The sequence below is a fragment of the Vidua chalybeata genome, chromosome 1 (assembly GCF_026979565.1).
Source record: "Vidua chalybeata isolate OUT-0048 chromosome 1, bVidCha1 merged haplotype, whole genome shotgun sequence".
NCBI lineage: Eukaryota > Metazoa > Chordata > Aves > Passeriformes > Viduidae > Vidua > Vidua chalybeata.
In genome coordinates, this window is record NC_071530.1 from 126152760 (window position 1) to 126296405 (window position 143646).

Consider the following 143646-nt stretch of genomic DNA (forward strand, 5'->3'; position numbering starts at 1 on the left):
AAAGCAAGGAATAAAGTAATATTAATACTAAGATGTAAATGATTTAGAAAAGAAATCCACATATCTTTAGCTTTTATTTCTGTGATGAAAAGGATAAATAATTCTTATTGTCTTATTTGATGCATTGTAAGATTTCACCTTGAATTTGTATGTGTTATTCTAAAATAGCTAAGATGCACCATGTCCAATTTTCTTGCTATTTAAAAAGATCTTAGTCAACTTTATGATATTCTTCAAAGGCTTTTATTAAAAATAAATTAATGCCAAAACAGTAGCAGATGAAAAAAAATATAGTCTTTAAAACCAGAAGTTCTGATCAGTGAGCTACTGCAAACTAAGAATCCAGATAATTTAGTTCAAAGTGTAAGTGTATTTTTATAATGATGCTATTATGTATTTATTCACTTACTGAATGATAATATTGATAATTATTTGCACTGTGATTGAGTCTTATTTCTATTATTGCAAGACTTTATGCAAATTTTAACTGTGTTTTCAGAAGCAGGAGAAAGCATTTTACAGATTTTGCAAATTTAAGAGAGATCCTTTGCACCTATTAAATTAGTATACATATATATTTATGTATTTATACAAACAAACATATATACATATTAACTTATTATAATAATGCCATGGTTTAGTTGATGAGGAGGTGTTTGGTCATAGGTTGGACTTGATTGCTTCAAAGGCCTTTTCCAGCCTAATTGATTCTGTGATTCTGTGCCTATACATACATATATGTGCATGTTTGAAATATATGTGTATACATCTATATATGCATATATATCCTATATATCACACCAACATCTAAATTGTACTGTTTACAGTCTCAGTTAAACAAAATCCTTGGTTGGCTCTTAATTGTACTGAGATTAAATATCTGCCATTATTCACATTTGCCCTCAGCAGGTCCGTCAGCAGGGCAGACTTCTAACAGGAGCTGTAAGTGGCAAGTAATTTTATCAAGAAATGCAAAATGCAATTTAAAATGTATAAAAGGCAGATAAATAATAAGACTTCCAAGCATAAACAGGAAAGCATAAACATATTGCATGTTTGGAGACCAGACTATGGGAGCTAGAACTAGGAAGAAAGACATCGCCACCATCATAAATGGAACTGGTAAAAACACCTGTAAGAGAAAGAAAAGAAGTGGTTTAGGAAATAAATGAACGAACTGTGATTTTTTTTTTTTGCCTCATTCATTAGAGTAAAAATGTGTTCTTTGCCACAAAAGAGTACCATTTCTCATGCTGCTATAAATTCACCCAGGACAAGAGTCATCTGATTCAAATTGCCTATAAGAGAGGAATCTTTTTAAAAATATTTGTTTAGGCTCCTTCTTTTGTCAAGGGGGAGAGACAGGCAGTACTGGAAATCCATTTGTTCACATATGATATTGTGGGTTCCTATATGACACTCAGGGCTGGGTGACTAGAAGCCTTCACAATAAGCATACACTTCTAACCCAGTTTTCTGACTGCTGGAGTAAGAGGAAATTCAGCCTATCCTTAATGCCTGTGATTGTGTCAGGGAAGATGAGAGCAGACCAAAGTCTGATGAATTGAATGGCAATGGGTCCTATACTGTTCTTGTTACTGCTCCACACTGGTATGGTTCCACATTGTTTGCACATTTCCCCCATTCTGCAAAGAACCATCTCATGTTTTCAAGTTCTCTGTGGCAGAGATCTGTTTGTTTCTCTTCTTTTTATAGTGAAGCAAAATTTTCAAATAAGGCTCTAAACATTGAGATTATTGTTTGTATTTTTGTGACTATCCAGTTTGGATTTGCAATTCTTCTATAACTTTTGCATGCTACCCAGAACTCAAAAAAAAAAAACTATAAAAATATTTTTAAGTTAGATCAATTTACTTTGTATGGTCGGTGTAGATGAGGTTCCCGGTATCGAAGTACAATCAGGCTTGCACAAGTCAATCCAATCATAAGCCAGGCAGAAAATCCAAAGTAATTTGTTAACATAATAAGGTCAGAGGGGATGATAAAAATGGATGCAATGGTGGTTGAAAAAATCATGGCTGGTGCTGGTGTATAGGAGTGGACATTAAGCATGGATATTAAAAGAGGTAAATGTCCTGACTGACTTCCAGCATAGCTTAATCGACCAAGTGTGAACGTGCTGCAGTTGAGGGCACCAAATATTGAGACAGCAACAGAGAGAGGAATGATCCAGGCAACAGAGGGGATCACTCGATCAGCCCAAGTGACTGCCACAGCAACTGCAAGAAAGCAAAGAATCAGTGTAGTACAAGTACCATGTTCTGAATAACTGACAGACTCAACAGGAAAAAAACTTAAAATACAAGGACCTATTATTTACTGGCAATGCCTGCTTTTTCGTTGCAGTAGTCAAACACTAATCCAATCCTATAGGTATTTCATGCAGGAGCTAAACATTTCCTGGGAGGATGACAGCAAGGAGTGCTGCCTGCCAGAGCAAGCTAAGGAAACCTGCTGGGGCCAATACCACAGTCATGGACTGCCCAGCAGGCCACATCTCACCTACTGCATCACAAACACACACAGCTGGGCAAGGAAAGAAAATTAACTCCTTGGTCCCTGGCGTGACCATGGTGGTGGCACAATCTGCTGTTACAGGAAACTGCCAACAGGTGCACATCTACGTTCAGAGTCAACAAATGTGCTATTAATGAGATTTTGCTTTGGGTGGAACTGGGAAATGTGAAAGATTGTTTCTAAACAAGAATATTCAATATTGCTTGGAAATTAGCTATAGCTGATATTGTTGTGAAGACAATATTTAGTGTGTCTATAACCAAATGTCATAAGGAACATAGATCTTGCAGTGTCCTGTGCAGCATAGCAAGTTATTAGAGATGGGGAAAACAGTGCCTCCCACCTCAAAAAAAAAAAAAAAAAAAAAAAAGTAATGAAGGAATAAGAAATATTTGAAAAAGTGCTATAATTTTAAGGTTATCTTCTCAGCTGGCATAGATAAACACAGTTCCCCTGGTATGCCAGCTGGCAGCTGCTATTCATGGATAGTCTGGTATTTGCTGCCTCCTTCATTGTAGCATACAAATGATCCATCCCTCCCAGCAGACAGCCTGACACTTGCTGAGTGATAATCTGAGGTTACTGAGCGACAGGTACACTGTTGTCATTTATATTAGTGAGCTTTTTTCATAGGAAAAAAAATTATTGATCCATCCAAATGAGGTATGGGTTTTTTCAAGCCTGTAGGTAAGGTCTGACAGCTCAGTGTCATTACACTGGGATTTAAAATGTGCTGCTTGGACAATCAAGGAGAAAAGCTCCCTTTGGAGCTTTACATGGCCAGTTTACTGGTACAGGATCTGAGACAGGGTTTATATACACTGGAATTTTGTACAGGCTCTTCTGAGAAGTCACAGTATTTATAATGAATAATACACACCCAAAATGGCTACATTTTTGTGTCCATAGTCTTTTCTATACTCCTGAACATGTTTGACTTGTCCACCTCCTAAAGAGCAATGGCTTTAGTCCAAAACTCAATAAGATAGAGAAAGAAGGAGGAGATAGGAAAACAAAGATCATCTCTACACTTGGGACCTGACTTTCACCTTATTTTCCAGGTTTTAATACACTTCTGATTTCCTTTTAGACTGTGTAGGGCAAAGCCAACAATTTCAACAATCTGCCTGCATTCATCCAATTTGTGTCATAGAGTGAAATTAAAGAAGACTTCTCTATTAAAAGAAAATGAACACAAATTTCTGGACTGTGAAGTTAGGTGAGCAGAAGTAACCCAGTGCATTGACATCAGATGGACATGTCAATGGGCCCGTCCTTTTTAATTAAAAAAAAAAAAAATGAAATACCTACCTGAGGAGACAATTTCCTTAGGTGTGAGGACAGTCAGATATGAGATGTTCAATAGTAAATAAAAAACAATTACTGCAGGAATAGCAGTCATCACAGTTAAGGGGATATTTCTGCTGGGATGTTTCATCTCCTCTGAAAAATACAATTTAAAACAACAAATGAAGCAAGCAGTGTAGCTTCTGCAAGTGTTTTTCAGTAGTGAAGCTGTGCAGAGTTTGACAAGCCTGATACCAAAGTCCTGCCACAATCCCTAATCATGGCTGCTAAATTCTCTGCTTGTGAAGTCCTACAGTGGTTCTCAAACAGTTAATATCAAAGATACTTAAACAGTATTTTTTTACGTAGCTATTTTTAACTATTTTGGAAGGATGGCTGGATGAAGAGCTGATTGATTCTCAAAATGACAAAACAAGTCATAATTTCCCTTTGATTTGATTAATCACATATTTGACTTACATTAGAAAAGTGATTTGGTAGAAAATTTTCAAGTAGCTGTACTTGAAAATTACTAGCTTAAACATGAAACTTTAAAGTCACGTTATTTATTCTGATGTCACCTCATGAATCCTGATCTGAAACTCATTGAGCAGATTTGCCTATTCCTACTCAAAACCTTTCTCTTCGCTCTTATATCAGAAGTAACAGAAAAGACCGAAGGTATAGACATAAGAGCAATAATCAGTGCCTTCAAAAGCGGGCCATTCCCAGATGGATTTTGATGATTATCATCTTTTCCAGGGCAAAGATGGTGGAGGAAAATGGTTTAGTGCTAAGCCTGATAGCCTAGAACTACTCTTATCAAATAAGAAAAAACCCCAAATTTTGCAGGTGAATAATTCAGGCACTATCACGCATTCCTGGGCATGTCATAGTCCCAGCAAAAGATGGAACTGGTTTCCAGAAGCTTAATCTCAATCACCCTCATCTCAAACAGAAAGGTTCTTTTTCATTTCTTTCACTCCTTCCTCTTGTTCCCTCACCACTTCCCACTTCCCTCAGCATTTACAGACAATTTCCTGAGTATTACCAGCAAATAACTGATAAGAGGGAAGAAGTGAAAAGTGAAATGTGCAACCTATTTGAACTCTTTTTAGGAGACAGAAATCTGCTTCCTCCTTCACATTTGATTTCTATCTTCTGCTCAGGACATCAGCCTTGAGCTATGATCCCTGTGCTGGCTGTAATGCATAGAGACAAAATCGAAGGACCACAATAGTGGAATTCAGATACTATCAGAGAATTTGGGGTTTATTTCAGATATAAAAAATACACTTAGTAATTTTGAGCTCAGAAGAGGATAATCACCAAAATTTCCAATTTAAATTTATCTTTCCATCCGTTTTGTTGCTTATTGCAGTCTTGCCAGCCAGCTGGCACCTGATCCATCAGCCGAAGCTCACAGAAATGAAGCTATTGTTGAAGCATAGTAAACTCAGTTTGGTTCAGAACTATTTCATAGGTTACATCTTTCTAAACAGCTGTGCTGCCCAGTGTATGGCATTTATTAGTACTGCTAACTGATCAGAATAAATTAGTATTTTACCAGAAGTCTTGTATTTTCTCAGGCTTACAAAGCCAAGTGCTTGTCTTTAAAGAATCCCTAAGTTTTCAAAACCATACTTTCCTGGTTAATATATTTTTTTTAATTGCAGCCTATTTTTAAAGCTGGAGTACCTGGATTAGAAAGACAACAGTCAGGTTTTTAAACATTAACCAAATTTTCACACTATCCTCACCACTGAACTTTGTGGTATGCATTTAACACATTCCATTTCTTTAATATTTTACATGATAGAGGTCAATGGATACAAATGGTTAAAGATATAACAGCAATATGCACTTGCTTACAATGTAATTCCATGAATCTGATGATACTATAAAACTCTTATTGATTTAACTTGTGATGTGAATATCCAACATTATGAACATCATCTCTGTAGCTTTCACGAAAAAATGCTCATTTATTACTGCCACATGTCAGCAGATACAGAATAGGGAAATAAATAGATATTCAAAAACCTTTTGAATGTTAAAATTGAGCGCAAATTCTATGAAAAAATTTATACCATCTTCCATAGACCTCTCTTTATATACTATTAGACTTCAGAAGTCTATTTTCCCAGAAAATATATCCCATAATATTACTACATTCTAACAAAAGTCAAAATTAATTTGTCCATATTCAAACCAGCTGCATAACCTCAGCTAAGGCACAGATGTTTAAATCAAAATTATCTATGCACCCATAGTTTGGCATGGATAACTTAAAACTTTCCTAAAAATAGACTTACATGGACACTGAGAAAGACAAAATGCAAATTTTTAAGGTATGAAAAATCCTATTTATGCATGAGATTTAAAATTAACTATTATGATTTCTCTTTTACTTCCCTGAAAGTGTCAGCTTGTTTCTGCACAAAAAGCAGGAATTTTCCCTAGAAAGGAACAACACCTCTTCTACCAGCCCCAACAAACACTCATGTAAAATGAGAAGGACCCTGTGGTCTTGAAGCAGAGACAAGTTCTCCCAAAACAAGCTGAGGAATGCAAGAATGAGAACTGCAGAACTAAATCTAAAGGAGAGGAGCGGAGTACCTGCCATATAGTTGAGGGACCACCAACCGCCGTATGCGTACAGCCCCTGGAAGAAGGCTTCAGCAACCTGTGAGGCATTGGGGATCTCTGAGCCAAACATGTCCTCAAACCTGGCCAGACTCTCCTTTTGCTTGGTAACAAGGAGAACTATGCCACCAACAGCAATCACAGACAAGGCCATCATCTTCAGCAGAGTGAAAACTGCCTGCACCCACGCAGACATTTTGACGCTGAGGCCATTCAAAATCCCCAGGGACCAGAGAACGGCCAAGGCCAAGCACTTCTTCAGCACATCTGGCACAGGACAAATGCCATAGAAAGGCTGCGTGGCATATTCAGCAAACAGCAAGGCTCGAGCAGCATTTGATGCTGGCTTGGTGAACGTTGATGTCCAGATAAACACGAAGGCGGGTAGGGATCCAAGGCCTCTTTTAATATGGCTGTATTCTCCTCCGGAAAAGGGCAGAGCGGTTCCCAGCTCTGCATAGCAGAGGGCACCCATCAGAGAAACTAGCCCAGATGCGGTCCAGATCATTAGAGCAACGCCAACATTGAGTAAGGAATGTTTTAACACCCCTGTGGGAGACACGAAGATCCCTGCTCCAACAATTGATCCTATAATAAAACTTACCCCATCAAAATAACCTATATTTCTTTTGAGTTGCATCTTGGCTTTTCCTGTTCTTTGCACATCTTTGGGGTCATTGTTTTCTTCTTTTCCCATTTTTTTGTCGTTTTTTTTTTTCCACAGCAGATTTCACTTTGTTGTTAGCAGTCTGTCATAGCCCTGCTTGCTAGTGAAATGTTATGGGAAGCTTGGCTTAATCATTCAGAAAAGAGAGCATACTTTGGGTTTTGATGTCTCCTGTGTGAAGATAATTAACCAAATACTTCAAGAAACACTGGCAAATCATGTACATGTTGGTTTAATATGTACTTCAGAAATTATTAAGGTCTGCAGGTATTTTTAAAGAAAACAACATTAAAATTAATGCACAGCAAATGCTCATTTCTCAGATGATTTTCATCAACAGATTTCACTTTGTTTTATGCACATCTTCAGAAACAACCACAAAGGTGAGTAAATGCGACTTCTACGTCAACCCGAGGGAAAGAGGAAGGATATGGCAGCATGAAGAAAGAAATCGATCTTCCATATATTATTGACAGTGACATGGACAATAGATAAACAGCCTGGCACTACTTTTCCACCATCTATATAGAAAATGGACAGTGATGACAGTGAGTATGTTTTGCCAAAACCTCATCAGTCACTGGGTATATTACAGCTTGTTTACACTTCCCTCATTAAATACTGCCCTAGAAAGAAAATTACAAGTTTTATTCCCAGTTTTTTTCTGAGCACTCATTGTTAGACTAGTACTCAAGCACGTCCTATGATGGCATTAATTGTTGGACACTGCTGTGAGGGAAAGAAGCTGTATCATAATTTTCATTTCTGCATGGGGGCTGTGGAACAGAAAGAGGAAGGATGGAAGTTCCCACCGGTGTGGCATATGTCTTTTAAGGTGTGGCTGCTGATTTTTCTACATACAAATCAATCTGTTGTATATTTTGCGTTAGGAGCTTCTCTTCAATCAGAAGCATAAACAAATTACTTTTGTACAAAACATGCAATTATTTTGTTTAAAAGATGTAGAGAAAAATGGGCAGAAAGAAGAAAACTAACTGAAAAGAAGCTCAGCATGGACCCCAAGGGTTGTGTAAGTGCCCAAACTCGTAACTGCGAAGTTCTTACTTTTTGTCAGTCAAGTTGCAGAACCAGTTTTGTCCTGCAGGTCAAAGCTCAGCAGTGCAGTGAACAAAACTCATGCTTTTACAGGGGTCAACTTGAAAGACACAGTGGTTCACACCAGTCTTGAACAGCAGGATTTCCACTCAAATACAACATAAATTCATCTGAAAATTAGTTTATATAATATGCCATCATGTAAGAAACCTTTGGCTAAAATAGGCATGTGCACAGACTGTTCTTTTAATTGTTTCAATGACCTCAAGTGGGTTTCCTTCACCACACAGAAGCTTTGCAGCATGGTCAGTGACAGAATCTACAGCCCCAGAGCAGCTTCCAATCATAAGAAAATTCTTCCATTTTCTCCAAATCCCTGCAGTACTCACTAAATACTTTCACCTTACAGACTATAAAAATTGTAGTTCTACAAGAAACACACCTCTACTTACTAAAACTTGCAAACATTTAAAATTGCATTTATTAATTTCATAAACTGTAGTATGTATTTAAATATGCATTTACCATGCATTTTTAAAATTCACAATAATTAAAATATTAATTATCTAGTATTCATGATTGGGAAATTCAGCATGGCATATGTTTTACATGGTTAAAATAAGTAATTTCTTGTTTTATTTTCTGAGTCTCCTTCTCTGTGAATGCACATATTAATTGATATCTAGTAATCTTCCAGCTCTCTATATTCTGCCATGTACAGCTGGATTTGGATCACTATCTTAGAACAAATCAATGTTACACTCAATGGAATCTTAAAGTACAGATGCAACTGACTTTTTTCACTAATCATCCTAGTGTACAGTTTCTAGTACACTAAAAAAGCATTCACAGAATCTCCCAAACAGCATCTTAATAAGGATTTTTTTTATTTCTGACAAAGCTGCCTAATCTCAGAAAACCTCACTGACTTTATCCCTGGGTGGCTGGGCACGGGATCAGGCTCCCCAGGAAGGTGGTCACAGTTCCAGGCCCGACAGAGTTGCACAGTGCTCGCAGGCACACGGTGCGACTCTTGGCGATGGCCGTCGATGATCCCTGTGTGTTCCTTCCACCTCAGGATGTTCTGTGATTCTGTGAAACTCTTAACATCGGGTGAGCTCTAAAAAACACCAAAGCCCTCCCCGCGTCCCCTCGAAAAGAACGCAAAGCAGTCCGGTCTCTAAACCCGGCCCCTTCCTGGGCCCATGGCAGGAAGCGGCAGGAGAGCGGCAGGGATCGGCAGGGGAGCGGCAGGGATCGGCAGGGGAGCGGCCGGGAGCGCAGCGGAGGCACGGGCCCCGTCCGCCTCTGTCCCGCGGGCTCCGACAGCGCCACCTCCCCGCGGCCGCGCCCGCCCGCGGCGGGAGCGGGGCGCGGCCGGAGCGGAGCGCGGCGGCGGCGGCGGGGCCGTGAGGCGGGGCCGTGAGGCGTTTTGGCCCTAAGGCGGGCAGCGCTGCCGTGGGAGACGAGGGAGGATTGAAGCGAGATGCGGTCAGCGCGGGGGCCCGGCGGGATGGCGGGGATCCCCGGCGAGCTCAGCCTCATGGATAAGGGCCTTAAGAGGTGAGTGCGGACGGGCCGGCGAGAGGGGAGGCCGCGGCGTAGGGCCGAGCTGCCGGCTGACGGTGGGCTCCTCTCTCCGCAGCCTAAGAGATGTGTCCCTGAGCTCGGACCTGCACACGCTCAACGCCCACTGTAACCTCATCGCCAGGATCCAGGGGCTCGACCACCTCCGGAATCTGCAGCACTTGGATCTGTCATCAAACCAGATCCGCCGCATCGAGGGGCTCGATTCCCTGGCTAAGCTGCGCACCCTGAGCTTGTCCTGCAACCTGCTAACCAAAGTGGAGGGTCTGCAGTGTTTATTTCTGTCCATTTAGTTCCTTCTCCAAACCTTCACCAAGTTACCAAGGTTTTCTAAGAATTGTCTTAAGGTTTACTTATGGAATGTTTGCATATAATTAAGGTTATACCAAGTTAGTATGAGTTGGTATGCTAACAATTTTATAAAGTAAATTTTAAGATGAATATGTATAGTCTTCGTAAGCCTTATCATAGCAAAATGCCTTAATTTAGAAGGAAAACCTGATTTTTATAATATGATTATAGATTAATGTCATAATTCATAGTTATGATCTTTAAAGGTTCACTTTGCAAGCTTTGAATTTGATGAAAGCAAAGCATTCTCTGAAAATTCTACTGTTTCTATTTTTCCCCCTCATTTTGTTTAGGATTGGAAAAACTCTTAAATTTAACTATGCTGAACTTGTCATATAATCGCATACATGATCTCTCTGGTAAGTGATGTTGCCATGTGCTGTGCAATACAAAGCATCTGTCTCACTTTAATTTTGAAAAAATGACCAAGTGTATTTTGAGAAGTTTCTAGCACTTCAAGTGCCAATTCACTGAATAATTCTAACACAGGTGGCAATTGCTGCTCTTCTCAGCTTTAAAGTTTTTAACACCAAAGATTTTTCTGAACTGAAATTTATTCTTCTGTGTTTGGTGAGGCCAAGCTTGTTCAGAAAGTAGTACAGTAAATTTCATACTTACTTCCAAAATATTTGTATCTTTCATTTTTATAGAACAAAAATGCAACTTTACATATGATATGTAAGTTCTCTTGTATATCTCTGTTGAAATGGTCAGTGGTTCTTACGAATTCATGCTGCAAAATCAAGAGAACTTGTAATGGAAAATTATAAGAACATTAGTAACAATTTTGTTAGTGAGCTTGTTTTATAAAATGAAACTTCAAGGAAAAGGTTTATTTTTACGTGCTTTTTAACAGCCAGAGATTAATCTGTTTCTTTAAAGTTAGCTTAAATAAATAGCTTAAGTGTTGTACTTGGTGGTAGAGTAGCATAGGTAATTAACATGTATACAGGGATATGGAGCAAATGTTGTTCTGTCATTTCTAGTTATGATATATTATTCACTGAATATTTTTCAACAAGATGCTGTTTGTTCTAAACCCCATAGTCTAGAACTGTAGCAGAAGACATTACTTTGTGGTTGTTTGCTTTTTTCCCTGCAATTTCCAGGATTTCAATCCCTTCATGGAGCCAGACATAAGATCAGCCACATTGACCTTCACAGCAACTGTGTAAGCAATATTAATCACTTACTTCAGTGCATGAAGGGGCTGCGCTGTTTGACAAACCTCACGCTGGAAAGAAACGGAAAAGCCAATCCAGTTTGTCACGTAGCAGGTACGGATCTGATTTTGCGTACATGGTTTGTGCTCATTAGCTCAGTGATTTCCTTTAAGCTGTGAGCCATTTTCTGAAGCTTGCAAATTCATTTCTAAACTGGTCAGCCTGCAGAAATCTAAATTCTGTCAAAATTAATTCATTTTCCATTTAAAAAAAAATCCTTTTTTTTCCCAACAGCATATTCTCAAAATTGTAAATTGTATACTTTGATAAGGCTCAACATTTTCACTTATGAATCCAGAGGAGGGCCACCAACATGATTAGAGGGATGGAGCACCTCTCCTGTGAGGAAAGGCTGAGAGAATTGGGATTGTTCAGCCTGGAGAAGAGAAGGCTTCAGGGTGACCTAATTGTATCTTTGCAGTACCTGAGAGGAGTCTAAAAGAAGGAAGGAGAGAGACTCTTTCCAAGGGCATGTAGTGACAGGACAAGGAGGAATAGCTTCAAACTGGAGTCGGTTTAGATTAGATATTAGGAAAAAATTCTTTACTGTGAGGATGGTGAGGCAGTGGAACAGGTTGCCCAGAGTGGTTGTGGATACCCCATCCCTGGAAGTGTTCAAGGACAGGTTGGATGGGGCTCTGAGCCACGTGGTCTAGTGGAAGGACAGGAGTATTAATATTTATAAGCTGGAAAGGTGGAGAATTCAAAAAATGTACATAGCGATATTGAATTTATAGACAGAGGGCAGGCACGGGAAGTAGCTACTCTGCTACTGATAGACTGCAAGAGAAAGATCAGTAACAGCTTTTCCTTCTTTTTCCCCTGGTTTGGTTAGCAGTGGCAGACTCTAGGGTCCTCTGCAGTAATTAGCATTGTCATCCAAATAGGGGTTATGTGTTTGACTAGGCAGCGTGGAGACAATTTGGAGAATGCATGTGGATACATCACTTTCAGTTGCATTTGAGCTTCTGGTTTGGGGGTAGGTTTTTCAGGCCATTAAAAGGTTACACTCTAAGTTCAAACAAGTTAAATTGTAGCATTTTATATTGGAGTAGTTTTTTTTATTTTGTATGTAAGAGAGGAAAACCTCTTACAGGAAGGTGGAAGTGGAGGATTGGTGCTTTTGCAAGAGTTCAAAGGTAATTTCAAAGACTAGGACAGTAGGAATTACAACCATACAAAATAGCAATCATATCATGAGCATACAATTGATACAGGTGTAATGTAAGTATGGTTAAAAACAAACACCAGGTGTTACTGAGGAAAGCCAAATAATGTTTTATGTAATGTTTTTAAATGCACTGATCATGTTTTACAAATACATTCAGGCACTACAGAAACAGTAACAGGATTATTAAAGTTGTCTGATTAACTTAGAAAATGCCACTAGTTTTCTTCTGCAAGTATTTACGTACCTCTTCATATCTATGTCTTTGGTGGCACTTTCAAAACTGCAGTGTTCAGCAGCCCAAATTCTAATAAATTAAAAGCTAACTTCAGTGCTTTACAGTTTCATAATGCCTTATTTCATTCACTGGCAAAGGATGAAGTTGTCTAAGCCCTTTCAGAACTTGCTTTTCCATTACATTCGTCTGCTCTTCCACTTGGTACAACTGTTTGGGTGCAGTAGGCCAATGTTGAAAGGTTGTCTGTGCAATTGCAGTGTGCTGATGGTGGCTGGGAAATCCTTGTGTAGATCAGGACTAGGCAGGCAGCTTTCCAGTTGATTTAATTTGTAATGTCTGTTGAAAGCCTTGGGTGGGGAAAGGTGACACAACTGTAGATAACTCACTACTTTTTTTCTTACATTAAAAATGCAATGAATCATTTAAGATGATGATGTACTTAAAATATATCAGGCATCTTCTTGATTTCTATTTAAATGTAATATTTTTCTCAAGGTTATAGAGAAACTGTTCTTCAGTCATTGCCCCAGCTAACAGCTCTAGATGGAAGAAATATTTCTGGTGAATCAGTGGACCTGGCAGAAGAAAACTGTTCAGATTTGCAGTGTTTAGAAGACATTTTGGGCTCTTTGGTTTCATCTGGGTGCCCTTCCACCCAAGATCAGGTGCCATAGTTTGTGTGTACTGGTTTTAAAATTGACATATGTTATTTTTATATTGCATGCAACTTATTAATGCTACAAGAGTTGTCTTTTCTTCTAACAGAACAATGTTCCCTTGCCACTGGCGACACCACACATCGACCAGGCGCTGGCTCAGTTTCGGCAGCGTACGAGGACAGCAGCGCAAGGTGCCACCAGCTCCTCCACAGAGCTTGTCTCATCTTCTGAACCCGAGAAGAACCATCTTGATAAAATACACAGTGAGATGTGGATTAAAAAAATAGAAGAACAGATTTTACAGATACTGCAAAAGGTGATTTTTTTTCTGTGATTGCACAGGAGGTTTTGTTTGTAAGATAAGGTGTGCTTTTCTGATAATGAAAAATTAGCTGAACCAGACTAGAGCATTTCTAGTGGTATTATGGGCTGACTGTGCTAATGTGTTCTTAATCATTTTGAGATGCTGGGAATAAAATCAAAACAAGTCTTTAAAACTGAAGATTGAACTTTGTATTATGAATCATTCTGTACAGAATAAAAATCATAGTGTATGGGACTAGCAGAGCTATCTGGTTATCTGGTCATGTTATATTAGAAAATTCTTTTTATGTTGGTTTTTTTTTTTTTTAAATCCTGAAACCATCAGTGTACTAACTGAACCAGAGTAAAACATGAAATGCACCAAAGTGCCTGGATTATACAGTTGGTGAAAATTAATTTCACCAATAGGTCAACTTGGTCTGATATGCTTGTCACTAATATAGTTTGTGTTGTTAACATATGTAACATAAGTTCATCGCGTTTGCTTGGTACTGGTGTTTGCAAGGCTTTTTTGGTTTTAAGTGCTGTGTTTGTTTTACATTCTTCACCAACTGCCTAAGGATTTTACCAAACTTCAGGTATTTCAAAAGGAAACAACTATATGTTCTCAAGCATCCTAGGTTTACTTTAGCTTTAAAACAACAAACTATTTCAGCAAGGAGGGAAGGGATTGTAAAAGTAAAGAACTGGAAGCAATTGTTTAGTTTTTGTCCAAATTATTTTGTGTGAACTTTTTTAAAAATTGCACCTGAATAAGTGTTAGCCAATCAGAAACTGTAAAATTTTTATCTAAAACTTTGATCTCTTCTTAGGTATCTGATAGTTCAAGACAGGAAGCTGCTCCAAGTGCTCTCAAAGCTAAGAGAGACACAGATCTAACTTCTGAGAGTGAAAATGAGAGTGGAAAAGAGAACAACAGAAAAGTCATGAAAGGAAGCAAGATTCCTACTTACCGTAAAACAGCCTTATCTACAAAAGGTCATGCAAGTCATCTAAAGAAGAAAATAACTGACAGGTATCCCAGTATTACTATACAAAGCCAAAATGAATTAAACTGAATATTGTCAGCATGAACATAGTTTTAACTTGAAACATTTCACTGAAAGTGGTAGGTTGAGTAAATCAGGTCAGTTAATAGTGTCCTGAAAATGGGTAGCTACTCATGAGGCTTCCACACACAATGAGGCTTCCTTCAGTTGTTTCTCCATATGAACTGTTTCTTTCTTCAGGTGAGAAGGAAATTGAACTGAAGATTCCAAAACAAGCACTTTCAAAATCCTAACAGCTTATATTTCCATCTTTATTTTAAATTGTGGTGGCAAAAGAATTCTCCACAGATGGAACTGAGTAATTAAAAAATAACAGATTAATGGTGTCAGAACAATGGTTAAGAATATATATCCTTGGTGAAGCTGAGGATGCCATAGTGATTTGTTTGATTTATTTAGTAAATACTAGAAGTGATGAGTAGAACACAATACAAATTGGAATATATTTGTTCAGTCAGCCACTGCAGCTCTACAGCTACTCTACTCTTCTAAAATTATTTTGTGTCTGTGTGATCATGAGATAGTTTTAGGTAGCATCTACTAGTTGTAAGTATCTTTTTAGAGCTGAATATTTGAATTTATCTGTTTCTGTGGTCTGATTGCAAATTATTTTCTAAATTGTTTTGAACTCTCCAGTATTTAGCTGCTGCACTGAACTGTAAATATTTTTCATTTAAAAGTGTCTGAATCCACTGTTACTCTTTAAACTCTGCATTACAGGGAAGAGAAGAAGAGTTCCTTGAAGTGTCCATGCTCCAGTCAGAATGACTCTCATTTTAAAGTAGTGGGAAGAAAAGCTGAAATACTAACTGGAAGACAGAGCAATATGGAAAAATCAGAAGAATGTAATTCAAATCACATAGAGGAATCAACATACCAAGTAGGTTTTGCATCATTTCAAGTTAAATATATCATCATCTGAAGCCAAACATATGTCTCCTGGTCAAACTAAAACTGGAGGTGACAAAAATAATTGCATTTAGATATTTTCAAAAGTAGTGGAGTTCTTGTAGTGCCAGCTGGGAGAGGATGTATTTTATTTCACTTTTATGGGAGTTTTTGGCCTGGTTGCTTACACTTTCTTCTGTCATCCATGAATTCCAGAAAGACAAAAAAGTCTTGTTCTACAATTATAAATATTGTTTGTCATTTTTGGCTATGTTTAAATGTTTCCTAGTAAGTTGATGCTTATCACATTCTTGCTAAGGCACTGATTCAAGAACTGGATCAGGAGAAAGAAAGGAGGTGGAAAGCAGAGCAAGCAGAGAAGAAATTATTAGAGCATGTCAGTGAGCTACAGAAGAATGCAAAAGAAGAAAAGAATATTCAGAGTATGGCTGTATTCACTAGAGACAGGTAGGGAAATAATGCTATAGTATAAGAGTTTGTTATGGGATTTTTTTTTTTTTAGTTTCCAATAATTTATGTCGTAGGCTTAAGAAACAAGGACAGCTTTAAACAATATACTTGGAAAATAAGGCATCAAGAAGTAGTGCTAGAATTTCTCTCAGTATTACCTAATGAAATTCCCTTCTGCAACTTTCTTCCTATTCTTGTCATAGAACAGTATCAGTATGCCACTTTCCTTCATTTCTAGCCATTACTTTCCAAACATAACTATACCTCCAGTTCAAGCTCTAGTAGGTGTCCCATATCATACTTCTGCCTTCTGTATCCCAGTCTCCCTTTCCACATACACCTAGAGCATTATTTGCTTTTTCCTGCGCAGCACATTAGAACAGAAATGTTTTTGGCAGGCTAGAGTTGGCCCATAGGCGATGTATTGTGCAGAGCAGGCCTAGCACATCTTCAGAGAACTGGATGTCACCATCCTTGTGTGTTCTGAACAGCAGCCTTTTTTTTTTAAAGATCTCCATATTTTTGGAGATGTCTGCTCCATTTGTCTTTTTCTTAACTGTCTTGTATTTATCAAAGCCGCATTTTCTTTATTTTAGGAAAAACCAAGCTACATGCTTCCTGAGTTACCATCCATGACTGACTGTCCCTTTTTTCCTTTTTGTTTTAGGTTCACTTTTCCAACCTTTATTTTATACCCATCTACATTTATACTGTCTTCTGTAAGAGGCTTATGATGTTCCTGTAAAGCAAAGTAATACTGGAGTGTCTTTTCCTAAAAGATGTATCTGTGAGGTTGTCTCCATCTGATGTTTTTTAAAATGAATCTCCATATAGTAATGCTACACATGACTTAAGTAATAGTTTACGTCTCCTTAAACAGTTTAATGTGACAGTGCTATAAATAGTAAAACTCAGTAAAAAAGAAGATACGTTGCTACAACAGCTACTAATGCATTTTTCTCAATCTATTTGGCATGAAACTTATAAGTAAAATGTTGATAATACAACTTTTTTGCATTTATTCTCAGGTTAAAGGAATTGATATTGAAAGAGAGAGATGCCAAAGCAAGACTGCAAGCAGATGTTCAACAGTTGAAAGGTGAAACTGAAAGACTTACTAATGAGCTAAATCAGGCAAAAAATAAAGAAGCAGAATATCAGAGGGCCATGCGAGCTTTAGAAGAAACACTGTCCAAGATGGAGACACAGAGATTGCAGCAGCGAGCAGCAGAGGTAAGTATTTTTCATGAGTAAATAATGCAATAGCAACAGGGTGGCTACCATAGTCCTGAATACAAAGAAATGCTAGATTTTACCAACACTGAGTCTGAGTTTTCCACAATAAAACCTGGAGCTTTTTTCTGCATAGTAGTAGTTAATAACAGGTAATTGTCAATGAATGTATTTTATAAATATAAATTTTATGATGGCCTTAAGATAAAGGAGAACAAGTCCTATGTACTTAACACTGAGAGTTGATATTTTCTGAAAGCATAGAGTGACAAAGACAAGTTTTTAAAGTTACTAAAATCAATAGACATCTTACTACTGGAAATCTAGTGGTTCTTTTTGTTTCACTGGTCTGAAGAATTATATGTTTTTAATTGCAATTAGAACAAAACAGTAATTGCTGAAAACATTAAAGATTCTGGTTAGTTTGTGTAATGTGTTTGTTTGTTTGGGATTTTTTGGTTTTGTTTTTACAGCTGGAGAAGATAATGATGCTTTTGTAGTCAGGCTCTTTGTTGAGTGTACAAATATATAAGATCAAGATGCTGGACCAGATACTGCCACTATTTCTTTCTGAGAAATTAATTGCTGAATTTTCAATTTCAATATGTCCTCCAATATTTACTCCTTTTGTTTGTTTATATTCCTGTGTTAGTCTATTCCTGTGTCACTGAACTTAGAGAAAATGAATCTTAACACATCCATCCTGAAAAGTCTTTGAACTGATAGCGTGGTGCTCTAGGAAGTGTTATTTAGGTTCCCTGAAAGGAATGAAAATCTGGGAGTGTCCTGACAAACTGTGAAGTACCATCCAAGACACCCTCTACTTTAGGCTCCTGTTTGGGCACTTGAGTGGCTGTTCAATTTCTTCCTTACTGTAGATACCCTGGAGCTATTATGGAATCTAGAGGTGACCTTCAGTTTAGATCAGGTATCTGCCTTTCAGTTTGAAAAGTACTAAATTTAGTGATTTGGAAAACAGGAGAGTGGGATTTGCATATGTGTGTGTGGTTTTTTTCTATCCTATAACAATGGAAACACCTTACTGATGTATGAGGCTTTTATTTTTCCTTCTATGAGTTTGTAGAAATAAGTCATCTCTTTTGGTGGTAGTAACATTGTTTTTATTAAGAGAAGGTCTTTGTTCCTGTCTTTAAGATCCTGTAGCAAATACTCCTTAATATTTATGTTTCAAAGAATAATCATGATGCTCTCGAAACTAAATCCTCTTTTTCAATGGTCAGATTTAATATACCTTTGGCCTATTTTATCCATTCCAAGATTAGATTAAGAAATTCTAGACTATTCTGTAGAGCTTTCTCATTGTACATCCTGGCAGTTACTTTCAGTGGTAAATTATGGTTACTCCACGTAGCAAGCACTATTTAAGGCCTTCAGACTTCTTGAAGGGATTAAAAATGAGTGAGTTTACTATGCATCTAAATGTGTACCCTACTCCCTTGTTCTTGCTTGACATTTTTAAGTGCTTTAATTTAGGAGAGAACTGCTTCACTTCTTCCACAAAACAAAGGAATATAGTGTGATGTGTCTAAAACTTACTCATTAACTATTCATGAAAAGGCTTAACATAGAACATAAGAACTTAGCCTTCTGAAGTGCCCTGATTTTGAATGACCATTTAATGAGTAATCAAAACCTTTTTTATCATTTTTTTCATATCTTTTTCTTCATGTTGAATCAGAAAAGAGTTTAATATTTAAAAGTCTTAAGTCTATAAAATGGAATTACTCATAAAAGCTTGCATCAAATGGAAAAAGAGGAGTATGCCATCTGGTGTTTAAACTGATTCTACATTTTTTGTAAAATCGTTAGAAAGCAGCTCTGTTCAGCAGCTCTAAACTGTATAAATCAGAAAGACAGATTTTTACAAAGCGAAGTGTTAAAAAATGAAGTTAATATTGAATACATCTAAAAATGTTTTGTTTTAAATGAATACAAGTATTACAATAAAAGAGTTTCTAATTGAGGAAATCGTTCTGCCAATGCACTTCTTCCACTTCTGCAGGACACCTTGAAGTTCTTTACAAATTAAGTAAATGCCCTTTGTTCTTTATTAAGGTTGCTTTTTGAGCTGTAGAAAGTTAAGTCTTTGTTTTAAACATCTTGTCTTAAATTTCTTCAAGTCTTAAAATATATTAAGAAAAAAAACAAACAAAAAAACCCTAACAAAAAACTCCTAGAAAGCACCTGTTCCTTTGTGTTCTAGTATAAAACATGAAGATTAAATTACAGTTTTAAGAAACTCCTGCGCTTGTCTTTATAACACAGATGAAACAGGTGCAAGAAGCAGAGCTTAAAGCATCAGCAAATGAAAGAGAAGTACAGTTACTTCGAATATCTGTCCGACAACAGAAGGAGAAGGTAAAACAACTGCATGAGCTTCTTGTATTAAGAGAGCAAGAGCAAAGGTATGAGGTCATTATTTTCTTTTCACAAGATGCTTGTGTTGCCGACATGGTTTTTTTTTAATGTGTTCTACAGTACAGATGTGGGTTTTTTTCGGTTTGGATTGTTTGGGGTTTTTTTGATTAGTGGGAGAGATGGTCTTTGTAAAAACATAGGTGTCTTCCCACACATTTTCTTGCTCTGCAGGATATTTAAGAATATTGTGTCGATTCCTGACTCATAAGTTCATGTAGGCAACTTACAGCCTTTCATGTGAAAGGTTTTTATCTTATACTATTGCCAAATTCTTTATTGTAAATACTTGATCTCTAATCCAGGAATAATCAGATAAAAATAAAATTATATTTGAATTACTGTCTGAAGAGCTGCATATGCTACAATAACACAAAATGTTCCAAAAAATTAGTCAGCCTCTGCAGTACCTTGCTTGTTGGGTGGAGTGTGAGTTACTTGCCTGGCTGTTTCCCTCTTTGAAAATTTCCCTTTTTGTAGAATACATGAGGCTAAGTTCTGTGGTGTTCAGCTAATACAATCAAACATATGTACACACAATATCAAGAATACAATGAGGTATAGCATTATATAATACTATAATACTATAGTATAATACTATATATAAAGGAAGGTTATTAATAAAATAAGCTGGTTACATTTGCTAAATTGTAGAAGGGAAAATATATTCAGATACCAAGAAAATTGCAGGTTTAGATGGGAAGAATCTTACAGCTTTGTTTTGAGAACTTTGAATAATTACCTCATGAAGTTTCAAAAGATATAATGTGAAGGACAGTGGATATTTTATTTTATATTTTTTTGCTTTAAAGTAGATGAACAGAGTAGTGTTGAAGTAGAGGGTACATTTGCTTCAACACTGTCCTTTTAGGTCCCTGTTGCTGCTGCTTTTCAGGTTTTGGGTCTGAGTGAATAGCAGCAGTTGTTGGGTGAGGGTGAATGGAATGACTGACTGCAGAAGTGGGCGTCTGGCTGTACAGGGCTTTTCTCTGATTACAATGTCACTTCCAGATGTTTGTTAACAGCAAAGCAAACAAGTGCTAAATCACAGCAAAAGCACAATTGAATAATTTCTACAAATGTTTGAATTAAAAAGTAAGGCTATACCTTTGGGTGTTTTTAACAGTAGTCAATGGAATTTTCCTTATGCTAGGGCCATTGTCAGAGAAGACTGAAGGCTATCTGGATAAAGGAATTTATCCCATTTATTATGTAATCCTTGTTCAGTAAGACCAAGGAAATGAATTAAAACAGCATTGTGACATCCTGCAGTTCATGTCTCAAGTGTATGCTTGGTAATTGCAGGAAAGAACTTGGAACCCGAGTTGCTTTAAATGGACCTGAATTTCAAGACGCTTTGTCAAAACAAGTGGCTAAAGAGGAGCAGAGGCATGAACAGCGTGTTAGAGAATTGCAGGAGGAAATTAACATGTCAAACCAGAAGTACAGAGAGTTAGAAGATGAATTTCGTTTAGCTTTAACTATCGAAGCAAAAAGGTTTAAAGAAGTAAGACTAAGAGAACATTTCATCTCACACTAGGAGGAGTTGTAGTTCTCTTAAATGTGTCGAGTTTGGGTGGATATTCTGGGTGTGGTTTTTGGTGTTTTGTTGGGTTGGTTTTTTATCCCTACGATCTTTGCTCCAAGGATTCATGCAAAAATACTGGTAGAAAGGTTTGAAATATCAGTGATTAGAACAATGACAGCAAATGCCAAGTCAGCATTCAAAAAGCCGAGCATTTTTGTTCATATGTAGAACTTAATCAAAAGAAATTTAACAAACCCCTTCTGTCTGATGTTATTAATTTCTTTTAAAATATGTTGACCTTCAATTAGAATATATTCAATTACAGTAAAACCAATTTTTTGGTTTGTGTTTGGGTAAGATTATTGTTAAATATATATAGAAGTGTATTTAGTATATAGTTCCTTATTGTGTAAATTTTCAAAATTTAATTTTGGATATACATTTTGATACTCAAATTCAAAACTTGATTGCTAAATTCCTTAGAGAATTTATTTCTGTGGCTAGTATTTACATTTTTATGTGTTAAATAAAATATTAAATTCTTCACCTTAAACTTGGTTTTCTTTGTTTTAAATAAGTTTTAAATAGATGGGAGGAGAGGGCAAAGAAGAGATAGGGGTTTTACCCTTCAAATCTTTCTGTTGCAAGAAAAAACATCTTGAATTAACTTTGTCTTTCTTTTGCGATTTTAATGTCAGTTTTAACAATGAGATTTATATCAAGGCATTGTTTTTAGCTCCCAGCTATGGTTTTTCTGCTCTGCTTCCCATCCAGCCATGATTTTTTTTTTCTGTGTGGGTTTTGTTTGTTTGTTTGTTTGGGGGGTTTTGTTATGTTTTGCTGGGTTTGGGTTTTTTTTACAAATACACAGCTGGGTAGAACCAGTTTTTCAATCTGTAGTTTCACGAACAAACCAGGAGAAAACCATTTTCAGATATTCACTGATTTCCTATACAGTTGATGAATTTCTGTGTCTTCACTTGAAATTCAAATGTCAGTTATGTTTATATATGCACATTTTTTTCCAAATGTTAGCATTTTTCAAGTCTTGTCTTATAAAATTTTAGGTAAAACAGGGGTTTGAAGAAGCTTCTGCTGATCTAGTTGAACACAAACAAGCCCTGTTTGAGTTGGAACAAAGGGAAAAAGACATGGCAAGTCTGATTCAAGACCTGACAGATTTAGTGGAAGAACAGAAAGCAAAAATTGCAGAATTAACAAAATCAAACGAAGAAGCTACAGCAAACCTAAAGGTATTTGTTTCAAAACATTTCAATTACATAGATTATTATTTGTTATGTTTCATCTATAGAAGTTAATGATTCCATACAAGCTTGATAAACTAAAAGACACAGGTTTCCTATTGCACTAAATCCCAGTAATGCATGTCAGCCTTTATTCTTGCATCTTGCGCTTCTATTTCTCACAAACACTGCTCCCCATATAGAAAACTGTTGACTCACTCATGTTTTGGAAAGTGTACTCCTTGCCCTGTGAGCAGTAGCAGTTTGTATAGATCAGTTGGTCAATCAAAACTACATTAATAGCCCTGACCCCTTATAAAGTCAAAGAAATGGAACATACTTCTGTACTGGTCACTTATACCAAGTAAAACTGTGATTGAACAAATAATGCAGTGTAGTTTTTAGCAGCTTAGTATCTCCTAGTTTTATAATATTAGAAGTGTTATTCCTTATCGACTGAGTGTCAGTTTTTAATCTTAAATACTGTGGGCACAGTTGCTTTGTGGTAACATATTCTAGTCCTGTTCTATTATCTAAAAATAATTGTTTTAAATTTAATGGACATAACTTTTGAATGGTTGTGTGATCCAGTCCAGCTTTGTGCTAAAACTTGGGTGGAGGACAACCCCTGCACAGGTGTTTCTAATCTCTCCACTACAGGTTGTTGTTGTTAGGGTGCCCAAACATTTTGTTATTGTACAGAATACGATTCTGCCAGTCAGTGATGCTTTTAAGAATGATATTCAAAAATACCTATATTAAATAGCTGTAATCTGTAAAACAAAATGTAGCTTGGATAACTGAAGAGAGATATTTATCATTGGATGTGAAAGTACATTCCAGCTTCTGTCTTCTTCTGATTCAGTTTTTAATGTCTTTATCTTTTGCTTTTCTTGACTTGTGTGTTTATAATTCTAAACAGGATTTGACATTAATACTTTAGAGTGGGTATTTAAAAGTCAGCTTTACAGTTTTCTGGGATTGAAGTATGTCTATTTGAAGCAAATATTTGTGTTTCACAACTGGAATGAGATGCAGATAGAGCCCTGAATGCAAGCAGAATATTTCTCAGTTAACTAAATTTGGTGTATATAAGGATTACTTTCCTAACTCCTTAGTATTGATTTGAATTTTTGCATATTGTTTTAAATGATCTTACTGTCTATTCCCAATGTTCGTTCGTACAGTGTCGAACTGGAGAACTTGAAACTGTGATTGAGGAGGACAAACAAAAGGCTGTTCAAGTTGAACTTCTAAAAAAGGAAAATGCAAAACTTATTTCCCAGCTGACAGCCCAGGAATCTGTGATTGATGGATTAAAAATGGAAAGAAAAATATGGGGGCAGGAGTTGGCAGAACAGGGTAAAATAATGGGTTTTTTTCTTCTGCAGAAAAAATGGTGTTCAATATCTTACATTTCAAATAATCACTCCAACAGAGTTTTAATCATGACAGGGTCCTTTGACACCTTCCCGATCTTACCCAGTTGTAAAGATGATGTGCAAAGTAGGTGTTCTGTGGCACATGGGCTGATACGGGATCTCTAACAGCAGTTGTGGGAGTCAGCTGTGAATACAGTTTATCTGTTTCCTGAAAATGTGAAAATTCCATGAAGTTTTACAAAGAACTTTTAAATGTGAAACTAGAAAAACAAGGATCTGTAAATAATGTTATGTATTGCTTCTTGCATAGCAGGGAAATCTAATATGGAAATTTCAGTATATATCTTAAAAGACTGTTAAATGCTGGGGGAAAAAAAAGTGTGGGCATTTTTCATTTTTCTCTATTCCTGTGATTCAGCACCACCTTGTGGTCTTTAGTGGTCCATAAGAATTATTGTCAACTATTTTTCAGAGAAGTTTTCAAAAATGATAAAACACAGACCTTCAGCTCTACATTTCCTCTTAAGTGTTATCTACCCACAGATTAAATCCCTACAGTGTTTCCAGTGGGCAAAACAGTCAAACCTTTCGTTTGTAAGGTTCTTACCTTTGCTTCCCCCAGCCCAATCTCCCAACATTCCATATCTTGAAATCAATATCCTTTTATGTCCAGGAGCTCATCTTGCACAAGATCGGGGGAAACTGGAGGCAAAAATTGAAGTTTTAACAAATGAGATTGACACGTTAAAAAAGCAAAAGGAACAGGACAGTGATACCATAAAAATTAAAAACAAAATAGTGGATGATCAGACAGAAACAATTAGGAGACTAAAAGAAGTAAGTGCCATATCTGACAATTTGTGTGCTTAACGTTCATTGCAAGTCTTAATTTTAGCTGTCACAAACCGTTTGATAAAAGCTGGGCACTTGTAGTTTTCCAACTCACAAATCACAATCAGGCTGTCAGTGGCAATTCATTTCACTGAGAGCAGAAGAGGGCTTTTTATTAAATAGATGCACAGTGATACTACTTTGAATCTCTCATTGAACCATATTTATGTACAGACTTTCTTCTCTTTGCCTTGCTTCAGTTTATTCTTGATAATGATTTTGAGAGAGTTGAAACTAGGATAGCATAATTCTTCTTTAGTGTTTAAAAGAAAAGGAAAAATAATTTTTAAAAGTTTGCTTCACATTTATTTTACAACATAAATATTTTTTATTTATTTTGTTCTTGTAAAATAGTATTTTGACAGCAGAAGTAATATGTTTTGTCCCAATAATTCCATTTGTCTCATTTAGAGACTTTAAACTTTAGCTTAATAATCAAAGTTTTATAGTGTGTTATGTCAGATGCATTAGTCATTGTTACACAGATTGTGAGCTCACTGACTTACATAGAATAAGTATTCAAAATAACTTTTTTTCTTATCTTGCTTTCAACTTCAGATTTATATTTTGATGACTTTTTTTAAAATTGAGACTTCCTTCAGATGAAGATTAAGTAACTGAATATCACTTTACTAAGTGTTCATCATACATTCAGAAGAGTAAACTTTTATGTTGTTCTCTGCTATATTTCATCATAGACTAAACACATACTCTTAAGGGGGTAACAATAAAATTAAGGGAGTTTGTGTATTCTAAAATATTTATCTTCTAAAGGGCTTACAAGAAAAAGATAAACAAATTAAAAAACACCATGAAGAAAATCGGGAAGCTCAGAAATTGCTTCAAATACAGTTGGATGAAAAAGCTGCTGAATGTGAAAAACTAATGAAAAAATTAGAAAGGCAAAATGAAAGAAAAGAGGAATTAAAGCAACTGCTAGAAGAAAAAGAAGTAGAACTTGATGATATTAAGAATGCACACAGGTGATACATACAAATCACAATAATTCTTTGGGATCATTGTATGCAACACTGCTCTGAAGTTATTCTTGCTTGCTATTAAAACCCACAGAAATGAGGAAAAATGGAGGCATGAGAAACTTCTGCCTTCCTAAGAAGTGGTATTTACATTCATTGTAAATATGTGCATTTTCTTTCCAGTGCACTGAAAAAGAGGTGGCAAGGTAAAGGAGAGCTATTAAGCCAGCTGGAGGTGCAGGTTAAACAAATGAAAGAAAACTTTGATTTCAAAGAGAAGAAGCTGATTGAAGAGAGAAATAAAAGTCTTCAAACTCAAAGGTGAACACTTTGTTTATTTTGTAGCTACTCAATTACTGTAGAGTTGCACTATTAACAACTGTGCAGAAATGCTCGATTATGTGAGCATAATGTGATGAAAGAATGTGTAATACCTTTTTAACAACTTGGTGAGCCCAGTTACAAACTGGGCCTAGAAGGAATTCTTGCTTTATAGGTGACTTACTTCATGGAATTGGCATTCAGTTACAGCATTCAGCATCTGAACTTTTTTTATTTTCATTTTCTTTGAAAATAACCTCATACAATTGGCCTCATCCCATCAATCCAACCTGCCCTGATCCCTTCTGTAGAGCCTTCCTGCCCTCCTGCCCAACTTGGTGTCTGTTAATCACTGTTTCAGTCTGTGAGAGACTGTTTCTAAATTACCTGTCATTCTTTTCCCATACAAATAGCAAGATTTTAAATTTATTTTCTTGTTCTTCTTACTGTCAATTTCTTCAATCAATTAATAGTTAAATATGAGATGATACAGAAACAAGTACTCATCATCTGAAAAATTATTTCATATGCTTCTGGAATAATGGAGAAGTTTGCTAAACTGATGATTTTTACTTTATTCTTTGGCCCCCTTCTCATGTTTTTCTTCCTTCCTCCCAACTATTCTTGAGAAAATACCAGCTAATTAATAAGACTGCATTAAAAAAAAAAAAACTACAACAAATCAACAACAAACAACAATAACAAAAAAGCCAAACAAAACAAACCACCTCAAATAGTCAATAGTATTGGGGTTTGAAACTGTCAGAAGATCAATAGTGAAGATCAATAGTGAAATTTTTGTTCTAAATAATTCTCGTTTGTTTCAGAATTTTGTTGTAAATTAATTGCATAAAATTGCCTTGCATTTTGTTCCTACGTATTTAAGAATTAGCCCTTTTAAGCAGAATTTGCTTGGAGTTAAAGAAATGCTTCTTTGTGGTGAAGGAGACACTTTTGTATTTCTCTGAGACACAGGCTTACAGGCTGTTCACAGGATCACACAGTTCATTAACTTCTTGGGAACCAAAAGCATAAGGAGATGTTTGAAAATAGGTAGAGTTCTTGTCCATGTTAACAGTAGCAAGCCCTAATCTTCATATCCTTTGGTAGTGATTAAATGCCTCTCCTTAGAGAATGCCAGAGGTCCTAAACACATTGCATAAAGCTAGAACTTGTACTTGAGAAAACAGGACACTTATGATGCCAATATATAATTGTCTTCATGCTTAAGTTGCTAAAACCTTAGCAAAGGCAGAACTGGACAAACCAAAATACTTCAGTTGTCTGTAGGACTGTGATTTTTTTTTTCCAATCATTTTTTTAGGATTGCTGTGGAAAAGCTTCATAAAATGGATAATGCTTTCAGAAAACAACTTGAGTCAGTGTTGGCAGCACATCAGGAAGAACTCTTGCACCTGGAAAATGAAAAGGAAAAACAAATTGAAGCAGCAAATGAAAAAGTAATCTTAATACTCAATTTATACATTTATTGTATTTGCATTTTTATTCTACAGCTGCTACAAGAGTGGTGCTTGGAAGTCTCCTGTTTGAATTTATCAGGCTGACTGGATGGAAACAATTCTGGTTTAGTACTCAGTCTTTGCACAGCAAGAAAATCTCTAGACTTGTGCCATTGCAATATTTTTTATTCAAGCAAAGTAAAGCTCCATGCTATGCAGCTGTTATGAATCAATAGCTAAACATTTCCTTATCCATACAGGCAAGAGTAATGATTATCTATGCCAGATAATCCATTTAACTCACCTATGCCAACCTTAACTGTTACTGTTTCTGTATCTACTGCATTCTTCCTTAACATGACAACTGGTGCTTTTTTTCCTTAATAAATTTTCTGTATTGATACAGTACTTGCTACCTCCTAGCAGATTAATACATTATTTTAAAGAAAAAATTCTGCTTCTGCATCCAGTATCAAGAGAAATGCATTGCATATTCAAACATAAGCATATAATCTTGCATTGCTTATCAGTGTTAAAAATCGCCAAGATTATATGGGTTTAGGTGTGTTAAGAAAAGCGAGAATTCTACTTCATCTCTGTGTGCTCTTTCAGGTCTACTCTGTTGAAGAAGAAATGCGGGAGCTTCTGCAAGAAATGGCAAGCAATAAAAAAGCCATGGAAAATAAAATACGACGACTTACACATGCTCTGAATGATATTCAGCAAGACTTTGAAGATTATTAATATTTATACTAAAAATGTATATTACACAAGCAGTTTCATCCACTACAATGCACTTTTCCTTGTTTTCTAGAGAATTAAGTCTTTGTTATATATTTTGATAGTTCAGGGAGCAGACAAATGTTTTTACATTATTTTCATAATAAATAGTTATTTCTAACCTTTGTTTATTTTTAACTGCTCTCAAAATGCGTCAAAACATGTATGCATCATATGAAATTAGGAATTAGCATGTTTAATAAGAGAAAATGAAGTTGGAAAGTTCCAAGCCAAAACCTTGAAGGTTTGCTTCAGTGAGGTAAAGATTCTTGTAATGAGAGAACCAAGAATGTTGAATCACAGAAGGGTTTGTTTTGAAAGGGACCTTAAGATCATCCAGTTCCAGCATCCCTGTCATGGGCAGGGACACCTTCCACTAGACCAGGTTGCTCAGAGCTCCATCCTACCTGGCCTTGAATAATTCCAGAGATGGGGCATTCACAGCCTTTTTGGACAACGTGTTCCAGTGCCCCACCACCCTCACAGTAAAGAATTTTTTCCTATCACCTAATCTAAACCTACTGTCTTTCAGTAGTTTTGTCCTGTCACAACATGCCCTTGTAAATAGACTCTCTCAATCTTTCTTGTACCTGAAAACAGGTTTAATCTGCCACTATTGGAGAATGTGCAACTCCTGCAACTTAAAGTGGCTTTTTTGGCAGTGTAGTTTGGTTTTCTCCCCAGCAATAGGCTCCCTACCAGGCTTTTGAAATAGAGGAGATAATAACCTAAGAGCTTCTTATGAAAGCAAAAAATAACCCTTATGTTAATATATTGTTACACTTATTTCATGGAAGAGGCTTTACCATCTGTACAGTACTCAAGGTGTTTACTTCATTTGCTTGTTCTCAGAAGATTCTAAACTTACTGAACTATGCGTCCTCTGAAGCATTTTCATGCTGCTGAAGTAGAGGGAGCCGTGAGCAGTAAAATCACAGGGACACGCTGGTACAGCAGGTGGGGCTATTTCCTGTCGCCTTGCACCTCGCAGTAGCTGCAGCAGAGTCCTGTTGCTCCAGTGACCGTAGCAGTCCCTAACACGACTTTACCATCAGTTGTTCAGAACCCAGGCTCTAGCACAATGGCACAGTGTAATTGATGGTGCATTTTGGTGCCCAGCAGCTCTTCAAAAGTATTTAGTGCTAGTAAAAAGCCCTGGCTTTTGGGTAACTGTGTGAGGCCTGCTGGGTTTGTTATCAATTTGTTAATGAAAGTTTGTTATGTGAACCACAGCTTGATACCAGCTGCTTCTTGCTGAGGTGCAGCTTAAGGGATGACAAAGGTCTTGAAAACATGGGCACAAGTTAAAAGCAGAGGCCATGGCAGTGGAAACAAAATCCTGATGATCAAGTCTTTAACAAAGCACAACCTTGAAATCTGGGAACAAACTCTGTTTAAAAAATGGAAGTAGCAGTAGCAAAGCAAAATTTAAAAAAAGGCAATCCAACAACTGAATGAGGCACCTGCAAGAGCCTGGGAAAGCACTCCCCACTCTGCTTTGCATGGGGGGAGGTGTGTAGGGCTGGGAATTGTCTAGAGATTGCACTGTCTTAGAAAAGGGTAAAATTCCAAATTTGTGGAGGGGACAGAAAGCAGACACCTGCTTCAGCTCTGACACTCTGCATGGCGTTCCCACACCTGACCCATGAAAACACCAGGAGTGAGCCATCAGCTATAATGGGGTGTCTGCACTGTGGTATTCTCAGCTAAGGTAGGAGAGAGCTGTTAAGGACTGTTTACTTGGAATCTGTTCCATTGGTTCATAATATGCAAAAATTAAGAAATATTGGTAATGGTTAGCAGGGTGTAAGAACAAACTCTAACTATCAGTTTTCTAAAGGCAGAATAATTATTTTTTTTACTCTTGTGCTCTGTATACTCTGTCCACAGTGTGTGAGGGAAATGCTCACCTGAAAAGCTGTTCAATAGTACTTTCATGGATATCATTGGTGCAGAAAATGTGCACCATTTCAGAGTGCTCTTCTGGCATGTAGATCAAGTGTTTCCTGGGGCACTTCTTTTTTCTTTGCTTATTATTTGACCAAGCTACACTTTGGGTGAAGTAATTGAATACCTGGAATGTACCAGGAAGTTAAAAGAACTTATTCTTCCCCTGATTCAATTTCTTAATATCTCCTCTGAGTTTCAACTCCAAAATTATTGTTCTGAAACTTTCAATTTCATGACAGGGAGTTGTTAACATTTTTAACATTAATTCTTTCTATTCCTTGCTCTTGGCTCAGGAATTTCATATTAAAGTACTTGGATGTGTCAGTAGTGCTTGGAACATTGTTTTTCTTGCACGTGACTCCATCTTCGGCATTGTTTCCCTCTTTATGCTTACATGGCTTCCTTACAGCTTTTTAATAAGTGTTTAAATGATTTTTACCCTCAAAATGGTAAAATAATAAAGACATAGTGCAGGTGAAAGCTGCACTGAATTTACCTATTCACAAGGATAAATTTCAACCCGGCATGACTGAAAAACATAATAAAATAAATAAATAAAATACATTTAATTAAATAAAAATATAAACAAAATGTGAACACTAACCTTGTCAAATGCGAGGCATGCTCTCATGCATTAATCATGACAATTTAAAATCAATTCCTTTATTAGACTTTCATTTCCCAACTAGAGAATGATCTGTTTCAATCAATATTGAGTATGGAGTCAAGAAATTCTTGTGTTACTTGAGACCAGGACTGTGGTTCCAGGTCCAGAGCGTTAGCATGCACGTTATGAATATGCGATTGCCTGTGCAGGCGCAGCTCCTGCGTGCCGTGGCACACCCAGGGTGCCGAGCCCCACTGCCGTGTGTCATGGGTAGCTGAGGGTCTGCTCTTCTTTACGTGCATCCCCGGAGTTCTCACACAGTATGGACTTTAACTTCTAATAAAAGCTTCTCTGCTTTTATTCGATGGTAACTGAGGGAAAGACGTGTACCTGAACTAAAGCCAAGTATATTTGGACACCAGTGGAAGGGGCTGTGTAAGCATCGAAAATTCACTGTGTCCCTGGCCAGATCGTCAGCGTGTCTTGTGCCTGGCCTGGGGGGTGTGGGAACACCGTCCGCAATTAATCTAAGTGTTTTTATATCAAATGCGAACGGTGAAATGAGTGACAAGGAGCTATCGAGGCGGCGACAGGCAGGCTCGTGGGACATGTCTGGCCGACTGCAGGCCTGCGCTATCAGTCCTGGGAGCCCTGAGCGAGAGTCGGGAGCACCCCTACCCAGCCAACTGCAATCCCTCCCTCGCAGGCCGCGGGACCGCCCACCCTGCCAGGCCGGAGGGGGCCGGGCCCGTCCCCCATCGCAGCCCCGGCCCCGCGGCCGGACCGTGCCGGTTTCCAGGCAACGGCGGCGGCGTCACTTCCTGCGGGCCGCCCCTCCCGCCGCCGCGCTGGGCCGGGGGCCGCGCTCCCGCTCGGGCCGTTGCGGCGGTCGCGACACGTGGCCCCGCCGGCGGCATGGCCGCGGCGGCCGAGGCTGCGGGCGGCGGCAGCAGCCGCCACGAGAAGAGCCTGGGGCTGCTGACCACCAAGTTCGTGTCGCTGCTGCAGGAGGCCAAGGACGGCGTGCTGGACCTCAAAGCGGTGCGAGAGCGGGGGGGCGGCCGGCAGCACCGCCGGGCCCGGCCGGGCACAGGGCCCGCCGCGCTGCAGCCAGGGCGGCGCAGCGCGGGGACCGAGCAGGGCCGCCCGCTCCCTCCTTCTTTCCTCCCTTCCTTCTGTCCCGCCCGCCCGCCCGGCGTGGAGGGGCCTCCCCCGGCCGTTGACGGGCTGCGGGTGCCCGGTGATAGCTGACAGCTGCCGCTGTCGGCTAAAACACGCGTTTCGGCCCTTTATAAAGGGGTGTAAGGGGCACCGTGTGTTAAGTTTAACTTACTGAGAGTGGTCTTACTGACTGTGCCCTGTTCTGGGCTCTTCAGTAGAAGAAAGACAAGGAGCTACTGGAGAGGGTCCAACAGAGGGCTACAAAGGTGGTGCGGGGTCTGGAGCATCCCTTATATTTTGTAGTCTCTTATGAAAAGAGACTGCGGGAGCTGGGCCTGTTTAGTCTGGAAACATTGAGAGCAGGTCTCATCGGTGCATGTATATATATATATATATATTTATCTTATTGATGGCTGCCAAGAGGATGGTGCCAGACTCTTTGGTAGTGTGCCCAGTGACAGGATGAGGAGCAGTGGCCGTAAACTAAAGCATAGAAGTTTTCACCTCAATATGAGGAAGAACTTCTCTATGCTAAGGGGGGGCAGAATGAAATGAACAGGGCTAATGCCTTTATTAATATTCAGCTCTTTATTGAAAAGATCAGCTGGGCAGGGGACCCGAACAGAGCTTGCCCCCGCTGTTGTAGCTTTCCTAGGTAGCTGAAAGGGAAGGAAGCATACAGAGTCTGTTCCTGAAGTCCAGAGTAGCAGCTGTCCCCTTTTCTTTCCTTGTGGCACCCCGGTAGTCAAAGGATGAGGAGATGCGCAGGAATCCGTTGCTTAAATCCAGAATAACAGCTGTCCCCTCTCTTTCCCTTGTGGCAGCACTAGGAAGTTCTGTCTTTTTGTCTCTGCTTCCCACAGCGTACTCTAGTCTAGTCTTTAAGGTGATGGTGACAGGTGAAAGTCGAGCAGGGGATGTGTTTCCCTCTTCTTCAGCTAGGGCATTTGTTTAGCCCCCTCTACTGTGTTTATTTCTTTATTTAGGGGTGTCTTTATCCCCTAAAAATACTCCCATGATCCCAAGGGTTTTTTTATTTGCATTTTAGTCTCAGAATGGTAGCGTGGGGGGGTGGGAGACCGGTTATCTCCGGGTAGTTTAGAGAAAACAAACAGAGTAATTAGTTAATTAACATTTCAATATCGGTACTCAGCTAGAGTTAGTAGTTGTTTCAGTGTTGCCATGAGAACTAGGAAGGCCCTGCCCGGGAGTATCGGGAACTTTGTTCATTACAAGAGCACTGGAACAAGCTGCCCAGGGAGGTTGTGGAGTCTCCCTCTCTGGAGACATTCAGAACCCACCGCACCTGCTCCGGGAGACCCTGCCATGGTGGGGGTTGGACTAAATGATTTCCAGAGGTCCCTTCCTGCCCTAACAATTCTGTGATTTTTTTTACTGCCCTATGTTGCTCTCTGCACTGACTCAGTGTATGGGCTGCTGTTTAAACCTGTTTCTTGCCACCCCTCTCCTTTAAGCAAGAGAAAACCATGTTGAAAAACAGACCATTGCCGCCTTATGCTTTCTGTGTGTGAATCAAAGAAGCTGAATTGGCACAGGAGTGACAAATCATTGTCACCCAGCTCTGCAGCCAGCCTGCTGCCTCCAAGGCATGCGTGTGGCTGCAGCAGCTGGAGCCTCTCCAGTGATGCCCTGGGACCAACCCACCTTGGCAGGGTCCTGGTGCCAGGAGGTCGCTGTGTTGCAGGAGGGATCCTTGCTACTGTGTCCTGCCAGTTCCCTGGAGCATGCTGCTGCTCTGGCCCAGGAGCTCGGGCCCTCTGGGCTGTTGGGTATGCAATGCATTGAGGCAAAGGTATGTTAACCTAAGTGGTTAAGGTTGTCAGTGAACAGCTGAGTTGTATAGCAAAGTGCAGCAAGAGGCTGGCTTGGTGCTCTGCTTAAAGTCCTTTCTGGAAAACTGACCTATTTTTTGATTGCTCTTAATAGGCCCCAGGAGGTAGATGGTGTTCTCGGAGCTTTTTTTGTGTATGCCTCTTCAGAGCGGATGCACTTTAGTGATGTAACTCTGGCTAATTAAACTTCAGGGTGAATAGGGAAGGACAGTGATAGGTTTTATATTCTTCATTTAGTTATGCTGTATTCTGGACAAGTTGATGAGCTCCTTAGTATTAGTTGCCTCTTTATCTAGCAAAACAGAATGAAAATGTCTAGATCTTTGGGATTGTTGTGCAGCTTCTTTTAAGTGTCTGCCACATCCTGAGAGATGTTCCAGGTCAATCTGAGAAGCAAAACATACTCAGTGTGAAAGACATCAGGCCCAAAAGCTTGGCTTAAAGTGCCAAAGAGGATTGACTTGAACAATAAAGTTGGACTGAGTAGTGGGATGGAGCAATGCTTCTTGTTCTCTTTAGTGAGAAAGGTACCTACTCAGAGGGAGTGAAAGGGTTGATAGCCACAGAAGAGTTAAGTGGGCATTGCAGCCAATCACAGGCATTTATGCTCAAGACCCATTGGAGACTGGTTTCTGAATTACAGGTTACAATTTGTTGCAAGTAAATACTAACTGCAGTGCTTAAACTGTTGGTACATTCATAAGCAGTGAGTCAGAACATACATTTCTGAAACTGGTTTTATCCTAAATAAGCCATATGTCTAATGAAAAATGAAGACCAGTTTGTGTGTTTCTGTAAAGCCAGTGTGCTCAGCAAACTGAAGAACAGGACAGCCTTGAAATGGAACAGAGCATTCCAAGAAATGATTCGTGCAGTGAACACCTTTAAGTGTCTCCCTGCTGGCTGGTATTGACTGTCTGATGTGCTGCTGATTGGTATTTCTGTAACAAAACCAGCAGTAGAAAGAAAATCAAATTTGAAAACAGGTGGATTTCCAGCTTTGTGATTTAGCAGTTGAGAAGGAACATCTGTTCTATGGGACATTTTCTGGTGATCTTTAACACCTCTATAATTATAGTTTAGCAGGGTGTAAGAGGAAGCTGTGAAAATGTTTTAATGCCGGACACTGGTAACATCTGAGAAATTGTGGGAATGGAAGTGAGAATTTTCTTCACTTGAAATTTGAATTTTGTATTTACTTTAAAATCAAACAGCAATTCTAAAATAATTATATACTTGTCATGGAATAGCCCTATATAAAGAAATCTACTTATGGAATTAAGCTTAAAACACTAAGGGATGATATAGAAGGGAAAGAACTAAATTTCTATCTGCAGCAACCCATGAATTGCAGGGAAGAGAGAAAAAGAGCAAGATGAGTGAATAAGGAATAAACCATCTGAATGGATGCTGTTCATACTGTACAATATTTGTGCCCTAATTTCTTAAGTGGGCTTCATTTCTAGCAGAATACCATCCCTGCTCTAATAATGGTTAACTAGTGTTTCTGATCATCAGTGCAAAACATGAGATACTCTAAAATCTACTTGTTTTAGGAGTGTACTGGTCAGGGGCAAATAACTGCCTCACAGTTGCTGTACTCCACAGAAGAAGAAAGAGCCTGTCTGTTAGATTTTACATTCCCTTAGTGTTTATGTTGCAATGACACTCAGTACTTTTATATACAATTTGGCAAGAGCACCATTCAATTTAAAACTCTCACCAAACTGTTGTCAGCCCTCTTGGGGAGAAAATGTTGTCATGTGGTACAGGCAGAGTTCAGAAGATGCAGGACCTCCTTCTTTTGACAGAGACACGAAGAGAGCAAGCAGGCAGTGCTGACCCCTGTGCTTTGTGATGGTTCTCAGTAATTACTCTGCCTCAGTGCTCTATCGAGTTCTTCCTCTCTCTAGGGCTAATGAAGCACATTTACAGCTGATGATTTCTGCTGCCTTTTGTCAGCTCCCAGGGAGAAAACAAGTTGGGGGTGGGGGGGCTACAAACTCCCAACTGCCCTTTTCCTGGCCTTTCTTTCTTATTTCTGGGCATGTGTGCCTGCCTGCAGCTGAACCTGTACTGTACAGTGTGTTTTCTGTATTCCATAGCTCTGTGCTTAGATAGTTTATTCCAGCTCTGAACCTATCTATGAGACACTCATGAATGCTTGGCTTGAATACATACTTAATCAAAGTCTGAGGAGATATTAGGAGGAATAATGATAGAGTTCAGCAGCTTAACATTAGAAGGATTTTATAAAAAAACTCTGAGTGTGGAAGCTATGTCCACCCATGTCAGCTGGACCATTGTTGCAGATGTCCCTTTCTTGACACAGGCTAAGAAGAGATAAGTTTTAACAGTGTTTTTGACAACAGATTTGTGTCAGGAAGCCCTTTTCATTATTTTAATTATTAGTGAATTGTTTATGTGGAAGACTGAACTTAATTTCTGATCCATGTACCTGGCAGAAGGTATCACACTGATAACTGCTAGAATGTCAGGGAAAAACTTCTCAATTGCTTTTTAAAATATCTGTGAAATTTTTAAGAGATAATTAGATTACAAGGTCTGTACCAGAAAGCTAGTGTCTGGATTAAACGTTTCAGCTTGGGAACTGGCCGCAGCTTGTGTTGGAACTCTTGTTGCAAGTAGTTGAACTTCATAGCAGTGATTGAATTGTATACAGGGCTAGTCAAGCCAAATACCTATGTAACTGTGCTGTCCATTTTCCTATGAAATGAGCCCCTGTCCTGGGGATCTGGAGCTGGTGGTGGTAAATCTGCTTCTGGTGTTCATGGGAGCTGTGCTTTGGGCATACAAAATGCAATAGCATTTAGAGTGGAACAATTACTTCAACTTTGAAACAGTTGAAATTGGACACTCAGAAAAAGTGACTTATTAAGAAAAAATCTTAAGCTTTGGTTTTATATCTCCAAATTTATGTATATTGGTATCTTTTGCTACCAGTACAGTTTGGAAATACATTAAGATTAGTAAAGCATTTATACTTTGTAGACAGGCCTTTGGGAAAATTTCAAGAGGTAGTGAAATGTCTCCAGAGGAGCTTCTTCACTGTTCAAGCCATGAGTGGTATACTAAGTCCTAGGTAAATATGTGGAGCAGTGGGAAAAAAAGCAGAAAGTTGGATAGCATCTAAGTGTGTCCTGTCCATTCCTTGCACTGAATAATGTAAATAGCCTCCAGAATAACTGAAGACTTTGAGATGTATGGGGTGCTGATACAGCATTGTGCAAATGACATCAACTCTGTCACTTGCTAGATTTTTAAGGTTCTCTTGCAGTCCTTGGGAGCAGTGTGTATGTATGCAGCAGAAATAGCAAATTGAGCTAGCAAGTGCATACCTACTGAAACAAGTGATCAAAGAGCCTGGTTCCTTGGAGAGAACTAAACTGCACTTTATATGTATTTGCGTGCATCTTGTTTTGTTAGTTAAGAAAATGTTTTAAAAGACTCATACAGAAGACCATTCATAAAATAAATGCTGCTAATGGTGTCAGTGGAAACAGTGTTTAGTGGGTATATCACTGTCAAGGAGAAAGAACAGTGTTTATACTTCATGGCTAAAAGAGTATTTTTATAATCTCTGTCCTTTCTTTTTATCCTGTCAACTTTATTTCAGTAGCAAAAGGTAATTGTGTTATTAAGCAAAGAAATTTGGTTTTCCTTCCAGGTTATGGTTGTCTCAAGCTGTACCTTTCTTTCATATAGGCTGCTCACAAAAAGCGTACATTCAATAGATTGTTGGAACAAACTGAAATAAATCATTATGTTCCTATAGTAGAAATTATTTACCTTTATGCATTAGTTGAAATTCAGAAGTCTTTGCCTACCCTTCTCTTTATTTCTTTTTCTATTTGTTTAATATATACAATTCCATGTAATCATTGTATTTAGGTGTCCTGAGTAACTACAGAGTCGGACTCCTCTCAGCTTTCCCTTCTTTTAGTGAATATCCTTTGAACTTGAGCTGCTTTTCAGGTGTGGAAGGCATGAGTAGCTCATTTGCTTATTTTATCTTAAGTCTTTGCATCAGTTACACAAAAGTCACCATGGAGAGTAAGAAGTAAGGCACAAAGTGGTTGTCTCTGCCTGATGCTGCTTTGCTTGGAGGGGCGAGGTGTGGCAGCCCTCAGATGCACTGCACAGCTGGCTGTGTGTCAGCAGCAACATCCCTGGCAGCTGTTCCAGGGTGTCAGTGCTCAGTGTGACAGATGTCCTTCGAGGGACATTTGTACGAGGACAATGCTGGCCTGAAATACTGCAGCTCTCCTGCAGCCACTTAGTGAGATTACAGCCCTGTTGATTGGTATCCTGGCACTACTGAAGCCAAACAAAGGCTGTAATACCTCGAGTGTCAGTGGAAAGAATGGTAAGTCCTTGGCTTCAGAGGCTTGCCCCACTGCAAGGCATTGCTGCCTGCCTTCCATACCTTTTCCTGCCCTCCAGAAAGAGCATGGCAAGCTCCTCCATGCAGTTGAATATGCTCCAGATACCAACCATGGTCTTTGCAACCCCTTTTACCTCCCTTCTCTGTTAGGGACTGCTCCCTGTGCTTTGTAGCACTGCCTGCAGGTGCTAAACTTCAGAGTTCATGGTGGTATCTGGCTCTTGGAGAGTGGAACCTTCTCCTTTCGAAGTTACACTAGATGGCATTTTTCCAAGGGAGTGGCTTAAGTGTCTTAGCATGCAAGTTGCTGATACTTGTTCTCTCAACAGGCTGCTGATACGCTTGCTGTGAGGCAGAAGAGAAGGATCTATGATATCACCAACGTTCTGGAGGGGATTGATCTCATTGAGAAGAAGTCAAAAAACAGCATTCAATGGAAGTAAGTTATGTCAGTTCTGCAAATTTTCACATGCCTAAGAGCAACAAAAATTGCTTCTTTCTACTTCTTCTGACTAGATATGACACCATAAATTAACATTGTGCTAATCAATGAACAATGTGATATGATGTTGTAGAAGTACAATAAAGTTGCAAATGAACTGTATTTGTTTTCCCTTTAACTTGTGTCTGTGATACATAAAATCAAGTTTAAAGCACACGGAAGAGAATATTTCAGAAAACTTGTAGTGCTACTTTATAACTAGCACTTGTAGTTGAAAAATTCACTCAGAATGAATCTGGGAGGGCTGTCAGGACTCAGTCTCCACCTATCTGCCCTACCACAGCAGTGCCTGTTTTCTCTTAGGTCTCTGAAGGTAAAAGCTCAAGATAAGAATTATAGGGGAAGGAGCTAGGGCCTGCAGAATAGTTCCAAGACAGAAAAAAAAAAGCGTGTTCCAAAAGAAGATAAGTTTTTGTAGAGGGAAATTCTAAATTTGATCTGAATTAAAGAATTTTCATTTTCCTGTCAAAACACTCCTGAGAGGTTAAATGCTCATTTCCTTCATATTGAATATTAGTACATTTTCCAAGTGTTAAAAATAAATCTTAAGAAATTATCATTGGATATTTGCTTTAGATTTTTACTTTTGGTTTCATGAACCCTTATACCTTTTTAAGAGGAGTAGGTGCTGGCTGCAATACAAAAGAAGTCATAGACAGACTGAGGTATCTGGAAGCTGAAATTGAAGATTTAGAACTAAAAGAAAAAGAATTGGATCAGCAGAAATTGTGGCTTCAGCAAAGTATCAAGAACGTCATGGATGATTCTACAAACCACCAATATCCTTTTAAATTAATTGTGTGCATTTTGGAACTAGAATTAAAGCAACAGTTAAAGTGTAGGTAATGGATAAAGCATAATGTAACTCATTTAGCAAGGTACAGCAGTATTTTTTCCGGTTTTACTTCAACAAAAGAAGATAGAAATCTTATTTACATGACTTTTTAACTTCCATGACTGTGATTGGTAATATGAAAATAATTTAGCATATATATATATATATATATATATATATATATATATGTACAGCAGTAACTATTAAGTCAATAGTATAATCCTAGTAACTTGAAATCAATTAGTGATACTGCTTTCCAGAACTTAAATTTTGTTACCAGCGCTTTACATGAATCTTTTTTGTTGCTTCATTATTTTGAAAAGATTAAGCTATCAGCCAAAGATAAATGGAGTTGACAATGTCCTGAAGCTTGTTGGGTTTCAAACTGGAAAAAAAATCCTGTATATAAATACCAGAGAGTTGCAGCTGCATTGCTTGTAAGCATGTGTCTAGCTGTCTTACAAAACAGACACCTGAGAATGGGAGCAGGAAAGTGCCCTTCCTATCTGTAATACTATCGATAAGTACTTAAAAATTACTGGAGTTTCTGTTCAGAAACTGTTTCTGTAGCAAAGGAGATTGAAGTTATATGTTAGAAAAACTTTTGGTAGAGCTAGCACTGAAATTGATTCCCCAGGGAGGTGGTGGAATATTTGTCACTGGAGGTTTTGCAGACGAGGAAAGACAAACATCTGTCTGGAATGTCTGAACAGTGGATTTATCCTACCTTGAGGCAGAGGAATGGGATGGCAGAAGAATTCTGAAGTTCCCTCTAGCAGTATTTCTGTGTGATTCTGGGAAATGCTGATACATACCTGAATTCTGTATTGTCAAATTAGCAAGGTAAATGGTATTCTTCAAAACAAGATTTTACATGTTCTCCTTTTTTAGAAGAATCTCTTCTTGTTCAAGCTACACAACTGTTTTTCTTTTTGTATTTTCTTTGCTGGTACAGGTATTTTCTTTAAAACACAGAACTCTTTATTATTTGTAACAAGCCATTCTGAAAGTCAAAAATAATGCCTTGATTACACCTCTGACAATAATAACGTTACAGTTTAGGTTCAGTTTGGACAAACTTCTGAAGGGCAGCAAATACTAGTTTTATATTGTATTAAGAAAAATGTTCCTTGACATAAATTACATTTTCATATGTCACCCATGAAGATATCTGCAACTGCTTCAATGGTAAGTTGCTGCTAGGCTGTATTTCTAAAGTGAGAGATTGTTGAAAAATAACTTGCTAACTAACCCACTTTTTTCCTGCAAGTATTAAGAACTGAGAAGTACTCAATAAGTGATCATTACTAGGTAGAGGTCTCATAATGTTCATGGCTACCAAGTTCTGGCATTTTCTAGTTGTAGTCATAGATTGTATAGAATGGAAGCTCAGCTGGAGTCCTCGTTTTGGGTGTCTTTTTTGGTATTCATACTTTTCAGCAGCTTGCCATGGGCTATTAATGGAAGCAGAGACAGGACATGTTGGTCCAACCCTCCAGAAGAACCAGGAAGATCCAAATTTTGTATCATGTTCTGGTGGCAACTTGGCCAGACAGAGCTTGTGATGCTGTACAAATGGAGCCAGCAGAAGGTCAATGATGGGGCATTGCTCCTAAATCTAAAGCATTCCTGTACAGGTGGTTTGAAGAAATTGCTGGGAAGTGCTGGCAGAAGTTACTTCCCTTGACATCATCTCCTGATCCTGGGGCACCTAAGGAAGGTTGTTGTTCAGCCTCCAGCTAGGCTCAAATCTATCTTTTCTTTGCCACAAGGAAGACTTTTTAAATAAAAACACTAGATTAGAAAACTACTGCAGAATTTAACAAAAATGGGCTGCTACTGAAAAGAGGTTAGTCATTACAAAACATGGAGGGAGCTGGCATGGTGCTCACATAGTACTTCACCTAAGAGAAAGAAAAGTGTTACTCCAAATCAGTTATGGACAAAGAGGAAATGATGTGCAGGTAAGGAAGTAACCTGCAGTATTGTGCCAGTGGTGTGCATGTAAATGTGGTCCCCTGATTTTAACCAGCACATTTTAATGTGCATAGTAAGCCACAGATGAGTGTGACAGACAGCTGTTACATCCTAGTTGTATGTGCTGTGGAAGCCATGAGCTTAGACATTTGGAAGTGCTGGCACTGAAGATGAACATTAATACCTCTTCTTCTTCTATTAAATCTCCGTAGTACCACCAGTCATCAAAGTCATAAAGTGAGCTAGACCAGAGATCTGGTTTAGCTGAAGTCATATGAGGAGCAGCTGAGGGAGCTGGGGTTATTTAACCTGGAGAAAAGGAGGGTCAAGGGAGACTTTATCACTCTCTACAAGTACCTGAAAGGAGGCTGTAGCCAGGTGGGGGTCAATCTTTTCTCCCAGGCAACCAGTGACAAGACAAGAGGACATGGCCTCAAGCTGCACCAGGGAGGTTCAGGCTGGACATCAGGAAAAATTTCTTCAAGAAAGGCTGATTAAACATTGGATCAGGCTACCCAGGAAGGTGGTGGAGTCACTATCCATGGAGGTATTCAAGGAACAACTGGACATGACACTTAGTGCTGTGGTCTAGTTGACATGGTTGTGATGAGTCAAAGGTTGGACTTGATGATCTTGGAGGTCTTTTCCAACCTAAATGATTCTTTGATTCTGTGAAAAAAGGAACTAGTTAAATATTTTCACCTTATGTTATATATACAACTAGATGACAAATGGGTAAAGAATATGGTAAATCTTGTACTGTTGTGAAAAGGTTTTTGCAACTATGATTTTAGTATTGGAATTCTGTGATTTATGCTATCCAATATACTTGGATCTTAGAGAGACTGCCCATGTCCTACCACAAGTTTATATATGCTAAATTACACAGTACTTTAAGTGGCCTTAGAGAATTTCCAGATCTCATTTGAGTGGATACTATACACGACTTAAGAAAAATACACTTAACGCTTTCTTAAAAATTGCTGTTTAACCAGGAGATACACTTCTAGCAATTCAAGCACCTTGTGGTACACAATTAGAAGTACCTAGACCTGAAATGGTATGTACTTGTTTCTCGTTTCCCTAAGTGTTACAGAGCAATAATGGTAAAGAAGAGCTGTTTTAGAGCAGAGGATTTATCTCTATCCATGTGCAAGAGGACGGGAGAAAGGATTAGGATTGTTTCAATTGAGAAAAGGGAGACCGGACAGAAAAAAGTGGGTTTTGTAGATAGACTAATGGTAACCCTGCCTTCTATTAAAACCAAAACAGACAAGTTCTTCTCTCTTGCTTTTAAATGTTGCAGCTTTCAAAATATTGCATAGTTGTCATGAATTCTCTTGAGAACTCTGTGACTTTAATGTGTCAAGTTTCTCTGTTACATTGTTAAAATGGATCTCTTATGAAAAAGCCTTTTTGATTTAGTTTTGATGTAATTTAGATTTAGTCTCATGGGTACTAGACTGGATAGAGAAACAGACTGCAATCTCACATTTGCCAAAAGGATTAAATTGGCAAGATTAAAGTAGGAAGTCAGATTATTTACTTCTGTCCATCTTTAACTTTTTTGTTGTTGTTGCAGCGCTTGATTTTAAATAGTGTTTTAATAGTTGGGAGAGAGCATGGTATGAAGTGTGATAGCCACTGTGCTTATAGAAGGCTGAAATTCACCTGAGAAGTTTCACAAGCTATTTTTAGTGAGGCTAAACACAGTCTAATATCAGTAAAAGCCTCCAAGGGTAGAGCAATGAAGCTGATCAATGGTACTATCTTTGTCCGCCTCTGCTGAAATCAGTTCAGGCAATGGTAAGGTTCTCTGCAAGACCCAAGTTAGCAGCTCTGATGTTGGATTTTGTTTTTTTTTCTTTTTGTTCGGGACTAAAACAGTTGATCTTACTCTTCATCACTTTGTAGAGTTCCAAGTTCTCAAGGAACAGTAACTTTCATAATATATCATCTTTGCAGGGACAGAATGGACAGAAGAAATACCAGATCAATCTTAAAAGTAGTTCAGGACCTATCCATGTGCTGCTTATAAACAAAGAATCAAGCTCCTCCAAGCCCACAGTGTTTCCAGTTCCTCCACCTGATGACCTGGCACAGCCCCCATCTCAGCCTGCAGTTCCAGCGACTCCACTTAAACCAGCTGCAGCTCCTCCAAATCCTCCAGAACAACATGACCCGAACCAAGGACAGGAGTTACCGCAAACAGCAACTGCAGATACACCATCAGGTGGATCCCGGGGTTTTCCTATCTCTGATGGGTAGGGGAGGAAGAAACTGTTGAGAAAGGTGGTAGACAAAGGAAAGATCAAGAATTTGCATAGGTTAGCAGCTGTCAATTAAAAATCTACTCCAGGGCCTTAGACTAGCTCTCAGGAGGTTACAGACACCTCTTCCTCTTCTGTCTGGTGAAATAGTTGCTTCCCTCACATCTTACTGTTTTTACACTGAACAGGTTTTGGATGTAATCCTGTTAATTATTCTGAGGTGCTTCTCCAGAACACATTATGGAGCAAAATTGCAAACCTCTTGACAGAGGTTATGATTTGAATGCGTACCCTTTAATGAGATTGATAATTTGGGCACCAGTTCCAGCTATTGTACCACAAGGTTGCTTACCTTCCTCCACATAGCCACAGTAAGAGGCTGCCTGAATATTTAGTAACACTAAATGAATAGGTAATAGGAAAAGATTTAAGGAAATGCTGTATTACAACCTGCATTCCTGAGGGGTCTGATTACCTTCATTTATTGACCTTTAATTAATTGACTATTAAATTGTGCCTGTGACTGTGGGAGGGGAAGACTTCTCTCACCTGATCCCAGACACTGGCTACCTTTGTCTCAAAAGACAAAGCTGGGGGCAGGTGCTGTGTGTTCTGTTTCACTGTAAAAGATTTGTAATGCGCCTTCCTGTCCGTGTAGATGGCAGTGCCCAGCAGGACAGCCCAGCCCCTGCAGCCCCTTACTCCAGCCTTCCGGAGCCAGAGCTCTATCCCAGCCTATCTGGAGACAGTGCCCAAGCCTCAGCCAGCTCCAGTGACTACCAGAGCTTGCTGCCTCTGGATGTCAACTGCATTCTCAAGCCAAACTCATTTGACATTGCAAAGATGGAGGAGCCTGCAGGTAGGAAGCAGTAGTTCCTGTTTAAATATTTCACTGGTTCCCTGAGCCCTTCTTTGTGACCAAATTACCAATAAGTTACACAGAGGAAAACACAAGTCTCTGTTTATCTTCTAATGAAGCCACTGAGGCAGCTCTGAGGAGCATACTAATTTTGAGCAAATGAGTTTCTTTGCCACCAAATAAGCCTCATGGCGTATGTGGCTCTTGGGTTTTAAGAGATAAGTGGGAAAAATGTATGGGGGGCAAAAACTGAGGGATACAAAGATAAGTATATTTTACATGTACATAGCATACTATCTCTGTAGCTCCTACACTAGGCAAGCCAGTGTTTTAATGCAAAGAATGTGTTGACTACTATAAACACATTTAAAAACCCTACATACATAAAGCATGTGCTCCTGTCTTTCACAGGAAATATCAGTGGAGATATTATTGATGAACTCATGTCTTCTGATGGTAAGTATTTATCTTTTCTAATAATCACAAGTAGCAGCATGGTTTTTGTGTGAACAGCACTTAGAAGGCATCTATTAAATCTGATGCTGAGAGTCAATATGAAACTACTTCTTTCCCATGTTGCCTCCTCTGTCACTTCTTTGCTCCCCTTTCTATTCCTTGCCACAGTTTATTTTAACAGTCAGAATAGGAAAACCTTAATCCAACAAGCACTCACCTGCATGAATAACCCACCAGTATTTAATTTATGGAAAGAGAAAGAACAAGCTGATGACTAGTGTGCTGCCTTAAAATATAAATGCTTTGAATAAGTATGTCAGAATATAGTTCTGGATGCAGACTGATACATGTCCATCTGTGGTACACTAACAGAACAAGTGTCACCCATTTCTGTTCTTGCATGTCCTTGGCCATAAGAGTGTAGTACTGAACCACAGCTACTACAGAATTCATGTGCTCCCTACCTCTGTCACTCTCACTGAGGTGGCAGGCAAGGAGGTGACCTTGACTCGCTTTGTTCCTTTTGCACTGTGTTCTGTAAGGCCTGTAATATCTGCCCCTCAAGAAGACCACTTCAGGGCTCATCCAGAAAGAGATGTGGTTGTAAGAGCCAAGGGGCAAGATGGGATTCTGTCAACATGCCAGTATGTGGTTAACATGGAAACACCCTCTGCTTCTAGAGCACAGATACAGACAAAGGAATATAAATATAAATTATGGCTTTCTGATTAAAGTTTTCAAAAGCTGCTCAGGAACTCCGTTGCTGCAGAAGAAGAAATTAAACACATATTCCACAGCTATCACTCCACTTCAGCAAACTGACTTAAAATACCAAGCAAAAAATGGCAGATAAATCACTTACTGCCTTAGTTTGAATGCAGTACAGGTTTTTGTGGTATGTATCTCAGTGAGCTTGTCAGATTACCTAGACTATTTTAATTATTAAAACTAACCCTTATGACAAACATACTGAAATATGATAGGGTTGATTTTCCAAGTATTTTAATTTAAACTAAACTATTCCTGCTTTACAGTTTTTCCTCTCTTACGACTCTCTCCTACTCCCGGAGATGACTACAACTTTAACCTGGATGATAATGAAGGAGTCTGTGATCTCTTTGATGTGCAGATACTAAATTATTAGATATTATGTCAACCAGACTACTTATCTACCTCTAACTTTAACAATCTAGACTTCTTCATAACCTAAGTATTTGAATAATGAATGTATAACTTCTTAGTTCACTGACTCTGGGAGTATATTTCCTTTTGCTTCCTTTAACTACTTCACAAAACAAATTCAAGAAGAAAAAAGAGCTCTTATCAAAAATTCTGGCACTTTTTCACCTGAGTGTTTTTCTGTCTAAGCCAATTGTTTGGAGTTTCCTTTAGTAAGAAAAGTGAAAATACTTTATAGCATTTTGATAATTTTTTAAAAAATTATTAGTCTTCTTGCTCACAGTTAACAGCATTTTCTTTGAAGCTTTACTGCCAAGAAGCTTTCTATTTTTTAACTTTTCAAACAATTTTGAAGCTTTCACTGCCAAGCTGAAAATTGAAGGGTGTCAACTTGAGTTATGCTAAACTGTTTCAGTGAACCAATTTTGTGAAGTGCCTTCTGTTTTAGCACTTTAAGTTTCTCACACTGACTTCTGACATTCCACTTTCCTAGATGATAGGAAAGGTCTGTTTGTAGTTTGTATTGAAGTGTGCCAATACTTGTATATTAACAAGATTTTTTTAATAAAATTTTGCAAACAAAGCCATCAGTATTTGTGGTCTTTCATTTCTTGCAACCCCTTCATTGTCCATTTTGCATTACAACTGAGATAACAGGCTTGTAGCAGCATCCACATTTGCTGGTTCCTCTTCCAGATTTGTGGAAACCTGGAAAAAAAAGAGTTTCAGTTTAAAGCATAAAATAATTTCATTTTATTCTGCTTGGAAGAAAAAAACTCAGACTAATAAATATCCATTCACCAGAAGATTAATTTGACTTTTATATATTTAATTTCAGCTAATTTTGCAGTTATACTTCAGTAATCTGGGGGGATTGCAGGATACACTGAAGTTGAGACATAAGCAGAAAATGCTTTGTGCTTTGGGAGTGTCGTACCAGTAATATATCACATGCGGCCCAACTGAGACAGGCTCAGCTTTTAGTTCACAACTGCTCTCAACAACATTTTTGCAACTTTGGAGAAAATACAGCCTGAGTGATGTAGAGCCCTACTAGCAGAGGAGCAGTACAGTCTGAATTCTTGGAGGAATAAATAACAAGCCAGCAGCTGCCTTGAAATCCTGGCTTGGCTTCATCCTGTGCTGGCAGCACTGTCACTTATGTTTCATTTTTCCCTCAGCCTCTCCTTAAGGTATTTGACACTTGTTTAGTTGCTCCCAGCTGTACAGAAACTTGGATCACCTCAGGCACACTGACAACTCATGTCCACTTCTCCAAACTCCACGTTCCCCCAACAGCAGGATGAATTCATCTGCATCTCATCCTGAAGCACTGCTTTCTCTCCCTGAAACTGTGCCTAGAGCATCAGTCAGCAGAAAGTTTACATGGAGGAACTTGTCAGGAATTAAACTTTTATGAATTAATTCTTGCGCAAGACTGCAAGTAGGCCTGTATTAAAAAAAAAAAAAAAACAAAAGAAAAAAAAAACTAGACAAAGGCAAGAGAAATACTGTCTTGAAGCCCAAGCACTGCAGGCAAAACCTCTACTACAGAAATTGCTGCTTCAGGTGTTGGTCCTTCTGATGAGCTAATACAAAGGCTTAGGAATCAGGAACAAAGAGAGGCAGAACTGGTTGTTTCAAAGCACTGTCAGGAGCTTCAGGTGGGGAACACCCAGGTTCATCCTCTCTGTGTCTATACATGTAGAGATACAAGTTTCAAATCAAGGGGATGGAGCTGGGACTAACTTAAAAAAAAAACAAAATTAGAAATCAGCTAGAACGTAATTTAAAAATACGCTTTTGAAGCGTGCTTCAGCATGGCTGCCACCCTCTTCTCTCTAGTAGTTATATAGAATTTGAACATGCTAACTAGGTTTCAGCATTGCCACACAATTGAAATTCATAAGACTGGGATTCTAGCTTTAAAGTAACTGCATGAATTCACAGATTCACAGAATATTCTGTGGAAGGGACCCACAAGGATCATCAAGTCCAACTCTTAAGTAAATGGCCCTTAAATGGGTTGAACTCAGCACCTTGGTATTACCAGCACCACACTCTGACCAACTCAGCTAATTGCCTGTAGTCTAAGAGCCACATTATAATGCTTTAAACACACACATTCTTTTCATTCCCCTCAGATTTCTACAAAGGGAAATTACCTGCTGAGTGTTCTGAGGTTCTGCTGTGGTACCTTTTGATAGCTGCCGGATTTCTTTCTGAACTTCAGTAAATGCTTTATTTATTGTGCTAACTTTTTCAGCATTTTTAATATTTATCTGTGAGAGAAAAACATACACACATTGGTATTTTTAACAAAAATTCCACTGGTGTGAAACTGCTCCATTTTTGTGCAATTATGCAGACAGTGTTACATGCTTTTCAGTATGTTTTACCTGTTACTTCATTAAGTCATCTAGCTGTGTACTAATAAATTCAAAATTAAGAGTTAAACTTGCTCTACTGGAATGGGAGCCCATAGTGATCCAGGAAGAGAACACAGAGAAAACAAAAGTCAGGCTTCACAGGCCCTGCTACACCACCCTCAGCTCTTAGCTGGAATGAAGTCCCTGGAAGGGTTCCTTCCTTCATCTCTCTGGTGGACTGACCCTAGCTGGATGCCAGGTGCCCACCAAAGCCACTCCACTGCTGCCTTCTTCAGCTGGATAGGGGACAGGAAATATAATGAAAGGCTCATGGGTAGAGATAAGGGCAGAGAGAGATCACGCACCAGTTGCCATCATAGGCAGAACAGACTCAACTCGGGGAAAATGAATTTCATTTGTTGTCAAACAAATGCTGCAGAGGAATCTCATCTCAGACACATGGAGCACCTCTTCCCCCTCCTTCTTCACTGACCTTGGTGTTTGCAGGACTGTTTCTTTTAAAAATTCTCACTCCTCTGTTCTGACTGCTGCTGGTGGTATGCTTAACTACATCAATCCAGAGGCACTGCCAGTACCTGCCTTGGCCAGCAGCATATCCATGCTAAAGCCAGCTGGCATTGGCCCTTGCAGACAATAAGGGAAGCTTCTGGCAGCTTTTTAGAGAAGCCACGCCTGTAGTCCCTCAAACCAAATACAATTTGTAAATTATTTTACTATGCTGAATTTCTTCCAGTAGCTTACCTTTCATCATCGCACCTTGCATCCTATTTGTTTGTACTATAGGTCTGGCCAACAACATCTACCAGGTTTTGCCACAGTATTTAAAGAAACTGCAGCTGTAGCAGAGTGGTATGTGTCTCTCTGGGCACTTCAGCCTTTCTTTTAGCCCAAGTCTGCCTTTGTAAGTTATTTCATCAAAGATTTTACTTTCAAAGAGGAAGTGCTAGAATACAGACATGTGTTGCACTCTGGGGACTGTCTGTGGTAGAGGAGCAGGGTGGATGCAAGAGGGCATAAACTCTCACCACTGCAGCAAAGTAAGATTCAGCTGATCTGAGTCCTAGCACCTGCTGCTTCCAAAGTCTGGAACAGGATCATAGCCAGGTGATGACCTATTACATTGCAAACATTCCAGAAACATGCTCACTACCCCCGTAGTTCATCTCTGAGCAATTTAAACTGGCAGAAGCACACTGTGAATGGTTACACATATTCATTTTACTTTTAAAGCCTCCATAATTTCAGAGCATGTATACAGTAACAACAATTCCATTCTGACTGACTAGGAAAACCAGTATTAAGAAAGCAGTGGCAATGAGGCTGATACTACAGGCCTACTCAGATGAACATTTGAACTGGGACAGTGACTGAAGAAATACAGCCCCAGCTCCCAGCTCTGATCAGAGTGGATGGATGGACTGTTGGTAACATGATGTACAAAGACCATGTGTTCAATCAGGGCTTGTCACCATCTTCCAGTTTCACAGGGGTTTTAGAAGGTTCCAGTCAGTTTTAATGGTGATATCCGCAAGTACTCAGGCAGGACTTCTCCAGAGAAAGAGGCTCTATAGCTAGCATGGGTACCTACATCAACAGTTGTCTGAACAGTTACAATGGGCTTTTAGCTATTAATGAGTAAATGTATTTTAGTGATTTTTTTTTCTGAGCATCTTCTTATACTGCTTAATGATAAGTAAGTCACTTTAAGCCCAAAGGCTTAATACATTAAAGAACACAGCTTCAAACACAGGGAATTTTACTCCTAATAAGCTTTTCAAGACTATGAAACTCAGACATTTCATGAATATGATTTTAAACCTGTTTCTCCCTTTATTATACAGAACAGTCTAGACTAAGAGGAGATGCGACGCCAGCAACATTAAATCATTTTTTCTAAAGTGTGCTACATTCCTGTCTGTCCACCAGATTCATTTGTCAAGTGGAGCTTGCAGGAGAAAATGTGAAACAGCCTTTTTTTAAGAGCCATTTACCTGTGTTTGTCCAGCAGACTGCAACTGCATCAAGTGGAGAAAATAAGCCACTATCTTCTTTTATTATTTTTATTACCAGATGCTTTTCTGGAGGGACAGCTGAACTCTTGCAGAACACACACCTCTCAGGCTGGAGGCAGGGTTTGAGAAGATACCATATAATGACTCACTGCTCACAACAGGAAACTTGCTAAAATCACCCCCATCCCTCTTCCCCTGCACTGCTCCTGCTCCATGACCCACTCTCTCCCTCCTCTCGGCTGTGCTCCTCTACAGACACAAAAATAACAATATCTTATTTTTGCTTCTTTGTTTTTCTATTGCTTTAGTATGTTAAACTGGCTCACAGAAGCATCTACAGAGCATCACAGCCCATGTAAGGGGCAAAAAATGGGCAGACAGGAATTAAGAGCAAAACATCCAGCAGTGCATAGTCCTAGCTCTGTTCACTGCATCTCACTGACAGTTTTACTTGACAGCTGAGGCAAATAAACAGCTACTGGATCACAAAAGGCTCCATCCTTTCTGGTTCTTCCCCACTAAAATGCTTCTCTCTGCATTCATTCATTCATAATTAAGTTTGTTCAACTCAGCAACCCAGCACATAAAAATGCAAAATGTATTTTTAATGGCTTTTGCTGCTGATTTAGCAAGTTGAGTCACCTAGTGGGCGTAGAGTTCTTGAGCCAGCATCAAGGAGAGCTGTGGGAATGTAGCCCAGAGCCTGGCAAATGGATCCCTCCCTGGGACTAGGAACGTGACGGAAAGGAGCAGGACTTACCCTCGTTAGATGTACTAACTATGGCCGGTGGTTTGGATCAAGGCATTTTGTTAAACTCTACCCCGAATTACAGCCTCAGCGACACTGTGAATGCAGTCCAGTGAACGCGAACTCGCTGAACTGCGGATGCGCCCTTTAGCCTCGCATTCCCGAGGACCAGGCGAGATACTATCAGACACTTCCCAAACGACACCCCTCAAGGACAGCCGGATGCCTTCTGTGGCATATGTCTGCAAATTAGTTAAGTGAACTTCTTGTGCTTCTCCTTTTGCAGATGATACATACAGGTTTTCCATATACAAACCTAATTTTCCGGTGAAAATTGTGCATTTTGCCGGTTTGTGCCCGGACGCGCACTGCCCCTAAAACAGCTCGATTTAATCAGCTCCGAGCGCCGCGCAGCGAGGTCGAAGGGGAGGAATCCCCGCCGGGCCGAGGCCTCCCGCGGGCGCCGCAGCAGGGCCGGGGCCTTCCCCGTGGTGAGGCGCTGCCGCAGCCCGGCCAGCGCCTCCTCCCGCCACGGCACTCACCTGCTTCAGCCCGGAGGTGACGGGCCGCGCCTTGCCCTTGGCCTTGGCCCTGAGGACGCCGCTGCGGGCGATGCGGAACACGCTGCCGGCCTTGGCGGCCCCGCCGCGGCTCTTGCCCATGGCGGCGGCGACGGCGCGCGGCCGGGTGACGTCACACGGGGCTGTGACGCGAGGAGCCGCCCATGGCCCGCAGCGCCGCGCGGGGCCGCCAGGGGGCGTGCGCCGCCTCGGGTGGGCGCTGTGGAGCCGCGCCGGGGAACGGGACTGGCGGAGGGTTGCTGTCCTTTCCCTGTCCCTGTACCTGTCCCTGTCCCTGTCCCTGTACCTGTACCTGTCCCTTCCCGGTCCGGTCCCGGCGTCAGCTTCGGCCCCAGCCCTGCTTGCCTCTCCCGCGCCTTCGCAGCCAGCTTCTGGAGCACGGGAAGGCTGAGAGCTGCTTAGCGCGCCCCGGCAGCCCAAGCGGAGTCCAAAGCTCCGCGTTGCCACAAGCACCTGCCCACGGGCAGCCCCCGGCACACGCGGAGCTTGGATAAATTCCCAGCGAGTTTGTGGGACATCCTCATGCCTCACGGCCCTGCTTGGGAAAACGTGAAATCTTCCTGCGGCCCGTTCCAAATGGAATTGGGTTTACGCCCCTGGGAGAAAAACGGGAGGGCACGCAGCGGTGCGGACTTGGCTTTACTTTCGAGAGTGGCAGGGGTGACCCCGGGAATGGGTACTGCCGTCTTTCCCTGCCGCACAACTCGTGCTCTGGCGGGACGGGGGCTGGTGGAGCCACCTTCCCTCTGTTGGAGCGGCTCTTGAGAGATGGCACTGCCTTCCCCGGGCCACCCGGACGGTGCTGGGGGAGGCTGGGGAGAGCCTGGGTAACGAAGGGCACGGGGCGACAACAGGCACGGACGGGCCAGGGGGCCGGAGCGCTGCAGTCTCCTTATCAGCGCCCGAGGATCGGGGCGTCGCCGCCCGTCCCCTTCAAATCGGGCGCAGCCGCCTCTCCCGCCCCAGCCCGTCCCGTCCCGTCCTGTCCTGTTCTGTCCCGTGCCGTGCCGGCAGGAGAGCAGAGCCATGCTGCACTGGGGATACGACGAGCACAACGGTAGGGAACAGCGGCCGGGGCCGTCGGGGCGGCCAGCGGGGTCCCGCGGGCAGCTCTTCCCGCCGCTGGGCTCGGCAGCTCCCGCGCCTTCGGGAGAGCTGGACGAGCTGAAATGCTTTGCAGTGTGAGAGCGAGCCGATTTTTGTCTCGGCCTCCTGCAAGGCAGGCGGCTGCGAGGTGTCCGTGCGTGCGGCATCGCCTGCAGAGCCGGGCCGGGCTTGGCTCCGGGTCCGGTCTGCCGCGTTCCCGCTTGGGATTTCGTTCGCTCCTTTAGCTGAACAGTTGCGTGCACAGATCGAGTACGCGGTTGACAGCTGCACTGATCGGAACTAATGTACCTAGCAGTGCTTTTCTGATTCCTGCTCTGTTCTGCTTCTACTACATGGTGGGAAATCCTAGTTACGTGACTGGGTTATTTAAATGTATGACTATGCACCTAAGAGGAGACGCTTTTGGAATTTAGTTGTTCAGTGATTTCCTTCATCTTGTCAGTCTTTGAAGTCCCAAGATGGGCTCATCAGCAGGCTTAAAGACTTGGCTCTGTTTTGCATCTTCAGTCATGCAAACACTGCTCCAGTGTGCAGACGGTCTCACAAGTCATGCAAGTAGACATAAAAATGTTTTTGTAAATTGTAGGCTCATCTCTGATAAAATACATGGAATATCTTATATCATCTGTACACAAAGAAATGAAATGCTGTGACAGTAAAGGGAGACAGCTATATATTTGCATATACTAATGCCTATAAGAATATACTTTCTGTATATTATTACTTAGACTTTGGAATACTGTTTGTGCAAGTACTACCTTTCCTTCCTGGCCCTCTTGTTCCATCTTTTCTGGATGGATGTACTTTTCCTGAAAAACTGGGTGGTGGTGGTGGATCACAGGGATGTTGCAATGATTGGGTGTGTTATCTGCTGTTGTGCAGTCTCCCCTACCCCTCCCCTGAAGACGTAAATGGGTCTTGTTTTTCAATTTTTTTTCTCCATATGTTTCTATGCTTTGAGCTTCACCTGCACTGCCTAGATAAGAAGTCCACTTTCCCTCCCTTATCCTATCTCTTCTTGTTTGCTATTCTCAACCTATAGAGAGGAGAGGCTACCAGAATGTCTACTGGGTTGACCCTGGACCTTGCTTGAGGCCCTGTCTCTCCTATAAAACTCTATATACTGCCTGCCTGGTAACATATTTGAGGTGGAGTTTGCCTTTCACTTCCTTCTTGGAGCCCCACAGCAGCTATGGGGTGGATAGTTCCTCATCAGTCCATCCCCTTCACCACACCTTTCACAGGAGATGAGAGGAGGGTGGCATGGATATCGAACACTTCAGTGCTTTTCCCTAGCATCCGTTTAATTTCTCAGCTTTTTCTCTTCTACTGTATTTATTTTATTGATTTTGCATGTTATTATTGTTTGATTGAGGTGAAAGGATTTGGTAGCAGGTGAAGGATATTGTTCTGATTCTTGAAAATTTTGTTTGCCTTCATGGCCTTGAAAATAGTTTCTCTGAAACTAAGATTACCTTTTGCAGTTCAGACAGAAATAAAATGAAATTAATTAAATGTGGTGCAGGTTGATTGCCTGAAGAGTGGAAAAGACATATGTGTTCACTCTGAGCTCTGCAATTGCCACTGGCAACAGTCACAACATAAATCATTATGTGCATAAAGTAAACTGGCAAATACTAAAACATACATGTCTGCATATATGGAATATCGATGTTTAATGACATGGGCTCACTGTTAGGTAAGGAATTAAAATATTTGGGGATTGACCCTGACTGGACACCACGTGCCCACCAAAACCACTGTATCACTTCCCTCCTCAGCTGGACAGAGCAGAGAAAATAGACTGAAAGGCTCAGGGGTTAAGATAAGGACACGGGAAGATCACTCTCCAGTTACTTTTCCCAAGACTTGCCATGGGAAAATTAGTTTTATTTGTTCCTTATCAAGTCAGAATAAGGTAACGAGAAAATAAAATCTTTAAAACACCTTCCCTCCAACCCTCCATTTATCCCAGGCCCAACTTAACTCCTGATTTTCTCTATGTCCTCTCCTGCACCAGCTGTGGTCAGTTCATCACATGTTGTCTCTGCCTCTCCCTTCTCTTCAGCGGCAGGACTACTCACACACACTCTGCTCCAGCGTGGGGTCCCTCCCATAGAGACAGCCCTCCATGAACTTCTCCAGTGTGAGTGCTTCCCACAGGCTGTAGTTTTTCACAAACTGCTCCAGCGTGGATTCCCCAGGGGGCCCCAAGTCCTGCCAACAAACCTGCTCCAGCTTGGGCTTCCCATGGGGTCCTGCCAGGAGCCTGTTCCAGTGTAGGCTGTCCATGAGGTCACAGCTTCCTTCAAGATACATCCACTTTCTCCAGTTGTGACCCTCCATGGGCTGCAGGTAGATCTCTGCTTCACTTTGGACCTCCATACAGGGCACAGCTGCCTCACCCTGGTCTTCACTATGGAGCAGGGAATCTCTGCGGTGGCTCTTGGGACCATGTCCTCCCCTTCCTCTTGGCATCTGCAGAGCTGTTACTCTCACATGTTCTCACTCCTCTCTTTCAGCTGCTGTTGCACAGTAACTTTTCCCCCTTCTTAAAGCTGTCATCCCGCAGCTGCTAGCACTGTCCCTGATGGGCCCAGCTTTGTCCAGCAGTGGGTCCATCCTGGAACCAGCTGGCACTGGCCCCATTGGACATGGGGAGAGCTTCAGCAGCTTCTCACAGATGCCATACCTGCAGCATCCCTGCTACGAGTATCTTGTCACACAAACCTATTGCAGTTCTCGGTTCCTTTGATGCACCTATTTCTGAAATATGTGAAGGCATTATTTTATTTCTGTGAAAACCGTGGCCTTTGCTTTCTTGCCACTTTTCTTACCTCACAGTTTTGATGATGCTTATCTATAGAGGCATAATACAGAAATCTTGAAGACTGGCTTCAGTGTGGCATCATGCATGCTTTTCTCTGCTCAAGGTTCCTGTCAGGATGAGAATGTTCTTGCCCCTTAAATCCTTTCTCGTTTACAGGGGAATTGCTTTAGTTAAAAGGCAAATCAAAGAATGAGTAAGTTTGGAAGGGACCACAGTGGTAAATCAATTTACTTCAGTTTACTATTTTTTTGATAAAGTATATGGTAATTATTTACATGTATTGTCTGTTACAGCAAAAAAATTCTCTTGATTCAGTTACTACAGTAATGCTGAGGCATTTTCTAAATAAAAGAGATATTAATTCATAGAATCATAGAATCATTTAGATTGCAAAAGACCTTTAAGATACTTCAGTTGAGCCATAACTCCTTATACTTTTTTTCTTTCTGAGAATAATTACATCATTTCAATATCTGCTTTTAAAAAGGTGCTTAATTTTACCCATAATGAATTTTTAATTGCTTTTGTTTGAGCTCATCTTACTGTAACCTAATATGCAAATTACTTGCAAACCTAAGTTTATAAATTTAAGCACTCTGTGATTGATAAACTGGGCAATGGATTCTCTTTAGAAATAAATGAGGATGTGATCCTGTCAAGGTCAGACCATACTAAAATAATGAATTTTCTATATATAATAACAAACTGTGAAAAATAACCAAACCCAAATCCCTTTTCACCTGTACATGCTTCATCTTATGCACATATAGATGCTCACTGGAATTCAGCTGTATCCTCTAGTGTCTTCACTGGGCTTGTCTCAAGTTATCCTGTTGGTGAAATTTGTAATCTTTAGCTTCAGCAGGATCAAAATGCAGCACTGTGAGGTGCTATAGTAAGTTCTGTTTCTTGCCAAATTCTTAACTGCCTTCGTTGTGAGATCTGTTTAATGAGCTGGCTGTATGCAATGCTGGTGAGTGGCATGTGCAGCAATAGTCTGACCTAAAAGTGTCAGATAATTCATTGCCTGTGGTAATGCTGTGTCCAAAATAAAGGCATTAAATCTTCAGAGCAGATGGTTCAGTTTTTTGTCATAAATCTCAGTCACAATAGCTTTGATTGTTAAGAGCTACTAGAAAATTGCCTCTAGCAAGAGAACATTTTCCCAATAGCAGGAGAGGATTTCATAAGTTCAAAAACTGGTATATCAATCTCTTTCATTCAGTAAAAGAAGACATGAAGGGAAGTGAATTAATGAGTTATACTCCCTGGATATGTCTTAAAGTGCATATTTAGAAAACTGAAGTGTACATTATTTTTATATGGAGGCATCTAATTCACAATAAATTTTCACCCTGGGGACCCCACTGGCTTATATCTGATTGCATGACATGCATTTTAGTATCTCTTTCAATAGTAACAACTTTTTTTTTACAAAAGTAATACACAAAGTTTGCATTGGACTGTGGTCTGTAGAAATGAATTGAGTCAAAGTTTTCCTAGAGTGGCAAAAGCATGATAATTAGCATGGTAATTGTACTAGATTTCTGGTAGATTACCTAGTAAGGAATACCTCTTGATATTGCAAGTGGTATAAAATGAGCTGAGGTTTCTTGATACTTTCCTGTATATTTTGAAAGGTCAGATGTCTGGTAGTTGGTTTACTGGTAGATGTTTAATCACTATAGCAAACCAGAATTTCGGTCATCTGAGCCACGAACAAATGCCAAACTAGCAATAATGTCTTTTTAGAACTGAACATTACTGTTAAATAATTAAGTAGTGACAGAATCACAGCCTTGGGTCCTCTTTTTGGCAACTTTATATTATTTCTGAATGCAAATCATCCATATTATTTAATTCAAATAACTATAGTTATTTCTGAGACAGAGCAATAGGAGACCAAGTAGTTAAGTGCATAAATATATTTTTGACTTTTCTCAGTTAAGGAGTATTAGAATTATTAAAATTAAGTACCAATAAACTTTTTCTAATGATTCCAAATCTTGGTAGTGAGGAGTGGTTCTTCTTACAAATAAAATTTTGTGTTGCATTCCTAACTACAGGATATTAGGCTCTAAACACAATTAAAATTACATTCTAAACTGTATGTACTTAGAATATTGAATAGCTTTGATGACCATTCGTGAACTGAGAGGAATTAAGTTTAAACAGTTTTATGTTTCAAACCAGTAGGATTTTAATCTTCTGCCTTGGAATCTATTTCTTTATTTAGTTTAGTTAATGAAGTAATTAACAAAAGTACTTTTTAAAAAAATCAAGACTGAAGGCCTTCGTCTTTGTTCTGAGGCTAGTCTTAGGCTATTCTGTACAAGTTTTTCCCACTCCTGTTTTTCAGTGCTGCTCAGAGGAGAATCATTCTCTGCCCAGGTGCTGTGCAAGCTGCAGCCCCCGGCACTGTGGGCGCTTCCTCCCTGATTTACTGCTGGGGTGCACGGGTGCTTTTAGCACCTGTGAGTTTCTGAGCTGTGTTCACTTCTATTGAAGTCAAGGAAATAAAATAATAGCTTTTCATGTTAGGCTATTAACCACTCCATCATACATTTTCATCCTTTTTTGTCATTATTTTTATTTAAGTGCTAAGCCATCCAAAAAGACTCAAACCAAATTTTTGCACTGAGGTCAGTTATCTTCAGTTTATGGAGTTAGTTATGAGGATTTCCAGTGATGCAGATTTTATTTGACCAGGTTCTGATGCTCATATTAAGTATTTCTTATATCCAGTCTCTCAATTGATTTATTATGCTTTTTACCCTTTATAAGCCTGGAGGAAAAACAAGTTCTGTGCTCTTCTTAATACTGAAAGATTGTTTGCCCTGCAGACTTTCACCTTTCTCATTTTCCTTTCTTCTTTCCCCTTGCTCTCCCCTCCTTTCCATCCTAAACCTTGTTTTCTGTCTTTAGAGAATATATTCCCCAGGCAAGTTACTGTTCATATTTTTCTTTATCTTCTTATCCAAATACGGTTAAAAAATGGCATGTATATTCTTATTGTGAATTATCGGGAACGCTCAGATGTTTAGTAGGTAACAACAGATAACTCACGCATCTTATCAGTGAAGCTTTTCTTACTATTTTAGGATGTTATTTGCCATTTTCTCATATCCATATTATTGATTTATTAGCTTTTCAGGTGACATTTTTTTGCTTAGCCTGCTTGGAGAGAGGAAGGTAGAGATGGCTAGTATTGATTAACAGCTCCTTTAGTCCTATAATTTCTACCTAAGTCGGGTCAATGGTACTGCATCTGTGTCTGGAAGATCTACTCTCATCAGCTGAAGGCAGTAAAAATACAAGCCTCATGCAGGCACCACTGTCCTGAGTGTACCTGTTCTTTGATTTTGTCAGTGCTACACTAGTGTGTGTGTATGTGTGCCTGTGTGCATGGACACTTCATGATTAGAGGGTGACAGTCTCTCTTTCTTGTGACAGCTGATGTGCACAGTTGGTGGGCTGGGAGGAGGTGATCAGAGGTGCAGCAGTGTTTAGGTTCCAGGCACTGCCATCAGGCTCCAGGAACCACTCGGGATTTTCTGACATCAGCAGTTGCCTTTTTTGACATCTCCCCATCTCATTCAGAGTGATCAGTGGAAGATGTGTTCTTAGGTCTTTTGCAGCAAATGACTAAGGCATAAAAAATTCTTAATACAGAGATTTGCACAGAAGAGAGGTAATCCTTAAAGACAAAATGAGACATGATATTAGGCAAAAATGGCATGTCAAAAATTTATTGGGACATAGTGCCTGTTGGATACAGGATGCTTGATTGAATGAGCATTTGTTTTATGTGTCTTGTGCACAGCTGAGTCTTACCTGGGAATAATTATCTACATACCATGGCTTTATTTAAAAGGGGCATGCAAGGTACATTAAAGGGTCCAGAGAACTGCTATTGCAATATGATGCAGCAAAAGTAGCTGAATGTTTTGATCTGTGTTTCCCTGATGCATCCTTTTTCAATTTAAAAGATGCAGATGAGGACAATTCAAGTAGAGTTTTCTTTCATAAGAATGAGGCTGCTGTCAGCAATTTAGACTTCTCCAATGCATTGCAGGGCCTGCCCACTGGAAGGAGGTTTTTCCTGTCGCTAATGGAGACCGTCAGTCACCCATCGACATCAAAACTGAGGAAACCAAGTATGACCCTTCCCTCCGTCCTCTAAATCCCAGTTATGATCCAGCTTCTGCTAAAATCATCCTTAACAACGGGCACTCCACCAGTGTGGAGTTTGATGACACCGTCAACAAATCAGGTTTGTTTCTTTATTCTTGCACTGTAACTTCCTCCACCAATTCCTAAATAGAATGCCTACAGCCTGGGCATGTCTCACTGCTGGGTATGAACTCCTTATAAACAGTAAGGCTTTGCTCCTCTGGATGAGAGATTCATTTTTCCCTGTCTTTCAGCATGATGCAGTGTGGGAACATATTTGGACACAAGTTCAAGGTTGTGTTTCTCAGAAAGTGTTGGGATTCCCTATTTACAGGAGTGGTTTGATCCACCCCCACCAGCTGGATAGTGCCAGCCCCCTGTTTGAACAGTGTTGTGTACAATTTTTCAAATGCTGCTCTCTCTCTCACTGCAGATGAATCCTTTCTGTCTCATTACAGGTTCATTCCAACCGAATCGCTCAAATCTCTTATCTGAATTTAGCTGCAGGTTTGGTTATATGTTTTTCCCCTTTTTACAACCTATACTCATACTTCTTATGACAAGTAAGAGCCAATACAGAACAAGTGAAATAGATCTCAAGTAAACCCTTTTCTTCTCTGAAAAGTATTATTGCCCAAGTCTTTTCCAGGAGTATGTAGCTTCCCTTTTTGCAAAGCAATAGTTCTTATTTAGAAGTTCTTTGGTCTATCATAGTCTTTGTAATGTTAGTGCCTTCATCTTTGAAACCTCTTTTGGGCAAGCCAGCATGCCTCCTTTTCTAGCTGTAGGAGTGCAGAATCTTCAAACAATAAAATAATTTTGTGGCTATGTGAGACTTAGCTGAGGATCCAAGACCATATGATGCTTTCACAAGCATCAAAGCCAGAGAGAGACTAATTTTTGATGATCCCTTAGTCCTGAGGACTTATTGGCTCATAGTGGCAAGAGGGAGAGCCATAGATGCAGACATCATCATGTTTTTGTTTCCTGAACAGTCTTAGTTTTAAACTTTCTGTCAACATTGGATGTTGCCTGAAAGCCACCAGCTGACCATCAATGATTAGTCTGACCTTGTGTCAGATGCTGCGGAACTTCCCAGAACTAATCTCTGCTTCGAGCCTAGTAGATGCTGGTAAACTAAAGCACATCTCTTAGAAAAATATACAATCTTGATTTCAAATTTTCCAGCGATGCTGAACCTACCACAGCCTTTGGTAAGTTGTTCTAATTGTTAATTACCCTCACAGTTTAAAAGAAAAAAAGTTAATGAATGTGAATACACCAGGAACCTCTTCCACTCTTTTAACTCCTTTCATGAATAGACAGGGCCTGAGCCCATTGTTTCTCTAAGCTTCCCCTGGTACCAAAGCAATGGTAATGCAATCCTCCTCTCACTGCTTTCCCCAGGCCATATCTCCAAGGATACAGTTCATACCATGGCAAAGCACTGACAGATGTTGATCAGATAATTAACAGATGGAATACTCAGTCTCCTTCAGTAGACTCCTTGTCTTCTATGTATGGACCAGATTCTTCAGTCCACAACCATAAATTGAGTAATTCACTATTTTCCCTAATATTTGTCACTGACAAACTTTATCAGTATTGTTTTTGTTTTCTTTCAGGTCATTGCTCAAAAAATACTGAATTTTCTAGGGCCCAAATTTGGCTTCTGGGCACCTCTGTGAAGTAAGAACTCCTGCCATGTGTTGGTTTCATGAAAAAAAAATCAAATTAGTTGGTACTAAATATATTAGCATCTTCTAATGCATTATTAACTTACTCCCATATGAACTATTTCCTCACTTTGGTCAGCATTGGAACTGGGCTGTCAAGTCTATAACCGTTTGTGTAAGTCTGTTTATGCTCTTTGCTACCACATTAGCTCCATTCTTTGAAATTACTCTACTGATCTTCTTCTGGTATTTTTCAAAATTCAAGATACTGATATTTGCCTTAAGAACTTCTGACTACCCTCTTCCTTAATTACTGTTGGAATGAAATGGTTTTACCATCATTGTGTGATGTGGTACAAATATATCAACAGGCCATTTTCCACATTTTTCAGCATAAGTATTTTATGCTGGTACATTTCTACATAATAGTTTTTCCTCAGCCAGTTAGAACACTGATCTTTACACTTTTCTAGGATCATTTGCATTGAAGTTTACTGTCCTTAAAATAAAGAATTTAAAAGTGCCACTGCTCCATCTCCTCTGTTTGCTAAGTTTATAAGCTGTGTAAATGCATATTTTTTGAGTTGAAGCTTTAAGGAAGTTAAATACTTTTCCCCAGAATAACCAGTCCCAGTTCTTGTTCATTATCCAAGATACTTGTGTTAGCAAATAGGCAACTTAAAAATTCTTCTTCAATCTTTATTTTGGTGTATTTTGTTCCTAAGAAAGTGTAGGTTTTGCACTAAACCTAGAAGAGAGAAAAAATTGCTATTGTCCTCCCTACTGCTCTTAATTTAAAAAACATCTGGTTAAATCTCCCCTCATTGCCCCTTAAAATTACTGTAATTAGCCAGTAAACTATTCCAGACTGATTTCTAAACACTAAGAGGACATAAAGAGTTGGGAGAGTGGAGTGATTTGTTTTGCTGTGAATAAGGAATCTCTCTGAGTGTAATTCATATTCCAGGCTCTGTGAAGAGATATTTTGATTCTAAGTCTGACAAGGAAATTATGAGCATTGCAAAAGCAAAATAATGAAAAGCCCACCCATATGCATGTTAGTTTGAATAGAATTAGAACAGAACAGAATATAAATAGAAAGAATAGAATAGATTCTTTCAGTTGGAAGGGACCTGCAGCAATCGTCTTGTCTAACTGCCTGAGCAGTTCAGGGCTAACCAAAAGTTAAAGCATGTTGTTAAGGGCATTGTCCAAATGCCTCCTAAACTCTGATAAGCCTGGGGCTTTGACAAGCTCTCTAGGAAGCTTCTTCCAGTGTTTGACCACCATCGTGGTAAAGAAATGCTTCTAGCATCCAGTTTAAATCTTCCCTGGCACAGCTTTGAGCCTTACCCATGAGTCCTGTCACTGGATACTTGAGATAAGAGACCAGCAGCCCCCTCTCTGCTTCCCCTCCGCAGAAGTAGAGAGCAGTGAGGACACCTGTCAGCCTCCTTTTCTCCAAACTAGACAAACCCAAAGTACATAGCTGCTGCTCATAGGACATGGTTTCCAGCCCTGGCTAATTGTCAGTAATGTTGCAGTTGTACAATGCACATATAGCATTGGCTTAATTTTATTTATGTTAATATAAGCTCCTTTTCCTCAGACTTCAATCTGATATAACTGGATCCAGTTGCAAATGAAGGAAAGAGTCCTGAAAATTTCAGCTCCTCCTATTTTCCACCAAATTTCAAAGAGGAAAATAAATTCTGACATTAAATTTGTATGATCCTGCTCCTTATTCATAAAACCTATATTTTGAGCTTAATTTCTTAGTGATTCTTTTGAATATAATGAAGACAGAAAACTCTTGAGTGTTGAAAAATATAAGTATTTTCCCATTCTCTGAGAAATATCCAACCTTGACAATAACAGCATACCCTTTAGTGGGCCATAACCCTTTAATCTGCCCATAAATGCAATTTTCATAGTCATATCCTTGACAAGTGAGGGTTTCTGTAGCACTTCCAAGAAATGAAAAGACATCTGAGACAACTTACGAGCAGGAGCAGAGGAGTGTCCGAAGACTGAAGTTTGGTGTGAGGTTAGAGGATGTGGATAGAGACTCCCGTTCTCTCAGTGAAGCCTTTTCCTCTGCTTGGGTTTCCAGTGCTGACTGGGGGGCCACTCAGTGGGACCTACAGGCTGCGCCAGATTCACTTCCACTGGGGATCAAATGATGAAGCTGGCTCTGAGCACACTGTGGATGGGATGAAGTATGCGGCAGAGGTAAGGCTTTACATGGCATCATCTGTACCTCTAAGCTTGTGATTAGTTTTCCATTGCAAAAATAATGTTGCCCTTCCTCTTCCTGCTTTTCATCTTCCCCTCATTTTATCAAAGGACAAGTGGTCTTCCTGAAGTGTTGCATGTTTGGTCCTTTCTCAAAGGAGAACCTCTTTGAAAGCTTTGCAGAGGATTAAAAAAGGAGTACAGAAGACAAGAGCTTGATAAGAGCAAGACTTAATGTTCAAGAGTTATTTTAGACTCTGTCTTTCATTGCTTCTTCCTTGGAGAACATTTTCAAAGTCATCTTCAATGACAAAGCACAGAATTATTGGATTCAGGGCCTATGTAGTGTAAAGTTTGTGCATGACTTAAGAACATTGCATTTTGTGGTGCACTTAGCAATGTGGTGGTTATGACTTTGAGAACCATACTTTAATATCTGTGGGATGCCTGCTGTCTGTGGGGTGGCTGCTGTTTGTGGGGTACTGTTTGCTTCAGTGGAGGTGGTGTGCCACAGGGAGAAGTGCACCATCTTCTCTGGCATGGAGCATTCATTTCTGCTGTGTCTTCTTTGGTGTATTTGAGTAATCTGCAGGAGAAAGTTCTCAGTATGAGATTCCTCTTTGCAAATGGAAGTAACATGGAATATTTTCAGGAGACTGATATCTTTAAAAACATATGATTCAGACAGTGTCAGAGTTTTCTGGGGTTAAAAAGAAGTAAAAAGTGTAAAAATAAATGGACAAATAAAAGGCATAATACTATAGAAGAAAGAGATGTAATGTTGCACTGTGGTGTGATCAGATTTTACTGGAAATTGTATAAGAGATACTGGTCAGGAAAAAAGATTGGTTTTCTAACACTAATGGGGAAAAGTGACATTTGCAGTGTATAAAGGCTTATGTTTTCCACAGGAACCAGGTGAGATGGAATATAAAGAATTAATAGAGGTGCTTTAAAACCATTAAGTACCAATCCCAAATTTCTAGCTGAGAAAATACATGTTTCGCATCTAAGAAACCAGATGGAACGAGAAAATATCTCTGAATTTCTAGCCAGTCTAAAAGCCTTTCTGTTACCTGTTGGTTGGGTAACCCTCCACAAGAAGCTCTCTAGATGTCACTTTGGCTTTGGGATAAGAAACTCAGAATTAAAACTAAGGCTTCTGAATATTGTTCACACAAAAGAAAATACCTCAGAAGGAGACATGAAGAAGTTTTCAGTGCTCACCTTTGTAAGGAAGATGTGCAAGGTTTGAAGAAAAAGCATCGACTGAATTGAAGAAAGAATTAATGTATAGGTAAAGAAGACTGCAAGGTTTGGCCCTTAAGCCCACCAGGAAGCAGAAGGGATCCGTGGCTCCATTCTCTGTGACAGCATACGGTCTGATCAAGGTCTCTTCACAAGCTGCAGTGACGCCACGGTGGTAAGACAGGATATATTCCTTAGAGAAGTCACAAGCCATTGAGAACGGGTCTGTACCCAAAAGTGTTTCACACTCTGTTTGGGGGCTCTGGTTTTTGGAGGGTTACCTTCTGGGTTTTTTTTTTCTTTGCAAAGCTATGAGGGAGTGGGAGTGAGCTTTTAGTAGCTGTGGGAATTTTTCTTTTTGTTCTTTGTTGGGTTGTTTTTGATGGTGTTTTTTTTTTTTTTTTTCAAATCCACAATAAAGGTAATTTCTGACTGAGAGTATCTGTTTCCTTTCTGGATATGTAAAAATGTAATTGTTTAAAAATTGTTCAACATAGGTTCTGTGAACTTATAATAGGGAGCAGTGCAGACACTATGAACCCCAGGATATTAATGTACTTGAGAGAGGTTTAGTGGACTATGTTCTCCTCCTGGTTTAAAGTATAATATTCTTAGCAACTTTCCTTCAAGGATTTCTAAAGCTGTGAGCTATCATGTGTGTCATCGTGGCTGTACATGTATTATTATTGACAACAGTGGGATTCCTTACTGCTGCAAGTAATGTTTCAGCACTTTAGAGCCCAAATACTTAAAATACTGATGTCAAGTAAGACCATGTAAGAGTTCCATTTTATAGATATGGAAAACTGTAACATCTAGAAATTAAGTATGGATTGATATTTAGAATAAAAATCTTCATACTTCTAGATCCCTATTTCACCCATGCAGCGATGTTGCTTCACATAGAAATCCATTAAAGCAGGTTTCAGCTTTCCTAAAGTGTTCTTACTTTACTTGTCCTTTAGGTGCTGTGTTCCAAAAGGTAGACTTTTTTTTCATGGGTTCATCCCAGTTTAAGTCATTCAATGAGTTGTTTTTCAGCATTCTTGAAGTTCAAAATCTGAAAAGATGGTCACCAATTTTAGAAAAGCCAATTTCATGCCCTGTTTCTGAGCATCTTTAACTAAAAAATATGTGTAATAAGATTTACTAATCCTTTGAGGATTTGTGAAAGTAATTAATGTTTATGAAGTAGTTAGAGTTAAGTGCTGTGTGAGTGTGCTCTCTCCAGTTTGGCAGTCAGACCATTGCTCAAGGCTGGAACAACCTGGAACTTCTTGGGAACCAGGAGCTCCTGTCATGAACTGCAGTCAGGAATTAGCAAACCTAATTTAACAGGAGGTACTTAAGTGGCATGGAAATAGACATCACAGGCTTTTCCTCTTCTCTCCTGGCTGGGTAGTGTCTTTAAGCTTCTTAAGTAACTACGACAGGACACTTCCAGAATAATGCATGTTGGAAATGCAAATGCTCAAATCTGAGATAATTAAGCTGCTTGTAAGGGCATCACTAGTGGTAGTCGTAGAAAATAACATTTGAAAAGTGTCAAAAATGAAATGCTGGTGTTCCTTAAGCTAAAGAAGGGAAAAGGGGTCAGTGCAAGTTTAATGTGTATTTGCCTGTTTTCTAGCCATTTATGTGGATGATTAATGTTGCTTGATTAAAGAAAAAAGAGGAGTAAAATACTAATGACACCCTCATGAATTTCAATCACTTTTTAGAATCAGCTGTACTAAAAATGAATTAAAAACCTCTAGTTATATAACCATTGTTTTTTTTTTTTTTTTTTGTCTTAACTTCTCAGTTCAAAATCTGGGGACCCAACAGCAATTTGACAGGCACTGTGGTGTGCCGATTGCTGCTAAATTTTTAATAATCTCAGCCGCTGGAAATGCTTTTGCCATTTGTGTGAACTACATATTTACTGATTTCATTAAATATCTGCATTTAGAACACTGAATGATTCTGCATACAAAAGAGTGAAATAAAAGTAAAGTTGTAATATTAATTTGCCACTACTTGAGTTCAGTGAAAGTTGATGCTGTCTGTGTCTTGCTTTTCAGCTTCATGTGGTCCATTGGAATGCAGAGAAGTATTCCAGTTTTGTTGAGGCAGCTTGTCAGTCAGATGGACTAGCAGTCATGGCTGTATTTCTGAAGGTAAGAAGAGAATGCTTCAGCCCTCATAATAAATCTGCATTATAAGTCCAAAGAGATAATGGTTATGGTTTGTGTAAGTATTGCTAAAGAGATACTTGTTTTATACTTATTTCCTTCGTAGTGTTTAGCTGCCAATATAGAAAGTTGTGCTTCCTTTAAGAATAAAAATATCAGCTTAACAGATTTTTCGAGACAGTCAAACTCTTCAGTTGGCTTAGTCTGCAAGCCCAAACAACATTAGATGTGGAACTTAATTCAGCTGCCCCTCTTTAGATCCCAGTAATTTGTTCTTGACTAGCATGTTCCTTTAGGGGGACAGCTTGATTTAATGTTTTCTTAATGGCTTGTTTCTGAGCTGGTACTTTCTTCTAGAAAATAATAATAATTAAATAATGCAAAACCAGAAACTGGAGAATTTCCCAATAAGTATTTTATACCCTTTTTTGCCTTTTCTACCTGTTCTAAGATTAAATTCGTGCAACAGCTTCACTGAATTCTGTATGAAGAAGCAGATGGGGTCTTCACAATCAATGGCAAAAGATAGGGCTTTGGTAAATTCTGTGGTTTCTGGTGGCTGACACAGCTTCCTGAGAACAGCTAGTACTGGTGCTGGCACAGTCAGAGAGCCATTCCACGCAGCAGAAGCAAAGAACTGCTTCAGCATTTCAGTAATTCTGTCTTTCCAGTTTGCATTACAATGACTCAACGGAAGTGTCACTGGATTTCTTAGCACACAAATTCAGTTTGGAATGTTCTCATGTAAGAACATTGTTTTCAATGTTATAAGCAGTTAAAATTTTTATGTTAGTCTGTAACTTTTAATATCCTTTATATTAAAACATAAAATATAAATAGTTTCTATACCCCTGTAGTGAAAAGTTTGTCACTCTTTTGTAGCTGAAGTAATTACTATGAGTACCCAGAATACTATCAGCAAAGGAGTGAATCTTCTTTATGACCAGTATTATTTCTAAGGACCAGCTAGTCACAGGCTTGTACTCACAAAATGCATCAGATCTTTCACTTCCATAAAGCTGTTTTATTATGCATTTGCTTTTTTATTAATTTTTGTTGCTTTTCTCTGGAGCTCCAGTGTTTGTTTTTTCTTTGGTGTTAATAGATTGGTGAATGCAACCCTCAACTGAACAAGATTACTGACCGCTTGGACACCATCAGAATCAAGGTGAACAAGTGCTTCTAAAAGAATGCTAGCTAATAGTGGTGGTTGCTTTTGTTGGGGTTTTTTATTTTTTGGTAGGGTTTTTTATTTTTTGAAACCTGGCTGCTACTCCCTGCAGCTTCATATTTCCTTATCTCTAATGATTGATACCTGATTTGAGACGGTTTATGTGCATTCTGTTTAAATTGAAAACTAAGTAGACAAAAAAAATTTTTACACAGTAAAAGAGCAGGGGAAATGGCTAATTCCTCACAGAACCCAGTCTCTGATAAATCTGTTGCTATGAGGATAGAAACAGGGGAAAAACATACTTTGTGGAAAGCTGTAAAAAAGATGAGGGAAAGACTTCCTTCCCTGTTTTGATGAGGTACAGGGTGAGAAATAACCTATTGCTTGTGCAAGTGAATTGCAAGTAATTCCTGGGAGGAGTGGGGAGGGAAGCAAGTGGCAGTAACCTGTGGGGTTACTCTGCCAGCCCCACAGAGACCACATTGAAAGTCAAACATCTTCTCTCTTCTCCCCTCAACTTCCATTTCATAGTCAGCTGTAACTTAGGGGAGTCTGTGCTAACATGACACCTTTCATGGTGTCCTGCTGGCAATCAAGGAAAGTCACAGCAAAGCTGTCATTGAGGTAAGACCACATCAGAAGGGCAGTGATGAGGACCTCCTGTCATCACCCAAGATGGTGCCAGCCCGCTTGATAGTGGAACAAGCTCTACCTCCTTTGGCATGATTTACTTTGGCCTCTTGCTTTTAAATAATATTGCTCTGGTATTTCTTTTTCTTTTATTTATTTCCAGGGAAAAAAAGCACTATTCACAAACTTTGACCCCAGCTGTCTGCTTCCCAAGTCCCTGGACTACTGGACTTATTTTGGCTCTCTCACTGTTCCACCTCTTCTTGAGAGTGTCATCTGGATTGTTCTGAGAGAGCCCATAAGTGTTTGTTCTGAACAGGTATCTTTGGATTTTTCACTGCTATAGAAATGTTGCTTTTGTAAGAATGGAAATTGTAAATGCCACTCAAATTTATGGGTTTTTGCAGACCTTGGCACTGCAGACCTTACAAGATTTTCAAAAGTCAAAATTTGTACATCGAATTTATTCTGACTAGTTGCCTTTCTTCCTGTAACAGCTATTTAATTATTTATTTTAAAAAAGAATCTGCATACTCTAACAATTAATAAACAAAAATAATCCATAGGGAACTTAAGAAAATATTTCTGGTGATGCTTAGAAATTCTGGAATTCCAGTTGATTTAATTATTTGCATATCCTGCTCAAACCTCATCTTTGGCATTTTTATCTGGCAGACAAGTAGTAAATGTCCTCTTGCATTCTAAATACATAAATCTTGATGAATCTACTAGAATTGTGAAAAGAGAATACTACTGTAATAAGTTGGGGTTATGCTAGGCTGTTTTAGGAAAGCTGTGATTTGACATAAAAGAGTCTATTTACATTTCTTGTTAAAGCTTCATGCTGTATCTTAACTTGGCAACAGTGACACCCAGCGGGCTGATCCTCTTAGGTGTAAAGTATTTCTATGTAGAGACCATCTACTCAGCAGAAATGGTGACTTCAGTCTTTGCTGTAAATGTTAAGACAGGTCCCTGAATGGATTGTTTGCTAGGAAACCTCAGATTTCTGTTTGTAACTAATTTGAAGTCATTTATTTGCTCAGTGTGTGTATTTTTCTCATCTGTATTTCTTCCTCAGTCCCCTCAATCTGGCTTTATAAGGCTCACTGCAATGTGTTTGGATCTAGGATTGAAAACTTGTCTTAAGGTACCAACTTTGCAAAGACAAGCCATTTTTCAGGTTAAAAGTTTCTTATTTGGGCAAATCTATAACTAATGCATTCTAAAATGTGAAATTTCTATATAAACAGCCACGTGTAACAAGGTCAGGGAACATGGTGTGGGAAAGTGTCAAGTATAGTGATCCTTTAGTAGTAATTTTTCATAAACTTTAGCTATGTCTTATGTATTAAAGTAGAAATTGCTATATTCTTATCAATATAAACATGCATGCAGCTGAAGTGTTTTTTTCCAGTAATGTCCACCATTGTGATTGATCAGTCAGCACTGTGACTAATATTGTTCTACCATTTAATTTTATTCCTCAAGTTTGTATTTCTGTAGGGCTTTAGAGTTTACTACAGACTTTCTGTTGCACTTTTCAGGTTGAAAGAAATTAAAAATAGCTTTTAAGTTTTTAGAAACTTACAGGACCCTGAATTACAAACATTAGCTTCAGAATGGGGTGAAGCAATATAGCATTGACCATTTTTGCTCCTAATGTCAGTATGATGCAATGTACCATTACAACTAAATGCTCTATTATAATGGAATGGTTTTTGTGCTGTCCTACCTTTCATAACCCAGGAGTGAAGTAAAATGATATGTAGAAATAGTAACTATTGGAAAGATTAGAAATTAAACAAAATTCTATATACTTAGGTCAGAAATCAGGCTCAGATTTCCCCAGGTTTAGACATGGAGATCTGATGGGGTTTCTGCTGAGATCAGCATATGCTGAGTTATAAATAACTGCTTGTCCTGTATCTTCACAAGAGAAGAATTTGGAATCTCTCCTGGTTTGAGTGAGTGCTAGTTGCAGAAGATTTCTGTAGCACCACACCTGGTGTGGTTCTTCCAGGTTAATTGTGAATATATTCTTTGAAGGAGGAACCATTCACAGAATGTTTGTATGATAAGAAACATAATCTTATCTTTTGGCAAAAAGCATTTCAGAATCTCCAAACTATGAAATATAACTAAATATATATATATAACCCCTTGTTTAGATTAGGTTATGGAAGACAAAGTGTGAATAAAGGAAACAAGTAATCCTTATGCCCAGTTTCATGTTGGCATGTATTTTGGGATATTTTCTCAGTAGTCATCCCCTTTTTCATTTACAAGGATAGAAATGGTGAAATTGCCATTCCCCTCATGACTTAATAAAATACAGTTCTGTTCTTTCAGGTGGAAAAACGTGATAAGTGCCTTTAATATTTACATGCTTTTTGATTAGTGTTGACCTGAGGGTTTTCTGCTGAGCCTTATGTGTCTTTTGGTTACAGCTGGCCAAATTCCGCAGCCTCCTGAGCACTGCTGAGGATGAGGTTGCCTGCTGCTTGCTGAGAAATTTCCGGCCTCCCCAGCCTCTAAAGGGACGAGAAGTCAGAAGGAATTAAAGGAGTAAATCCAGAGTAGGCTCACTCTGAGACCAAAGGCTGAATTAATTTTCATATACTTCATGATTTTTTTTTTAATTGTTTTAACTAATAGGTGTTGTTTTATTAGTGGTTTCCATGCAGTCATTTCTCACAGGCAAGTACATCCAGAGTTATCACAGATTCATTGATATTAACAGGTCTGACTGAGTTTGAGTGCATTGGCTTGGAAGCACTAGGCCATCAGCATTGCATGCACAGAGGTCACTGCTAATCATAAGGGTCAAATGTGATGGAGGACTTGCCCAGATTTTGCCACCAAATTACTGAACAGGATCCTTGGTAGTATTGACAGTATAGGATGTTCTGGGATAATTCTTCTGATCTCTGACATAACACTTAGCTTCTGTAAAAACCTCACATTACTGTTCTCAAAGAAAATATATTTCAAGGATGATGTAATTTCATTGCTGACTTCTGCAATACCGTGCTTACTTTCCTACAAAAAACAGTAATGATAAGCAGTATTTAAGTAAAACAGATATTTATATGATCCTGTTATTCTGGCTGCTGCATAGAAGTAATGATGTACTGATTGATGGGTTTTTAAAAAGCAAATAATAAGGATTTTATATATTGCAAGATCATGTCAGGTAGATTAAGTATTCCTGAATTTCCCAATGTCACAAGATGAAATTGTCCTGAAACCTGGAAACTGCAAGCTGGAAAGGCATAGAGGGAGCTGTTTGTGCCTAAATCCAGTTTGTTGCATTTGGTGAAAAATAAGGGATTATTGCACTATATCCATGCAAGCATCAGACTTTTGCCCTTTCAAATCAAGAGGCAGGGATGACTGTTGTTCCAGACCATTGCACACTGCAGTGTGAACCACATGCTGCTTACCTCTCATCTCGCTGTGGAGCACAGTGCTACCCAGGTATAGAATGTGTCAAGGTGCTGGCTGATGATCTGCTTCATAGTTGAACTTCAGTGGTTGCACTTATATTCCAAGACCAAAGAGAATAGTCAGAGGGGGCCAAAGACATCGGAATCAAGTCAACATCAAATAAAAAGCTCAGCCCTCAATAGCAATATGTTGAAACGTCCGTCTTTATGAGTTGACTTGAGCCAGTGTTTCTCTCAGGAGCTTTTTTTATCTGAATATAATTGGGGTTTTTTACACCAAATATTTTTATTAATGAGCATGCCATAGGATGTAGCTTAGGATAGAATTATATTTACTCTCAAGCTGTGAGAACTACATAGTGAAATCCAGTGAGTGATACCTGAAAAAGGCAGCTAGAGATTTTACTGGCAGCAACTAACACCAGTTTCTGTAGTACTTCTGACAAATTCATCTTCCATAACTGATCTCCTTGAATTAATTTTTAAATAGGTTTTATATGCTTTGCCTTTTACCTCAGTGGGTCATTTAATCTTAGATGAACAAACATGAGGGAAATCACAATCAGGATTGACATTATATGCTGTTTTAGAACAATAAATTAGACATAGACATAGAGATATTTTATCTTAGTTTAAGATATGTGGAAATTTTTGTTTTCTCCTCCCCGGAATGTAGCTATTCTATCCTGCAAGGCCTCCCAATGCCTTTTGAATATTTTCTGAACAAAAGAACACAAACAGAGCATTGGAGAAATAAAAGGCATTTAGCAGAACTAAAAAGAAAAGTGTTGTATGTGTTGTATGTTTTCACTCCCTTTTTTAGACTTAGGATTGGATCTCACATGTTTCCCTGTTATGTGAGTAGCTACAGAATGTGGAAAAATGTTTACAAATTGCAGGAAGGATACAAAGGATTTGTTAGTCTCAGAAGAGAAAGGAATAAGGCTACTGCTTCATATTGTAAACAGAAGTTTTGCGTATTTCTTACCTATTGTAAACAGTGGAATTGATTCAATTCTTTTATATTTATAAGGATTTTACAAAATAAAATATGGATTTTATGAATGTGTCTTGTATTTTCTATTGAAGAGCCTAAAGTTTTCTTAGAGAAGGCTATACTTTTATAATTAACACCTGCAGCTTTAGGTTTGGAAAGAATTGTCACCCATCATTTGAAGTCTGTCTTTGCGTAGTGTAGTATAAGGTGTGTCTTTATGTTCCAAATAAAGTATTTTTGGCAGTAGTATCAATTCTGCAAGTTTCTGAGAGTGCATTTTGGAACTATTGACAATTTTTATTGTTATGCTAGTAAGTTTTAGAAGAAGTCATCATTCAAGTAACTCCCCTTTTGTGGAGATGCCATGTTCATGTTAGAGTGGCCTAGCTGGAACATCTGAAAAAGAATAGAAATGCTCAGTTACCTGAAATCCTTTGGGAACAGCTTCTCAGGTTATCCATCCCCTACAACTGTAAAGTGTGAATTTGGACGCAGTCTCAGCTCTGAGCACTTGGTTGTGCCCTCAGTCACTAATTTCCTGTGTGCCCAAGCTACACTGAACCTCAGACTACTCAACATGCTCCCAGAGAATCTTATCTCAAGTATGAACTCCATGTTGTCCTCTACAGTAATTGAGGCTGAAATACGTCATCACCCAGCCCCCCGCAGCCACATGTCCTTTAGATCAGCTCTTAACTATCTGACACACTTGGAGCCTTTATATTAAGAAGAACAAAATGCTCAGTGTCCAAAAAAACATAGAGTGCATTTGCTTAAAATAGTAGCTGTCAAGAATTGTGGACTGCTGGAAGGTTGATCACCCATAAACTTATTTTCAGGATTAAATAAACCACAGCAGAGCCCTGGGGTCAGCTCTGCTGTTTTTGGCACAGGAGGGAAGCAGTCTGCTCTGCTATGCTTATAGCATTTGCCATCATTCTCATGATGTTTTTAATGTTGCACATGTTTAACATCAGCTGGGAATTTTCTTTATGTCAAACAAAAAACTTGATATAGCAGTCTTCCCTTCGGGAGTACAGTGGGCTGAAGATACACCAGACATCTGTTTGATGCCATACACCCATTTGCTATGTACCTGTGTTTTCTCTTCTGGTTTAGAGATTTGTCCTTCAGTTGCTTCCAGACATGAACTGTGACCTAAAGGAATTCTAAGAATCAATTTGATGGAAAAAACCTCAAGTCGTCAATTAATAAATCTCACAGAAAAAAAAGTGGAATATGGCATATGAATAAAATAACATAAATCAAATATATATGTTATACAGTTTCTATAAACTTAATGAAAAGGAAATCCTGGATTTATATTCTTGTAGCTTTAAATAGGCAAGGGGCAGATTACGAGATAAATCTTCAGATGTTAAAAGCTGCAAATAATTGAGAAACTTGGAGCATCTTCAGGTTGTAAGCTCAGCATGAAAATATTAATACCAGAGGAATTTTGCTCAAGAGATGTGGCTTCTTTCTTTTACGGTCTATTAATTAGTCTAAAAAAAGCATGGTGAAATTTCCCTTATCACTCTGCTACTAGGTGGACTGCAACTAATTTCTGACCTAGCTGTTACATTTTTTTGTTCTCCCACCCAATGTGATCTTGCTTTCTAGTTATAGATGTGAATACAGAGATTTGTTCTGTGATTTAATCTCTTAGATACTGTTATTTCTGTATTTCTTATTTGTGAGGAACTTGACTCAGTGACAGGGGACCTTCTCTGTATGTCTGCTGTTTTTGTGAGACAGGAGATAATACTGAAATGCTGAAATGAAAATGTTTCTAAATTCATGGGTTTTTTCCTATTTCTGTCAACCTCTCCATCATTTATGCCAAGTGCAAGTTTTTACTGTGGTAAACATTTGTATGTGTGATCTGTGTGTCTTCTCCTGTGCAGCAGGATTTGAGGACAGGGAATGTCTCCGACAGGAGAATACTGGATTGTGATGTGAAAACAAAGATTCTCAGCCTCTGATTAACAGAGATAATGTGCTTCACTGTCAATTTCTGTGTCTGTTTCTATTTTATCAAATTTCACCCACATACTTGGGTAGATAAATTTGAATAATTTGTAGATACTACCGACAGTTTCATTTATCAGATGAAAATCATATAGGTTACATGCAACAGATAGAAAAAAAAAAGTTTTTGTGAAGATCTGACTTAATTACTTTTCTGACTCTGGTTTGTAAATATTTTGAATGAAGTATCAGCTGTTTAAATGCCAACACTGCTTGCCGTTCTTTTCCTTTCTAAAGTTGTATGAACAACAGACAGAAATGTGGCCTCAATATTTCTTCTTTTTTTAGCAGCGCTTCGGTGATTTTGAGGAAAAAAGTGAACCCAGTTCTTTGTGTTTTCCTGAGAATTTTTTTCCTGATTTATGTTTTCCCTTTGTCCTGTTGAAGCTTCAACTTTTTTATGGTTTATGTTTTCATTAATAAACTGGCAAAGGGTGCTGATGATATAAAATCTTCCCCTGTCAGAAATAGATGAATGATTGATTGAGAACAGGGATATTGAGTTAGAAAAGATGATAACAGGCTAAGCTGTAGTAAGTAATCTAAAATTCTGAACTGACTGGAAAAAACTGAGTGGTGAGATTTGGAGAAGATAAAGAAAAATGCTAAAGATAAAAGAGGCGCTCTAAAACTCTTCTAATAGGAAAAGACGCCCTTTGCATATTGCTTTTGCCGATAGATGTCACTGTGAGTAAGGCAATGGTCACCTGCCCACTGACACGACATCCTGAATGAGACCCACGGTGCCCTGAAGGCTCAGCCTGTGAAAGAAGAGTATGCAATATAACTCATGTATTAAGGATGTGCTGTTGATAGTGATTTACTCCCTTTCTTAAAAGTGAAACAAGATTGTGGAAAAAAAAACAAATTGCATAACAAAAAGATACTCACATTTAAAAACACATATTTAGGTGAACCTGTGCATTTAAATGCTCCCCCGTTTTCCATAAGGAATTGCTGTTATATAGTTTCACACATGCCTAAGGCCACATGCCAGAAACTACCACTATAGGAGCAAGGTAAGTTTTTTTGTGTTTTCTTCTATCTGGAAGTTTCCCCAAGCATTAAAAAAAAAAAAAAAAAAAAAAAAAAAAAAAAAAAAAAAAAAAAAACCAAAACAAAAAAAAAAAAAAAAAAAAAAAAAAAAAACCAAAAAAAACCAACCAAAAAACAAAGTCATTTGTGTGCACGGCCATATCAGCACTACCAAGCAGGCTCTGTAGGACTGGCACATTCTAGCTTAGCTGGACATCCCTGAACCCATGGAAAGCCACTGGGCAAATCAAGGGCAGCAGGGCAGGCTATGCCAGTGCCTTAAATTCTGGCTGCAAGCTCTGGACAAGGACAAATTCACACATACAGTAAATACAGCTGAGCATAGGTAATCATCATTAACCAATTGTGGGTTTTTTTAAAGGGTGCAGTAAAGATTCATTTGGAAAATCTGATCAGTTATTTAAACCAGTTTTTGCTTCAGTTTTCTGAGTCAGATGAATGATGGTGCTCATTTCAGCCATGGTACCATTGTTGCCTAACTCTCTGTGTGAAGTTCCAGAAAGGGCTTTTCTACCTGTCTCTCTCAGTTATGAGATATTTAAATATCACTGTAAGGAAACAAGGCAGGCTTCTTGGTTCACACAAGCACACTGAAAATGTAAATGTGTGTTAAAAGAGCTTTTTGGTATTTCAAAAGTCACATCAGTCAGGTGAAGTCCCTGGTGTCTGGAAAAAAGGAAAGATTGCACCTATTTTTTAAAAAGGGTAGAAAGGAGCACCCCAGGAACTACTGATCTGTCAGCCTCACCTCTGTTCTGGGAAGATCATGGAAGAGATCCTCTTAGAAGCTCTGCTAAGGCACAGGGAGGACAGGGAGGCAATTTGAGATGCCCAGCATGGCTTCACCAAGGGCAAATCCTACCTCACTAAACTAGTAGCCTTCTATGTTGAAGTGACTACATCAGTGAACTAGGGAGGAGCCATGGATGTCACATCTCTGGACTTCTGTAAGACCTTTGACAGAGTCCCCCACAACACCCTTCACTCTAAATTGGAGAGGGACTGATGGGATGGGTGGAGTGTTCAGTGGATGAAAAATAGGCCACGTATCCTGCAGAGGGTATTGGTCAATGGCTCAATGCCCTGATGGACATCGGTGACAAGCGGTGTCCCTCAGGTGTCTATACTGGGACCAGTACTGTTTAGTGTCTTCAGTAATGACACAGACAGTGGCATCAAGTGCACCCTCAGTAAATTTGCAAATGACACCAAGCTGACTGGTGCAGCTGACACAGCTGCAGGATGGGATGCCACCCAGAGGGACCTGAAGAAGCTGAAGAAGTTGGCCTACACGAATCTCACGAGGCTCATTAAGATCAAGTGCAAGGTGCTGCACATGTGTCAGGGCAACTCTTGGTATCAACACAGGATAGGGAGGAACAGATCAGGAGAGGCCTGGCCAAGAATGATTTAGGGGTGCTGGTGGATGAGAGGCTGAACATGAGCTAGCAGTATGCACCCACAGCCCAGAAAGCCAAATGTGTCCTTGGCAGCACCTCTCTTTTTAATTTATTTACATATCTGTCATTTTTACTGCTCTGGATTTCCTCCTTTGTGTCAGCATACAGAGGGTATACACAGCCTACATGGCCCCCACCTCTGGGTTATAGCAATCAGGATGTAATCTAGTAATCTACCCCTGCAGTGCAGCCATGGCCAAGTGGGAACACCCAGAATATCAGAGCTGAACAGCACTTGGGTATACATGCTGCTTAGGAGTGATATTGCATAAATAATATAGAAGTCTCATGATTGTGCATCACTTTTCCCTAGTGACTGGTGCATTGCATCCCAACATTGTGTTCGGAAGTGCTTGTAGAGGCATTCACACTAAGTTCCTGCTAAACTGAGTTGAGATTAAAAAAAAAAAAAAAAAAAAAAAAAAGCAAAAACCAAAAAAAAAAAAAAAAAAAACCAAAAACAACTCATCTAAGAACTTCCTCCTGCATCTTGCATCCAGTAATTCATGCAGGAGGAAACATGACTGACTGAACAACTTTTTAATGAAACAGAGAAAGCTCCATTTAGTTTTCTGGAAAGTGTGTATTCCTGTTTAGTTGTGTTTTACATACTGTTATTTATACGTCTGTAGTGAACTCATTTTCTATTATGGCTTAAGGCTCTTTAGAATCAGTAGCCATCTCAGCCTGGGCAGTGCGACAACCTCAGCCTGCACATCTTTGAGTACTAAGATGTGCTTCACTTCTATTACCTAGCACTTTTACCTAGCACTGTGGTAGGCATTGAACACACATGAGCTAATGCTTCTCCCTGGCACTAAGTGTTACTTTTCTCATTTGACTGTGGAAAATCTATCTAAGCCAAGATTAAAAGCACTAAAAAAAAGAGATGCTAGATGGCTAAAAATAACTATATTTAGTTGTATATTCTTGTTTGCTGACACTGTTTTTTGAGTATACAGTGAGGCATGAAATCACACTCACCATGTAAGTACTACCAAGTTACATCAGTGTCTTCACTGACAAAAAAAACCAGTTTTGTAACAGTTCCTGTTAACAGTTTTTAACAGTTCCTGTTAAAAAACAGTGTAGCTGGTTCAAAGGCTGCCCACCAAGGCTCTTGCAGAGGCAACAGGGATGCCTCAGGCTGAGCAGGGAAGAGCCACTTCTTGAATTAATGCGCTAGCTACCAACACCCCCTGCTTTTTCAGAGGGGAATCAAGTGTGTCTGCTGTGCCCTGCAGGGAACTTAATATCTGTGCCTCTCAGGGTAAATAAAACAAATCAGGACTCACTTTCTGGTCCTGAAATAAGGGCCATAACATGTCCTGAGTTTGTGCAGATGAACTTTCTGCATATTTTATTCCATACAATCAATGGGAAACCATAATCTCATTTGGTTTAGTGAATTTAGGCTCTCTTGCAGAGAACTCTAGCTGACATTTGCCAAAACCACACTGGGGAGCTTCCACTTGACCATGGCCAAAACTTTCCTTCTCCAGCTGTTAGTATAGGCACAACACTTCTGACATGTTCTTAGGGTGCCACATACAGCAGTGTGACCCAGGCCTTCACCACTACCTCTCTTCTTTCTAAATCCTGTGTGACATCTTGTCCCCAGTCTGTCTGAACACTCGGATCTCCACAAGCTGGCTGCTGTGTGAGCACCACTGCACATGGCATTCCTGCACAACAGCAGTATTTAGATGTCTCATAAATGAGAGAGGCAGCCTGGTGTCTGCTTTCTGGAGTTCTCTACTGAATTTAGTCACTGGCATTCATCCTAAGTTTCATTACAGGTGCCAAAATGCATCTTCTGGAATCTGTTGTACGTTTTCTTGTGCCTTTCCTTATTTGCAAAATGGTACATTAATGCTTGTTCCATTCACTGCTGTCTTGCACGTGGTCATTCATGTTGTCTTTCAGCAGAAATTCCAGATTTTTGTGACTTTCGTGCTACAGAAGCCAGCACTTACGTGAATGCTGTTTCACCACTGTCTTTGTTAGGTATGCAGTCAAGCTAGAACCAGCTGGTCCTGTGCTCTGAGCCAGGAGCATGACGGTGAGATTAGAAATTGAGTCCCCTCTTCTTTCTGTTTGGGCAAAGGTTTGAAGCATGAAAAACTGGATATGTAGAGGGAGTTGACTATATGCCAGGACAGGTCACATACCTGTTTTAGAGAGAGCACTGAAAGGTATTTTTAGAATGCTGTGTTTTAATGGTAGGTTTGCCCTAGGGGACTGAGCCATGTCTAGGATGGGAGCCTTGTGCAGAAATTAATTTCTGTTCCTAACTTTGCACCACTTTTCTTTGTGGTTTTGAAGGAGTCACATTATGTCAGTAGTTTCAAATAGATACTTAACTCCTTGTTTAGCCATTTAAAAAGAAGCTTTTAATTTCCTTGAAGTACTGACTATGTAGAAGATCTCCTAGTTAACAGAAGTTCCAGCCCTATGGATCCCTTCTGTTGTGGTGTTTAGAGATTTTAAGGCATAACCTTTAAGAAAAAAGAGCTCAGGAGTAGCTGCTGAGTCTTATTATTAGTCTAACCATCTCACTGTAATAACTGTATTTTTGTATGTTTGCAGATATACAGAAGAACGTGAGTAAAAGCACAATATATGTTACAGCCTTTAATGCAATTAAGACTTAATATATAGTCCTTTATTATTATAATAGTGTTCTGTTAAAAAATTCATTTGAACTCAGCTATGTTCCTTTCACAACTGACACAACGTGCTGTAGTATCACAGAAATGAGATTTCAGAAGTATATCTAGAGCTTGATCTCCTGTACATAAGGGTCTGGTCTTGCAACTGCTTGAGCCAAGTATCTGGTCTCCACCTATCTCTCATCAATCAGATATTCTTGAATGAGTTAAAATGTCAGTTGACGAAAGAAATATGTCTACAGCAAATGCTTGGAAGCAGAACTAGAAGATCACAGGATAGGACAGCAACGGTCATGCCAGGGGAACCTAGGAGGCAAAGCAGGGTACAGTGAGTGAAATAGGAAACAATTCTGTAGGTCTTGGTGGAGCTTTCCTTTGCAATACTTCTGTAAAGCTGCCTGGAGGCTTTCTCTGGAGCCTTTCTCTCTCTTGACCTAATAACAAAAGCATTCATGCTACAAACTTCATTGTGGGATATGTAAAAGAAATGCAAACCATCAGATTATTGGCTGAGAACCTTGGAAAATCCTGCCTTAATGTTAATCCTGCAGGACTTGTTCAAGGGCTAAAAGTACTCAGAATAGCTGGACGGTGGCTGTGTTGGGCATTTCTCTTAAATACATGCATTTTTACAGACAGAAGACACAATGGATCCATAGGACCATAACTCCAAAATATGTAGCAGAAACAACCTGTATGATGCCATGAAGATAATTAAGAATAAAGGGTCTTGAGAGGCTGTTAGAACATGCTTCACAATGGTGGAGATCAATGCAAGAAAACACGGTTTGGTGAGGGACAGAGGGGATGTGCAGATCTGGCCTCCCCTGAAGAGCGCAGGGAAGCCCGATCACATGCACAGAAAGGGCTGTGGATGTCCCCCTCCTTGCTCTTCCTCATGGGGAACCTCCTGATAAGACAGGGGTGGTTCTGTTGCATCAGCTACTGACAGCTCTTTGCGCCACTACTACCAAATCTGTCCAAACACATTTTTAAAGGGTAAATCTAAACATTTCCTGATGTCACGTTGCAGGGGTGCCAAGGGTTAGTATCTCCTTATCATGAGGAAGCAGTTTGGTTTCAAGGGACAGCCCAGATGACCAGATTGTCCCAGGCCTCAGCTGTCTTCTGGTTAACACCCTCCAGCTGAAGGATCGAGCTTACAGCAGGGCAGGAGAGGGTATCCTCTGAGGTACCACTTCTAAAAGTATTGGCTGTGCATGTCTTGGTCTTTCATATTAGAATCACAGAATCATTTAGGTTGGAAAAGTCCTCTAAGACCAGCAAGTCCAACCATTAGTGATTCACATTATTGCACTGCTTTGGATGCTGAATGTCCCAAATTCACCTAAGATTTAATTGCATTAGTCATGCCAGGCTTTTGCAGTCTTTTGGCCCCATTCACTTCTTTATCCTGTTCAGCTGAGGTTAATGAGGAGTTTGCTAAAGACTCCAGTGGCAATAAGAGCAGGCCAAATCACCGTTACACATCAAATCTGTCGCCTCAGAAAAGCATGTCCTTGTGCCACTGGGTTTTCTGTGAACAGCTGATGCTTTTGTGATTTCTCCTCTCCTCTCCTCTCCTCTCCTCTCCTCTCCTCTCCTCTCCTCTCCTCTCCTCTCCTCTCCTCTCCTCTCCTCTCCTCTCCTCTCCTCTCCTCTCCTCTCCTCTCCTCTCCTCTCCTCTCCTCTCCTCTCCTCTCCTCTCCTCTCCTCTCCTCTCCTCTCCTCTCCTCTCCTCTCCTCTCCTCTCCTCTCCTCTCCTCTCCTCTCCTCTCCTCTCCTCTCCTCTCCTCTCCTCTCCTCTCCTCTCCTCTCCTCTCCTCTCCTCTCCTCTCCTCTCCTCTCCTCTGTAAATTGCTTGTGATATCTCAAAATCTGTTTCATATGAAAAGTTATCCATAAATGCAATGCCTGTTTTGGAATGGAATAAAGACAGGGCACAGAATGATTTAATTGTGTTTCTTACAAATACATTACATTGAATTAAGTTAGAGTATTGACTTCTGTCATCATGCTTAACAAGCAAATGACACAGGGCAGAAATGCTACACAAGCCGACCAGATATAACGTAAATTTATTCATTTCTCAGGTTCTGACATACTTCTTGCTACTACATTGTGATAGCAAGTCACTGACCAAGGCCTTGGCAACCCAGCTGCTGGCTACACATATTGGTTAACTGAAAAGGTGGTCCTAGGAGTATGGCTCACTGAATGAAGCTTATTGCAGCAGAGGTGCTATTTTCTATTTAAAACAATTCAGCTTTCAAGTATGTTTGGAACAGGAATTTGAAATTCCTCTGTAGTTTATAATGGAAGTGTGAAGACCTGTAAATGTTTACAGCATGGCTGTATAGTCAGAGGCATACAAATGTAAAAGAAACAACATATAACATGTATGTAACAACATATGCTGCAAAACCTTAACAGATAATATTTGCTGAAATCATTTAAGGCAGGTACTTAATTTCAAACAAAAATCATATAAATTACATAGTGGGGTTGACTAGAAACCTAATTTCTTTCCTAATGCTTTATGTTGTTCCTTATGGAGTCTGACTACTTCAGACCTTTGTCACTGCTAGCCATTAAGTAATCCAGTTGTTGTGGCTGGAGCAATTTCTAAAGCTGAGAATTGCTGTCCTTGAGGAATAGTGAAATGCAAGTGAGTGGCTTGAATGCACAGCCAGACCATGGTCCTTTATTTTTCCATGGACACATGCCAAATAATTATTTATTAGATGTGCAGCAACTATCTCACAATTCATTTTAAAACACTGACAGCATACCACCCTTACAATATTGTTTCATTTCAGATTTTATCTCTGGTTGTCTTGTGCCTTTATGAGAGAATTAGTGTGAACAGTTACTGGTTTTTTTTTTACAAGACAACATAAGAAAAGTGCATTTCTGGTATTAATTTTTCCCTGTTTTTTTATACTTCCTTTAACTGAGTGAAATTTTAGTATGGTTATTGTGAGGCTGTGCTGGTGATAAATACCAGGGTTAATTTTAAATAGATGGATGGAAGTGCAGGATTAGGTAGGAGCCAGTAATGGTGAACTCTTACTTCTACATAAAAAGCCCTTATCTATCTGCAGCATGGAGCCCAAAATTTCTCATGGGATGCCATAAACTCATACCTAGATCATGCTTTCAGCTCTCAAATCTCAACAGCCTCATTCAGATGAACTCCAGCATGACTTTGAAGTCTTCAAAAAGGCAGATGAGAGACAGCATAGATTTTAATTTAACTGCTCTCTATATTATTATAATCAGTCTGTGATTATGTTTACCCTAGTCTTTACTGAATTCAAGACTGTCAAGACACCATTAAGTTTTTCATTGCATAAGCCAACCTGTAAATAAAAACATACTTTAAAATCCTAAATACATAATGATAGTTTTATTCTTACAGAATAAAGAATAAGAATATGCTTTATAAGTATTGATTAATTGAACTTTGCAAACCCATTATGAACAAGACAAAATTTAGAACTTTTGAGAAAATAACAGGAATTTTTCCTTCTGCTTTGCAGAGTAATACAAACAAAGGTGCAAAAATAATCTGTGTTCAGAAGTAAATTATTGCATTGATCATATGTGCTTATCCTTGAAATTCGCTTTGAAAACATGTTCCTGGTATCTTTTTTTCAATGTGAAGGATGAGTAAATATATTTTAGGAGCATATAATATTGTATAATACTGTGTTATAATGGTTCCTTAATATAAAAAGTTCTGTAATAATAAGGAATTATTTTTCCTGCCCCAGTTGGTTTCTTTCAAAAAAGTCTGAATATGTCATGCATGGATTCAAGATTTCTTGGAGTTCTGATCTAGAATTTTCTTTTCTGATTGATAAGACGGAAGTGCCACCACACATGACTCAAACAGTCTGTCTGAGAAAGTCCATATTGTTGTAAATGAGGTGGAAAACAAACATGAGAGGTGTGAACATTTCCTGTTACAAAAGTAAATGAAACAACACAAGTTCACTAGCACCCATGTTTTAAAACACAGCTCTTCTTGAGTGGTCTGTGGTTTAAATGGACATTTGGGTAAAACATCCATCCAGAAGCATGGGCAAAGGTGGAAATATTTGTTATATCAGCATAAGAGGCAATAATTTCCACCTACTTAACACAAAGGAATATTTTTTTTAGTCTTCATCACTGCAGCTTTGATATGGAAAGGGAAGAGAAAGATATTTGTTTTCAATATGTCAGTAACCAGCCTCCAGGAAAACAGTGACAATTGCCAAGCTATCCAGCTTGTTGAAAGCCTCAGCTGCATTCAAATTCTTGTCTGCCTTCCAGTGAATGATATAAAGCTAAAAACCAATTAACAGGATCAATTTTGCTGGTTCTATTACAAAGGAATGCCACAATCAGTGAGAAATAGAAAAGCCACTCTGCACTCTTAGGGTCTGAGGAAACTGAGAACACGCTTGTGAAAGCTTGCAGATTTATGGTGGTCAGCTGAATTGCCCTGGCATTGTCAGGACTCACTCAGGCTTTACCTTGGGTAGGCAGAACTGCAGGGATTCCTGAAAACAATTTAGAGGTAAGTACACAGAGATGTGGACAAGCACAGCTTACAAAAGACAGACATATTTCTAACTCTGCTGGTAACAGTTTGCAGTGCATGCCTTTTAAAATGTAGTACATTAAATAGCATTTTGTGGAATGTAACCACTGTTACACATGGTGCAATATTTACCCACAAAAGCCCCATTTACTGCAAAATATTGATGGTATGGCCATGAATGTCATAGAGTTTTAAGGAATTTTGTTTAGTCTAGCATTGTATATTGAATCCTGAGCTTTTTTTTTTTTTTTTTTTCCTATGGAATATAAACTTTCAGTTTGGAAAGCATAAGAATTTCTTTAAATGCCATCTCACCCATGAATATGCTTAGCATTTCTGTAGGAATTAAGTAATTCTATGGCAATAGACTAGTCCTGGATTACTTGTATAATGTTTCAGCAACATCACAAGAGAAAATATAAAATACAAGGAGGAGATTCTAAAATATAGAAACAGAACATAGCAATTATCATGTAATAGACATAATCCTAAAAATCTGATTTCAATCCTTTTTTTGTTTCTAATTCCACTTAATTTTAAATCTGAATTGCTGTATTTTCAACTTAACATCTTTACTGTTTCAACATATTTTAAACTATTGATTCAAAACAAACTATTAAACACCTAATCATGCACTGCTTAAACACAGCTGGAGTGCACTATCTCTTTACAACTGAAAGCAATTCTAAGGGGACATCCCTTTCTTATCTTGGCTGTATCAAGTGAGATAACTTGATCACTTTGGCAAGAGAAAAGGGAGATAGTTCTGGCTGTGTGTTCCTAATGCCTGGATGAAAAATGTATACTCCATCTCCTTAGTTTGTCATGTTGGAATGTTCATAAAATCTAAAAAGTTGCTGTTGATAAAAACTAAAAATATAACATTACATGGAATGAACATGAATAGTTAGTGTATGCTGATGACTATTAGCAGGACTTTAAGGCACTGGAAAACAAATAATAACTGTTACTTTAGAGGTGGTTTTAAATTTTTGTAAAACAGACCTTGCTTCATTATCTGAAGACATTTAATGTACTGGAACAGCTGCTGGGGCCCTTACTAGATAACTTTTTTCCCTCTTTGCTTCATTAATTTCTTCTGTGTTGCCTTCTTATTTGGTGTCCTTGAAAAGCCAGGAGGAACAAAACTAATATACTCAACCACCTTGCAGTGATCAGCATGCTTGTAGCTTTGAGGAGCTCCAGCTACAATTATAGTGGGGCATCGGGTGATCAGGCTCTCTGAAAAGCAGATGATGTAGTATCAAGCTCAATGTACTTGTACAGCTGACCTTTGAAACATTTAACAGAGGTTATTTACTTTTATACCTGTACCTTACAGCCCTATTTCACTATTTAAATATGGATTAGATTATCTAAATTTAGCTTAATAAGCACAGTCAACATAACCCAATTTGCTTTTGCAAGGTCAACTTTGCACATACAGGGATGGTATTGCTTTTGTAAAATAAAATAACCACCAAAGCTATCTACAAATACTTTTTTTTTTTTTTCCCTATGGATGATATACGTGAACAGACCTTGAAAACTTGACTTTGTCTTTTCTTTCATTGACTCTGCCTCTGAGGCATATTTCCTTCCATCCACTGTGTGCTCTGAGCCTTGCTCATTAGTTTGGAATGGAAATGAAACTGCTGCAACATTTATGTTCCAGAGAGGGGTCCTCCAGTCAGCCTTGCAAATGCATGAAGTATGGTAAAAACTTTATCAATCAATAAAGTCTTCCTGACAGCCAAGTTATAGATTCCAAAGATGTTTATACTGTGCAAGCAGTTTTCTCTTTATTCACACCTTTTTACATGAGATTATTTTTAAATATCTAGAGAAAAAAAAAGACAGTTTATGCAGTTAAACCAAAGTCATTGAAGGCTTTAATTCTAGATATGTATACAAGTGCATCAGTCATAGTAAATCTGCAAGTCTCTTCAACACAGTTCCCAAATTCAGGTGAAATATATGTGAATACGTCTCCTCCTCCAGAGAGTATGACAGTGTTTTAAAGGTCTATTTCTTCACAGAAGTAACAGTTAAAGGTACTTGATGTTTTCTGAATTTAGAGTATGAGCTGCCCCAGGTGTACTCAGATGTTACTGACATTGCTTATTGGTCCTTACCATTAATTCCTTGCTTACAAGCACATAAAAGCGTATTGATTTCCACTGTAGTGATAGGCACCTGTAATTGTGCATGCTGCTTAGAAATATGTACCTGCAGTTGCATATGAACATCACACATCTGCAGAAAGAAATCTCCTTTGCTATCAAAGTAATGAGACTCACCAAAGGAAAAAAAAAAAAAAACCAAAAAAAAACCAAAAAAAACCACTAGTCTGCAGTGTTTTCAAAAAAAAGGCACAGTTGAGTAACTGTGTTTAGAAAGTCTCCTCCTATGTTCCCCTCCCCAAATCAGTGAATATCTTGGAGGTTTCCTACTGGGAAATTACCTTTTACCATTGACACAAGAACACTTGCCAACAAATCCCAATTTTAAAGAACATAATTTGGATCTTCTCTGACATTTCAAAGGTGTTGCCAAATAGTATAACAGAATTAGCAAGCATATCCTAATCTATATAAGTACTCCTGAAAAGCAAATAGTCTTTCTATATAAATTTCTTTAAAAGAGAATGAAAAAAGAAATCTTATATCCCCCCTCTTCAGGTCCCCTTTTTACTAAACTGAAGGGTTGTCTTTATCCTTATCCGTAAATTTCATGTGGAATGAAACCCCAATACCGATGATCTCTTTGCATCTGGAAGGTTTCCAAGAGATGCACAGGAGACCCACAAACTGAATTTTTTTAGTTTTAGTATCTATAGGAGACTGAAGGTCTCCACTGGCAATAGAGTGGAGACTGGCACAATAACATGTGCCAGTGCTCAGGTCCCAGGAAAAATAAATAATTGAAGTTTTCTGCTTCTAATTCTGTACCAGTACTAAATTGATGTCACTTTCCCATGGAATTGTATACATAATAAAGATTCTTGATATAAAATCCATGTAAATAAATACATTATTAAAAAATCTGGTTTTCTTTTAATGATTACTTTTACCATTGTTGCCTTGATAACTGCAGCTCAAACTTGCCTTTTTTTTCTCCTTGTAAGGTGTTGTCCTCTTTTAAAAAACGCTACTGGTGCCTATGAAAACTGTTAATAAAAGATCTCTGATTTGAATTTCCTCTGAATTTCTAATTTACCTAAGGGTTTTTATACTGCTTGAACAGTAGAGACATTAGCATTTTCTAACCAGCCTTTATTGATTCTCTATGACTTCAGAATGGCATGAGAAACTACGATAAGAGGTTGTAATAAGGTTGTAATAAGGAAACAGTGTGGTCTGCACAACCAGAAGATGTTTACTCTTTGATTCAGTACAAATATTAAAACAGATGTGAGTTGGATGCCAAATTAAAATACAAGTCATTCTAACCGTTCAAATACTGTCCAAAGACCTTTACACTAAATAACCCAAAGGATAATTATGACATAACAACTAAGACTACAGAGAAAGCAGTGGATGCTCAGCCTTTTTTAAAATCCACGTCAGTGATTTAAGAAATTTACATGCAGATTTTAGAATATTGATTTTGAAAAATCACTAAAAAATAGTCAATCTCTATAGCTCTTAATGGTGGTAAACAACCTTCAGTGTTCAAAATGGTCAATATATTATTAAATACTACATTAATACAACCAACAATGCTCTTAATAAGAAAAGAGGTCCAAAACCTTCTAAGTCCTACCAGCTTCAGATGTTTTGGGAATGATTTCATGCCATTTTTATACTGCTGGGAATCTTCAAGGCAATCTTTTGGGGATTGATACCTGACTGTTTTAAAGTTAAGTTCTGCTAACATATATGGGATTTTTCCTGGATAAACTCTGTCTCATGCATACTTAAAAGCAGGATTGCATTTTTGGGACCTTATGCTTGATAAGTACTGCAACATAGTTAAATAGTTGTGGTATTATCTATATTTGAAAACATTTGAACTGAGTGTATGGAGTAATTGTTTCTATATAAAATAAGGTTTATCATAGATTATGTAAGTCTTGCCTTGTCATCCTGAGTTGCAAAACTGGAACTTGTTGACATTTTCCTGTTTTTCTTACAGGCTATTCTCAGTAATAGGAAACTACTGATATCTGCCTTTGCAGATGTCCGCAGCTGACGTCAGAAATTTCAGGCACCATTGTGCAAGTTGTGTTCTAACCTGTAAAACTTGTTGCAGTGATGATTAGAGATATGACAACTTTCAGGTACATCTCAGTCATAGCTGGATTGCAGTTTTCTGTTCATTTTTTTGGGTTGTTCAGAAATTATGTTTCATCAGAATAGAAAATGTTCAAAGAAAAATTAACACCACAAACTTTGCTGAAAGACATCTTCGACTGCTTAGTCTCTGATTCAAGTCATATTACTAAAATGATATCAGCCATTTTGAAACAGAATGTGCATCTTGCAGAACAGAAATTTTGACTTTTGACCATATCTGATATCAATTACCATTGCTCCTTTGGAATAATGTAGGAGATAAATTCCTTCATTTCTAAGAGAGCCAGAGCACCAAATCATTTGCAGTTGTTCACACTCATGGCAGGGTGAGAGAGACCCCTCAGTTTCTTGTCTGCCATCAGTTATCTGTAGACTGCGTTTGTTACTGTGAGTTAGTTATATAGAGTTATCAAATGTATATAATTATATAGTTATTTGTATATATCTATATATAACTCTATATATGGAATTACATATAGTTATCAAAGACCTTTTTGCCTGCAGTCAAGAACTATCAGCTGAACCACTGTAAAAGAAAGTGACTAGTTAGATGGGACTAACCTAGAGAGATCTGAAAATGTATTTATGGTTTGTGTGAAACAGATGATGCATGACAGCATGATAGATAGACAATATAATATAAAGAAATTCAGTGACAAAAATACAAAAGAGTAGGGCAAAGTAATTTTGAATTTTCTAAGAAAGGAATGAAGTTTTAGGAATAATACCAAAGGAAAAATAAATATTATCTTGTTATACAGATGCAATGAGAATATAATTTGGAAATATTACCACAGTTTATTTTGCTTGATCAGATAATCAATGTCAATTTTATGACTATGAAAAATATTCTTTCTGCACTAGGTGAGGATGGCAGAGACTCAGTAAAATGATCTCTTGGAAGAGGAGCCAAGATTTCAGAACTGTGACCTTTTTACTGTTGCATCAGCCTGGCTATAAAGTAATTCTAGACTCTGGTTTAATGCAGCAGCTTGTGTGTGACTGACACAACAACTGCTTTGCTTCTTGAAACCCAACACAACTGGCTTATGATTCCTGCCATTACTGTTTTCTGTTTCTACATCCTTAAGTGTACTTCAGCTTTTAGCCATGATCCTATCACTGTTGTTAAAATATTTAAATACAAGTATTTCTTAATTAAAAAAAAAATTCTGATTCTGCTGATTCTTAGAACTTTAAATAACAACCTGCTGTCAACTCCTTTTCCTTTTTCTTCTGTATGAATGCAGGGAGTAAGGTTAATGTTATGAAGGAGCTCTTGACCTCATGCAAAGTCCAAGAGCCAGGATTCAAAGAGTCCAGTGTTTTTTTTTGAATAGGCTTCCCAATTTTTTTAATTCCTGAAGTTACAGTGTGGCTGTGCAATAAGCCTTTCTCGAGATGGGAAATAAATTAGGTTTGACTTTAAAGAAAGTCCTAGGAAATGCAGCTTAGAAAGGGTGGCTGAAACCTTACTGCTTGTTGCACATCTCATTCTATTTGGGCAATTTCTTTCAGATCCCTTATCTAGCTGACAAAACCCATTTCAAGGCTCTTTTTGCAACAACTTCACACTAGGAGGAAATACCTGAACTCAAGAGCACTGAAATCTTTTTTGCAAAATAAGAGGTTTTTGTAAATTGCCATAGGGATGGAAGCAAATTGTTTAAAAAATTAAGTTAAAATAATATTATTTAAAGCAGTTTATTTTTGTGGCTCTTGTGTATTTCTCCACTGTTCTTGTAGTCCAGATGTTGTCATGTTTTTCCAATACATTAGAACTTGTGGGACGAAATTGCTGAGACAGAAATCACAAAAATGTCCCAGCAGCACAAGGCATAGGAAGGCTGAGGATAATAGATGCTAATACACTTCTTAAAACTCATCCCCATATTCCATCAACCACTGATTATTGTCTACACATTTTAGGCTACCCCACTCTGCAGGGAAAGTGTTAGCACTCTTCCAGGAAACTGGGATTAATGAAATGTGATAGCCTTGGCAGAGCCTACACAGTATAAATAGAAGTGGATCCCTGGCTTTCTGGATGAATGTGTGCAAAGATTTAATGTCTAAAGCTCTGAACCCACAAACCATTATAGATGTGTTTAACTTTATGCACAGCAGGACACCTACTGACGTTATATGAGAGTATGAAGTTAAAAATGAACATAGTATAGGAATGAATGAAAAAGAGTCTTATTTTAGGGATGCTAGTCAGAAAAAAACCAGAAAGCTCTTCCAAAAAATATTATGTTATGTTATGATGTTATGTTATATTAATTATACTATATTAATTATATTATATCATTTATATTATATTAATATTGAAATTATTTTTCATTTTGTAAGTTTCAAATACTACATATCTCAATAGTGTATTGATTTGTGAAAAAGACCCTGCAAATATTCTTACTAAATATTTCACTAGCTCTCACAGTGACATTTTTTATTTAACATTTACAGACAATCGAGGTACAGTTATTTGTAATGGTCTGGTCAAAATTAAATATTGTATTAGACAATCTTCCCATACAGCTATTGTAACCAGTGGGGGAAAGTTGCAAAATCATGAAAGTTCTGGAGTGGAATAGGAGGGCTCTTCCAAGCCACCAGTCACTGCTTGATCTGAGGAAGCTCTGGCCATCCTGGTGTAAAGTATTACACAGGGTGCAGGAGAGAAGAATCACCTTAAAAATAAAATAACTCATAGTAAACATTGGCCTGTGGCGTAAAGGTGTGAGATAGGGCCCTGATGGTTATGAAAGAGCTGTTGTCTCATATTACCCCACACCTGCTTCATGCACTGGGCTTTGCTAATGTTAGAGATAGAGCTCAGTTTGTGTGTGCACAGCTGGTTATTGTGGGTAGGATCAAACCTGGCTCCTCTACGTCAGGGAAAGTGTCTTCTTAACTGGGGAATTTTATCTGCTATGGCCTATAGTTTTAGGTTTTTAATGCTAACTCAGCACATATTTTAAGCTCTGAAATACAGTACATCAATCTATATAAAAAGTATAGAACTGTGTCCTGTAACTCCCTTTCCCAATTAAAAGAACAAAGTCTGAAGCAAGGAAAAATGTTGTGTCCAAATAGTGAAGTATTCATCTTATCACTGGGTACTAGGAATATGTAGTCTATATTTTCTAACAAATAACAACAAAACTTTATAGTTGTCATCATGCACCTCATATTCAGGGAATATATTTAATTGCAATTAATAGGTATGTTTAGATAACAGAAGAGATTTGTAGGTGGACAGGAAATGTTAATAAAAACAAATTTTATGTTTTGCAGTTATACTGACACAACATTAAACATTTGATATTAGAAATGATGAGGTAGTTCAAGTTCTTTTAACCTTGTATCTGAATATGAAAACAGCATATATAGTGGCAGACTCATAGACTTATAGATATAACATACATAAGAAAAAGACGGCCTGTTATGTTTGTATATTTTACTTTCCCTAGATTAGGGGTTTTCACCAAGCAGTCTTGTTCTTCTTGCTTGTCTTTCACATCTAAAAGAATCCATAGACCCCAGAGTTTTGGACCTAAAGTTGAAAATCTTATTTGTGTGTCAGGAGATTGCTGAAAATTGCTACTTGAATGTCACATTTTCAGGCTTTGCACGCTTCAGCTGGAATTGCTGATGGGTTTAAACGTAGTTTTGCCAGGTGTATTTATACATACATACATACCTATATATATATATATCACTGCTATTGCTTGAGAATCAATTTGAGCTGTATCTGTGGCACTGTATGTATGGAGCAGATGTTTGTCCAAGGTAACCAAATGTATTCAATTTTTGTAGTTCCAAAAATTTTAGTTCTTTTTTACAAGGGTTTGTGGTGACAGGACAAAGGGAATGGCTGTAAATGAAGAGAGGGTAGGTTTAGATTAGATATTAGGAAGAAATTTTTTACTGTGAGGGTGGTGAGGCACTGAAACAGGTTGTCCAAAAGGGTTGTGAATGTCTGGAAGTGTTCAGGGCCAAGTGCTGGATGTGGCCTTGAGCAATCTGGTCTATTGGAAGGTTCCCTGCCCATGCCCATGGAAGGGGGGACAGAATTGGATGATCTTTAAAGTTCTTTTCAAACCAATCCATTATTCTACAATACTTCAGTGATTGTGATAGCATTTATTCTGGAAATTGCATTAGGCATTAACTAAATCTCATGATTTTGTGCAGAATTGACTGTTGAATAAATAGTGCAAGAGAAATGCCTTATTTCAGAGTGTCATTGCATTGAAACTGCATTGTTTTAATCAAAACATTGCTCCTGATAGAAAATATTTTAATCAGAATAAGGCAATCTCCAGCTTGGAGGCTTTCACTGGGGAGCTGTGCCCTCTGCTGTTGGCTTGAGCACAGTGAAGAAATAGCAATAAGCAGCAGCCTGAATGCTTTTGACCTGAAACATGGGTAAAATGGGACAGTTCAAAAACATCTTCTAACATAACTAATTTCATAGGGTAAGTTGTTGTCCAAAATCTATTTGTGGTATGAGAATTTTTGTCAAAATGCTGCAGAATATTTAATTCAAGTTTCATTGTAAATTGCATCTGGTGGCTAAGAATATTTTTTGTTTCTCATCACCTGAGAGACTCATCAGTTAAAAAGAGGAGAAAAATAACTTTTGAGATGGATTTTTTTTTCTTTTCTCAGTGATGAAGCATTAAAATTTATGATTTCTTCTGAAACAATGGGTAGAAAAAGTACTAACTCTTCTATCAAAACAGAAGTACAAAACCAAAAAGTGTATGGTTACTGGAAAGGTTATTGTTCTTTTCATTATTGTTGAACTTTTTTCATCAAATACTGCTTAAAATCCAATTCAAAGCTTATTTGTCTATATTACTGGCTGACTATTCTACCTGTAGTTTGCCATACCTTTTAATCTTACTGCCCACAATGGTGATAGTCACAAAGCATAATTTCTATAAGCCAGTGAGGGATACAGTGCTTCTTTCACTACTTCTCAAATACAGTTCTTAATAACAAAGGCACAGGGGAAAAAATAATAATTTCAGTTGCTATTCTAAACTATTTTTCTCTTTGATCTACTAAGCTGCTGGAAAAACACCTTCATGAGCAACACATTAAAGTTTTATAACAAATGTAAAATTCAGATGTGTGCCTATGCAAATAAGCATATTTATGCATCACAGTGGTAGTTTAGCTGATTTGCATTCTAAGATTTTATTACACAGGCAGTGCTCTTTCTGGTTATGTTCCACAGTAAACTCTACAAGCATAGTGCAAGTTGGAGAAGTATCCAAACTGCAAGACAGGGACTAGGGGAGTAAAATCCCTCTCATGGTTAGAGATCAGGTTTGTGACCATTTGAGGAACCTGAACATAAAGTGGTCTATGGGATGTTGAAGTAAATCCCGGAGTCCTGAGGGAATTGGCTGATGTAGCTGCCAAGACACTCTCCATGACATTTGAAAAATCATGGCAGTCAAGTGAAGTCCTAAGTGACTGGAAAATGGAAACATCGCACCCATTTTTCTAAAGGGCATAAAGGAGGACCCTGGGAGCTACTGTCTTTTCAGCTCTACCACCTGAGAATATAACATAACAGACCTTCATGGCATCTATGCTGCATGGAGGACAGAGAGGTGAATCAGAACATCTAGCATGGCTTCACCAAGGGCAAGTCCTGCCTGACAAACATAGTGGCCTTCTGTGGTGGAGTTGACTATATCAGTGGACAAGGGAAGAGCCCCTGATGCCATCTGTCTGGACTTCTGTAAGGCCTCGGGCACAGTCCCCCACAGCATTCTCCTCTGTCAGTTGGAGAGAGATGGATTTGGGTGTACTATTTGGTGAATGAGGAATGAGGAATTGGTGGAACCATGGTACCATCCAGAGGGCAGTGGTCAAGGGTTCAATGTCCTGATGTATGTCAGTAACAGGTGGTGTCCCTCAGGGGTCCATATGGGGACAAGTGCAGTTTAATGGTTTTTAACAGCGACATAGTCTAAGGGATCAAGTGCACCCTCAAGAAGTTTGCGAACAACACCAAAATGAGTGGTAGGGTTAACATACCTGAAGGATGGAATGCCATCCAGAGGGACCTGGACAAGCTTGAGAAGCCAGCCCATGAGATCCTCAAGAGGTTCAACAAAGCCAAGTGCAAGGTCCTGTACCTGAGTCAGGGCAAACCCTAGGATTGTAAAAACTGGGGTATGAAGGGACTGAGAGCAGCCTTGCCAAAGAAGGCTTAGGGCTGCTGGTGAATGAGAAGCTGGAAACGTCCCAGCAATGTGCACTCACATCCCAGAAAACCAACCATATCCCGTGCTGCATGAGAAGATTGGCCAGCAAGGAGGTGATTCTACCCTTCTGTTCTCGTGAGATCCCACCTGGAGTACTGCAAGCAGCTCTAGCAACCCCAGCACATGGAGGACATAGATCTGTAGGAGTAAGTCTAACACAAGGGAGCCATAAAAATGGGTAGAGAGCTGGAGCACCTCTCCTATGAAGAATGGATGAGAGAGTTGTGCTTTTTCAGCCTGGAGAAGAGATGGCTCCAGGTAGACCTCACTACAGCTATTCAGTACTTTAAGGAGGCCTATAAGAAAGATGGGGATAAACTCTTTCGTAGGGCATGTAGGTGAGACAATGGGTAATGTTATAACTAAAAGATAGTAGATTCAGATTAGATAAAAGGAAGAAGTTCTTTACCGAGAGAATGCTGACACACTGGCACAGATTGCCCAGAGAGGTGGTGGATGCCCCATCCCTGGAAACATTCAGCTTAAGGTTGGACAGAGCTCTGAGAAATATGATCTAGATGAAAACATCTCCGCTCATTGCACAGGAGTTGGAAGTAGATGACCTTTAAGGTTCCCTTCCAACACTCTGTGATTTTATGATTCTATGATAAGTATATCCACTTGTTTGCATCGACAGCCTGGCACAGTGTGACTTGTTGGTACCTTTCCTTTTTCACCAGGGCATGTTTGAAACCTCCTGCATATGCAACCTAAGAATCATATTTGTTAAGAAACAGAAATAGTTTTAGGAATTTCACAGAATTCACAAGTACCCCAGAGACATTAAACCAACTCTGTCACCTCCAGACACTCCATTTCTGCATTTGCACTAAAAAAAACCCCCATCTTAACCCTGTGTAGAATTCTTATAGATGTGCAACTAACAAGAATCCCAACTGGGAAATTCTAGTGTGTAAACTGAAGTATGAGAATGTAAGGAATGATCAAGATTTAGTAAGAATTGTAGCGAAATTGAGCAAGGTTTTTGCAAGAAATCATACATATTCCATTACTGTCTTCAACAGAGGGCATCCCGCTGGGAGGTGAACAAGCTTTGTGATGCCTCCTCCCCATCTTTGTGATTCCCCTTCCTAAACAGGAGGGAGAATTAGTTGTTTTTAATAGATTAATCTTGATATCTTTTCTAGTCTTAAATGAACATCTGCTTTTGCAAATTTCTGATAAAATTATGATGTGCCTCAAAATGTCAAAAAATATGGCATGCTTTCCCGTTCTTGCTGCAGTGTAGCACATTCCATGCTCCCTGCTACCATGAAATGACACTTTGTACTACCTAGTTATCCTACTCCTCTCACAAAGGTACAAAAAAATGAACTCTGGTGTACTGCCAAAGCATCAGAGAGAATTGTGGGAGTCCCAGGTCAACAGAACAGGCTGCAGGTCTCCTTTCAGTTTAAAGTAAGCTTTTTCATCTGTTTTCTTCCCAGAGATGGCCTTGAAAACCTGAAACAACGTGAACAGACTGAGATGAAGGCAAGCAGCCAAGGAGTTGATCTCAGCTTGACAACAGGCAGAAAACAAGAGTGTTGCTGGAGACAGGTGCATGACGGCACTCCTGCACATTCATTCAGAAAAGAAGAAATCCTGAAAAAATCTCCCTGTCCCTTACCATCTCCCTGGCCATTGTCCATCCCATTGCAGGCTGACAGAGCAAGAATGTGGGAGACCATGAAGGACACTCCCAGCTATTTCACTTCAGCTCCGAAGAACATCTTTACTTGACAGGACAGATAGTTAAAAAATCAGAATTATTACTTTTGTGAAGAATTCGTATTCTGTTTGTTTCTTTGCAGTTTACCCCAATTTCATGTTTCCCAGTAACAGTGTCTTGAAAAATGCCCACTCTTATTTGAAAGGACTATACCCTTGTGTTTCTTTAGTGGAAGATTAAAACCACTCAGATGATCTCAATAACATCAGTCTTTGACAGCTTTTTGAAGTGACAAGAAAACAGATCTAAATAAAGATATTTTGGCTTCTGTATTTTAGAAACTGAACCAAGAAAAATGCAAAGAGGAGTCTGTAAGGTGCAAACAAAAAATGGAGGACCCACAGAAAAGTATCTGTGTAGAATAATATGGGACCAGACTGGATCTGAAGATGTGGGAAGATGGAAAGGAACTGTGTGTTAGGACAACCTGGTGAGATCAGAGTTCTAGCTTGTGGCTGCCTCACTTGCACACCTTGAGTACCTCTAAAGTGCATACACAGAAAAAGGCTATCTTAGCTTCGCTTGACGGCAGAAACGAAATGTTTCTGTCCTTTACATTAATCATTCTGTACTTTGATGGAGGTACTAATTTTCAGTGAAGGATGGCCCTTCTTTTTCTCATCCTTGTATTGCTCTCTGCCACATAAAGCAACCACTGAATTTGGGTTCACTATTTTTCTTACAGAAGTACTGCTCTTGATGTTTTTTTAGTTGGCCATATGATGCTACTGTTGCCTTTGCACTAAAACTTGCTGTACTTGTAGGAAGGTTAATCTTGTCTAGTGCAAGACTTTGGACTTCAGATCTGTTATTTTCCCTCATTGTTTTACTCTTATTGACCATCAGCATAGTGTACATTAATAGTTCATGTACATTAACCCTACACATTTCTTTTTACACGGCCAACCATTTTGAAAGTGTATTTTGTCCAGAGACTACTGAAAACATTAGTTCTTCTACTTCTTTCCCAAATGTATATCAGTAAGTGAAATTAAATTTTAGCAAGCATGTTAAGAATGACTTATGAAAGCAGCTCTTATGCTAAGTAAAATTAATATAAATTATTTTATTATATTTTCTGAAATATATGTGAAATATTTTGAGGTTGTTATTTCTGCAGGAGGTTGGGCTAGGTTATAAAATACTTCTCTATCACTACAAAGAATATTGGAACACTAGATAAGACTATTGAGTTCCTGGTTTATTCTATTTATTTTCCATGAACAGATTCAGGAATCATAGATTGTGCCATATAAAGAATATGTCCAGAATTAATGACAAGAAGAATGAGTCAGAGATGTGGGCATTGCCTCAGGAATTTTGAACATGGATGTGCAATGATTTTTATAATTCATTACATTTGGATTAGAAAATACATAGATAATGGCTGTTCTCTGAATTTTTATCTGTGGTGAAAGCCATTATGTGAATAAAGTAAAACAGCCAGCAGTCCAAAACTTATCACTTTGTTAAGATAAACTAATAAAATTGAGAGTTCAGACATGTATATTTATAGGAAAAAAAAGAGTATCCAGTAAGTGATGATGTGGGATGTTGCAAGATGTGGATGATCTCAGTTATTACAAACAGGAGACTAGATGTAAATGAAGGGGATTATAAAAGCTATAATTAGCTAATGCTTCCTAAAAGCCTAACCTAAACTGTTGAGGTTTTTCCATTCCAACATGCAGTACCATACAGAGATCACATATCACATAGTAAGTACAGAAAGAAAAACAAATCTTATACAAACAGTATTGTCTTCAATTATTTCAGAACAATCTTTTAAATTTGCTGGAACAGACACTTTACCTCTAATGATGCTGCGATTGCTGAAGGACTGTTTACTTATTATATTGGAATATAACAAAGACATTACAATTAAATGTCACCAAGTTACGTTGATTTTATTTACATGCTTATAGATGATGTTTTAATCTCTAGATTGTGCTGTAAATTCTGAAGAAGGCTGATGGGTTGGTGAAGAAAACAGAATCCCTTGTCTTGTAAAAGCAAGCTTACTATTCTCAGGAGTGATTTCGGTGCTGTTTTACTTATTGTTTACAAATATTCACGTGTTAACATAAAAACTTGAGGAAGAATGGCTGTATCTGTTCTACATGAATCTTATTCTGTCTGTAGAGAGTTTTCAAAGTCTGCAAATATGCAAAGGTTCAAAGCCTGACTGAGAATAAGTGAAGGGGCACACGAGATCTTTCTTTTCACAGAGAGCCAGCAAATGTGTCTTGCCCTTTACTGTAAACACATGGATAATAGAGGGAAGCACCAGAGAAGGACTATGAGCAATGCCAAGGCTTTTCAGAAGTGTGGTTAATGCTGTCTTACAAAGGACAGGCAGTCTGTACCATCTGCTAGAGATGCAAGAGAACAAAAAGTGCCTTGTGAGACATACATAGGCTAATTAGGGAAGCTCGGGCTTGATTCTCCCAAGTTCCCCCCAGCACGCCCAAAGAACATCTGGTGAGCTAATTCAGGAATCAGACCAAGTTACATTAATTTTTAAAGTAAATTCATAGTTTCTTCAAATGCAAAGCTTTATGTGACTTTAAAAACACACAGCTGTTATTGAATATAAACCTCCAATATCTGGAGTAAGTAAAAATGTTATTTACCTGAATTGTGTCTGTAAAGTGTGCAAGTATGAGCACTCCAGCTAAAACAAAGGAACTGGTTATGGGCTTTAAATCCTTCACATGCTTAAATTCTTGGTTAGGTTGGGCTTTTGTGCTAGATGACTTAGCTGTCCAGCAACAGTTTGGAAGCAGAGGAAGGTCTTGCAACCATTTCATCCTACACAGCACAAATTTCTCATTGTCACAGTGTATCAGTGGTCCAGTGAACTCTTCTTTCCTCCCCCATTGTACTAAATAAATGAAAGCTTCAGTTCTTATGCCATAGAAGCAAGTGACACTGAATATTTGACTGTCTAGCAAATCTTAGTCTGAGTCAGTGCTAAGAGTTGTTTTCTGTTTGAATGATATATAAATACAGCTTATATCTGTGATCCATAAGTAGGGTTCCTCCATCAGGAAGATGCCTTACCTTCATGTAGGCACTAAAGTTATAGTGGTGACTGTTGAAGCAAAGACATCAGTTTCTAAGGTATCATTTTTCTGAAAACCAGCAGAATTCTCGTAATACAAAATGGCTTATATTTGTCTTCACTCTTGCCATTGGCATTTGTATATAAGCATGACTGACTATTAAAATATAAAGCTACTGTGGAAAAGCACATCCTGAATGTCTGTTTTTCAGTATTACAGGATGTTTAGTACCCAGTGTTATTAGATATTAGTCTGTGTACTACCATCCAGAAAAGAAAAGTCATAATATTGCCAAAAGCAAAAGACTGCTGTCAAAGCTAATAAATTCAGAAGGGCTTCATGAAGTTGTTGTCTGTCTATGATGAAAAAAAGAGACTTAAGATGCCTTTTTAAAAATACTTTTGATATTAGATCATTACTGGTCCATAGGAAAATGCTTAAACTCTCAGAAATTGTGTTGGGTAAGGATTGCTTGACTTCATGGATTATGCATCCAGCTACTGAAGTTAAATTCTTTGTACTTCCTTGTGGTTTGGGTATATTATCTGTTATTTCACCATAATAAATAATTTTGGTGTTTTTTTACAAGATTACAGTTTATTATTTTATTATACCCAAAGATATTGTCAAACTCAGACCTTTAATAAACTCAGAGAAGTAAAAATGCAATGCATTTAGCATCTCTGAATTTATAGCTAAACAAATGGTCTTGGTCTTGGAATACACAGATGGAAATTGTTGGTCTGTTACCCAATTGTGTGTGTAAGACCTATAATTGAAACACTAGGTTCATTGCCCCTCTCAAAAGAGGTATAGTAATGCAAGGTTAGAAAAATACTTTCCGTGTCTAATGCCTTAAAATACTTTGCTATAATTTCTGTAGAGAACCTTTGCAAAAAGCACGTGGTTAAAGTTGGAATGCCCAGCCAGAAGCACATGGAAGAAGACTAAATAGTGAAACTAACTTTACAAACATCAATGTTTAGGGACACAAACTGACAAGTATTAAAACGAATTTCAGGTTGTTGTGGGTGCTTGTTCTGCTGTTTGTTCCATCCAGCATGCTGCTTACTGACTGCAACTCTGCAAGAAAATAGTGAAATAGATTGGTGATGTTCTGCAGTAGGGGCACCCAGAACAGGCCAGATTTACCCCTTCAAAAAAGGTGTTCCTGTAATGAGTAGTTAGCTAACCTCCAGCACTTTCGTGGCTGTTTTGATGAATAACAGTTTGCAAGAATCGTATTATTAATCTTTAACACAGTCCTGTGAGGTAGAGAATAGGGTGCTGTACTCTCTGCATGGCTACAGCAATGTGAAAACTGGCCAGGGACTGACAACCACAGCTCCTCAGAGGACATCAGTGTTTGAGATGGGACTAAATTTAATGGCTTATCTTTTTTTGTCATATCCCTTTCATTACAGTTATGCTGTCTTGGAGGAATTTGTATTTTGAATAGATGGGAAATCTTTTCTCCGTGCATGTGGGATGTTTGAGAAATTGGCAGGTGCTGATTGACCATAAAAGCTGCCAGGACTGATGAGCTTGAGACTTCTTACAGGCATTTCCTGATCTGTGATTCTTCATGATCATATATTTAAGCCTTATTTCTCCATCTCAGCTGAGCATATTTCCAGTAAGATCTACTAACAAATGAGGCCTGTTTCATTTTGTATCTGGGTTGTGCAGTAGTGAACTGGTGCATTATTTATATCCTCAGAGAATGCATCTGAATACAAACATTACATTGATCTCAGTTCTGAGCAAATCAAAAGTATTTTGCAAGTCTAGAATGGTTGACTATATAGACAGTTTCTTGGCATCACTAGAGTTGAGGGAAAGACATCAAGCCAGCACCAAGCAAATGTGAAGAGCCAAAGAGAATTATTTATATTCTCAACTGCTTTCCAAGGCAAAAACATGTTCTCCTCCAATGACAATGACCAAGATCTGTGCCTGTAACAATCTGGGGAGGATGTACAATCACCGCTGCTGGGAGGGCCAAAGTCTATAGATCCAAATGGTAAACAGTGTGCTCTGGGTTAGCAGTTCTAAGCTAGGGTAATAAAAGGTATTACACTGTTCACTATTACTGAACTCTTTATGTGTTGGATTATAAGCCGTGACCATTACTGCAGTAGCAAAAACAGCAAATATCAGAGGGCACTCCTCAGTGTCACTTCTTGGTATGACACAATTAGTGTTTTCAAAAAAGTCTGAAGTGCAGCCCAGTGCAACAGTAGTCACTGTCTTTCTTATAAGGATGAAGCATAATTGCCTTATTTACCTCTAGCTTGTCATATCAAAGCCCTTACTAATCTTTGCAGACATTTAGGAAGTTAGGAAGATCAGAGAATTTGTGCTGGAAAATACTCTGTTCTTGCCTAGGAGGAACAATTCCACAATGACATAAAAGTCTTACTAACCAAGAAAAATCCCTCAATCAGAATATTCAAACTGGCCTATTACATTTGATTGTTTTTATAGATACCCTGAAGCATCCTTAAGGTCAAAAGTAAATAGCTTAGTTCTGAAAAGGTCTGAGTACTTTGTCCCCATACTTCCAACATATTTCTGTACCTCAGCACTGCTGTGGGTATGTGAGTAAGTTCACTGAAATTACTACTGAGAATGAAAAAGTTTGGTAGGAGCTCTTAAAATATGCCTGGCATCAATCTTAAACCAGCCATGAAATCTTGGCATCCGATCAGGTGATTAAAAGAAAAGAGCAGGGTTGTGTTTTTCTTTTCAAAATACATAATGTAAAGATGCATTAAGCAACCAACGCATTTGTAGAGAATGGAGAGTAACACCAGAGAGAAATTTTTAAAAAGAGACTGAGGAACATGAAGACACAGAAAGGTAGGACTAGTGAAAGACAAACTAGCAAAACCTTTTTTTTTTTTTTTTTTTTACTGACAAACCATTGTGCTGAGTCGTGCTAAACTGTGAGATGAACAGCATTTCTCTTAGCTGCATCTAACTGGCATCTTTAAAGTAGAGCTGTATTTTAGAATCCATAGCCCAAGCCTGAATATGGTCATATTAGAGAATATTACATTAGAGCCCATCAAGATGCATCAGTATAAATTCAGATAAATAAGACTTAGAATGCAGAAGATGAAATCTGAGGATTTTGTCCATCAGACTATAATGAACTACCAACTGCAAAATGGGGTACTGCTCTATTATTGTATCCCCAGATAGACTTTTAAATATTAGATCTTAAGATCATTGCATATCATTCTTTCAATCTGCTTCTGTCAATTCATGATAGACTGTTATTTTCTTATACTGCTGTGAAAAGAACATTAACATGCCCAGCCAATATTATTTCTAGGTTACTAAAGGCTTTTTGTTACAGTTTTGTTTCCCCTCTCTTCTGGTAATACCTGCTGTTCAATATGTGTGACAAGCATGGGCTTCCTAATAGTGACTCCTTTTTTATTACATACTACTTACACTTGCAATGCACAAATAAATGTTTATACTTACACACATCCAGTTACCTTTTCGTTATCGACAGATGATTCTTTCAAAGGTGCTCTGTGGTCTTAGAGTGAAATTTCAACTCTATTGAAGTGAAGAACAGATATTGATAGAAATGGGATGTTATGCTCTGACCTTTCAAAGTGCACAAATTCTATGGATTCAGAAGGAGTGACTTTCTGAAAACTTTGGCAAACACACATCTCATGGAATTTCTGGAAAATGTCTATGAGATGAAAACTCTTCTGCCTGCAAAGACCACATTCAAAGGCTGGAAACACATTATTTTCTTATAAAATTCTCTTTTAGGAGGATATATTTCTCTGGAAAATATGCGTGAAATATTTCTTGTTGGCATCATTAATTATACTATATATTTCATTGAAATGCCTCTTATAGAACACTTATGAACTCCTCCAGCCATGTTAACATTTCTGTGGCCTGGTTAGGACTGTTCCCAGGCAAGTGCTACTGCCAGAGTATCATGCAAGATAAAGGTCATACATAAAACTCTACCTCGATATAGAGGAGTTGCCAATCAGCTGGAATTTCCAAACAGGCACATATGGACCTTATAAAAGCAAACAGTACAGGTCAAACTCCCATACCTGGATTATTTCAAGTCAGACTGTGCCAGTGTATATAAAAGTAGACAGCCCAGCTCAGATTTGGATATCAGTGTGAGTGCCATACAAGAAAAGCCCTATGGGAATCAATAGGAGAATCATATTCCTGCAGAGTTTATCTGTTGCATTTTTCAGATCTGGAAGAGGTGTCTGAAATACACACTGTATTTTTGTTGTATCAGATTTGTATGTGATAAACAATAAATTTACTCTTTTTTTTTATGCTAGTACTTGTCCTTCCATCTGTGCTCATTTTAGTACACTGCTACAAGGAAAGCTTGTTCACCTTTTTGTTCCTTTTGCTAAATCTACAATCTGGCTTATTGTTTTCATGTTTATTCTATCTCACAGACTTAATATTAAGTTTTGCAAATGATAAAGCAAGTTCTAAACTACAACAGAAGGATGATGAAAAAGGTCCTAAAGTCTAAACTGCAGACTGCTGAGTTACATACGTTCTGAACTGGAAAGAAAAAGTCTGCCTAATATATGTCTAGAGGTGCTACACAAAAAAAAAAGTGTTAATGTAGCTAAAAAACTCATTGTGTATAAAACCAGCAAAATTAACCCAATATGCTTCTTATTTTCCTTTGTCAGATCTTCCAGTAAGATCTGGCTGTCAATGGGGGTTTCCATTCATTCATTCCTACAATGTTTTCCATAGCACGGCATCTCAGTGGAGGCATATGACAATTTGGCCTTTTTGGCTATGGCATGCCACCATGGCATCCCTCAATCAAAAGCACTGAGTGACATGCTTTTCTTGCACTGCCTGGCATGCAATGTGCAATATGTCAAAAACACTGCTGCCCCTTCCATACTGTGTATTATCAGATTCCTTTTTTGTTGTATTGTTTTCTTCCACAATCTATTAAATGTAGTGGAATATATTTTATATTTAGATTGGCCACAGACACTGAGTAAATGCTTTTGCTCATTTAATATGTACTCAATGTGGGCACACTCTGTGCTCCAGCAAAGCCCTTTGCATGAAATCACCCATGGGAAATATCCCTGAGCATGGTGAAACTTGGAAAACCTTACCTTCGAGCAGAGGCATTCTTGAATTACATGCTGCTGGCATATTTACCTCTGTGTGTCCCCTCACAGTCAGCTATCCCTAGCTCTCATGCTGGCTCCTGGAGACAGCTGGAAATTGGCATGCTGAGGTGAAGCAGTTGCTCTAGTTATTTCAAGATGTTGGCCAAGTCAGTCATGGCTGGCAAAGCTCAAAACTGCTGCCAGTCACTTTTCCATGCATCATTCTTCTGTAAGTGCTTTGTGTGCTCTGGGTAAAGCCATGGCTCTGAGCCATTTTCCAGACTTTGCTTACTCCTGATTTCCATTCTCAAAAAAAGAAAGTCTCTATGACTTCAGGTAAGGTATTTTTGTAAGTGAGATGAGCATGATTATGCTTTTTCCTTGTTTAGCAGAAGCAGATGCAGCATCTGAACTGCACATCCAACAGATGGTGTTCTACAGGTATAGCATGTTATTTGTACTGGAGCCTCTCTTTCAATCTTTCATTTAGGTAACAAATGTACAACCCCCTGAAGAGCATCTTATGTGTTAGGTATCCAACAGGACCGCCATGTTTTACTTATTTTGATAATCTTTTGAATATAAACTGTTTTCATCAGGTACCTAACTGCGATTCTGTGACTGGGCGCCAGTTTTGGGCAAGACCATGTCTGCAATTACTGAAATCCTGAACTTCATCATGAATGGTGTAGATTGATCTTGTTGTGCTCTTCCCTTTGCTATTTCAGATGGCTGATGGCTTTTATGTGTCCGAAGTTCAGAAAATAGAAAGAAATCACTGTAATAAAGTTGTGAATGCACTAGTAATACCACTCCTCTTAAATGTTTGAAGCTGTGACCTTTTCTTAATTAAAATGGAATTTCTATGACAAAAGTGTTTATTTCCTGGGAAAAGCAATTTTTTTACAAGTTAGCTAATAATGAATTTCTGAGACAATATCATAAGAAAAAAATAAAGGTAGATCCTACAGAATGCAAAAATAATATTATTCTGATTATCTCTTAAGGCAGGTAATGTTACTACATTTGCTTTTTGCTCTACCTTTGATGAGGAAAGCAACAGGAAAAGAAAGCAGTCGGTGAGACACTGTGGGATGACTCAGTGCCTGGGGCTGGCTCCAAGTACCTACATTTGTCACTTGTGTGTAAGTTGTGCAGAAGCTGACAAAGAGATGCTCCTCTGGGTGCAACAGGACCAGCTCACTGAAAAGCTAAGATATGATGATTTTCACCTTAGGATAGGGCTCTTTAATAAAGAAGATTGTAAAAATTCTCACATAGAGCAATGAATTTAAATACTAGGGGGAAAACTGACTTGCATCTTTTTCTCTATAATACGAATCATGTTCCTCACCTCCACAAAGGGCTCCAATAAGCATTCTTTGTGTGTATGAAGTTGATTAAAAGTCTGAGACTTCCATGAACAAGGCCACTAAAGCTGCCTGCTTATACAGATAGAAAATGAGCTGCTTCAATTAGAATTTCATGAGCTCACAAGTTTTCTCTCTAGACAGATAAGGTAGAAATTAATTCAAAAGGATTCATGTGTAAGCTTTCTGAATTAAAATTGCAACAGGTGTCAATTTTACATGCCTGCCTTTCCAACAAATGTGACATTACCCATTTAATTGATGGCAGAGTAGAAAAAATGTATTTTCTTTTGTCCCAGAGTTCTCTTTTGAAAGCAAAAAGATGTATCTTTCCATACCATTGTACCCAAGTCACCTCCTTGTATATTCTTAATTGAATTCTGCCTAAAGAAGATATGAGGAACTACATGTTTTGAAGGATACTTTGATGATGAATAAATGTCTATTCCTTTAAAGATAGTAAAAGGATGCCTCTTACAATATTGTGTAAGTTGCTAAGGTTAATTGCGTTTTAATTTGATGCATCTTAGATAGTAAAAATACTATTTACATCACTACAGAAATTTTCTCAAATGCAGATTCCTAAGTGAGACATCTTGTCCTTCCTGTGTCTCAAAGGACTAAGTATCTCTACTTAGATTATATTCAGAGCGGGAAGAATAGACTAAACAATCTAATAAAGTAATTTTAGTTATGCTAAACAAAGTCCATATTTAGATATTTATTAGCCTAGCTACACAGCACAACTAGAAGGGGAATCTTTACCTTCCAGATGGTTTTAGGACATCAAATAGGACCAAGTTAGTCCTAAACTCTGTATATTGCAGCTTCTCAACCTTTTTCCTGTACCTCACCAACACAAAGGGTAGAACCTCTCAAAGCTGCAGATTTATTTCCATGCTGCATTACAGTGCTGATAGGTACAAGGAGCATTTGGACAAGTTCACTGCACCTGTGTTGGAAATCTCCATGGTTTGTGATGCTTCTTGACTGACTCCCAAATATTTATCTTGGAATAGTATTTAGTTTGAGTTATGCAGCTTGAGTTTTTAGCTCAAGGTAGACAGAGTTGCAGCAGTGTTAGCAGGGACTGACAAAGCTATGGGAGATTGCAGCAAAGCTGGCATTTGAGAGAAAAGCTCTTGAGTATCCAAAGTAGATGTGCAGACAAAGCCAACTAACACAAGCACACTGTCGCTAACTCCCCATCATCTCAAAAGCAAATGCTTTCCTGACTAAAATACCCACTGCTAAGTTGCCTAACACGAGAAATATCTTTGGTGTAAAGCTCCCTGCATGAAGAACTGACTGGACAACATCAAACCCAAACTTGAGCCTATGGTCAGCAACGGCCTCCTTTGGGGCTGGCAGAGTCTCCCTTTGCTCAGTGGTTTTGCAGGCTGTGAGATATCCTTTCAGGCAGACATAGGGACTTTCTGAGCTGTTGCATGGGAGCATTTGAGAAATCAGGGAAACGGCAGTGGGAGAGCCTGCCCGCCCTGGGAGCTCGTCCAGAATCACCGGGGGTGCTTCACGCCCGCGGCGCTGCCTAAGGAGGGGAGAATTGAGTTCCCTCCGTCCGCTCCCGGCGCTGGAGCAGCCGCTGGGCGCTCCAGGCAGCCTCTCCTCCGCCGAGCCGGGACCCACGGCCCCGGGGGCTGCGGGGCGCTCCCGCCGGCCCGCCCGCGCCGCCGCACGCTGTGCCCCGGGCTGAGCGGGACGGGGACGGAGGGAGCCGCGGGGTCCGGCCGGCATCCCCCTGCCTCCTCCGGGGGAGAACACGGCTCTGCCCCGCGGCCGCCCCCAGCCCTGCCCTGCCCAGCCTTGCGGGGAGGACTCGAAGCCGCGGCGCTCTATAAAACCCCCCCGGGCCGGGAGGGACGGGACCACCGCAGCGGGACGGGGCGCGGGCAGCAGCACCATGGCCCAGTCCGTGTGGGGCTACGACAGCGACAACGGTGAGCGGGCTCGGGGCCACCGGGGCGCCGGCATGAGCCCGGCTGAGCAGGGGCGACGTTTCTTTATCTTTGTCCCTCAGGACCCGAGCGCTGGCACGAAAACTACCCCCTGGCCAAGGGCGACAAGCAGTCGCCCATTGAGATCAACAGCAAGGACGTGCAGCACGACTCCTCTCTCGCCTCCTGGCACGCCAGCTATGACCCCGGGGCAGCGAAAACCATCCTGAACAACGGGCGCACCTGCCGCGTCGTCTTCGACGACACTTTTGATCGATCAGGTCGGTTTGTATTTTTTGAGGGTTGTTAGGAATCAAGGTTTGCAAAGCACCGCGTATCAAAAAGCATCCTTTAGTTTCCAGCCTGTGCAGGCCAGCAGAGAAAAGTCACTTGGGAACGTAAAAACGGTGCTCCGGGAGTTTGTTCTGGTGGATCTGAAGTGGGACAGAAAGGCTGTTAGCTGTACCCCTCAAATGCAGACTCAGCTGGACTTCTCCCTATGTCACCTCCTTCAACACAGACACTACATCTTCAGGTTTTGTGTAAGGGACAAGAGTGGTGCCCAGAGGGGGTTTAGAACACTCTGAGACACTTTGTAAACCAAAAACTTGTATATATATTTCTACTGACTGTGATCTAGATTTCTTCTGCATGGTAATTCTTCAGGTACTTCAGAGCTGAAAAAGTTATGACAATAGCATTTATGTAAATAGCATTTTATCGTTTCTGGAAAACTATGAAATGGCTTTGTTATTTAATTAAGAGTGAGCAATCTCATAGCTCTAAATTAAATTGTTCAAAACTTGATTGCAGAGCTCTATCTGTATAGCTCTGGATGCAGATAGGCAACAACTGTCAAAATTATTATTAAATTCACAATATCATGTAATGCAAAGACATCTCAAAGCATGACATATTGATTGGTCTTTCATCAAGAAAGAAAGCAATCTAATTAATGGAAAACAGTTACTTTTCTTTGTATTTCTGTGCATCTGTTTTGATGGCACTTGTATTGAGATTTTGTTTTTAGTAAGCTATATCTCTTAGGAAATATATCCACAGTACATTGAAAGATCACTTTCCTGCTTATCTTGATGAGCCCCTTGTTTCCTGGATTTTTTTATTTATCATTACAGCTACGTGTTACTGTTCCATGTCTGTCAGATGGAATCTCAACTATTTAGGACCAGGATTGTCTCTACATTATGTATTTTTATGGTCCTTTAATGTTTATTACCACAGTTTCTACACAGCAGTTTCATAAATCACACTTTTATTACCATAGAAACATAGAATGGTCGGGATTGGAAGCAACCTTAATGATCATCTAGTTCCAACCATACCCTTATGACCACCTTGCAGTAAACCAAGTTACTAAAGATGCATCCAACCTGGCCTTGAACATTTCCAGGGATGGAGCATCCACAGCTTCTTCAGGCAACTTGTTCCAGTGCCTCACCAACCTCACAGTAAAACATTTCTTCCTTATATCCAATGTAACCATACTCCTTTTCAGTTTGAAGACATTCTTCCTTGCCCTATCACCAGCTGCCCTTGTAACAAGTTCTGTTTAAAAGCCAGAATGCTCTTCCAAAAGCTCTGCATAAAATGAGTGCCATGACTGAAAGCATGGGAAGGAAAATGGTAATGAACATTTTCACATGGTGGTTCTGTTCTATCTTCTTTACAGCTTCCTAAAGGCTGAATTTTTTTAGGCTCTCAAGAAGTTGTCTGTCTAGGGAACAGTATTAGAGAAAGATCCCAATTTGGCCAAACCAAATGCAGCCCTTGGTGCAGTGCTTCCCCTAAATCATTTTCCTCTATTTCCTCCCCATCTCTCCCCTCCCAATCACGTCTGTTTTTTCAGTGTGTGTAGTCACTCCTGGCTGTCCTTACTTTCTGCAGGTTGCTGGACAGTTATTTAGGACTCAAGTGTTCCATAGGCAGATGTCTGATCAGAATCAAATACAATGCTTGGCAGTTCTGAAAGACCATGAGGAAGTATTTTGTTGACATTCTATTAGCTTCATTTGTTGGCTTCTGCAGTGCTAAGAGATGAGGATAAGTAGTAGTCACAGATTCCATTTTAATTGGAAAAAGAAATATAGTTGAAGATAATTTTTTTTCCAATCGTGAAAAATTTTGAATGTTAAAAAGATTTGGTTTTATGCTAGAGAGATTTGTATACTGTTATGAAGTGCTGTTTTCAAGTGCTTTACAGTATTTTAGTTCTGAAAAGGGCCATCTGTGAGAAATGAGTGGTAAATGAGTTTACAAATCTGATTTAGCTTGTAAATGTAGTAGGTCACATAAATTCAACTCCTGCCTCCCATTGATTCCAATGTGAAATGGCAACCAAATACTTTTGAGGAGTTGGCCTTAGATTCTATGCCTTTTTTGTCCTATATTTGAAATAATAATAATAATAATAATTTTCCATTGAAGGCTTCTAAAGAAGGTTTACTCAATATTACTCAATACTATACTGAGTTATGATTATTTATGTATGAACAAAGTAAAAAAGTAAGAGAAACTACATGCTTCAGTCTCAACAGTCCTTTTTTTCTGGCCCTTCCCTTGATGGTTGTGATACCTACCAACTAAAAAGAGAAACTGCAAAGTTAAACCTCTTGCTCTGTGTAGGTATTCCAACTTGTAGGATATCAAGAATTCATTTGAGACCATTGGGCAAAAGAGGATTTCAGTGTTAACTTTGAACTTCAAAGCTATTGGTAGACATTCAAACTTGAATGCTATTTAAACAAGGCCTTCTGGCACTGCAGTTGTGAACTACATTATCAGCTTTCTGTGTAAGGAAACACGACTCATTCCAACCTTAGGTAATGAATGAAAAATACATTTGAGAGCTTATCCTCTAAGCAGTCCCTGCTCAAAAGAATCTCCAGGCTGAAAGAGCAGGTGTGATGTTTTGAAAGTCAGACTTGATGTCAACTGTCAGACTGATATATGGTCAGCATTATTTGGCTAAGCACAGCAGAAGTAACAGCTTCTTAGTTTCCCTTGTTGGTGACTCAAGAACAATTCTCCAACTCACTTGACCTAAACTTTATTGTCTTCCCTCACTTCCAAGAAATAGATAATTTTTAAATTTTTAATATTTTTTTAGAAGCAGCTATCTGTAACCATTGTTTAGTTGTCTTGATGCCTTGTGAAGGCTCAACTAGAACAGAGACTAGACAGAGCTGAAGAATAAAGTATTTATTAGAAGTATTAATTAGGTATTTATTAGACGGCTTTAATGGATATACCTTGGGCAGCACAAGGTAAAAGGCATGCCAATCATGGACGGGAGGTACTTTCTGAAGCACCTTTTGGTTAATTTAACAGCCTTAATGTCAATCTTTTTTAAAATGACCCTTTCTTGACAAGAACCACCTGTGAACACCCCCCCTTCTCTCTCCATACCCAGAACTGTAGTGTGTCCACTTGCCAGGAGAAAAGGGGCTTGTTGGGCAGCTGGGGTTTAACTCTGTGCTCGACCCACAGTATCCCCATCAAACAGAACTCCTGACAACAGAATTTAGCTGCAGCCACGCAAACTGGCGAGCGCTGTGGGTGCCTGGCGGTGGGCTGGCTGTAGGAGGGGAGCTGCGGTGTGTCCCTGCGGGGTGGTGGCGGTGGCAGTGGCGGGGCTGACGCCGTGTCCCCGCAGTGCTGAGGGGGGGCCCGCTGAGCGGCGCCTACCGCCTGCGGCAGCTGCACCTGCACTGGGGCTCCTGCGACCAGCACGGCTCCGAGCATGTCATCGACGGCGTCAAGTATGCGGCAGAGGTAGGATGGGCTTGGAACGGCAGCGTCCAGCGCTGGCCGGAGTCCGGCTGATTTCGCATCTGAACGCATTAACCATTCTCCCTCTTGAAAGTATTGAGCTACTGGTTTTTCTCCGCCTGTGAAACTTGTGGATACTGCTTAACATGCAGTGGGATAAGCTGCATCTGCCAACACATGTAGCCCTGCAAGTATCTACTAACACGGATTTCTTTTCTTCACGCCACAGTTTTTGCTGGTATCTTAGAATGTTTCAAAAATATTTGCGACAAAGCAATCTGTTATTTCCAAATAGGAAGTGCTGCTGAAGTTTTTTTGGGTTTTAGTCATTTCTGGTATAGCTTGAGTTACCAAGTTAGTTTCAAAAAGAATAGAAAAGCTCACTAAAAGCACATTTGATAAACTGACGTTCAAAATTAGATTAATCTTAAAATTAATTCAGAGTATGTTTAGTTTCTGAACATCTCTGCTTTAAAATAGCTGGGTTTATTTTCAGGAACCACAGAAAATACAATGTTTGGGTTTTGTTTGTTTGTTTTTTGTTTTTTTTTTTATGTAAACCACTGCAGGGCTGTTGTCCTAGTATGTTAATATTCATGAATGCTTTAGACCCCAAAGACTTTTTCAGGTCCTAAATATAAGTGAATTAACTATTGATGGTAGAGATACTAGATGGTACTATAGATGCTAGCAAAGGCTGCCTCCTTCCTCCACCTTATTTGAGAATAGGCTCAAAATACATACCTGTGCTCACAAAAATCCTGCAGTAGTGTTTTCTTGCCTTCCACCTACACTCTCAAGGCCCAGAGCTTGGAGAAGCTTTGTCCACCTCTCACAGGACAAAACAGAGGCAGATTTTCAGGGTCAGTGTGCATAGACATTGCAGAGAGGACTGCGGGTGATGGCTTAGGAATTTTTTTCCCATTCCTTAACCACAGCTAGTCTTTGCTAGTATTCTGCTTTCTCTGGTCAACTGAAGAGAAGAAATCTGCTTCCTCAAACTATTTCTTGGCTAGTTCAAGCACAGACTTTTTATGTTACTTTTGTTAGCAGTACTCACTGATAGGAGAAGAAAGCCTGGAATATATGTAATTTAGCTACATTGCAACCAAAGATATATGGTTGCTCCAGCTTTATGTTTAGCATTAAAATCCTTGTCCTCAAGAGAAAAGAAACAGAGAACAACAGATCCATTCATATTCAGGACAAATTAAATTTTTTGTTGTTTTAAAAAAACTTTTTAAAAAATACTTTTTTTCCCCTGTATGACTGTGTTCCAATGCTCCTTAATCTGTGATTGCATACTGCTGGTTGCAGCATTTGTAGCTATATGCACGAAGAAGAGATTTGCTGGTCAGGGATGCAAAAATTTGAAATATATCCTGTACTTGAGAATACAGCACTGTTGAAAGTATATATGAGAAAAAAATGTCAGATTATATCCTCACTCCCTTCCAGTACAATGTGCTGAGAGTAGTAAGAGATACAAACCAGTAACGTATGCATTACATACAACCCAGTGTTAATCCCTGAGCTGACATCTGCATAGCCTGAAGATCTAAAAATGTACTTGAGATGAAGTGCATGTCAATAGGTGTTTTATGCATGTGTGCATATCTTGCGCTTAGATTAATCTATTTATAGTTGCATTGTCTGATATTGTGTGGTAAACTCCATTTTCTTTTCCTATGCTTCAATTAAATGCAAAGCAATGCTTTATGGAAAGCATAAGCATATAAAAGCATGGGGACAGCAGTAAGAAATACTTACACAGAGTTTTCTTTTTCATGTCCATTCCTGTACTTACTCTGTACCAGAATATTTTCTTAATTTAATTTAAAGTGAAGATTGTGCTGTTGATAATTTCTTGTATTTATAATTGAGGCTTAATTGATTTTTAGTTAATTGATTTCTAATTATGATTTTAGTTACATATGGTGCACTGGAATCCAAAACACGGTAATTTTGCTGGAGCTTTAAAACAACCTGATGGTGTAGCTGTTGTGGGCATTTTTCTCAAAGTAAGTGGCAAATATTCAGTCTTTGTAAGTTTTTCTATTTTTCCTCTTTCTCTAGTGCCAGGGGAAAAGTTAAAATTGTTTTTTCTGCACTGCAGCCCTGTCTTGTGGTGTGCACTGGGTGAGGAGGAGGGTCTGCATGGGCTGAGTGTTTCCTCTTGTCTTTTGTGTCTTTGTCTGCTAGCAGGTGTTGTATCTGCCTGTCAGCAAGTTGACTGATTCCCTTCTCTAGTCTCTTGTTGATTCCCACACAAGCTGGGAATCAAAATTAGTTCAATGAACTTACTCCCAAAAAGAAAGAATTGATGGTAAAAGACAGCCACTCAACATTCTAACCGTGTAATACAGAAAATTTTAAACAAAATAATACTGTACCAGTATTTTCAGTTTGATTTTTTTATAAACTTTATAGAAAGAAAGTAATCCTTGTATCAGATCTGTATGTGGTCTAGGACATTGAGAAATGCTAACAGGCACGCAGCCTAATAGTGATAAATTACAGAAACTTCAGTCCTTTTAGCTGCAGGTGGGCATTTCAGCTTGAACACACCATCAGGGAATAAGTGTCCTTTTATTGTTTTATCACTAGTAAGTGGCATTTGTACAAGCAAGAGCAAGTGGATGTAATTAATTGTGCTACAGTGTCCCTGGACAGACTACATGAAGTGTCATTTTAATTCTATTACACTGTGAACCAACCTGACCTTTTCTCTTGTGGTTAGTCTAAATTGAAGGTCAGCACCTGTCCAGATTCCTCCTTCAATTATTCTTCTTTTGTAATTCCTTTCAGTCTATTTTAGGCTAAAGTTTTATGTTGTCAAACACAATTTACAAAGCACACCACTATATCCCTATTAACCATGCTAAGGTCAGCTAAAGTCAGCTAAAGGTAAGTAGTATCATTGTCTTCTCTCTGGCCCTCTTTCCCTGTTTCCTTCTTGCTCTTTGATGAAGGAGCTGTTGTTTTTCTCTGAATTTGTCATGTTCCATTACTGGGTTTTGGGATACTACTAAAACAGGATTGAATTATCTTCTGAGGAATTGAAATCAATCTATTTTGGAACAAGACATGGCAATAACTGAACATCTTATTCATACTGCCTTTACTCTTCTGGGATGTCAAAGCTTTTGGAAATGCTAAATGTGATGAACACAAGCAATAAAATGACCCCATAGCTTTAGGTCATCTAGACATGAATTCATCACATGTCTTACATCAAGTCTGATCTGACTGTGTGTGTGCTGCAAAATGAAGTGTCTGTAGGAACTACAGCCCTTCAGGCCATCAAGACTTCGCCAAATTCTCAGACATCCCACAGTGGCTTGGTTTTGAAGCAGGAGCCAAGGGCTAAGCCCTGGGTAGTGACACTGAGTGTGCAGTCCATTCCTCAGACAGGCGTGATGCCTTCTAGGGTCCTTCAACACATGTTCGAATTGCAAAGCCAGCTACTGGAGTCCGCTATTTTGGATGGTCTTTCAACAGATAGTTTTCTGTCAGTCCCTACTGGATGCTCTGAGACTGCTATTTCCTAATGTGACAGATGGGATGTGATGAATTTCTTTCAAATACTGTGGAACATGATGAAAAAGATAGAGTATTTGTGCTTTGCATTACAGGTTGGAAAAACTCCCAAACCAGAGATGAAGAGAATTCTTGAAGAAATTGAAAATATTAAGACCAAGGTATCAAAGCAATTTTTTTTTTGTGATATAATGTAGCTGGAAAGCCACAGAAGCAGGAATCAGTAGTTCAGATTCATATTTTGGCATCGATTTGATGCCAAACAGTAGCACCAGAGATGATACATTGGACTCTGGAGCATGATACTTTCTTTTGCTTAATTAAATATTTAACTCCTCACGTCTGTAAATATTCTGGTTGAAGATGATTTTTTTACCAATCCTTGCATACACAATTGGTCCTGCAGGTCTTATTGGTCCTGCTCTGTAAAATATATGCCAGTGGGCCAATACCAAGAAGAAATTAAAAGCTTTTTGAATTTGAGGACAACAGTGGCCAAAAAAATGCATATAGCAGAGTCAGAAATTTAGTTAGCCTAAAATGAGAAGAAACTAGTAGCAATGATGGAGCAGGCTCTCAGTCAGTGTAAAGGAGATGAAAAATGTTATTAGTTTTAAGAAGGAACTGTATTTATAAAAGGAGTTAAATGGTGCAGTTTCTGCCCTAGTCCTAAGTTCTCTCTTCCTATGATACTAGCAGAAATAGCATTGCAAATATATTCTAAACTGTTTTTCAGTTTAATTAATGATCTAAGGCAGTCCATACCTACTGCATACATACAGCTGCTGAAGGGAGTTATTTGCAGAGAACTGCAATATTGCATTTATTGTCAGTTAGCGTTATGATTTACAATAAACTTAATCTCTAGGTATACTTAAGCAATTCTACTTCATTATAAACTTTATGATTCTAATAATATTAAAAGTTGTTGTGGTTTTGGTTGTTTTTTTTTTTTTTAATTTCATCTTGAACATGCCACCAGATCACCAAATTTGTAGGCATTTGCAAATCTACCAGAATTCCTTGCATTTAATGCATTTAATGTATGTGTGTACTGCAATTGATGTGCAGGTCTGAGGCTGACAGCTCTTCTCTCCTTTATAAGAGTCATATTAATTTTATTTTTTTCAACTCAGTTTTCAAATGCAATTAAGTTCTTTCTGCCGAGGCAACTGAAGGTTATTTTTCCACCCTATCCATGCCCCTGCCTTGATGTGTCCATGTTATCTCTTTTGCTGGCTTTCTCTCATAATGCCTATATAATTTTTTTGGCCATTTACATGTAGTAGTTCTCAAAAAAGCAACAGTTGAAGTAAAGCAAAGAAAGATAAGTGCATATACAAAGAACCACATGTTGTATTTCATCTCTTTTTCTTTTCTGTCATCACAGATATTTTCCCAAAATTACTTATTTTTCCGAAAGATTAATGGGTGATATCGCTGGTGTAATTATCACACATGCAGTTTCAATTGCACTGATGCATTACAGGCAAAGGAGTTTCTTGGTCACTGTACTGTAATTACTGAAAAAGCACAATTTTGTGAATTTATTTGCAAATTCATGTTGAACTTATAGAATAATCTTTTCAGGAAGATATAATTGGAGTTACTCTTTCTACTCTTAATTTGTGCAAGGATGCATAGAAACTATTTCAGATTCTGACACTTTGTTCTAATCTAGAGAAGATTCTCCATGATAGAAGAAGGAAATAGGAATAATATAATATATCTTCCTTCCCAGAAGGAAATCCAAAATATCAATAGAGAAGCGAACTGCATTTCCTTTGTTAGTTTTTGTTGCCCAGAGGGAACAAGGAATACTCATCACAGTCCTGGGGAGTTACAGTCCTATTTGGTGGCAGACTTACCAAGAAGTGTTGTCTGATGTCTGCTTTCTCCCTTGTCTTTTGGTAATCACCTTGAATTTAGGACCCAGTACTCTTACAGGAGATATTTTAATGTTTTACTAAGTGTAATAGCGCCAACAAAAAGACTGAGTGTCACCATGAATATATAATTAGAGCACAATCTTCGGAGGAGAGAGGTGTTGATTTAAATTCCTCCAGATAGAAGAGAAGACTAAAGAATCTGGGATAAATGCCCAGCAACTATACTGTTGGATAAAAAGAGTAACACTACCAGCAGTGCCACAGGTTTTAACTTTTATCCCAATAGCCCAAAATAAAACACAATTTTGATAATTCCAGAATAAAAAAATGTAAAAACGAGTTTGCTTTGATCCCACACAATTCAGTTTTAACTTCTGTTAATTTATGAATGCAATCAAAATGCCAGTTATTATTAATTGCTGGGAAAGTGCCTGACAGGAAGAAAAGGAGATTGATTTCTTGCATAAATCTTGGTATTTAATTGCTTCCTTTATAATAACATTGATGCTGATGACTTTTAAGATGCAGATCTCTAAGAGTAACTGCAGAGAATTTTTTTTGTTTCCCTAAGGGGAAGGAGGCTCCTTTTCAGCACTTTGATCCTTCAATTCTTTTCCCCAAATCTCGTGACTACTGGACTTACCACGGTTCTTTCACCACACCCCCCTGTGAGGAGTGCATCACTTGGATTCTCCTGCGGGAGCCGATTGAAGTCAGCTCAGACCAGGTAAACTCCAGCCATTTCTGCTGCTCCTTTACCAGTTCTCAGCAGTGGCTCAGTATGTCAGGGTGATGATTTGCAAGCCCTGTGTTACTTTGCACTTTTTGGTAGGGAAAGCTTTAGCTGTGGGCAGTGAGAAACTGCCTGCAGAATGCACTGTTGAAATGGGCTGTAAAACTGACCCTGAGAATCAGGCGCTCTTGCAGGACACTTCCTGGAACAGCCTCAGCAGTGATGTTCTTGGGATCCAGAAAATCTGTTAAGGCAGAAGTGCCCCTGAGCCACAAAATTCAGCCATCACTGAAGCCTCAGTTCATTCTACGTGCTTTACAATTAAGTGGAAAGTGAGACTAATATTTTCCTGGTTTCCTGGTTTAAGAAATTGCTGGTCCAGACCTTGACTTCTTAAAAGCTGTCAGTGAGAAAGATCAAACAACCTACAACCTACAAACCTGAACATTCATACAAAATAATGTACCACTTGCATTCACATAGCTCAAATGTGAGGGAAAAAAAAAAAGCCTGTCTGGATAAGGTGACATTTTTAGATCTTGTGTCAAAAATTTTGGCTATATATACACCAAATTCTGCTTCAGCAATACAAGTCAGAGTATATTCCTTCTACTGAAATGGCTGTTTTCAAAATAGATTTATTTTGCATTTGGATGAAAGGGTAACAATTAACAAAGCAGCACTGAAATTAAGTTAATTTGAATAACAGCAGCTGAGTGCCGAATTCATGATTCAACTTAATAATGCAGTTGGCATATCTCTGCCTTACAGATCAAAATAGAAATTTCTGCACCAGATTTTTCTAACACTGCCTTGCACTGACATAGGTCTAGATCCTCCTTCACAGATAGCTGTATTTTCACAAGGTGTCCAGCTCCAGCTGGTCACAGCAGGGCCCTATTCTTTTTCCACACTGTGGGCGTGAATCAGAGAAAAAACCAAAAGAAGCCCAGGCAAGGGTCAGATGATGAACTGTTCTGTGGATGAAGAGTGTGAAGATCCACAGAAAAACAGTGCAAACTCCTGGGCTGCAGCAGTTTTTATCAGTAATCTCAGTATTATTAGAGACTGCCATTGTGTGCTTGTCACTATACAAGAAAATTCCTTTTTCATCTCAGAGTTTGTTCTAGGCAGTAAGGTCCACAGTTCTTCCACATGGACACTTGATTTTTTCTTCCTTTCAGATGGCAAAGCTCCGTAGCCTTTCCAAGAATGCTGAGAATGAACCCGTGAGCCCTCTTGTTGACAACTGGCGCCCACCGCAGCCCCTGAAGGGCAGGATAGTGAGAGCCTCATTCAAGTAAAATCTCAAGTCTCACTCTGCTGAACCTGAGTGAGAAAATCCCTAAAATACAAAAGTGTAGTTAGTTTTTTGCTGTCTACTGCTTTTCCTCTGGATCCAGGTCTGTGTTTCTCAGTTTGAAATTCTGGGTGGTAAAAGTGTATCTATTTTTAAAAGCAGAAAAATACTGTATGCAAATACTAAACATAATAAGCAAATGGTAGAAGTAATGATTCTTGACCACAGATGCCTCAGCATTTATGGTCACTTCTCTGCCTTGTGGTCTTATAAGATAAATAGGCTCAGTTTCAGTATTTAAAATTAGCTTCAAAGGAAATATAGTAAGGCGAAAAAATGAACCAGTAGCAGAGGAAAGCAGAAGTAACAGTAGATGAACAGGAGGGAAATGCCTGTCTCTAGAGTGTGACCTTGCTCAGACACCCCATCCTCAAAGGAGACATCCAAAGAATAAGTACCCCTTTAACATACCAGGTTTTCCCTTCCCTGTCTTGTTCATAGTTTTTTATCCAAGATTAGTATTCTGAGAGTAAAATCATTCATACTCAGTTTCTTTGTGAAGAAGAAAAGAGACCTTGCTGTCATTTCAGTATTTGCTGTCTTCACCATATCCTGCTACTGCCATTGTTGATCTTTTCTTCTTTCACTGCTGCTGTTACTTCACCCATCCAGTGTAGAGTCCTGCTGGTTTCACCTTGCCTTGTATTTAGTATACCAGCTTTAGTATTGCTGAGGGGGGAATGAGGGGGAATGCCTTTCTTCTGCTGCTCTGTGTTATCTCCCAGAATGACGGATTTTTGATGCTCTGCCTGCTTCTTGTATTTGACACCTTAATGGTTTCGCCTGATTTTGCTTTACATGGAAAGAATCTTTCTGGATGATTCATATGTGTCCTTTGTCATCCCCACTACTGAAAAATCCAGATTAAGTCACCTATGTGTTTGTTTATTTGACTTTGTAGCTAGAGAATATAAGTAAATTCTGTTTGGCTCAATTCCTTTTTGGGGAGACACATCAGCTTTCAAATATGATCCAAGCAAGGAATCACTGGCAGACAGAAACATCTTTATCAACTTCCCCTGTCCTTCATCAGTAAACTTTATCATTTCAGTGTACAAGTACCATCTAGGCTGAACCCACATTCAGATCATGTGAATAAAGATCTACATTATATTCAACACCCCGGTGATTATTCAGTATTGGACATACAGGAGATTGGATGGTCAAAGGTGGTGCATAAATCCCGCTGCACAGGCAGCTTCTGGGTTCGCTGTGTTCCTGTAACTCTCAGGAATTGCTACTGTAGGTAGCAGTGGATGTTCTTCTGGAGATGTTCACAAACATGTTCACAGCAGCATTTACAAGGGATATATCAAAGTCTGAAAAAAACAGGGCTACAAATGGCTGGAATAGGCATTTCTCAATCCTCCTTAACAATTTCACTTTCCACCTTTACTAGAAAAATGGTGCTCCAATAGGGAAGTAATGAATGGGCAACACGACAAATTCTGTTGTTATTACCAGCACAATTCAGTGCAAATGCAGAAATGAAACTGGGGGCAGATTTTGATCCTTTTTATTCATTTTGAATTGTTCTAAAGATTGCTGAATTCCCATTGAAAGTTAGTATTTTAGTTTATTAGGAATGTATTTTGCTTAGTATAAAACAGTTTCTTTTTAAAAACTAAGTTCATGTGAGTAGAAGCTAAAGTATTGATTGAATCCTGTTTACAAATGTTTTGGCACTGCCTTAATTTTATCAGAAGATCAGCTTTTGATATTATGAGTGCAGCACTTGCAAGGGTATTGATTTTAGGAGCCCCTTAGATCTTCTTTAAACTCTTGAATCTGTAAATCTTCTCAACACATAAAAATGTTACTACGGAAAGCTCATGAGCAACATTTTTTTCCTACTGTACTATGTCTTACATGTAAAATTTCTTCTCATATCCATATGCAGTTGATCTTGGTGATGAGAAAATTTTAACACAAGTAACTGAGACAAGGGTTTGAGTCTTTCAACCTAAAAGCCACTGACTGTGATATTTTAATCTCTTGTTATTGAGGCAATAAAACAAGATCGTTGTCTGCACTTGAAATAACTGCTTTTATGTCATGAGAGAATCAATAAATTGACTTACATAAAAAATAAATTGATTGCTGTTTTTATGCTAAGTGATGACTGAAAGTAGCAAAATCTTAGTAGAAAACCTTGCTGCTCCTTTCTTTGGTACATATGCTTGTAATACAAGGGGGACAGACATTTTAGTACTTTTTAGCGGTAGGAGTTTAGTACAAGAAGCATATCAATAACTTAGCTGAAATGTTACATAATTCTGAAAATTCCTGATTAGTTTATAGTTTTGAAGCACACAAACTCGTTCAAGAATAATTGCCTGCAAATGAGAGAATGAGTGCACTTTGCTTGGTTTGCATATTACTTGGTTTCCTATACTGCTTTTGAAAGGTAGAATAGGAAGAAATTTATGAACTACTGAAATAGTGGTTTTGGTTCCAACAACCACCATTTGGTTTGTATGCTGGCAAAAAGGAAAATACAGTCTGAAATGCATATTGCTTCCTCATGCATGTCCTCTGATGCCATTCTCTCTTCAAACTATTGTTAAACAAAAGCATCAGCCTTACTGAAAATATGCTTTAAAGGGTTTTTTTTTTTTTTCCCCTTGAAGAATAAAGTGCACACAGTTTTGTTCCATTGCCTTTCTTCCTTTGATGAATAGTGTAGGTTAGCATTGATTACCTTAGTGGCAAAATCAGAAAATGTGGATTCTAATCCTGCTGCCCCATGTATTTTAGAGAGAAAAAAAAAAAAAAAAAAAAAAAAAACAACCCAGTAAAAATCCTTATGAATTTAGTGCCTATAATGTATATATTCATTACAGCAGGGCAGCCAAGTGATTCACATTGATTACCACCTATTAGGTTTTGACAAAAACTTGCCCAGTTTCCCACACCTCACAAGAGAAATTACTAGAAAAATTAAAAGCTTATTCCTGTAGTTTCAAAGCTTTTCTTTACTAACTGAAACAAGTGTCACCATCTTTCAGTCGTGTGTAAATTTGTCACTGGACTGTGAATTCCTGGTATGACCATCATATACAACCAGCTATGATGCTGCATTTCTACTACAAAATGAAAAGAACATGTATCTTTTTTTTTCTGTATCACAAAGAAGGATGCTCCTGGATGTCCTTGTCCTGATGTTTTTCTGCTGAGTAATCAGTGTTGAAGAATGCTCATATTGTCAGGGAGTTGGACAAAATAGAACATTATCTATTTCTTCCTGAGGCATTTTGTCCCATGCCTCAGCAAAGGGATCAGTGGTATGATGTGTGTTCCACCTTGTCTACCTCCCTTTCATCTCAATGAATTCTGGCATTTATCTTTGTCAATACTGGAGCACAAAGCATGTATTCAGGAATTATTTTACTTCCAATTTAAAAGAACTTTGTATAACATTTCTCACTCCCCCAAGAGGTAATGTACAACCAACGATGGATCAGAAATCAAATCAGACTCAAGGGGTTTTTTTAAACATATTTTTTAAAGCATCTTCTTTTCAGTTTATGGCTGCTTATATGTTGATTTGCAAAAAAAAGTGAAATAAAATTATTTGTGAGGGAGAGACAGAAAAACTCACATTAAAACACATAAACAGATTTGAATACAGATGGAGAACTTGTGATGTTACTGAGAAAATAAGCACCAACACAGTATTGCTATTATAGAAAACTGTAACTGTATTTGGACTGAATAGTACAATACTTGCAAGAATGTCCATGAACTTTAATGAGCAAAGCACTTGTAGATTAAAGACCATCTAGTTCCAACCCCCATGCCATGGGCAGGGACACCTTCCACTAGACCATTATTTGGAAAAAAAAAAATTGTGGATGGAAAATTTTCTGTAAAAAAGGAGGATGGAGAAGAAAGAAATGCAATTTGTACTGCAAACTGATGAAGTGAAGATACAAGTCCACAGTCTAAACTAATACCTCGCTTTCAATAAGGATGACTGTGAAGAACATGAGTGCAAATAAAGAAGGGTTAATAGGAATATATGTGTATGTGAGAATGAAAATTACCATTAAGTGAGATGGTAAATCAAGTAGGACAGCAGAGCAAACTTCATACAGATGGAGTTGTCTCTGCTTCAGAAAAGAAAAAGGTTGGCATAATAAATTGCAACCCTTCTGTTGAGCACTGTATTTCACAAGATCTCCCTGGAGACAGCATCTTGCCTCTCTACAGTAAAATCCAACAGGAAGGTTGGAAGCAATGATGCCATCAGGTATGCAAAAGAAAGGTTTCAGTTCCTAAAGAACCACAGCTGTAGTTAGTACAAGCAGGAACATTGACAGAATGTTATCTGCATGGGAGTTCTCAAAGTAGGTCTCACTGATTCTGCCACTAATTCTTTAAGTCAGAGGTTGACATTAACTCATGCTTTTGCAGTTCTGTCATGCCATCAGTAAGCAGAATATGCAGTAGGTGTTAGGAAAAAAATATGCCTTTGGTAAATTTGAGTAGCATACTGTCATTCTTTTACTGTTACTAATATCTTGCAGAAGATCTGTCAGAAAACTGAAGAACTTGAAACTCCTTCCTGCAGTTAGACCAGTTTCCACACTGCACTAGACCAGAAAGCCCATGGACCAATTGTCTCAGACTTCTATGGTGGAGATAATAACATCTTTACTAGACTTAAGATTTTTAATTCTTCCAATTCCCATTAATTTTTTCTCTTTTTTTAAACTGACATTCCACGATTTATCCTACTTTCACTCCACAGACAACAAAAACATTCCTGCTAAAAACTAAAGTGGAGCATGCTACTTCTTGCTTGACTTGAAATGGTCATTTTCCAGAGCCCACACGGTGGAGCCAGTTCTTCAACAGTCACCTTCCTGACACCACTTTCAGCTAACACGAGGCCTGGGCAGTGCAAATTCTTCTAGTCCTGCACAAGTAATTGAGCATTGAAACAAATGCAGTTTATCCAAGTTCTTCTTGAGCTACAGGATCTGGTGTTCAAATAAGTATTGATAGCAATGGACTGGTATTCACTTCTATGTAAAAATCTTCTGTATTTTGTCTCCATATTTATTCATGCAAAGTCTATCTGAGGAAGTGCTTTTGTTTTTACAGGCTGAGAATAGTCCAGATTATTCCATTCCTAAAGTCCCAAAGAATCCTGTCACAAGGTAAGAGGAGTTCCAGGTGAAAATCACCCACTGGTATGTACTGAACTGGTTGCTGATTTGAGTAATTGTGAGACCAAGACTGCAGATCCATTACCCTCCATACTAGCAATACCCTGGCTGAATAGCAATTTCAGTCTACATAGCCCTTTTCTCTCTGCATGTCTCAGCCATCCTTCATGGTTATGATAATTTCTACACTGAATTAAATATCAAAGACATTTCCATTAAGGTTCGCTTCTTTCAGAGAACAGTGATTTTTTTTTTTCCTTAACACTGCAGGCTACCAGCCATTAAGCCCTAATTTAAGAGGTCCTACAATGTTGTAAATTGTCTGTGTAATAAATCTCTGCTGGAGAAAGAGGATAATCATCAAATATTTTTTCTTGTCAGACATCATTGAGCAACAAATGGCAACAGTGTCAGCAGCCTATCTAAATTTACAACTAAGCAAATGCTACTGACCCTTGAATAAACAGATGAAAGTTGATTTTTTGCCCAATAGTGTGTAAGAGCTATAATTGAAACACTGATTTCATTGTCTCTGTTGGGAAAGGTAGGGAATGCAAGTTCAGACACAATACTTTCCATGCCTATGTCCTGGAGCATTTTGCTGTAACTTCTACCACTGAAAAATTCTGAAAAATGGATAGAGTCAATGTGATCTAAATAAAGTTGAGGCTTTGGAACATTTCTTCTGCCTTTAAGGTAATAATTGTGCCAGGACTTGCATTAAATTACACACTATAAATATGGTACAGTATTTTCTTATACTGGTGTCCATCATCAGACTATTTTAATACCGCTGTAAGAAGCCCTATAAAATATTTCAAACATTTCCAACCAGATTTCCTATATGTTCTTCCCATAGCCTCAAAACCCCAAATTCATAATATTTGCTGTGTATACAGGTGTCTTCTCCTCATCCTAAAGGTAATGGGGGGTAAAAGTCCACTGCAGACAATCTTGACTGGCAGTTCTCTGTAAAAGCAACTCTTTGCTGGACTCTGATTGTGACCTTTTACCCTGGATATGATCTGGGTTATAGTGAAGTTTGCTTTCTGGCTTATGTTTCAATCAATTTGATCTTTTAATGGTTTATATTTAATAGCATACAGCAATTAAAATTGTATTAGTTAAAGTAAATAAAAGTAAGCATTGCCATTAAATAGACATTTCTGGAATCCTGACAAAAGCTGCTGCTTTTGCTACTCTGCTGAGCTTGGCTGTCCTAGTTAGTCTTTGTCACCTTTTCCGGAAGCACAGTGTTCCTTTTTACAGAATCTGACTGAAAGGTTTGCCATTTTTACATAAGTTTTTGGTGTTTGCTGTTTTTTGTTTTTTTTTTTTTTTTTGTTTAAATGGTGAACTAAAAGCAACACTAGATTAAAGTTCTCTCTTTTTTTTTTCTTCTTACTGTAATGAAATGTCTTTAATCAGGAAATGAAGCCCCGTGATTTGGAAAAGATCTTCACAATATGCATAGAACCATAAAACTTCAAGTTAAACAGTGAATCCATTACTTGCATTTGTATCTTCACATCACAGGATGCAGGGTCCAGTTCCTGAGGCATCTGTTTAAGTGAGCCATCTCTTCACTTGGCAATATTTACTGTGACTGAGCTGTTGAATAAAAGACACGCACTAAAATTTGTTGCCTGGATAGACTTCATGAATGTGGGTGCACATATTTCCATGTCATCAAGGGAACTCAAGGAGTAGATGAATTCCATTTATGCAAGCATGGAGAAATTTTTGTGGCCAGTAAATAAGCACCATAGCAGTGCCTGGTTATAACCAGACAGAAGACAAGCTGTTGAACATCTCCTTGCTCCAGCTTCTGATTCACTGTGTGGTCTATCTGATGCACAAAAATGTCAAGATTCCCTAGTTGGAACTGGTGAAGGGAATGTGTGAGAACATTCACATAATCTTAAACTAGGATGTGGAGTTTTGCCAAACAGCCCAGATGGAGAGGGCACAAGGCAGTATTACCTGCAGAAGTTTTCCCGTCTGTGCCTTGTCACAGGGAATCTCTGTATAATCCATTTATCCTGCTAGCAGTTGCTGGAATTTATGATCTGGTTGTAATTTTTCCATTACTGCTTGGACACTTAATTAAAGCATACAAATTACTTATTTACACTTACTTTACTTGGAAAACACCCCTGGTTACAGCTGGGTAAGGAAATGGCAGAGTCTTCACCATCAGGCTAAACCCATCTCCATATCCATGATTACACTGGCCACAGCCCAGAAATCCTTCTTGCTTCTGTTTCCAAAATAATCTATGAATCAATGTTATACACCAAGCATCAGATCTTGCCGTGGACATGCTTTCTGCTTGTGCTTCTTTCGTATGTACTTGATAAGATCTACAGTGTTTATGCCAGCCTGTCTCAATGGCAGTCTTACTGCTTGATTTGTGCCAGGATTGTCTCTAGCAGCAGGGTCTGTTCTAGAGTTTGCCTCATGGATGCAGGATTTTGGGGGGCGCCTTCCACCTTTCTCCTGGTGATGCTTTCTTGCTTACCTATGTCTAGTACAGAACAAGCTGCTTCTCTTTGTGTGGGAGATGGTCACTGCAGGCTGCAAACCGAGCTGGAATAGTCAATGTGCACTTGTTGGATTTTTTTGTCCTAGCAGGCGGACAGAGTTGCAAAATTCTCTGGAATTTTTTAGAAGTTTCCTGCACTAAGCAGCTGTCTGATTGGCCCATCTCATCACAAGATAGACTTTTGCCGGTGCAATCTTTCTACAGAAATGCATGTTTCTGGATTATCCTGCACTGCCATCTCAACTGTACCAATGGCACAAGCTGTTATCCCTAAGATGGTTCCCCACACATCAAGTAATATGCTTCTTGGGCACACTGAAGTTGTTCCACCTAAACTGCTGTACAGTCACTGCAGTGAACCTGTTGGCTCCACAATTAAACTTGGGTGATGTGTGTGTGTCTGTGTCTGTGTCTGTGCCTGTGTGTCTGTGTGCTTGCAGATGCAAGTATTTTCCAGAGCTTTGAAAGGAACTGAAAGGTAGCAAGCAAAACAATGCAGTTGACAGAAATGCCTGGATGGCATTCAGAAAGTATCCAAATGAGCTCACAATTATGTGTTGTAGCTTCACTGCATTGCAAAGTGGGTAGATGGGAACACATGCTGAAATAGGCCAAGTGTTTTACCCACATTCCAGTCAAGAGTGCCAATACATTTTTAACATTCACCTAGATAGGTTTACTTGGGCTTTTATTTCTAGCTTATCCATGTATGAAAATTTTTACCTACAAATGTGGCAAAAATACCAATACTACCAAATATGCTCTTTTTTTCTTGTTTCAGTATAGATTTTTGTCTACGTGGACGCTTAAATAATGTAAATGGTGGAGCAGGACGTGTCATAGCAACTCTTCCATTTTGTAGATGAGTAGCAATAAAACCATAATAAATCCTGGCAGAAAGATATTTTATAAAGCTATCTACTCCTAATCTGTAAGTATCAGTTCCTTGACAATAAAAAACTGGGGGGGGGGGGGAGGGAGAAATGGGGATTGTGACATAATAGCAAAATAATTCAATGCAGTATGTAGTTTTTCTTATTTTGGCAGACAAAGATCTCGCTGTTGATAGGTTTCCATTCATGCCTACCATGTTTTCCATTGCCTGGCACAAATTTCAGTGAAGTGGAAGGCATATGACAAACTGGCTTCTTGGCTGTAACATGCCACACCAACTATGGCATGCCCAATGAAAAGCACTGTGTGAATGTCCTTAGCGCAGTGCCAGGCATGCTATGCGCAACTCGCTACAAAACAATATGGTGCTTTCTGCAGCTTCTTTTTTTTTTCTTTTTTCTTTTCCACGCATTCCTTATAAAAACAGCAGGTAGACTATATTAATATTTGCATAAGGCACAAAACAATAATTCCAAAACTGTTCTGTAATTTGGTGCAATTGCTCTGCAGTCTGCCACTGCACTGAAACACAATTAAAGCAGGTATGTCTTAGCCTGCTCTACTGACTGAGCAAATCTAGTGAGCTCTGCTTCTGCTTGCCTGTGGTACTCCAGCCCACTGTCTTGCTGGCCCTCCACTGCACTTGCAATGCTTATTCAATGCCTTTCTTGCAATAGCAGGCTTAAAATTGGATTCTAGAACTACTTGCACTAGTGTTGAAGATGGAAATTATCACTCCTGCCAACCTGCTGACTATGCTCTTGTTAGTGCAGCTCAGTGTGCACCACAGCAAGGGCACACTGCTGGCTCAACACATTTGCTGTCCACCAGGATCTCCACATCTTTTTGTGCAAAGATGCTTGGTGGCCAGTCAGCCCCAGCCCATCCTTCCCAGGTGCACGATTTTGCAGTGCCTTTGTTGAACTGCTTCAGCCTCCTGTCAGCTCATTTCTTCAGCCTGTCTGGGCTCCTTTGGATAGCAGTTCATGATTTCATCCTTAAACTTACTGAGTGTATATTTTGTTCAGGTCATTAAAGTTCTGCCAGAAAAAAAATAAGAAAAAATAAATTTCCTTCCAGAAAAATAATGGATACTGTGGTGGAGCAAATCTTGTTCATCGTATCTGAATAAAGTTAATCTAAATTGTCATTATCTGTTTGACTTGTCTCTTTTTGATCATAGGTGTACACAATTTCAAGGATGGGGATTCTGTGTATACTGGAGCATTTCACCAATGCATCAGTACTTTTACAGGAAGTATTTATTGACCTTGCCATCTAGTCTTGTCACTCCTCCACTCACAGATATAGTAATCTGCCTTATTTTTCTCCTCTCTGTTTTATGGACTTCTGGCAACCAGCAAATAGTTCTTGTACCACAAATATTTTTTTCACTTTTTTTCTTCACTGTTGTTCCTTACCACTTGGCCCCCTTTCTCTTTTCTGCCTGCCCCAAGGACTCATACCAGTCTTAGTAACCCATTTACCATGCTTAGTTCCCGTTCTCCTTACAAGAGTTCCATAGGTCCCTTGTCCAGGCTATTCTCCTTATGACACAAGGGAGGTTTCATATCCCTCTTATTCCCTTTATTTCCTTCTTCTATCTTGTCGCTTGGCCAATAAATCACTTAGTGATTTATCAGTAAATATGCCTAATTTTGAAGATGAACAGGGAAGACATTCAGTTTATAGTTGGGCAGAAGAGTATTAACTGGTGTGACCAGCTGGCTGTTTATTTGATCTGCAGAAAACTGCAGAGTTATTTAGGCTACTGGAGTGCTACAGTGCTGCCCATTCCATCGTTATCACATTACTTCCAGAGAGAAATGTCATCAACATGATGTCATAACCTTCAGCCAACTGGCTTATATGATGCTGATCCTAACACTTATTTGAAATATGCCACAGTTCTGAGGTTGGATCTTTCTAGGTTAGTTTTAGGAAAGCTTATATATATCACAGGCACTAAAATACTTCCCATTTGTCAGCACATTTCCCTCATATTTTTATTCTATTGCATATGCATACTTTTCAGGTTGACTAGCATGCGTACTGTAGCTCTGAAACAGACCCCAGTTCAGTAAGAACTAAAAACACCGTAATTTTATTCCAATTGGTTGCTTTTCACATACAGATGCAAGACTAAAATGTCACTTTCTGAGTACATCCTTTTGAAAAGCGGTATTTCATTCACTTTCCTAGAAGATCATGTCATCTAGCAGCAATATTCCACTGTGTTGACTCATAATAATGAAATGACAAATGTCTGCTTAGTATCTTTTAAGTCAATTGCTCTTCTGGCTGTGATCAGCTGATTTTCAAGTCTTTGTGTGTTTATATTCAATAAAGGTCAAACAACTGAACTATTTCTGCAACTTCCTTTCTTCAAGTAAAACTACAGATAATTTTGCCTGATTCCTTTAGAAGCAGCTGATAGCCATTCTTGTGAAGTGGGACTTCATTGCTTTTTCCTGGTGGTATATTAGGTATGATTTTATTGCTCTCTCCTGGTGATCCACAAAATATTCAGAGGACTTTCAAATTCCCTCTACATAAACTGTTATGCATATTCATCACAAAACTTAATATTTAAGAGCTCTGGATACAATCTCTGAAGATAGTGTGAAATACTTGCTGTACCCTCATTACTTGCAATTTGGGAACCCCAGATAGGTTGGATAATTTTCCCACAGATCTCCTCTCTGTTCCTTCTAGTCTGTGTTTAATTTTGTAAATGCTGTATTAAGAGTTTATTTTGAGGGTTAAATGGCTGTAGAAGGGTGAGCTGTCATTCTCCATTTCTTGCAGAAATAACTCTAGAGAAGCAAGCATGGCCTTTTAGCAAAGGTTCAGCTCCTGAGATCAACGCTTTTCCATTGCCTTGTTCTTCCTTATACAAACAACGTAGGATAAGGAGGAAGAGGCAAAGAAAAAATTTAAAAAAAAAAATCTGGGACAGAATGCTTGAATTAATGACACAGTTTGTATCAGTGTTTTTATGAAAAAAGCCAAAACTGGAGTTGGACTGTGCTATATAAGTGGCAGCATGTGATGAAAAATAGGTCTGATCTTACTTATAATTTCTATTGATCCGACTGGTAATGGAAAAAGGAATTTTTCTGTTTTAATGATGGACTTTCTCAATCACTGTATTTCTTTCTTCACTTAGTTCTAAATAAAAAAATTCTTTGGATGAGAAGCTGATTTTTCCAAGACCTCCTAACAGAAATCACAAAACCACTACAGAACTTTCCTAAACTTTACTCTTTCATTATGCAAGAAGGTGACTGCTATTCATTAACTTCTATGGTTACACATTAAGTCTCTCTATAAGTTGACCCTCTGTGTGGCTATCTTGTGTTAGAGCTTTGTCTCTATTTTATCATTTTCTCAGCAAAATGACACTATGTGGAATTTTTGTAGATAGAGATGAAAGCATCATAGTTGCTGAGATCTGTGGTAGATACAGAAATAATCTGAAAGAATTAATTTACCTTTATATTTATAATCAAAGCAAAATTTAGATATTCTGATCTGATAAGTTTTGGAATTACATGTCTAAATCCAGGACTGATGACACAATTACACTACCTGGAAAAAAAAAAATACAGAGAAATACAGTCATTCTTTGATTGATTAATACATCAATCTGATTTGAATGAACAGCCTTTTATTATAGCATATTTGTCTACGCCCTGTACCTAAATTCAGAATAAGCTTCAAACATTTCTCCATCACCACTGTTAAATCCCTAGTTTTAAAGGTGATTAGTATTATGTGGAAAAATATCTATCTGAAGTGTAAAGTCCAAGCATATGTCTGAGAAGTAAATATAACTGCCCAACCTAAATCTCCTGGCCAACTATGTGCCTTTGCCTCTTTGAACAGGAATTATCCTTGTACTTGGTCAAAATGAGACTACAGGCTCTTGTGTTAATGATCTTTTGTCTTATGCATCCGAAAGGAGAAGTGAATAATCATGAAGGATGGAAACAATATATAGAGGTGATAGTCTGCTAATCAGTCAAGGATCTTGCACTAACTCCTGGTCCCTTGAGCAAAGCCTAAATAAAGTCATTTGGGAGGAATCGCTATGTCAGGATTGCTAGAAATAGCAACCTCCTCCACCCTCTGGAAGTGAGTTATGAAACATGAGCAAACACAACCTCTTCATCTATTTCTGGAAGTAATTTTCATATCTTTGTCCCCAGCACCATCAGTAGTATCAAGGCTTTGGTTGATGGAGCCTCACAATTGCAGATCTTCCCTCCCACCATGTTCCTCAGAGTTTTTAGTTTGCTGACACAGAAGAAGCTTTTGTGAGCACTTCTCCATGACATGTAAGGAAAGGGGACTTTCTGTCCTAGGACTTTGCCTCTCATTAGCTAAACTGCAGAATTATTTAAGTTCTGATATATTTCAGCCCTTCTATAAAGGTAGGTAAGGTGCAGGATCTGGACCATAATCTTAAAGTGCTGAGGTTCACCTTACATCAAAACCATTTCATGGAATATTTAAAGGCATTTGAATCATAAATGTCTTCTGATAAAGACATGCTATAGTGAACGTGGTCAGAGGAAGGGCAAGAACTGGGGCATTTTAGACTGGGAAGTGGGACTGCTGTTTATAAAGATTGTGGGTTTCTCTTCCAGACCTTCCTATGTGTGTTCGGATCTTAAGACTAAGAATTTTATCAAATCGGTTACTACCGAAGATTGAGAATAAACGGTTTATGTAAACTTTAGAAAATTATCCTGGCAAATTAATATAAACTACACCTAAGTGAACAGAAGTGACAAAATTGTGGGATTTTCATGGCAGACATGCACACTTTGCTTTTATTAAGTAATGACATCATTCTTACTCAATGCCAGAGCACACATAAGCAGATCCACACTTAAATGGAGACTTACATTTCAGCATATATGCCATCTGGGTAATGCTTGCAGAAACACTATAATGGCTAACTAACCAGAAACTTCATAGGAATCTATATATTGAATTTGTGTGTTTATTTTTTCATGAACAGATGCTGTCTGGTGAATTTTAATCTCACTTCCTAAATGATCTTGATTTCTGAACTCAATGATTGTCCTTTAAATCACTTTAAAATTAGAGACCAAGCCTGTCTTACTTTTTTTTTTAATAAAACTGACTTTAACATTATCTAAAACAGAAGTAGATTTATTAGTAACAACACAGAGAGGGGACCTGCTAAATTGTGACCTGTGGTCTGCCCTGATATAACTTTCTGTATCTCATCAAGATATAAGAACAACAAAACTTATTGGAAGTCAAGGTTCTAGGGATTTTTATGCATGAGGTGAATTATCAAGAATCCTGGAATCCTGTTTCCAACTCCCTCATTATTCTGCTTTGTAACCATGAACTACTCCCAGTGTTCCTGATTACCTAGCTGCTTCCTTTCTCTTTTTAGACCACCTCTGCTTGGGACCAAATTCAATCTTGACCTTGTCTTCTATGCCATCTGTGCATTTTCTTAAAACACTTCTCTCATACAGACCATGTTCAATAATCAAGAGCCCAGTGAAGACTTTTAAAGGCTTTCTTTTTGGCAGAGAAGAACAGTGTTTTTAAGGGATTCTACACAGGTCTTTTCTGAGAATGAAGTGAGTATTTCATCTGGAGAGAGGTGTTGATGGACACAGGATACTCAGGCTTGGGGGAAGGAATAAAATCCAGAGGAAAGGGGTAAGAACATTGTTTTGAATAAGGAAGAAGATCAAGGTAGAAGAAGCCAGAAGAAAGCCTCCTGTCTCATTTGGTCCTCTTGATGACCTTCAAATCCTAGAGAAAAAGAGTTCAGCGAAAGCAGATATACAAAAGACATTTGTTTTTCCTCAGAAATAACCTATTTATTTGATTTAACGGTCTGAATTAAAGTGACTAATGTTAACATATTTTATTAGATTGCTTCTTCTTTCTTTCCACAGTCATTTTTAGGTTATCTAAATGTCAAGGAGTTCACACTGAGTCTGAAAAATTGCTGTGCCTGAGAGCTCAGGACAGAAATTACAGTATCTAAAAATTCCTGAGTCTTCCTACCCAGGCCATAAAGTACAACCTCAAATCTGTCCATTAAAGTCAGTTTAAAAGACACAATACTGTTATGTCACATGCTGTCGATCTGGAGGTTTGTCTGTGGGTCATGGCAGTGAAAAAATGCTCAGAAATGGAAGTGAAAACTGAGGAAGAGGTGGGAAATAGTATGTGCTCTGTCAGATATAAATACAAAGCTCCCTGTGTACTTTGTTCATGTCTCCACTTTTAATACTGCAAAGTCACTGGAATACCTCAGGTGGTTCCAAACCTTGATCTGTTATCTTGCCTCAAACTGTTCATGGCAAAATTATATGTAATTGTTCATTGGCTAACACTTCTCTTTAGCTTCAATAACTCTTACAATTTGTTGGTGTTTACCTCTCTGATGAAGTGCATAGAAAGACAGCTGTCACTTACCCTCTTACCATTTGTTTGCTATGCAAAGCACACTAAGCTTTTATAGTCTCATCTTATAAAAGAGGCTCTTTAATGGCCTTGTCTCCCCTGCACCTGTTGCAATTCATCGTAATTCAGCTTCATGAGGCCAACAGACCTGTCTCAGAGGTCATACCAGGGTCTCTTCAGCTGCAGTAACATGTCCTTGGTTTATTCCTGGGTTTTTCTGTGAGCAGCTCCTGCCTGGTAAATCTTCTGGACATGTTATCACCAACAGACCCACTCTTCTTCCTTCTCTTTCACTTCTTCTGCATATCAGAAAAACATCTGTCAGCCAGGGCTATGATTCAAGACCACTGTGTAGCACCTTCAGCTACTAAATTTCACCCACTGTAGTTTACACAGCATTCAGGGATACTTATTTTTTCTGCACTGTGACTCCACACTTCTGTCCTGGGCCTTGTGCATTTTTTTTCAACCAACTTGTACTTTTTTCCCTCATTTTATCACTATCAAGTGAAATAAGCTCAATTCCTTCTTATACAGAAAGTCTTCTAAAATTTAAATCACAGTAATTCACCATTTATTCTAGTGTTTTGTCTTTTATTTAGTCAGTCCCTCATCCATTTTACACTGTTGGTGCTAACCTCTCTATGTATCTAGCAATTCCCTATGTGTCAGAATAACAAATATTTTTAGAAGTCATTTGATTTCTGTGTGTGACATAAGGAACACATGCCTGCTAGCAAGTGTGTTTACAATTTTAAGTGCAATCTGATGCATAACACCCTCCTAAATGAAAGGAGAATTAGAGCTGAAGCAAAACAAACAAATCCTATGCTTAATTTGATAATGACGCTTTCATCTGGAGCTGGCAGGAACTGGATCTTCAGCTAGTTTAATGATTTCCATTTACCAAGAAACATTGCGGTAGAGGAAGCAGCACCTTTTTAAAGGCTGGAGCAATTAATGCCACCGAATTTTTGCAGGGAAGTTGTTTATGAAGGCAACGGGAGACTGCACAGCAGGGAGCAGCGCTGGAACCCAGGCGAATACACGGGAATTTCCTAGGGAAGGGTGTGAACCTGTGATAGCCATTTGCACGCAAAAGCTGTTGGACTCATCCTCTGACCCCCTGCTGGCCCCTGGATCAGGGCTGTGCCACACACCCAGGAGGGAAACACGGCTCCAGCGCGGCCTCCTGAGGAGACACCCAGCCCCTCCGAAGCGGACCGGCCTTACGCCGAAAGAGGCTTTCTACAAAGAGCCATGAAAAGCCCCGCCAGCCTGCCTGGACCTGCACATTTCATTTCAGCAGCCAGCCAGGCTAAAGCTCCCTGGCTGCGTGTCCGCGCATGGATGCGCACCTATGTCACTTGAATTTAAAAACCATTCCTACGTTCCCTACAATTCCTATACAACTGCCTGTGCATAGTGCTGGACATTCGTGTTTTTCTATATTACCATCTCCTCGGCGCCGGGGCAGGCGGTGGCAGCCCTTTCCCCTCGCTTGGCATTCCCGGCACTGTGCCGGCCGGCTCCTTCCCCCGCATTCCCGGGGGACAGCGGGAGCCGGGCGGGCAGTCCGAAGCAGCGCAGCTCTCCCCGCCCCCGGCTCCCGGGGCCCTCCCGGCTTTCGGGCGGCGGGGACGGGCATGGATTTGGCGGGAGTCTATAAAAAGCCGCGGTGAGACGAGGCCACCGTCCTGCCAGAGCCGCCGGCGGAGGCTGGGGCGCGGCGCCAGCACCGCACCATGATCAACCCCAACTACTACCCCTGGGGCTACGACAGCGACAACGGTGAGCAGGGGCCGCGCCCGGCCCGCTCCTGCCGGCACCGAAGCCCGGGCGAAACGGGGACCCGCTTCCCGAGGGAGCCTGGCGGGGATACGGGCTCCAGGCGGGCCCGGGGCTCTGCAGGTGGCGGGGCCGAGGCCGCTCGGTTGTCGCTCGCAGGCACGGAAGAGGCGAAGCTGGCGGAAGGAGAGGTCAATGGCAAGGGGTCTTTGAGTTAAATAAAGTCAGTTTTCCTACTGCTAATGTAAGTTAAAATTTGACATAGCAATAAAATCCGGCTTTAGGCTAGCCCTAGTGAAGGAAGAGCGGTGCTGGGCTGCAGGCCCCGCCTGCACGGAGAGGTTGGGGTATTGGTGGTCTCTTGTTCCTGCTCTCTCCTCTGCTGCAGGAAGTACAGTTCAGCATCGGTCAGGCTTTTTCCACATGAACTTCTCGGTAAAATCATGATGATAATTTAACTCACGTTTCAAATTCTTGGCGTGTCCAGGGATCAGTGGCCTTTTCTGGTTCCATATGGCTACATGGTGCCACATTTGAATCGTTTGGGTATATCCCATCATATTTCTAGCCACTGCTGGACTTGGAGTATACACCTCTGGTTTTCTTCCTTGGCATATTATCACTCTCCTAGTAATTAGTCTTGAGGTTGCTATAAGAGTTTAGGTTCAGTTGAAGGATTTGAAGTATCCAGTATTCCAGCTAGAAATCAATGTGGTTGCTTTTTATACACTGAAACTTTTGATAGGGCATGAATAGCAGCTAGGCAATTACTTATTAATACACTTAAATAGTGTTCTATACTTAAGGAAAGCCAAGCTTGTGTTAATTGTAACGAGTATAATTCATATCTCTTTGGAAAATATTTTCATGATACTTCTCTGTACTTTTTTGTAGGACCAGATCAGTGGCACAAAAATTACCCTTTTGCGAAAGGACGCCATCAGTCACCGATTGAGATCAATAACAAAGAGGTGCATTATGATAGTTCTCTACTACCGTGGTTTGCTAGTTATGATCCCGGTGCAGCTAAGACCATCCTCAATAATGGGAAAACCTGCAGAGTTGTATTTGATGATTCATTTGATAGATCAGGTCGGTTTTGTTTTTATCTCTGTTATCATATATAAGTGACTGCTTCTCAATTTGCATAGAAGAGCCTGCTCTGAATGTTCAGGCTCTTGGAAGGGTGCTGTGTACTGCCTGTGTGTGATGTACAGGTTTCTCTGACCAGGTACCCTGTGCTGCTGCTGGCAAAGTCTGGGACTTCTTTTAAAGTTCATCAGTAAAATCCCAGGGAATGGAGAAAGCAGCAAAGAAACTTGGTACAGGATGAATTAAGGTGTAAGATAAATTTCTGGGGCTGCAAAAAGTCATTGCAGTTATGTTGCTTTCCAGGATTAAGGACGCCCAGGCTTTATCTGTGAGAACTGAATTCCACTTTACCTATTTGAGATGCCCAGCAGAACATCTTAAGTTACAATATTTAAAAACTCTATCCATGTAATTTGTGATAAATGAAGTAACAAGCCAGATATTGCCACAATGTCACAGTATTTAATCAGTTTTAACTCTTTTTGGCATTAATGAGGTTTTGTCTTAATGAAGATGATAGGGCTGATAAATTTAATTGCGTCAGGTGTAATGTCCAGAATCTTTTATCCACTTGCAGCTATGAAAGTATACAGTATACAGACTTATTTCCTACCTGCATTAAAACTTACACTTTCTATATGACTAGGACTGACAGCTGTAATTACTAGGAGAAATTTTACTAATAGATTGTTTCATATTAATACATATAGACATGAATTTGATTTAATTTAATGGATTTTTAACTAATTGTGTTTCATGAAACTGAGGATCAAAATGTATGTAGGCTGGACTAGTTAATACACTATCAAAACTCACAAATTACTATGCACTCAAGAGTTTTGTAACTTTCTAGCAAAATGGGAATTTTCAATTTTATTTGAATAAAAATATTGATGTCAGATAAAATGGTACACAAGTAATGTAGCTGTGGCATGTGAGATCTCCATGACTATTACCATCTTTTATCATCTGTTGCATTTGTTAGAACAGTATCAGATATACCAATGGTTGCATAAAAATAAAAGTGTAATTATTGTTAAAGTAACTCAGATTTTGAATGGGAGGCAGTATCCAGGCACAGCATGGGTGCAACACTCACCACAAACAGCAGAAAGTTTCAGAATGTTCTGAAATTTTTTTCAGATGAATTGCTCAGTAACTGTTGTGTTTTGATCTCAGAAATAAAAAGCAACTCACTGCAAAAAAGTAGGTGTATATCTCAACTCTTTGAAGTCAAGAAATATTCAGTGTTTGTTATTATGTCTCCTTTGTTATACCATTGCCTGCAGAGTCTGTGGGTGATGTTCTTTCTCTAATATAATGCTAATTGCAGGACAAATTCCACTGTGCATATTCCTACTGACTTGAACACATTTTCAGTTTTTCAGGATATGTACCATGGCTTGGTTTTTATGTAAAAGAACCACCAGCTGCACAAAACATATTTATGCAATAGCAATCATATAGGAATGAAGCTTTTATTCCTTTGGACAAAGATACTCATTCTCTCTATATCTGTGTATGTGTCTATCACTCTGTCTATCTGAATTATTTCTGAGTTAACCAGAAAACTAAACATTTATTTTCCTAGGTTTTTTCAGTTCTAGTGGTTATACCCATATCTGTACTTCTGTCTACATTTTCATTAATTTGATAAAATAGATTGCTGAAAAAATTGCCAAGGTGAGTGATAAAATTAATTACTTTGAATGGCTTCAAGTTTTACATCCATTGTGTATCCTGCCAAGAACATTTGGAGAATTCACGAGTGAGGACAGTTTCTTAAATTCAAACAATTAAGAGTGTCATCCCATGTAATTCAGGTATTATGTTGAAAAAGGCCTTATTACTTCTATGTTTAGGGTTAGCCTAGAGGAAGGAATTGGAGAATTTATTTCCAGCTATTTATAAAGTCTGATTGACTTTGAGAATCTTCTACAAAATTGAAAGCTTTGCTGACTTTGCTGACAGATGAAGTTGCTGTAGGAGCAGTTTCGTGCCTCTGCTGCCTATCCATACAACTTAATACATTCTTGTGGATTCAGTTTCCTGTCTTACTGTGTGCATGTAGCTGAACCTTATGCACTGTAAAAAGATTGCAGGTGGGAGCTGGAGTCTGAAATTAAGGAAAGATCTGGGAGCTGAAATCAAACCTTCTAGATAGCTGGTCTCAGTAAAATAAACCAGAACTTGGGTTTTTGGCAGCCTAACACTGCTATGTTTTTTGGCCTGATTGGCAATTTAGATATTCTTTTCGATCCAGCAGTGACCCATTTTGGTTTGAATTAGGGCTGAAATCTTATTTTCACTATCAGAATCTGTTTATTTCTAAAATTCATAAAATATTCATATCAGAGAAGTGTCCTGAGAGCTTCTAGCTGGTGGCACTATTGTAATGATGCTCCTTGAGATATATAACTTCCTTACAGAGAAGTGTCCTGAGAGCTTCTAGCTGGTGGCACTATTGTAATGATGCTCCTTGAGATACATAACTTCCTTACAGTTAATGACTCTTTGGCTATTGTTGTGATACCTTGGTTAGATAGTTACACTAGAGTGTTTGATTGTTTGAGAAACAGTAGAGATACAAAAGTCTGGTAATGGAACCCAGACAGAGCAGCTGGATGGAGATACACTAGGGTCACATGGATACCTGCCTTCATCTTCCCTCTTTGTTTATTGTTTCTGTTGGCACTTCCTATGGGCGTTCATCAACCAGATTCCTACTTCTTCTTTTACTGACTTTCAGATGGGTGACATTGAACGGTTTGGAGTACCTCAGTGCAGGCACACATTTTTACAGGCTTACCTTGATGCTGTTTGCAGAATCTTTCCTATCAAAGAAATGTGTGGCTTTGAAAGTGGATGATGCAAAAGAAAAAAAAAAATAGAGACAGTTACTATAAGAAGTCGGAGCTTGTTACTAATCAGCTCTTTTAGCATGACTAGGGCTTGTGGCCAGAATTTGCTCAAATACCTCTTTGTGGGAAATCTCATTTATTTTTGCAAATGGAATTTTGATTATCAACTTCTTGTAAATAAAACATTCATTTTTTCACTGGTTATTACAGAGTGAGGACAAACCCCAGTAACTTTAATTAATCCAGGGGGAAGTCTGTCCATAGACATTCCAGTTTGGTTGATTCCTGCAAAATGTTACTTAACATTTTGTCTGCTGAATTTACACTGGAAAAAATCAGTAGCTGTTACAAAAATCCCAGTAAATCCCACTAAATCCCAGTACTTCTATAGTTGTGGTACCACTCAATGGCTGTACTGCATAAGGCAAAAGGCAGCAAAGTAAAATTCTTCCTTCAGTATAACAACACATCTGTCATTTGTTGCGTCTGCATGAAGGTATTGAGAACTCCTGTACTTGGGTACAGGGAATTTAGGATTTGAGCTTCTGTTAACTTGGAATTTCCATTGTTAAAATTAAAAGTGCTTGACTTTTAATTCTAGTCAAGGGCCTGCTGAGGCTACAGCTACACAGAGGACTGTCATTTTTCTGTCCCTGGAGGTGAGGCAGCCACACAGATCATAAACAAGGATGATTTGGGAGCTCTCTGATGAACAGGCTGTGATCTGAGGGCACAAAACTAGCAAAGATGTTTGTTTTACAGTGTAGATGAGGGTGGGTGGCTAGCAGGCAGACAGACTTCTGTCTGACACTTCTCTTTCCCAGTCTGTCCCTAAAAGAGTACAAAGTTCAAATAGAAACAAACGTAATCCTACTGCATATCTATTCAGTGCTTGCTTAAAGAATTTTTCAGTGAGAACTGAAATTTGAGTTCCAAAAGCTTTTAGGAAATACATTTTATCCCTGCAGTTAACCGGACAGTTTCAGATCCTCTTCTGAGCAGAGGTTTTTTTATGACTTCTAAAATGTAACACTGATGGGAAACAGCTGTGGTTTCTGTACTGCACTGTTAGATTCTATTATAAAGCAGCATAACAAAGGTAATGTGCCTTTTCAATTGTCATATAGTAGTACATTACTAATTTAATTTCATTGGGGTTTGCCAGTTCATTTTATGGATTTGGCAGGATGCGAGATCATAAATCTTCCTAGCACAGTCATTTCTTGTCATGTTTATAAAGACAACTTGTCTCATGAGTCTGCTTTGTTCTCTGTGGGTTTTTTTTTTACCTGCCTTTACAGCAAACAGGGAAGAAGTTTGTGTAGGCATAACTTTGCCAGTTTTACTTTTAGTAAGGGCAAATGACAATTGACACTAGCACAGATTAACAACCAGACCCCTACAGAAGCTGCTCAGCAAGTGGATGCACATATTTGAAAAGCTTCTTGTCACTTTTCTGTTGTCAAGGGCACCCAGCTAGCTAAGATAAAGTGACTGGAACAGCCATCTCCACTCAACTGCATGACACCTTCATTTTACTGTGTCACAGCGTGAGAGACAGGGTTTTCTTGCCTTAGTTACATCCATCTGTGCAACACTTGCCCTAGTGATTACATTGAAAGTGAAAAAAGCCCCTTATTTTATTAGCCCATTTTGTCTCATGCTGCTCAGCTGATGACAGAGCAAATGAAAGGTGAGCTTTTTTCCAGAGCAGATGTCCATGCGTGTGTCCATGTAGAATTGTTCTGTGATATAATAATGTCAAGATACCATCTCTTCTTTTATAAACTTCTATTTTATATTCTTTTTCTATTATGTGGTTGTGCATTTTTATTTGTGTAGTATTGAAGCCCAAGAGGATAAAGAAAACGTTTAGAATTTAAGTTCTAAAGCCCATGCCTAAAAATAAAAAAACTCTACTAATTTTGAGCTATGCAGACATTGTTTGGGATTTT

At 39.0% G+C, this 143646-nt stretch overlaps 6 protein-coding genes across 15 annotated transcripts in view; 4 read left to right on the forward strand and 2 right to left on the reverse strand.

Moving 5' to 3' along the window:
- Positions 1-731: 731 nt before the first annotated feature.
- SLC7A13 (solute carrier family 7 member 13) lies at positions 732-7168 on the reverse strand. Its single transcript, XM_053950021.1, has 4 exons — positions 6445-7168; positions 3850-3981; positions 1876-2240; positions 732-1132 (listed from the first exon to the last, which is right to left on the reverse strand). The coding sequence occupies exons 1-4, from the start codon at positions 7166-7168 to the stop codon at positions 887-889; spliced, it is 1467 nt and encodes a 488-aa protein (XP_053805996.1). The 3' UTR covers positions 732-886.
- A 2489-nt stretch (positions 7169-9657) lies between these two features.
- LRRCC1 (leucine rich repeat and coiled-coil centrosomal protein 1) lies at positions 9658-28478 on the forward strand. 2 transcript variants are annotated; one of them, XM_053952215.1, is made up of 19 exons: positions 9658-9757; positions 9840-10045; positions 10426-10491; positions 11242-11409; positions 13257-13426; positions 13527-13736; positions 14557-14759; positions 15514-15673; positions 16001-16149; positions 17181-17385; positions 19672-19811; positions 21127-21328; positions 22417-22602; positions 23781-23955; positions 24649-24812; positions 25641-25849; positions 26027-26164; positions 27489-27624; positions 28237-28478. In XM_053952215.1, the coding sequence occupies exons 1-19, from the start codon at positions 9681-9683 to the stop codon at positions 28366-28368; spliced, it is 3096 nt and encodes a 1031-aa protein (XP_053808190.1). In that variant the 5' UTR covers positions 9658-9680; the 3' UTR covers positions 28369-28478. The 2 variants fall into 2 exon arrangements, with proteins under 2 accessions (XP_053808190.1, XP_053808199.1); XM_053952224.1 differs by lacking the exon at positions 9658-9757 and having other exon boundaries at positions 10044-10106.
- Positions 28479-31821: 3343 nt separating this feature from the next.
- Positions 31822-73950, forward strand: LOC128793167 (carbonic anhydrase 13-like). Of its 6 annotated transcripts, XM_053952236.1 has the most exons (15): positions 31822-32002; positions 38710-38819; positions 39500-39661; positions 40862-40905; positions 42690-42754; positions 43660-43927; positions 44623-44823; positions 45235-45279; positions 60202-60399; positions 62115-62150; positions 64089-64207; positions 67522-67617; positions 68738-68800; positions 69600-69755; positions 71887-73950. In XM_053952236.1, exons 1-15 carry the CDS (start codon positions 31877-31879, stop codon positions 71998-72000), a joined length of 1803 nt encoding a protein of 600 aa, XP_053808211.1. In that variant the 5' UTR covers positions 31822-31876; the 3' UTR covers positions 72001-73950. The 6 variants fall into 6 exon arrangements, with proteins under 6 accessions (XP_053808211.1, XP_053808226.1, XP_053808219.1 ...); XM_053952251.1 differs by lacking the exon at positions 62115-62150; XM_053952244.1 differs by lacking the exons at positions 62115-62150; positions 71887-73950 and adding an exon at positions 70518-71872.
- RBIS (ribosomal biogenesis factor) lies at positions 46999-52294 on the reverse strand. The gene is made up of 3 exons (XM_053952291.1): positions 52151-52294; positions 48624-48740; positions 46999-47166 (listed from the first exon to the last, which is right to left on the reverse strand). Exons 1-3 carry the CDS (start codon positions 52268-52270, stop codon positions 47098-47100), a joined length of 306 nt encoding a protein of 101 aa, XP_053808266.1. The 5' UTR covers positions 52271-52294; the 3' UTR covers positions 46999-47097.
- A 35574-nt stretch (positions 73951-109524) lies between the features above and the next one.
- LOC128792118 (carbonic anhydrase 3-like) lies at positions 109525-120813 on the forward strand. Of its 2 annotated transcripts, none has more exons than XM_053950275.1 (7): positions 109525-109561; positions 109642-109839; positions 113232-113350; positions 115276-115392; positions 117013-117048; positions 119348-119503; positions 120694-120813. In XM_053950275.1, exons 1-7 carry the CDS (start codon positions 109525-109527, stop codon positions 120811-120813), a joined length of 783 nt encoding a protein of 260 aa, XP_053806250.1. The 2 variants fall into 2 exon arrangements, with proteins under 2 accessions (XP_053806250.1, XP_053806241.1); XM_053950266.1 differs by having other exon boundaries at positions 115276-115368; positions 116983-117048.
- A 16616-nt stretch (positions 120814-137429) lies between these two features.
- LOC128800069 (carbonic anhydrase 3-like) overlaps positions 137430-143646 on the forward strand; it is a 15673-nt gene continuing 9456 nt past the window's right edge. For all 3 annotated transcript variants that reach the window (XR_008434908.1, XM_053964960.1, XM_053964970.1), the window contains exons 1-2: positions 137430-137741; positions 138633-138830. Coding sequence is in view for 2 of the 3 variants with exons in the window: in XM_053964960.1 (XP_053820935.1) it covers positions 137696-137741; positions 138633-138830 (244 nt within the window). In the remaining variant the exon portion in view is untranslated. The remainder of the gene's footprint in view (positions 137742-138632; positions 138831-143646) is intronic.

Excerpts from the sequence above, each read along its gene's own strand:
- LOC128792118 (XM_053950266.1), top strand. The coding sequence starts at position 109,525 with ATGGCCCAGTCCGTGTGGGGCTACGACAGCGACAACG. Across the intron at positions 109,562-109,641 it reads GGGCTACGACAGCGACAACG|GACCCGAGCGCTGGCACGAA; the intron begins GTGAGCGGGCTC and ends TTTGTCCCTCAG. Across the intron at positions 119,504-120,693 it reads TTGAAGTCAGCTCAGACCAG|ATGGCAAAGCTCCGTAGCCT; the intron begins GTAAACTCCAGC and ends TCTTCCTTTCAG.
- SLC7A13 (XM_053950021.1), bottom strand. The coding sequence starts at position 7,168 with ATGGGAAAAGAAGAAAACAATGACCCCAAAGATGTGCAAAGAACAGGA. Across the intron at positions 3,982-6,444 it reads GTCCCTCAACTATATGGCAG|AGGAGATGAAACATCCCAGC; the intron begins GTACTCCGCTCC and ends TGTATTTTTCAG. Across the intron at positions 1,133-1,875 it reads ATCTACACCGACCATACAAA|GTGTTTTTACCAGTTCCATT; the intron begins GTAAATTGATCT and ends TTTCTCTTACAG.
- LOC128793167 (XM_053952236.1), top strand. The coding sequence starts at position 31,877 with ATGGCCGCGGCGGCCGAGGCTGCGGGCGGCGGCAGCAGCCGCCACGAG. Across the intron at positions 40,906-42,689 it reads TATCTGCAACTGCTTCAATG|GAGATACACTTCTAGCAATT; the intron begins GTAAGTTGCTGC and ends CTGTTTAACCAG. Across the intron at positions 69,756-71,886 it reads TAAGTGTTTGTTCTGAACAG|CTGGCCAAATTCCGCAGCCT; the intron begins GTATCTTTGGAT and ends TTTTGGTTACAG.
- RBIS (XM_053952291.1), bottom strand. The coding sequence starts at position 52,270 with ATGGGCAAGAGCCGCGGCGGGGCCGCCAAGGCCGGCAGCGTGTTCCGC. Across the intron at positions 48,741-52,150 it reads TCACCTCCGGGCTGAAGCAG|ATAAATATTAAAAATGCTGA; the intron begins GTGAGTGCCGTG and ends TTTCTCTCACAG. Across the intron at positions 47,167-48,623 it reads AACCTCAGAACACTCAGCAG|GTTTCCACAAATCTGGAAGA; the intron begins GTAATTTCCCTT and ends TTTTTTTTCCAG.
- LRRCC1 (XM_053952215.1), top strand. The coding sequence starts at position 9,681 with ATGCGGTCAGCGCGGGGGCCCGGCGGGATGGCGGGGATCCCCGGCGAG. Across the intron at positions 9,758-9,839 it reads ATGGATAAGGGCCTTAAGAG|CCTAAGAGATGTGTCCCTGA; the intron begins GTGAGTGCGGAC and ends CTCTCTCCGCAG. Across the intron at positions 13,737-14,556 it reads TTTTACAGATACTGCAAAAG|GTATCTGATAGTTCAAGACA; the intron begins GTGATTTTTTTT and ends ATCTCTTCTTAG.